At 51.1% G+C, this 115,054-nt stretch overlaps 1 protein-coding gene across 2 annotated transcripts; it reads right to left on the bottom strand.

Moving 5' to 3' along the window:
* Positions 1–27,671: 27,671 nt before the first annotated feature.
* Positions 27,672–108,543, bottom strand: SEMA7A (semaphorin 7A (JohnMiltonHagen blood group)). Of its 2 annotated transcripts, XM_065412602.1 has the most exons (15): positions 108,457–108,543; positions 81,823–81,969; positions 50,511–50,644; positions 49,540–49,581; positions 48,720–48,815; positions 47,902–47,983; positions 43,377–43,487; positions 41,481–41,620; positions 40,720–40,901; positions 38,386–38,494; positions 36,779–36,977; positions 32,261–32,376; positions 31,039–31,190; positions 29,567–29,640; positions 27,672–28,036 (listed from the first exon to the last, which is right to left on the bottom strand). In XM_065412602.1, the coding sequence occupies exons 2-15, from the start codon at positions 81,932–81,934 to the stop codon at positions 27,672–27,674; spliced, it is 1,914 nt and encodes a 637-aa protein (XP_065268674.1). In that variant the 5' UTR covers positions 81,935–81,969; positions 108,457–108,543. The 2 variants fall into 2 exon arrangements, with proteins under 2 accessions (XP_065268674.1, XP_065268673.1); XM_065412601.1 differs by lacking the exon at positions 108,457–108,543 and having other exon boundaries at positions 81,823–81,993.
* Positions 108,544–115,054: the final 6,511 nt, after the last annotated feature.

The raw sequence follows: 115,054 nt of genomic DNA on the forward strand, positions 1-115,054 counted from the left end.
TGTCTCCTCTGCTGTGTCAAGCAGAGCTCTGGTACTTCTGACAAGCTATTCCATGCCATCATACCCAGCCCCCATGCAGGGGCAGAGGGGGTAGAGGACAACTCCTTGTGCCTGCTTCTCCACCTTGCATCCACTGCAAGGCAAAGTGCAGCCTGGCCCCAAATGTGTAAGGCACTGAAAGGGTTAATGAACCACACTCAGCTACTACGGGACAACTAGCACAAGGGTTTTATCGGAAAGATTATCCGGTGGAGCCGGCCCTGCCAGGAGCCGGCTGTGAAACAGGGGGGCGTTGCTCCAAAACAGTCATGGTTCTGGGGCTGCCGTTCGGCCCCTCTTTCCCACTTTGACTCATGTGTATTCCAGCAGTGCAGAAATGCCCCCCAACTTCTCCATTCAAGCTGAACAGGTCCAGCCCCCAGTTCTAGCCAAGCAGGCACCTCAGAAGGGGGCCGGGGGTATTTCCTGAGCTATTCTGGTCTCTGAGGGTGGATATGGTGGTTTCACTTCCTCCCCAAATGCACTCAGGTATCAACTCTGCTCCCCTCCTCAGCCAGCCTGGGGATTCACACCTTCACGCATCACCTCCCAAGCAAAACACCACACTTTCTGTTCCGACTGACTCAGTGCCCATGTCATTCTGACTCAATAAGATAACCAGAACAGAAGCCACATGCCCATACCATTCTGTCTGTCTGTCCCCACCCAGATCAGTCACAGCCTGATCCTTGGGAGCAGCTTCTCCACCTGTACAGATCAGGTCATTCCTGGAGGCACGTCTTCCCCTGCTGAGCGATAGCTATCCTGCCTCCAGGGCAGAGGGATGTGAAACTCAATCAGTGCTGAGCTGATGACGGAAGTACAAGCGGAACTTCACTTCTAGGTTAGAGACCTATTCGTGAAGCTTAAGGAGCATCTCAGCTGTGTTGACCCCAGGCCTGAAAGTGGGGAAGCCTCCATTCTGATAGCAATCTATAGCTGGGGAGGAAGGTGCATGAGTATATGAACAGGCAGCTACCTAGGAGATCATGGGGGGGAGGGGATGGGGGAGTAGATCTCTATATACTAGAGACAGGCCAAACCCTGGGCCACGTTACACCACTGACATACTGTCCCTTGCTCTTTAACTTTGGTGATTTGGATGGAACGGGAGATCACAGTCACGCTTGTTTGGTTCCCCTGCTGCACGGCACCACATGCTCCATCAGAAACACCTGGTCCAAGATGGCTGCACTTGGTCAATGAGAAGGACCAATGGAACCCAGGAAATGCTTTGAGATTAGAATCAGACACCATGACTGAGAACAAAATACAGAAAGGAAAGCGCTGTGGACGTAGCTGGCACATTCCCTTGAAACCAGGTTCTCTATAGTGACCCCATCCACCCATGGCTTCTATCTAACACCTCTCCCCCTGATGACATGTCTTCCTCCTGATACAGCCAGTGGCGCTGGAACAGTTTTTGGAGTGGGGGTGCTGAGATGCACCCCTCTTACCCCTGTCCGTGCCCCTCACCGCCCCCTAGAGCTGGGGCCAGGAGCAGGGCCATGTCTCCGGGAGGGGGGAACGCGGACAGGGGTTAAGGCAGCGGAGGCTGGGGCCGCGGCTAAGGGCGGGTGCAGAGCCTGGGCGTGGGGCTGGCGGCTGGGACCCTGCATGCGGTGCCGGCATCCGGGACCCAGGGGCCATCAGCAGAGCCCCCAAGCGCAGGGCCGGCAGCCGGGTGGGCCCCGGGCCAGCAGCAGAGCCCCCGGGCAGCAGGAACCCCTGGCTGGCAGGGGTGCAGGGCCGGCAGCTGGGATCCCAGGTGCAAACCTGGGGGTGCTGCAGCACCCCCTGCATCCATACTTCCTGTGCCTATGGATACAGCAGCTCCTTCCTCCCAGTGCTCTCCCCATCCCATCGCACCCCCGGCTCCAGAAACAGGAATGGGCCTGGATTCACCAGTGCCTAAAGGAATGTAGGAGTCACTTTGGATCGTAGGGGTGAAAAGAACCATTCACACACCATGTCGAATAACAGAGCCTGCAGCCAGTGAGGTCAGACAATGATTCTGCTGTTTCAATAGCTAATAACCCCTAGGGAGGAGAGATCAGGGCAGCAGCTGTTCATTACAAAGCCATTCAGGAAATGACTCTTTCAGGAGAAATCCTGTTCTAGTGGGAGCAGGAATAAAAAGAAAATTATCCTGAAAGAGCACCTGGTAATAATAAATATAAAGCACGTTTCCCCAGCCAGCCACCTCTTGCCTTATGTTTTCCCTCCCTATAAAGTTACTAGTTGGATTGTTACAGTGCTACAGTCCTTTATTATTTATTAGTGAGCCAACCAAGAGGGCCCAATTATGCTAGGTGCCGTATAAACACCAAGTAGCACATAGTCCGTGCCCCAAAGAGCTTACAATGTAAACTAACAAACTGGACAAAGGGCTGGGGAAAGGGAGAGAGAACTGGCTGATTAGCTGGCAGGTTAGCCTCCATTACACATCAGCTCGGGAAAGCCGAGCGTAACGGTCGCTGAGAGAACGAAGTGAAATTTGCTCTGATGTCATGAGCAGATGTGAAATAGGGCTCACACGCTGGCCAGCTGTGCACACCTGCCAAAGCTCACACACTCCTGAGGACACTCCCTCCCATAACTGAAGGATAATTAAGACTCTCCCCACTGCAGGGAAGGATTTTTGCAACCTAGGCTTCGGTGAGACATTTAGGGTACGTCTACACTGTGACAAAAGACCCACGGCACGGCTGTGGCTGGCCCGGCTCAGGCTGCAAGACGTTCAGCCTGGTCTCTGGAACCCCATGAGGGGGGTAGGTCTCAGAGCCCCTGCTCCAGTCTGAGCATCTACAATGCAATTTGTAGCCCCTCAGCCCAAACACTGTGAGCCCAAGTCAGCTGAGCCGGGCTCTGAGCGTGGCTGCCGTGGGTTTAGCATCGCAGTGTAGACGTACCTTTAAAATCTCCACCAGGATTTTAGGAAACCTCCTTCATCCTGACAGTCACCATTTTACCACCTTGGATCACGTACGCAGGAAACCCTTGCGTGGCGAGCCAACAAGAGGCCTTGACACCCCATTAAATCCCACTTAAACCAGAGTTTAAATGATGTATGGGCCACGTCCAAGCCCCCTGCACAGGAGTGAATTTCACCCCCTGTGCTTGATTATGGGGGACATGGTCATAATCAATGTGCAATATGCTAAGAGTCTAGGAACATCCATGGGCCCCAGGCAACGTCCTGTACGGAGATAATTATTCCTATGAGAATGAAAAAATATCAGGTACAGTGTCTGACTGATGGGCAGAGTGGTTCACTTAGTACATACAGGGCGTGAATGCCTTCTGCATTAGCCAATCCCTTTCCTCGTCTCTCCCAAAACCCCACACCTCCTCAGCTGTATTGTAAACCGAGATAGGCCACGCCCATCTCACCGGTTCAGAGCTAGTGTTGCAGCCTGAGCCATTCTCATACTGTGAATAACGAAGGATGATTCACAGGGTGAAACATGAGCTCCTACGCTCAGTGGGAAGTTGCTCTGTAGAGGAAGGTTTTAACCATGGAATTAGTGAAACACCCAGGAGAACATGGGATCCTAGGGACAGCTCCAAACCACATCTGCCCTAGAAGAATCACTTCCCATCACATCAGTGTCCCCCCTCCCCCATCAGTTTCGCTATGATTTCTATCAAATGTGCAATTGTGTCTCTAATTTGTCCATGTAATTATCCAGGCTGCACATGCAACCTGGGTCCCTGCACGCACAATTGCATGGACATGGCACGGGCCAGCTGGGCGAGTGACAGCAGTCGTGGTGATAGGAGACTTGCCATGCAGACTGTTAATTGCACTGGTGCAGCGTCAGGCTCTACACATCAGTGTGTGGTTAGACTTGTAAACATTTTCACACATCCAACTGCACGCATGTTCTTCTGAAATTCCACTGTCAGTTACTGGACTACCTGCTCCTCTGGTCTCAGAGCACCCAGCCAGGTGCTCAGCCTCTGGCCCTTACCTGTCCGGCAATTCTTCCCCTCTTAGACCAGCGTGGGCCCAGGTACACTCCCCCCCCATACCAGCCTTTTTTCACTCTGCAGACTTGACTGGGTTTCAGGCAGGAGCGTTTCCTTCCTGTGACCAGTGATCTTCTAGCCCATGATCCTCAAAGATATTCAGGCTCCCACCTTATGTTGATTTCAGGGGACATTAGGAACCTAAATACCTCTGAGAAGCTGAGCCATAGTGAATGGCCTTCTTGCTTAGGCGGCAAGTTACATGGGCCCATGGTGCCCATGCTCCACCAATATTCAAGAATGTGGGCCTGGCTCCACCAATGTTTGGGCTTATATTTTCAGAGCAGTCCATAGAGACGAGACAGCTCTGCTTGGACCCATTCTGGGCACCACCAAAAATTATACAAACCTGGTGCCCGTGCCTTCTTGAGGGCAAAAGAAAGTCTCTTATTTAGCAGTTGGAACAAAGCGGCAGAGGGAAGGGATTTTAAAAACAAACAGCCTGCTTGCACATATAGCCTCATCTAATCTTATGCTTCACAACGAGTGAGACAGGCTTTGCCCTTACATTACAGGACCAGAACCAGCTCACAAATCTCGTGTCCTAGCAAGCCTGAGCCTCCCAGGACCCCTGCCCCAGCCACCCCTCCCAGTGTGCCCTGCTACTCTTCCCCCATTGCTCATCTGGGGGTCTCAGTCTGGTTCTCCTAGACCCACCCTATTCAAACTCCTCCCCACCCACATCCCACCCCCATTCAGCAGGAGCAGCCATGAGGGCTTACCCAGGAGAATGTCCCTCTGAGACACCCATTCAGTCTCACTGGGTTATAATCACCGGCCGGATAGCTGTCTTTCCCCACAGCCTGTTGATAGTGTCTGATCAGGGCCGGTGCAAGGAAGTTTCGCGCCCTAGGCGAAAGTTCCACCTTGCGCCCCCCCCCCCCAGCCCTGCGGCAGCTCCCCACCCCCCCTGCCCTGAGGCGCCCCCCCCACGGCAGCTCTCCCCCCCCCCGGGGAGCCGTGCGGCAGCTCCCCACCCCAGCTCACCTCTGCTCCGCCTCCTCCCCAAGCACGCCGCCCCCGCTCTAATTCTCCTCCCCTCCCAGGCTTGCGGTGCCAAACAGCTGATTGGCGCTGCAAACCTGGGAGGCGGGAGAAGTGGAGCGGTGACCGCGCGCTCGGGGAGGGGATGTAGGAATGCTGTAAAAAAAAATTGGGGGCACCGCTTTTTGGCGCCCCCAAATCTTGGCGCCCTAGGCAACCGCCTAGTTTGCCTTAATGGTAGCACCGGCCCTGTGTCTGATCCTATTAGGAGCCAAGCACACACATCATATTTTGGGATGCAGATCAACATATGCAATTAATAAAAAGAGCTAGGACCATATTTCATCACACCTGTCTTCAAGGCTTATATGGTTAAAACGTGAATGGAGTAAAGGGGGAAAGCAGGTTATGCCATTCCGAACAGCCCGACTAACCTTGATAGTAAAAAGGGAGAACTAGAAGAGAAAAGAGAGGACACACAAACAGGGACAAAAGAACAATAACAAGGGAAAGAAGGAAGTTGATTTCTTAAAAGAAAATATTTGTGTGTGCTATGTAGGAAGAGACTTCCCAGCCAACTCAGAGCTAATCTCATTTATAGCAAGTGACTCCCATTCCCAGGAACAAGCGTCTGTCTGCTCTCCGACCCAGCAGGCCTCTGACTCCTAGATTCCGAAGGGGACATGGGAACAAGCACTTTGCACTGGGTGGGACTTTCTGGCCACCATGAGCCAAGGGCAGAGGTGTATCAAAGGGAATCTAAGCTATTGTCATTTACACCTCCTTCGTTCCCCTCTGCAAGCCATTAGGTGGTAGCTTTTGGGGGGCTGGCACCATCTTTCGGGTGGTGTTTGTACACCAACAAGCACAATAATAATAATTATTAGTAGCCCACAAACCTCTTCTTGAAAATCACCACTATACTGATTATGTCACTCCCCAAAGCAGCATATGTGATAGCACCGCAAGGTAGCAGGCCCAGTCTCCAGCCACAACCCCAGCACAGCACAGAGAAAGAAACATGGAACAACCAAAAAAACACTAGTTCTGTTCCCAGAGTGGGCTGCTACCCTTACTTAGCCTTTCAGGCTGCTGCTGCTGCTTCAACTCCAGTCTCATCCCTCTCCTAGTCTACTGCCAGGGCCCTCATTTATATTCCCTAGCTGGGACTCATCATCACATCAGCCCCACTCACTTGATGCATAGAATATCAGGTTTAAAAGGGACCTCAGGAGGTCATCTAGTCCAACATCCTGCTCAAAGCAAGACCAATCCCCAGACAGATTTTTACTCCAGTTCCCTAAATGACCCTCTCAAGGATTGAACTCACAACCCTAGGTTTAGCAAGCCAATGCTCAAACCACTGAGCTATCCCTCCCCCCCACATAGGGGGAATCCAGCAGGCCAGCTGGGTCACACAATTCCCAATACCTGTCTGCCAGGCTCTTCACCAGAACAGGGCAGGCTGCTCCCCAGCCCCATTGGCTCCTCAAGGGGCAGACAGCCCTTTTACAACTGCCAATAGCACTTCCGTGCTGGCATAACTAACTGCATCTGCCCTAGGAGGGCTTGGCTTGTATAGCGATCCCAGCAAAACTTCCCTACTGTCTGAGACTATCTCCAAAGCAACTTACTCAGATCCCCTCCCAGCAGAAGACAATGATCCTAACACTGAGGACTTGTCTACATGGGGAAATTGATCAGGATAGCTGCTGCAGAATAAGTGTGTACACCCAAGGAGCTATTCCACAATAGCTATTGTGCTTTAAATCCTCACCCCACCTCATTCCAGAATAACTTCCCTACATGCACAAGTCTGATGACGCACATCTCATGTTCAAAGCCCTTTACGGGCAATACCTAATTGAAGTTTACAATGGCTCTTTGGCATAAGGAAGCATGGTTTTTCCCACTTAGAAATGGGAAAATCGAGGCACAAAGTGGTGAATTGAATTGCCCAAAGGCCACAGAAGAAGGTCGTGCCAGAGCTGAAGTTAGACATCTAGACTCATCGACCACACCTGTCTCTATGAAACAGGAATCAAACCGGATGTGCAAAGTCTGCGTGCTGCTCCACACCCTCAAGCCCTCGTTCACCCTGTGACATCCAGGAAGCAGTGGAACCTTCGCTCTCCCGCCTTGCCTTGATTCCCAGAGAGAGGCTTTGACTCGGATTGCGTCATCCAGCACTCCTGGCTGTGTCACAGGCAGTATCAGCCACAGAGACATACCAGAGTAGCCCGACACCCTCAGTCACCAGGAAAGTGTCCAGTCACAGATGCGGAACTCCAGTGAGCCTTCCTAAGAGCAGGATGGGGATGGAGTCATGCTGGCTCATAGCTCCGGTCAGCCCCATATTTAGCTGTATCCCTGGATCACCTCTGTTGTCAGCCTCCTTCCTGTTCATCACTGATGTCAGCAATGCTGAACCTGGAAAGGGAGGTCACAAGAAACACTGCGCAAGTTATAAGCGAGACGAGACCTTGTGCATTTCCCAGCTCCTACCTCCTATGCCATGTGCCGCTCTGTCCCCAGGGGCAGGAGCTTATCCCTTCTTACATGCTTTGTAATATCCATAGCGACAGCTGTGTTCAAAGCTGGGTTGTTTGTCAGGGCTCTGCGGAGGTTCTTATCTGGTCCCCATCACCTGAGCACATAGGCACCGACTCCCTGGGGGCTCTGGGTCTGGAGCACCCATGGGAAAAAAATAGTGGGTGCTCAGAAGCCACCAGCCACAGCAGTTTGGCAGCCCCCCCCCCAATTAGCAGATGGGAGGCACGGGGGAGGAGCTTGAGGGAGGATGGAGAGAGCAGCGAGCAGGCAGGAACCTCAGGGGGAAGGGAAGGAGCGGGGGGAGGGGGGAAAGCGGAGTGAGGGTGGGGCCTAGGAAGGAGGGCGGAGTGAGGGCGTGGCCTTGGGGAAGGGGGTGGAGCGAGGGTGGGATGAGGCTGAGCAAGGGTCTGACCTCAGGGGAGGGGTGGAATGGGGGAGAGGCCTCACAGCATAGCGGGTGTGGAGGACCCCCAGGGAAAAGAAAAACTCAGCGCCTATGCCTGACCACCTCATCTTCATTAATGAATTTATCTTTACAACAGCCTGGGAGGTAGGGAAGGCTGAGCCCCATCTACAGGGGGGGAAACTGAGGCACAATGAGGCAACATGACTTGTCCCTGGCCACACAGGGAGTTTTTAGGAGAACTGAACAAAGGTCTCTGGAATCCTAGGCTCAGAGCCTCAAGGGTAGTGAGGCTCCCAACTTCTACTGATTTCAGTGGACGTTAGGAGCTTCCCTCCCTATGAGGAACTGGGCACCACAAGAACTTGCAGCCCCTTGCACCAGCCCAGGAGCCGGTGTAACTTCCACTCTCATCTGGAGTGAGGCACGCAGGGCTGAGGAATTTCCCTGGGCGCTGTGAGGGCTGATCGCAACCTTGGCAGTAGGTGGAGAGAGTGACACGGGACCCTTGGACTGGCTGTGGCCCTGCAGGTCAGGGCCAGGGGCAGCAGGACTTTGCAGGCAGGCTAAGCCCAAGATCTCGGTCCTGTGCTCAACCCTACTGGTAGCCAGGTCATCAGCGCTCACAAAACCTCTGTGGCTGTAGTAACACCACACATTTCCTGTGCTCTCCAGGCAAGGAACGCCAAGCACTTGGCAAATATTGCCGAACAGCTCCTCACCACACCCAGGCTGAGCTAGAACAGCATGCTCACGCCCATTCGACCAGCGGGGACCTGGGGCACAGAGAAGGGAAGTGACATGACCGAGGTCAGAGCAGGTCAGTAGCAAAGCAGTGAATAGACCCTAAAACTCCTGATTCCAACCCTAGGCTAAACCACAAGCCCACCTGCCTTATGACGTGAGGGTTAATTAGTGGGTTCCTCTGCTCTCTCACAGTTTCCAACGTAACAAGGTGACAAAGAAAGCCCCTGGGGTGGGGGGGAGTTGGCCCTGCACAAACCTCCTCTTTCCTAACCTGACAAGACCCCACTGTCTCCCCACAAGGAAGAGGAAGCCAGAGACCACAAGGTGGGAGTGGTGACTGTCACACAGGAACTGCCGTATTTGGCCTTGAGCTGTGAACAAATTTGTCACTTAAAAATAGCCTCAAAATAGCTGCCGTGGAACAATCAAGTCATTGTCTGCGCAAAGGGGTGATGTATGGGTTTTCCTCTTCCATGATCTGCCTTTTTCTTTGTTTCCAAAGACAAAAACAACCCTGCCATGCCCCAGAGAAGGGGCTTTGTGCTTTTTTTAACAATCCCACTGCTCTTTGGAGTATTGTCTGCATAGGAAATACATGTGGTGCCATGGAAAACACTGCTAAGAACCCCTATTTCACACCATGAAGGGCAACGGGTTTCGAATAAATTCACAGTGCCTGCAGTTAAAATCACACACTAACACTTAAACTTATTTATTTGGAAGTAAATAAAATAAGCTTTTCAAGCCCAAGTATAATATGTACTATTAATAATACCACAAACATTACACAGTTATTACTAATTATATAATTTAAAAAAAAAAGATTTTTTGTAACAAAATTTCTCACATGAGGACCCTGGTGACCATACTTGCGAACCCCCGAGCTAGGGTTTCTTTCTCTTATTGAATGGAGAGGATGACACTGCTTCCTATTCTGGCAGCAGATGGGGCCTTAAATGCGTCACAAGGAGCCGGGGGGCAGCTCCACGCTGAGCCCCTAGCTGAGGGGATGGGCTTGGGCAGGTGGGAGCATTTGGGGGGCAAAAGGGGACTAGCTGTAAGGCTCACTAGTGCAGTGGATTCTGGGCTGCTGCACAGCCCTTAGGTAACCCTAGGGAAGCTTCCTAGAGTGGTTCCAGGGCTGCTCTAACTTCCATCAAGGGCTGTTTTGGCCCCCGCAGAAGCTGGCTCTCTATTTTCTGTCCATCTCCATTGCAAAGATAGCGCTCAACCTGTGAATCAATGGGTTGCTGTCCCATTAGCCCAGCCTGGCAGAAAATTGTCTCTAGCTAAAAGAGAAAGGGGAGCATAGGAGCCAGGCAGTCTGGCGCCTGGGACGATATGTGGGCCCCCCACACGTAATCCGCAGCAGAACCCCACCCCATACCATAGAAATGGGCTGGGCTTCTTACCCTGAACAGATGAACTGAGTGTAAACCGGTGCAACGTTATCTTCTGCAGGCAGCCTGAAAAAACAGCTGTGAGAGGTGTGCCTGTCAGCTCATAGCAATGCATTGTTAACTCTGAGACCTATCAACCTCCCTTTCCCCTAAACTATTCATCATTAAAATAATAATTATAGTGATTTCATGGCTGATGATTTTTAGCAGGATGTGCTCACATTTAGCTAATGTGCTCACCCCACAATCCTAAACTGCCTCCCACACCTCCCCAGGTGACCAAACCCCCAAATAGCTCCTAACCAGATGCCCAAACCTCTTGCTTCCCCTTGACAGCTTCTAAAATGCAGTGAGTCACTGGCATAGTGGAAAAAAAATATGTGGACACTGTAAAATACATTGACTTTAATAGCAAAGGGGATAACGCTGGGGTTGCTGCATTGATTGAATTATTTACATTCACTGTTACTTAATTAGAAACCCTCCCATTTGTAATGTAAATGACAATGATGATGCAGAATTTCCACGCTGCTGCACCAGAGTGTTGCCTGGGGTTAAGCTCACTGCATAGCACCCAGGTTTGATCCGGAGAGCTGCAGCACTTCACTGCATGTTGAGGGCTGTCAGCACCTCACCGGTTTGCACTGCATGGCCCCAGCCAACACCTGCTGCTACGAATGCAGAATCTAGTGTGCATAGAGACATGTGCAGAGCTGCACCCCCAGCCGAGGGGGCTTCCTCAGTGCTTCAGCAAAGGTGTGAGCTCCCCCTCCTCTAACAGCATTCAGCCCTCCGTGAGGTGCAATCTCCAGCCTCCACTGACCCTACTGGCAAGGTGTGAATCCTCTCCCACACCACGCACTGCGGCTCCGGGAGGTGTGAACCGCAGAGCTTAGTTAGAACTAGCTGTGACGATGCGGTTCTGGCGGAACCCAACTGAGAGTGCCAACTCAGGACAAACTACTCAAGTAGGGCAGTTACAGCCCACGGCTGGGGTTTTTTCCACCTCTAAGGCAAACCAAACCAGCCAGACTAGGAGGACTTCGGTCTCACCCCACTGGCTAACCGCAAGTCTCACAAGCAATCTCCTTAGACACTCCAGTTTCCCAGTATTACCACCAGTGCCACTCGTTATGGGGACAAATGGTTATGAAAACCAATACCCCAGTAAAAGAAAAAGGTTCTCCTGATCCCAAAGGACCAAGCCCCAGACCCAGGTCAATATACAAATCAGATCTTACCCACAAATCACGCTGTTGCCAATCCTTTAGAATCTAAAATCTAAAGGTTTATTCATAAAAGGAAAAAGATAGAGATGAGAGTTAGAATTGGTTAAATGGAATCAATTACATCCAGTAATGGCAAAGTTCTTGGTTCAGGCTTGCAGCAGCGATAGAATAAACTGCAGGTTCAAATCAAGTCTCTGGAATACATCCCCCGCTGGGATGGGTCCTCAGTCCTTTGTTCAAAGCTTCAGCTTGTAGCAAAGTTCCTCCAGAGGTATGAAGCAGGATTGAAGACAAAATGGAGATGAGGCATCAGCCTTATATAGTCTTTTCCAGGTGTAAGAACACCTCTTTGTTCTCACTGTGGAAAATTACAGCAAAATGGAGCCTGGAGTCACATGGGCCAGTCCCTGCATACTTTGCTGAGTCTGAAGGCATATTGGCCTTCTCTCAATGGGTCCATTGTATAGCTGATGGTCCTTAATGGGCCATCAAGCAGGCTAGGCAGAGCTAACACCAGCTTGTCTGGGATGTCACCCAGAAGCACAGCATAAATTTGCCGTACAGACAGTATAGAGCCAATATTCATAACTTCAACTACAAAACTGATACACACATATAGACAGCATAATCATAACCAGTAAACCATAACCTTGTCTTAGACACCCCATTTGACCCCCTTTATACAAGATTTGGGTGCCACTACAGGACCTTGGTTGCAACAATGATCTATATGGTCCCAGTTTATGTCAATAACGTCACACCCCCAACGCAAAATTGATGCAGGAAGGGATGACAAACATCACTGACGGCATCCCAAGAGCTCCCCATCCTTGGGTCTGTCTCGCTACAGCTAGTATTGGGTTAGAAGGCATACCAGTGTACAACAGAAATGGTTTATCAAAGTCATGTTCAACAACATGATTGAACCTCTTTACAAACTCAAGGTAAAACTTAGTTAGAACAATAGTGGATTGGATCTGCTCTTGCAGCATGGTTCCTGTATGTCTCATGTGATCTTGCCAAGAGCTAAAGCAAACAACTACTTTATCCATACAAGCTCGGGCAAATGTTTGGAACCCAATTAGCATCAAATAACTGCAGATATTAATGTTCTTCATAGTACAGGAATCTTGGCATTTAGCCATGAAAGCAATATGGTAGTGTGCCTCAGTCTTCCTTTTCACGCAGCACATTAGGTCTGGAATGTCTTTTTCCTTGTGAAAAGTTCCAATATTGTTTACAGGCATTAACTGTGAAACATCAGTATAACAAGGCCTTTTAACATAACGTGTGTTCTCATGTAGTCCTTTTAACATGTTCAAGGGATTCTCCAAAAGATTAGGCACATTGTACATTTTTACAGTTTGTGGCCATAGCAACACATTCATTACAAAATTTACCATCAGCACTAACAACAAGTTCATTGCAAGTGTCCATCTACAATCATGTTTGTCATGCCCCACCTTTGGCTCAATACCATTGGAGTTTGGGCACTTTAGGGTTAACCTGTGGCTTCCCTTTGCAAAATTCAGTTTTCTCTTTCCTCCTTGTCCTGCCGGATCAAACCCTGATTTCTCTTGCTTAACAGAATTCACTGGCTGATGGGGTGGGCTCTCTGTGCTAACAGCTATTAGCAAGTCCTCCCTCTCCCAGCCAGGCAAGTAATTCGCATTACCCCAGACCAGAGCCAGTCCACCAGTTTTCATATTCGTAACTGCTATCATTTCCAAGGCTGGACTCTGTCTTAAAGAGATACCACACAAATCTAAACAGTCTGAGGGTGAGAGTTTGCTTGCTCTCCCCTGCATCCTCAAGCATTTAGCCATAAAACTGTTCTGCTTTGAAACACCAGTAACCAAATCTGTCCTCAGACCCTGAAGCACAAACTGCTCATTTAAAGAATCAGAATGGAGACATTCCTGTTCCAACAACATTGTCTCCCCCACAAGTTGGCCCCACACAGCCACTTGGTTATAGGGCTGCCTCAATTCCTTAACAACTTTTACTTCCTCTGAGACCTTCTCAAAGCTACCCACACTGGATCTTTCAAAAGGAAAGTCAGTGGATCCATTCACAACAGACAATTTTTGGCTGTTAGGAACTGAAACTTCCTTGATTAAATCACTCTCACACCCTTCAGTTGCAGGGAACTGCTTGCACAGATTTCTATGAGGATTCCTTTCCCCAGGAGCTTTTCTAAGCAGCAATTCACCCCTCACAGAAATTCTGCCCTTACCCTCTTCACCTAGGGCTTGCTCTAAAGGAACACTTTCCTGAGCAACAACAGACTCTGTCTGGGTCTTACTTACATTCAGGATCACCTTTGGCCCATCAGGCAGATTTCTACACAATCCCCTTTCAGGCAAACCCATAGACTCACTAGATGAAAGGTCAGAAGCATTCTCCTTTCCTTTGCCACACACAAGCTTAGGAATTTTGTCCTTTTTGCTACAAGTTGTTAAACTGTCCGTAGGTACCACAACCAAATTACCTTTCTGCTCTCCTCGTGCCCTGGCTAGGGTATCACCCTGATTAGACAGAGCTGTTACACCCTTCTCCAACCACACATGAGCAACAGGCAAAATACAAGCACCAGAATTGTCTGGTCTCTGGGATTTTGCTAAAACACTAACTGGATGCAACCTAGTTACAGTGCCATTCTCCCCAGCAGACACAAACTTGGGACCATTTCCTTCCTGGGCTTTAGTTGAATCCAGAACCAAATCTGAGACAACTGCACTATTCTCAACCATCACAGGCTGAAAGGCACCCTCTGTCTGCTCCACAGACAAAAAAGAGTTGGAGACACATTTTCCTTTACTAGACATACAGTTTGGGATTTCATTTCCCTTGTCCCAGCACACAGGGCTGTTCACCGACAACTGCTTGGAGACTGGGGTAGCTTCCTCCATAGGCAAGTCAATACCCCTGACAGACACAGGCACATTTCCTTCACTGTCACTATTCTTCACACAGGAAACAGGTAAGGGATAGGGACACTCATCTTCCACTCTCCTTGCTTTCCCAAACTGCTGACTAGATATAGCCATCAGCTCACAAGACTGCCTAGGCTCATCCAAAATCTCCTCTCCCTTCGCTTGATCTAATTCCAGATTTATTTCTGAGACATTAGATAGACATTCAGAAACTTCATTCACAGCCAAACAGCTACTTTCAAAAGACAAACTTTTGGAGAAACCCTCCATAGGCACAACCCTAGGATCAATCCTCTCCTGTGCCTGGTTTGTGTTAACTTGACTGACCATAGCTTTAATATCATTTCCAATCATAATATCCTTAGGGATTGTGTCTTTTACTCCCACAACCATGGTGCCCTCAAATCCCTTCCATTTCAGGTGGATTTTAGCCAAAGGCACCGTGACAAAATACTCAGAAAAGGCTACAACAGTCACATCTTCACCTGGCCAATAATCTTCCTCCCTGACAAGACTTGCTTTAACCAAAGTGATATCTGCTGCAGTGTCCCTCCATGCCATACACCTTACTCCATTCACTTCTGCACTGCTAATAAACTCTGCATTATTTCCCCCATATTTAGCTTTAATGTGAGTTTTAAGGTCAAATTTTTCAGAGACCACAGAAACAGCATTTGCACACAGGGCACCAACGCTGGGCTCTGTGTAGCTTGCCTGTGAGTTTATAACAACAGGGTTAGCATTTGCCGTGGCATTTGGGGTTGCTGGTTTTGGGCTGCCCTTCAGTGTTGGGCAGTCTGGTCTCATGTGGCCCAGCATACCACAGTGATAGCATGTAACCTGTTCCGTTCTGGGATGTGAGTTCCTACCCTCCGGGCCCCCTTGAACTCCTTTAGAAGAGTCAGGTTTACTTTTAAATCCTTCCCTCCTCTTGAACTGGGGAGAATGGTGATTAGTTTTCCCTGGGGTTTTACACCCTTCTCGAGCCCTGTTTTGGGTGTGGGCATCCGCAATCTCTGCTGCCCGTAGGACTGACTCAGGGTCCCTATCACACACAGCTGCTCTCACATTGTCAGGCACAATGTCTAAGAACTGTTCCAAAGTTATTAAATCCAGCAGTTTTTCAAAACTCCCATGCGCCTTGGCTCCCATAACCCACTTTTTAACAAAACCCATCAGCTTATGAGCACATTCTACAAAAGTACAATCATTAGACATCTTAAACGTTCTCAACTTAACTCTGTAAGATTCAGGAGTAACCTTGAACCGCCTTAACACAGAATCTTTAAACCGCCCATAATCCAAGGCTTCTTGTTCCCCCAATTCATTAAATACCTCCCTGGCTTTTCCAGTCAGTCTGGTCAGCAGGACAGGCATTCACTGACCCTCGGGGATCTGGTACAGATTGCAGAGGCGTTCAAAGGTAGACAAAAACTCCTCTATATCCTCAGTATCTTTGTAAATGGGACACATCCTTTCCCAGTTTTTCTCATGGCGGGGTGGAAGTGGAGTACCAGGTGGGGATGACTTTCTCCGCTCTTCCATTACTTGGAGCTGAAGTCTGGCCGTCTCCTGTTCCATCCTGCGAGTCTCCTGCTCAGCAGCGAGCAGCTCTAGACGCCCCTTACGAGCTCTCTCTTCTCGCTCATCAGCCTCCTTCTTTCTTTGATCGGCTTCTTTCTCTCTCTCAGCAGCCTCTTTCTCTCTCTCAGCAGCCTCTTTCTCTCTCTCTCTTTCTAATTCTGCTATTTTTTGCTTCTCCAGCAATCGAAGATCTGCTAGCTTCTGTTCATGCTCAAATTGCAGTTTACTTGTCACCTTTTGCATCCTAATTTTTTCTGCATCTTCTGTAGCCTCAGGTAAGGGCTGTGCTCTTGCCCCCTGATCACTGGCCATTAACAGATTTCTCAGTTCTTCCTTTGTAGCTTTCTTTCTAAAGCTTATCCTCTTTTCTGAACACAAATTTTCCAGGGCTTTTTTGCCAAGTCCCTCATATGCTCTTTGCTCAGCCATTGCAGCAGCTCTTTAACCAACAAAACTCTCAATCCCAAAATTCAAATTTGGATAGCGTGGGGTTCTGACCCAAAGCTTAATTGACCTGGTTCTGTGGATCCAAGCACGACTACGCCACTGTGACAATGCGGTTCTGGCGGAACCCAACTGAGAGTGCCAACTCAGGACAAACTGCTCAAGTAGGGCAGTTACAGCCCACGGCTGGGGTTTTTTCCACCTCTAAGGCAAACCAAACCAGCCAGACTAGGAGGACTTCGGTCTCACCCCACTGGCTAACCGCAAGTCTCACAAGCAATCTCCTTAGACACTCCAGTTTCCTAGTATTACCACCAGTGCCACTCGTTATGGGGACAAATGGTTATGAAAACCAATACCCCAGTAAAAGAAAAAGGTTCTCCTGATCCCAAAGGACCAAGCCCCAGACCCAGGTCAATATACAAATCAGATCTTACCCACAAATCACGCTGTTGCCAATCCTTTAGAATCTAAAATCTAAAGGTTTATTCATAAAAGGAAAAAGATAGAGATGAGAGTTAGAATTGGTTAAATGGAATCAATTACATCCAGTAATGGCAAAGTTCTTGGTTCAGGCTTGCAGCAGCGATAGAATAAACTGCAGGTTCAAATCAAGTCTCTGGAATACATCCCCCGCTGGGATGGGTCCTCAGTCCTTTGTTCAAAGCTTCAGCTTGTAGCAAAGTTCCTCCAGAGGTATGAAGCAGGATTGAAGACCTAATGGAGATGAGGCATCAGCCTTATATAGTCTTTTCCAGGTGTAAGAACACCTCTTTGTTCTCACTGTGGAAAATTACAGCAAAATGAAGCCTGGAGTCACATGGGCCAGTCCCTGCATACTTTGCTGAGTCTGAAGGCATATTGGCCTTCTCTCAATGGGTCCATTGTATAGCTGATGGTCCTTAATGGGCCATCAAGCAGGCTAGGCAGAGCTAATCCCAGCTTGTCTGGGATGTCACCCAGAAGCACAGCATAAATTTGCCGTACAGACAGTATAGAGCCAATATTCATAACTTCAACTACAAAACTGATACACACATATAGACAGCATAATCATAACCAGTAAACCATAACCTTGTCTTAGACACCCCATTTGACCCCCTTTATACAAGATTTGGTGCCACTACAGGACCTTGGTTGCAACAATGATCTATATGGTCCCAGATTATATCAATAACGTCACACTAGCCACATGCAAACGTTTCTAAGAATGGCCAGTCTGAAGGCCCCCTTGGCTCTAGACACACAGTGTAAAGCCAGGGTGTAGATGGGACTGAACTGTGTTCTTGTGACTGTTAAAACACTGGCTAGTACAAAGATTTAACCCGTTACAGGAGCCTGTTTAGATCCCGTCCAGCTGAAAGGCCCCATGGAACTAAGTGAAGCTCATTGTTATGAACATTTCAGACCAGACCCTCAGCTGCTCTCAGCTCCCTGCAGAGCTGTGCCATTTTACCCCAGTGAGGAGCCAGCCCAATGCCTTCCAACAGTTCTTAGGAACAGGCGTATTAAGCCATGTCTACACTCCAGCTGCCACAGCATCACGGCCATTGCTGTAGTGCAGATGCTTCCTACATTGCAGGAATCAGGGTCTTTTCCGGCACCATGGTTAATCCATCTCTCCGCGAGGCGGTAGCTAGGTTGACAGAAGAATTCGCCCATCGACCTAGCCGTGTCTACACTGGGGTTTAGACTGACCTACCTAAGGTGCCATGGCATGACATTTTTCACCACCCTGAATGACGTAGCTAGGTGGGTCTAATTTTTAAGTGTAGACCAGGCCTTAGAGCCAATTATTTGGTGTTCACCACCTCCAGTCAGTAAGACGTGGACACCTAGCATACTCCCGGGCCTGACTACACAGGGGTTCCTGGATCTCGGCACACAGCCCAAGTACGCGGGGATCTCTGGGGGGGGGGGGGGCGGGCAGTGAGGCTGGAATCCCCTGGCCTCACCCCAGTGCCCCAGCACAAAACGTTTTGCTGGAGCGCTGAAAGCAGCGACCCCCTCTGGCTAAGCTTGGCTGAGGCTTTTGCTGGTGTCACCCATTCTTGTGCAAGGACAAGAACTATGTGCGCATTGGAAATCACAATAGAGCAGGAAGAACTAGTATGTGCCAGAGCCCTGTGCCTTTCTCTCCAAAGAAGGAAGCAGCCTGTTGCTCAAGTCTCAAGCTGTCCAAACTGCAGCCCACTGTAATATCACATGGGGGGAGCTGTTTGTGTTAGTTCGTCGGGGGCTTTCTGAGTGAGGCCAGCAGGGAAACGTGATTCCTGCCTCACACCATACATGGGGCTAGAGGGGAGCAGCCCGGAGGTGACTCACACTGGTATGCCAGCAGGAGGCCCACAGGAAGGACATGCCAGCTGGGCATGCCTGGTACAGTATGTTGTGAGTGACTCTGCAGCATCACCCTCAGCACAGGTTCCTGCGGGGTGACATTTACCTGCACACGCAGTATCCATCCAACTCCAAAGTCAGCCCAGGGGTTTCAGTGTGAGTAGCCCTCTGAGATGCCAGGTGCATCCGTGGGTAGCTAGCCCCGCCCACTGCAGGCATCGCCACAGCAATGCTGCTATTCATAGCGCACTCAGCACTCCCTCAAACAACGCGCGCGCAGGCATGGCTCCTTGAACAGGGATTCACGCCTCCAGCTGCAAGGGCCACAGCCACACAGGGCAGGGTCCGTCCCCTCCACCAGCTCTGGCCCCCACCCCCTGCACCCAGAGTTGCTATGGATGCCGTGCTTTATTGCTGCGCTGGGACCCAGCCTGGCACACGGGGGGGCCGTGTGGTAACAATGATGTGGCCCCCCACGCCCCCGCCGTCTCCTAGTCCCACCTCAGAACCCTGGACCATGGCTGTTTCAGGCTCTTGCCAGAGGGAAAAAGGCTCAAGGCTAAATCCTGGCATCGAGCTCCTGCATAAGTCACAAATCACTCACGCAGGCTTTTCCCAGCACGTGCCCTCACACCCATTCGCAGGGGGAAAGGATGCTGGCACTTAGCACGGAGTGAGCACTTCTCTGCCGTCGCACTCCCAGTGCTTTGGAAAGATGGGCCCTTTTCATTGTCAGGGAAACCAAGGCACTTAGAGGTGAAGTGAATTGCCCAGGACTGGAGCCTATGGCGCAGCACCATGGGAGAGATCACACAACCTGCCTAAAAGAGGAAGAACCATATCCCAGGCTGTGGGAGGTCTCTAGGGAGAGGCAGAGCGCTTTAGCGGATAGTGCACTGGACTGGCTCTTGGGTGAGTCATGGCGCCACTCTGTGCCTCGGTTTCCCCTCTAACCCTTTGTCTGTCTTGTCTCTCCAGATTGTAAGCTTTTGGGGGCTTACACGATATCTCTCACTGTCTGTTTGTTCAGCACCTAGCGCAATGGAGCCCTGATTTCAGTTGGGGGCCTCTCCGTGTTACCATAATGCACATAACAACGAAGACTTGTGTTGCGTTTGGATTCAGAAGCCCCTCCCGCACATCAAAGAACTCGGTGAATATGTCTCTGACAATGATAGATGGCAAACCACCTGTAAATGCACTGAGGGGCCAGATTCTACTCGCAGCTGCGTGCACCCATTGACAGCGGCGGAGGGCTCAGTGCGAGTTGATCGCTGAGGTCATGCCCAAGAGCAGAATGTTGACCACCAACAAACTCGTTTTGCCAGCTGTGCCCCCTCCAATTCCTGCCTTTATTTAAAGAGACAGAACCAAGATTTCAGGCTGTGATTTGGCTGGTTTTGGTTTTTGGTCCATTGTCTGACACCCGCGGAAGCTTAACTCACATTCCACCCCCATCCCGTCCCCTCACCCTGCTGGTTTTCATTTCCATTTGACTAACAACAACTTCTTTTTCCCATTTCTCATTTTGCACACGTTTTTTGTTTCATTTAAAGAGACATTGTCCCAATTACTGCAGGTCAGCCGGGGTATAGGAGTTTAGTTTTGCTTAAAAACTACAGTTCTTTATTGAAATGAATACACATGGAGTATCAGAGTGATTACTGCTACAGCCAACACACAGAAACCCCAAGCCTGCAATCGAATCCATGCAAGGCCCCATGGGTGGCCAGTGAACCCCGCCTTCGAGGAGGTTAGCCCCCAGCCCCACCCCTTCCATCCAAGGTCCTGCCCCTTGCCACCAGAGGAGCCCCAGCTGGCTCGCCCCAGCCAAGCCAGCCCGAGCACTGGCACTAGCCACCCCTGGCCCCCCCAAGCCTCTGACCGCCAACCTGAGCCCCAAGCTCCAGGCCCCCGGCCCCCGCTGGCTTCAGGGGAGAGGGTGAGTGAAGGCAGAGCCTTGGGGCGGAGCATGGGCAGGACCTTGACCTCAGCTAGGGGTGACTTATCCTCCCCTGCCTTTCGATACCCGCCACCCATGCAAGGCCCCACACCCCATACTCCCACTCTGCACTCCTAGCACTTCACATAGGTTTTCATAGATTCTAAGGCACGAAGAACCATTGTGATAATCTAGTCCAGTGGTTCTCAAACTTTTGTACCGGTGACCCCTTTCACATAGCAAGCCTCTGAGTGCGACCCCCCATTATACATTAAAAACACTTTTTTATATATTTAACACAATTATAAATGCTGGAGGCAAAGCGGGGTTTGGGGTGGAGGTTGACAGCTCACAACCCCCCATGTAATAACCGTGCGACCCCCTGAGGAGTCCCGACCCCCAGTTTGAGAACCCCTGATCTAGTCTGACCTCCTGCACAGCACAGGCCAGAGACCTTCCCTACAATAATCCCTGCCTAGAGTGTATCTTTTAGGAAAACATCCAATCTTGATTTAAAAAATTGCAGTGTTGGAGAATCCACCGTGACTTTTAGTAAGCTGTTCCAATGGTTATTGACTCACTGTTAAAAATGTACACCTTATTTCAAGCCTGAATTTGTCTAGCTTCAACTTCCAGGCATTAGCTCATGTTAGACCTTTCTCTGCTAGACAGGGTGACCAGATGTCTCATTTTTAAAGGCACAGCCCCATATTTAAACCCTCCTGCAGGTGTCCCAACTTTTTCTTAAAAATGGGCAAATTGTCCCCTATTTTCTATCTCCCCTCCCCCGCATCAGTACTGGCAGGTCCGGATCCCTGCTCGCCAGCCACCCGCCCACCAGTGGTGAGTGGGGGATCCAGTGGCCAACGATGAGGGTAGGTGTGCAAGGCTAGTGGCAGGGTGAAGCTGCAGCACATGGGGCTGGCCGCTTCCCCTGCTGGTCTGTCAGCACAGCCCCTGCTGCGTGCCAGCTCTCGGCCAGCAGGGCTCTGCCCCCCGTCCCGTTTCCAGCCGGCACTGGCTGTGCACTATGAGATGCGGTGGCTGGTGAGCGCGGGCAGGCGCCAGGTGGCATCTGGTTACGTGTCGCCTCTGCTGGCCACCCATTGGCCTTTATGTGCTTCCCAACTCACTGTGCCTCTTCACCCCCTGCATATCTCCATATCTCCTCCGCACCCCGGCGGAGCACATCCCACTCCCAGCGCTGTGCAGAGAACCAGCCCCCACTCGAAGCACTCAGCTCACTAACAGCCTGGCCTGCAAGCTCCTTCCTTCCCCCACTGCCTCTGGCTGGGCAGGTACCCCAGGAAAGCCCAAGATCCTCCAGCCCGGGGTGCTGGATAGGAGGAGCCAAGCTCCACACCTGCCAAAGTCCTGCACAGCGCTGGCACGGGGAAGCGTCTCCGCCCCTCAGCTAAGCTCTGAAGTGATGGGGGGAAGCGATTTCCAGCCTGTTTGTCCCCCAACCCCACAGGCTCCACACCAGGCCCCGGGTAGGGGCTTAGCACCCTCTTCACCTGCCCCCTAGGGCACAGGGCTGCTCTGTCCTCTAGGCACCCTCCCCTGCTGAGCCACCTCTCTGGCCGGGTTCACTAAGCCCCTGGTGCACAATGCATTCTTAGGGCTTAACCCCTTCCTATCCGCGCTGGAGCTGGGGAACAGGAGGCAGCTGGGTTATGTCGGTGGCCAGCAGCAGCCTGGAGGTGTTAGCTGCCTTTCGACACTGTGCGGGCAGGAAGGGACAAGCTGCTTCCAGTCATGGGGGGAGGGGCAGAAAAGAGAGATGAGCTCTGCAAACCCACGGGCCAGGTCATCCCTCTTTCCCCCCCCCCCCCCCCCCCCCCCAAGAAGCTGGAAGTAGCTCCCATCCCTTCCTTCCCCTCCCACAGAGTGCAAAAAGGCTGCTGCTGGCCACAGTCTGGTATGAATCCTGGCAGAAAGCAGGGGGTGGGGGGTATGTGACCCTGTGAAGATGTGACACCAGGAGTGGTGGGACCATCCCAGGGGCCCAGTCAGGCATGGAGGACAGAGAGTGCCAGGCAAGGAGGGTTAGGACAGTCAGTTACCCCACACCCCATCTGAGAGATGTGTACAGGAGTGCGTGTGTGTCACCTCTCCCCCTGTGGAGGGGGTGGAGTAGAGGAGTGTGTGTAACCTCTCTCCCCTGTGAATCCTAAAGCATTAAAAATAAGAAGGTAAATAAAAAGAATCCAACTACAAGTATTTCTTTTTAACAAGGGCTCAGTCAACTTGATGTTAATTTGAACATTTGTACTGCATGGTTTGGATTGATTACCATTGATCTTGCTTGAATATGAGTCATTTTACCAGGTGTCCTGTATTCAGCACAGGGAAATATGGCCGTCCTGTCTGCTAGATGGAAGAGCCAATTATAAAATATTTGTTCCTCAAATAGGTACTTATAGACTGCATTAAGTCATCCCTTAACCTTCGCTTTGTTAAGATAATAGACCAAGCTGCTTGAGTATCACTATAAGGCAGGTTTCCTAATCCTTTAATCATTGGCATGGCTCTTCTCTGACCCCTCTCCAATTTATTAACATCCTTCCTGAATTGTGGGCACCAGACCTGGACACAGGATTGCAGGAGCCGTCGCACCAGTGCCAACTACAGAGGTGAAACTAATCTCTCTGCTCTAACTCCTCTTCAGGTATCCCAGGATCACATTAGTTGTTGATTATCCACCACGGCTCCCAAGCCTTTTTCAGAGTCCCTGCTTCCCAGGAGAGAGCCCCTCCCCCCACAGCCTGTATGTACGGCCGCCATTCTTTGTTCCTAGATGCATCTATTTACATTGATCTGTATTAAAAACACACATGGTTTGCCTGCATCCAGCTTACCAAGCATGCCAGCTTGCTCTGTAGCAGTGACCTGGCCTCTTCATTATTTACAAGGCTAGATTTTTGTGGATCTGAAGACACTTCCTAGGAGCATGGATAACCTAGTGTTCATTTCCACCAGTTACCACGTGTTCACGTACAACTCACCCTGTCTACATGTGGGAGTTAAAACAGGTTAGTTAACAGGTTTTCAAATGCGACTTTTATCCTAGTGTGGACAGGTCCCCCACACAGGCTCTGTTGAACACATTTATAATCATGTTTCTGGTGGACTTGTAAGCTAGGGCAGGGAGTGAGCAGCTATAATTAGATGTGCCAGCGGTGTATGGATAGATGGCATGGCATGCTCCAGCTGCTGCCTAGGGGCTCATTCCTGCAAAGCACTGAGCCCTCTGCCCCATCTCCAGCACAACAGGTACCATGGATGTAGCTTTCAGCACAGGCAGTGATTTGGGATTGCCCGTGTGCGTAAAGTTGTGCCTAGGAGCCTTGCTGGCTTGGGGTCTAAATGAGCAACATCAAATTAGACAGTGAGGTTCTGGCTGGCTCAGGATAGGCTCTGGGGTACAGAGCCTTTCACCTCTGCATCACCTCTTCAGATCCTGGTCTGTGGCCCAAAGGCTATTCCTTGCTGAGGGCTGTTTGGTGGCGCACATGACAAAGTGCTGTTCTCAGCACCGCCCCTAGTGGACATGTCTCCATCTTGCAACCTGAATTAACGCTGTCCTAACTTGCCCCTTGTTGGCAGTCCCAGCAATGGGGGTGAGATCAGAGGAGCTCCCAACCGCTCCAAGGGCACAGGTGGAGCGAGCTGGTGGGGAAAACGTGCTCTGTGGATAAGCGGCACACTCCTCTCTGCGGGCCCGGCACCTTGCCCCAGCTCGAAATTCACTTTTGAACGAACGCTTCCCCTTTTCCATCACTGCCCCTGAATTCCAGTAGCGGATCTGCAACGAGATTAACATCTCCCCCAGCTCCCAGCCCCACTTTGTCCCTGGCTGCCCCCCTTGCAACGTGGTGCAATGTGGTGACTTCCTTAGTGTTCCTGTGACTTCGTGGCTGTGCTTTGACTCAGGCAGGGCAGCTCTGAATGGCAAAAGAGGCTGGCGTTTCATTTCCTTGGCTTCATGGCTTCCCAGTAAAGTCATCTTAACCACACTAACCAACAGACAGGAAGAAATGTCGTATTGCTGAGAATTAGAACTTACCCACAATACCCGTCATCTCCACCCCATTCCCCAATGCCCCTCCCAGTCTGTTTCTGCTCAGTCCGATGATGGTTGATTAAGACTTCCCACAAGTGGAATGTCCCAAGGACACCTGAATACACATAGCCACATGCCTAGATGATTTGCTGACTAACTGCTTTGCTGAATCAGGGCCTCAGTTTCCCGCCCAACAGCTCTCTTTCCACATGGCAGGACCCCTCCAGCTAAGAGATGGGGCTGTAATCATGACCACACTCACGCTTTAGTTAATTAAAAGTCACAGCTTTATTGAGACTTTTTTGGGTGGGGAGGAGAGGTTAACAAAAAAAATCACCCTCTACAACATGATGCAAAATTAACATGGAAACATAATAAATAGGTCTTTTAATAGTCATATCATTATGATACTAAAGTGCTTTGAGAAAGGATGTAACAGAGCCAGTGTATATGATGCAAGAAAGGGTTTGCGAATATCAGAAAATGTAGTGCAGCAAAATATGCTCCATAGCTGGGTGGCCAACACCCAGGAAACTGACCAAGGAGAATTCTGCTTATTTCACAGTTTATCCTTATCTCACTAGTTGAGCGGAAATGATCAGACACAATCAACTTGGGGGGGGAGGAGAGGGAAGAACTCCAGTCTTCTCCCTCCATTAGGAGACTGGTCCCCATCCATCCATCCATCCATCCAGCATACATCATGGAGAGAGGAAGCCATAGAGCAGATCCTCTGCTGGGGTAAATCACAAGTCAAGTGTATAAACTCAATACAAAAGGTTAAGCAAGTAGAAGTCAATGTAAGGTTTAAAAAAATTTTTGGAACCAAACCTCTGAATAGAGATGGATGCAAAACAACCCCCAGATCTGAGGCTATTTTCTACTCTGGGGCGGTTCAGACACAGCTTTCAACTTCGTGGCTAGCTCCTCTCACTGTGCAGGGCTCAACAAGACGCCAGAGCTATTTGCCCCCTGACCTCGAGAGAAGTGCAGATCCAGAACTTAATAGGGCTCAGGTCTAGCTCTAGTTCTATTGCAGGTGCACCTGTTCACACTCAGATCAATCACAAATGATTGTAACATCCAGGTGACCAGCCACTTATACACCCAGATGATCAACTAACATTCACAGAGGTGCTCAGCTACTGGATTTACACACACAAATGATCTGCTCTCACTCTCAGATATTTACACACACACACACACACACACACACACCCCTGAAATGCATTTCTCCCACACTCTTGGGAGGGGTCAGAGAAACATCTCCTTTTCTGGTGAGTAATCTCCAGCGCCCTGGAGTTGCACAGTGCTTTAGGGTAATTGTGGTGTAGATATTTGGGCTCCGGATGGAGCCTTGGCTCTAGGATCCTGTGAAGGGGGACGGTCAAAGATCTCAAGGTCTACACCACAATTAAACAGCCCCTTAGCCCGAGCCCCGCAAGCGGGAGTCAGCTGGCATGGGCCAGCGGCAGGTGTCTGATGGGAGTGTAGCCATACCCTTAGAGAGGAGAGGAATCTGTTGGAGACAAGCCGGGAGACTTGCCTGGGCAGGTTGGGAGTGGAATAGATAATGGTTTCCAAAAACGTAGCAACAAGAACATTAGACGAGACCAACAAGCCGTCAAGATGTGCGGTTCGGGTGGATCCCCCCCAGCCTTGATCCTCACCACTTGCCCAGAGTCTGCAGGCACCCAGGACAACTGCATGAATAAATAAAGCTCATCCTCTGTATGTGTGCACCTCACCTGACATCCCCCCTGGTGCAGCCCGACTGAATCTTGTCCCTGCTTAGCTGCACTCTCCCTGCCTCACAGGCTGCTGCTGTCCATAGGCACTGACTTCTGGCGCCGGTGGGTGCTCGACTCCCCTCTGCACCCGGCCCCGCCCCAACTCCACCCCTACCCCACCCTCTCCTGCCCCCATTCCAACCCCTTCCCCAAAGTCCCCGCCTCAACTCCGCCCCCTCCCTGCCCCTATTTGACTCCTTCCCCAGATCCCTGCCCCGGCCTCGCCTCCTCCCGAGTGCACCACATTCCCGCTCCTCCCCCCTCCCTCCCAGAGCTTGCTACAGATGTTCGACGGCAGCAAGCGCTGGGAGGTAGGCGGAGGAGCAGGGACGCAGCGCGCTCAGGGGAGGAGGTGGCAGCGGCAGGGTGGGGAGCTTGACTGCCGGTGGGTGCAGAGCACCCATTAATTTTTCCCCGTGGGTGCTCCAGCCCCAGAGCACCCACGGAGTCAGCGCCTATGTTGCTGTCTACATCAATTGCTCTGCCTTTCCCTTTTAGCAGAGAAACACCAAGGCAGGATCCTTCCCCATCCCCTGAACCCCTGGTGACCGATCTGCAGACCCTTCCTCTTCTAGTGCAGAACACTTATTAAAATGATCTTTCCATCTCTTCCACCCCTCCTCCCTGACAGCCCCCTCCATTCCCTGCCCCCCCGGCTATGTCACCTCCTGCGCATCTTCCTGTCCCAAACCATGACTCCGCTCTCCTTTATTTTGTCCCCTTCATCTCCCCTGAGCCTAGCTTCCCTTGTGTGCACATCCCTCCCTCGCTAGACAGTCAGATCAGCCCCGTGTTACTCTTTGGTGGCATTAGCTTCAGTCCCGTCTTGCCCCCTCTCTTTGGTGGCCTCAGCTCCTGTGCTGCATGGAATCAGGAGAGGGATCTGGGCTGGTTTCATCCCCTCCATTCAGTGTCCCTAAAACACCTTCCGGCATAAAGCTGCCATGATGGATTCGATGGGCACAGACATGTGGGGGGATGGAATCCATCTGCTTCGAGTGGAAGGGATGCCACTTACGAAGCTGAGAGGGGGGCCAAGGTGCACAAAGATGAATGTCCAGAGAGCAGCCACTGGGATGGGGCTATCCCTTCCTTGCTCAGGTGCTGGTAAGAAATTGAAGAGGATCAACAGTAGTCCAAATGGTGAGTCCTGGCCCATGGGTGTGGACACCACCCACCCTTTCACTGGAACAGCAGGGCAAGAGCCATCATCTGCAGGAAGCCCAGCCAGAAGGAGGGGGAGGCGGCCACAGCCTGGCTGCTCTGCCTCAAAGTCTGGGAGGGCACAGGCTGCGTCAGCAGCCATTCCTTCACGAGGGTTTGGGAGAAGCCATTCTCCTCCGAGATGCAGGTGTAGCGCCCGTAGTGGTCGTGGGTCATGTTCTCGATGAAGTGGATGCAGGGCCCGTGGGTGGAGCTGCAGTTCTGGATGCGGCTGCTATTGTGGTGCCACATGTAGGTGGCGGCGTGGGATTCGGTGGGGCAGTGCAGGAAGTAGCGGGAGAAGAGCGCCACAGTGACGTTCCGGTAGCTCTCCGGGCTGTCCACTGGCAAGAGAGGGGAAGCGAGACAGTTGTCCCCAAAACATGGTCCGGCATGAAACCAACATGTTTCCCCTTACTCATGGGGGGTGGGGTGGGGAGAAGGTCTCAACCCACCCACCTATTCTGCATGTCCACCCAACCTGAATACACAAGCCTGATCTGAGGGGAACATTTCCATGGACTTCAATGGGCTTTGCAAGGCCAGGATTTGGAGGCTCCCTCCTGCCTCTTTAAAAGGCCCCAGACCACACCCAGGCAGATTTTAAAGGAGAAAAAGGCCCCTCTCTGTCCGACCCCAGCAGCCCCCTGAAATAAGTCAGGGCCAGCTGGGTGCCTGCAGAGTTCCCATTGCTATCAGTGGAGCAGGAGACATGCATGCAGGAAGGGAATGTGGAACCTGGCTTTACAGCAGCTGTGAGGAACCATTGCTGAGAACAGCGGGATGAAGGGTTACTATGGATCGTGGGGGCTGTACACAGGGTGGTCTGATTCCAGCTTCCTTTGACTTCAGGTATTTTATAATGGTTAGTTTGGCTGTGCCCCATTTTCCTGGGCAGGAGTGGATCAGACCTGCGTGTCAGACTCTATACTGCTCATAGCGATTCTCTAGTTCAAGTGGCAGGGGCCTGTGCTTTCAGAATAGGAGGAGCTGAGCTCTAGTCCTGAGGAAGTTGAGTGGCCTCACTTGGCACTGTGCTTCGTGCCATGAAATGCTAGGGGCTGTGAATCCATCACCTTATTTAACTACAGACAGGTATTAACACAACCCTGCACATAACAGGAGTGAGAGATTCAGTCCTTCTCACCTGATTGCAGGTACTAGCTGCTTAATAGCTTCAGTCCCCCTTCCCACAGAGGGGATAGCAGTTTACGCATAACAGCGCTTACTCTTGGCCACTAAGGGTCTGTCCTCACTCCAGTATTAGCGGGGGGGAGAAGAGAGATCAGTACTCCTGGGTTAACCTCCAGGTGTGAGCAGCCACTGCAAAGCCTTGACCATGTTAATACATCCTCACTGGTGCTGTGCTCCACCATGGGTTGCTAGGACTTCTGGGGCCCATTCCAGGATTCCTAGCACTGCAGTGAGCTAAGCCTCTCTCTGATTCTTCCCAGTGAGTTGTGGGAGTCTGTCCTGCTGGGCACAAGGTGGATTTGGGGAAGGCAGTGAAGGACTACCAACTCGCAGGTGCATCCTCGCTGCAAAGTGGGCAGGTTACCAGCGCCAGCGAAAGCAGCCCCCAAGCACTAGCCTGCACCCCCTGCCGAGCCACCTAGCCTGGGTGCAAAGCACCACTAAATCCGGAGAGTTTAGTGGGACGGGGGTTGGGGCAACACCCAGGAAAGAGCCTGAGTCAACTCTGCAGCGAAGGCAGATCCTACAAGGTACAATCCTCCCAAGGAAGGTAAAAGGGTGTATTAGAAACCTCTTCCTAAGATATTAATTACCTACCCTACCCGCGTCCCAACCGCCCGACTTTTCCCAAGAGCAAGTGGCTCTAGAAATCAAAGAGCAGCGCTGATCGTTAAAAGTACCTTCCTGCTGTCTGAAGACCGAACGGGTACATATTTCCGGTGAGGACTCCAGGGTCACATTCTGTAGCATTGTCCTGAATAGAAGGGAAGTGGGAACAACCATTAACAGAGAAATAAAAGTCACTGAGTTGTTTATATTGGATTTCTTTCCTGGCCTTTGAAGATTTCTCTCCTGTGGATCAGAGTTGGCCCTCCTCCTTCCTGGCCCACCAAGTGACTGGGTGAAGGGAGAGAGAGACGTTGTACCATGTCCAATAATCTCCTCCACACACATTCACTCTGCACCAGTCTTTTAGGGCCTGTCTACATTAACAAAACAACACTAATCCCTGGCTCTTATCTAGTGCATTTTATCAGTAGATCTCAAAATGCTTTATCAAAGGAGAGCAGGATCATTATCCCCATTTTGCAGATGGGGAAACTGAGGTAGAGAGGGGAAGTGACTTGCCCCAGGTCACCCCGCAGGCCAGAGGCAGAGCCAGGAATAGAACCCTTGTTTCCAAAGTCCCAATCCAGTGCTGTGGCTGCTAGGCCATGCTGACCGCCTGGTGTACACAGGACTGTGACCAAATCACCTTCTTGTCTGGGAGGACAGGTAAAGCAGGTTATAACCACACTGGAGAGCCAAGTGCCAGCCTGGGTAAAGCCATTAGTAATACTTAGTGCTGTTTGCATTGGTAGATCTCAACAGCTCAGGCTGTGATACTTCTCCCCTCCCCTTGCACTCTTCCATGGGAGAAACTACACCCAGTAACACCTGGGCAGGTAAGTGTTCTCCATGTACACAAGGATCTCAACTGCTTGTGGAGCAATGGGCCAGAGCATGAGCTGGGGTCAATTGGTGCAGCTCCATTAACTTTGATATCACTATATTGTCTGGCCCCATGTGAATAAGGGTCTCTCAGGCTGACGCAGAGGTAGGTAGGTATCATCCCCTTCTCATTGCTGGGCACTGCCGTGTTCCACCCCAGAAGTGGGTGCATTTAAAGCAGGGAGTGAAAGCTCCATCTAGGCTCAGGATTAGCCAGGGTCGTGGCCAATGGATACAGTGCTTTCTGGAGGAAAAACTAGCATGGCTAGGTCAGCTTCCATGCTGCAGTCAAGGGGTGTGATTGCAGCTCAAGCAGACACACCCAAGCTAGCGTTAATCCTGGAGCAGTGAAGCTGCAGCAGGGCGAGCTCTCTCATAGGCTGTCCAAACCCACCCAGTACCCTGGGGAGCTCCTCGTGGGGCAAGCCAGCGCTCAAGCTTCCACTGTTGCAGCTTCACTGTTCCAGGACCCACGCTAACTAGATTGTAACTCGAGGTCGGCAGCTTGAGCTGCAATCTCCCCAGGTGATTGCAGTCTGGATAGGCTTTACGCCTGTGATGGGGAAAGCAAGGGGGTGTTAAGGGTCAGGGTGTGTTTATTGTCACCAGCACTGACACCAGAAACAAGCAATAAAACAGTGAGCATCAAAGGGAGACGTACAGGTTAGTTTTAATGGAGACGCATTTCCCATCTGCCCATCCGCAGTAAGGATCCTTTGCCATGACGCAGCTCTCGCAGCTCCTGTTATATACCTCGCACATGTCCATGGGCAACTGGACCACCTCGGTCGGCGAGCTCACATACAGCTTTGCCTGCATGGGGAAAACAAGGCAGAGCTATTACTCCAGCAGCAGTTCCTCACACCAGGCGCCTTCCTGAACCCCTTCTAGTCACAGAATACTCTTCATTCCAAAGGCTCCCAAAGCTCTCAGTGGGCTAATACCTGCACAACCAAGGATCACTACCATTGCAATGCAGCCATCTCTGGGGTGGAACGCCGCAGCTGTGTAACAGCAGACAGCACGGCGATGCTACACAACAAGCAGGGAAGTGAAGAAGAACGTAGCATCCCACCAGAACTGCAAGAGGAAGCTGAAATTGCAGCTACCCAGGTTGGGATTTGGAAACTGGGCCCTGGGATTAACATCCCTGTTCTTCCAGAAAGTGGCTTGGAATCCCCAGTGCTCAGGGGCTTGATTTGATGTCTGGGAGGCAGTCTTTGCCCAGCAAGGAGCAATTCCAGGGAACGTTACATCTGGAGATCAGGTATTTTAAGGTGTCTCTCTCCCTTCCTTTACGGCTAGCACCTGACCCTTGGTAGCGTGAGTGATTCGCCCACAATTAGCAGGTGGCATCAGGACTCTAGGTAGGACTTAGGGCAGCGTTTCTCAAATGGGGGGTCTCAACCCAAAAGGGGGTCACAAGCCTATAATATATGTGTGTGGGGGGAATCACGGTAGTGCCACTTACTTCTGCGCTGGGTGGCCAGAGAGCAGTGGCTGCTGGCTGGGCACCCAGCTCTGAAGGCAGCACCGCCACCAGCAGCAGCGCAGAAGGAATGGTGGCATGGTATGGGAGTGCGTCGTCAATTTTTTGTGGGGGGGGGGGGAAATGGGTGGGGGGAGTCGTCAGAGGGGCACCCAGCAAAAAAAGTTTGAGAACCCCGACTTCGAGAAATGTCCTTCAATCCTATGGGAAGCTGGAGGCAGCTCCAAGATATAGACAACCCAAGCCCTGATAGGAAAGCCAGGCTGTTTCCAAGTCTGGTGCCCAGATTCTGTGGCTTGTATCACTGCAGGTGGGCTGCAGCCTTCCAGACATCTCCTCTCCGCTGCGGGGGGCTGGGATGAGGCCATGCAGAGCGACGGAGGAAGGAACTCACCCTGCTATGATCCAGGGTCATGGCCAGGATGGGAGCTTGCTGTTGAAAGGGCTGGATCTCCAGGACGTTCAGGACGCCGTGCGGCATTGCCACCATTTTGTGGATATACCCTTTGTCTGCAAGAGACAGGAGAGCACAGGTCAGCCCACAAAGCAGGGAGACTTGGAAGCATAGGAGGATGGTGCCAGGGCTACGCAGGGAGTGGGGGAGAGAAAAAGCAGGGTCAAGATCAATGGCCCTGGATCTAAAAGCAGAACCTGCCTTTTCTGCAGCGTCTCAGGCTGCATGGGAAGACAATGCCCTCTTTGTGAAGCTTGGTATGAATTAGTCACAGGAACCAGCAGCCCATTGGAGCTTCCCGCAAGAGGCTGATTCCAGGGCCCTGACTGCTGCTGCTACGGATGGCAAAACAATGGCAGCCTTTTCGGAAAGGGCTCAGCAGGGCAAAAGCACCATGGGGAACACGGACAACAAAGGCTGGTCCTGTCACTGAGTGCGCTCAGCTCCATACTCTGCAGCCCCCGGGAGCTGGTTCCCCGTTGCCACTTCTCACAGACTGGGAGAGGAGGCCCTGCTGCTAAGAGCAGGAAGGTGTGACTGTCCCTTTAACACCACGGAAAGGAAAATAAACCCAACCCAGATCTTTCCTCATCTAGGGGAATTTGACTAGACCACAAGTCTGGGCTCTCTTCCTCCTGCTCATGAATCACATCAGGTTGGGGGAAAAGGAGGAGTACACACCCTCCTGTCCTTTTCTATTTGGATGCACACCTCCCTGTCCTATGTCACAGGTGGCCGGAGGGTTGCACGCCCTCTGATCCTGCCCCTACAGCACCTGCATGACCCTGGGGAGTACAGCCCACTGAAACTGACAATGCTGCACTGGGCCATCCCAGGGCACAGTGGGGCCGGGCAGTGCTCCCAAACGCTGCCAGCAACCAGCCCACCTGGGAGGGCACTGTTGCCAGAGGGAGGAATCCCAGGCTCAGTCTATGAGGTCGCTGTACCATTGGGGAGGGGTGCTGGGAAGGGAGCGCCACCTCCAAAGCTAATGAGCTTCCGGCCCTGGTTCTGTCTCTTGTCCTCATGCCCAAGCCCATTGATGCTCCTAGGCAGGGACAGAGGGGTTGGGGTGGGGAGGAGAGCACAAGGGCATTGCCACCACCACCATTTAAAAAAAAAAATAATAATCTGCTGCTGGGTCCCACTTTTGAGCTCTTCTCTGCAACCAGGAGGGCTAGAAAGCTGAAATTCACATGTAAAGTTTTCTTTTTAAAACAATGATCACCTGACTCCAGGAGCTGGGGCTTTAAAGAAAACCCCGAGCATTGAGACTAGCAAGAGCAGGCGATGCTGCAGAGAGGGCTCAGGAGAGGCTGTGATACTGGAAGCACGGGGAGGGGACAGCTCAGTCCTGAGCACATGATGATGCGGAATCACAAACATTCTATCCATTCACCTAGCTTAGGTACTGGAATATTGGGGGCCGCACAAGTATCTGAGCGCCTCACAATCCTTTATGTATTTATCCTCACAGCATCCCATGAGGCAGGGCTCTGCTATTATCCCCATTGTACAGATGGGGAACCGAGGCACAAAGAGACTAAGGCCCAGATTTCAAAAGTAGCTAGGCACCATCCTTCCTACCCTGCTGGGCACTGATCTATCGAGTACGACAGTTTGCAGCAAACCTCTCTAATAGGGAATTGGGAGGACTCTGGAGTCAGACATAGTTCTCTGCATTCGGCTCAGGGCGTCGGCTAGATCAGAAAGTCGGGTCTGTGGTGGGCAAAGATCCAGCCACGTCTGCCAACGTGGAGCTGATCAGGGCACTTACACAGTGAAACAAAATCACCAACCAATAAAACTTTCCAGCCACACACACACACACACACCCACACCCACACCCACACCCACACCCACCCCACCCCACCCCCTTTGGAAAGTTCCCATGCTGCTCAAATGATAGAACAGCAGGTGGAAACTGGGGAGAGGGAGCAAGTGCTGGCTGGAGGTTTCTATGGAAATCCTGGGGGAATGGAAAGCACGAGAGGGAAATATGGGGATATGAGTGTTCATAGAAATAGCCACATGTTTCAGGGTTAGGGAGCCAAAGCTCATGTTCTGTGTCCTGAGACTTTTCTCGACCCTTGGGATTTGGATGAATCTGGAGGTGTTTTACATCCTACCGACTGGAAAGTGGTTGGAAGCCACTAGTTAATTGAGCTGCGTGGGAAACTGTTTTCTCATCCCTCCAGTATTTTCAAGGCTTTGAACATTTTTCCCATCTCAGAGAGAGACAAAAAGTTGAAATCTCAAAAACATTCGCAAACCAAAACCAAAATTCAGCCCATGTCAAACGAAAGATTTCGTTTCAGTTTCAACCTTGGCCTTAAACCTTTTTTTGCTCCACTAAGCTTAAACTTCTAAATCAAACAGGACAACCAGAGATGGGGGATTGGCAGGGCCGGCTCCAGGCACCAGGCAACCAAGCACATGCTTGGGGCGGCACGTGGTAAGGGGCGGCCAATCTTGGGGTGGCGGGGGGCAGCGCGGCGCAGCATTCCGTGGGGGGGGCGCTCCGGCGGCGCGGCGCTCGGCGGTGCGGCGCTCGGGGGGGGTTTCCCGGCGGCATGGCGCTCGGCGGGGGGGGCAGGCTCTGGCGGCACGGCGCTTGGCGGGGGGGGCGGGCTCCGGCGGCGCGGCGCTCGGTGGGGGGGCGGCGCGGGGCGCGGTGCTCAGGGGGGCGGGCTCCAGCGGCGCGGCGCTCGGCGGGGGGCGCGGCGCTGGGGGCGGGCTCCGGCGGCGCGGCGCTCGGCGGGGGGGGGGGGGCTCCGGCGGCGCGGCGCTCGGCGGGGGGGGCGGGGCGCGGCACTGGGGGGGGGTTCCGGCGGCGCGGCGCTCGGCGGGGGGGACTCGGGGGGCGGCGCTTTTTTTTGCTGCTTGGGGCAGCAAAAAAGTTAGAGCCGGCCCTGGGGATTGGGGTTTTTTTTGGTATCACAAACGTCAAAATGAAACATCTCAACACTTGTGAAAGTTTTTTCTTCCCCCAAAGATTAGTCAAGTTGGGAGATTCATCAAATCTGACCCTGTTTCGCAAACAGTTTCCGTTTGGAAGCATTGGCGGTTTTTGACCAAAAAGGTTCCCAATCAGCCCTACGGGTGGATGCTCTGCTGGTGGGCAGGGCAGGGCAGGACTGGGAGACAGCCTAGCCTACCCCACCTTCCCTGCTGGGAACCTCCGCTCCTCCCCCACTGGCCTCTGGGAAGTGCCCACCTCTCCCCTCTGCCATGCCTTGTCCCCAGGGAGGAAGCAGACCAGATTGTGACAGCAAGAGGGCAGGAGCTCAGAAGTGGCTCAATGGGGGGAAGGCAGGCCAGCACTTGGAGGACACACACACACACACACACACACACACACACGAGATGGGTATTCTGAGCTGCTGCACCTTGGCATAGTCACCTTTGCACAGCCCCAGTGTTCAAAGGGGGGGATGGGAGAGGGTTTGGATCTAGGCCTTTGCATGGGGAAAAGATTCTTATGTCACCCTAAGCCAGGCTGCCCAACCCTAGCTCTGTACTGAAAGCCCCAAACAATAAGCAGCAGGAAGGGTATATGCCTGCCAGCCACTGCCAGCTTCCCCAGAACCAGAACATGGGCGTTTGCAGCGCTTCAATTGTAATGAAAGAGGTGCTGGGGCTCAAGCAATTTTTTTACTTTCATAACTGATGTGGCAAGCCCAGAGGTACCGGGGCTCTGAACTGCCAAGTCTAGAGTACCGGGGCTCAGCCCTGGCTGCCCTTTGACAAGTCAGCACCTACCACAAAGCAATGTCACAGCTACCACAGAGCCCCAGAGCAGTGGGTATTAAATATATGGCACAGCTCTGAAATGTCACTCTCACACACACACACACACACACCACTTTTCCAGCCTGTACTAAGCACGGGAGAGAGCCTCCACAGGGGCCTGATCCTCAGCTGGTATAAAGTGAGTCTAGTTCCACTGAAGCCAATGATGGAAGGAGTCAAACGGAGCTACATCCATTTACACCAGCTGAGCATGGGGCATGTGATTGCTATTTAGTAAAGGGCCCCGTTTCAACAAGTAAAACCCAGGGCACTGCACTTAGTCATGACAAACTATAAAATACAGATGTTCCAGCACAGGGCCTTCTATATCAGGGTGTGCTGTAAAGAACTGGCTAGAGGTAGGGATGTGTATGTGTGTACACCCATACCGATTCCAGCTACAGGATGGAATTGGAACTGTTTACCTGTGTGGCATATGCCCTATATTGCTAACAGCTCATGGAGATTCTCCTTTAATGCTTTAGGAGCAGACTGCTATGCGTTCTATTCCTGCAGTCACTGGAAATTTCCCAGTGGCCATAGGATGTAGTACAGGGACAAATGCAGAGTCCCTAGATGGCCATGGATTAGTTCCAGTCCAGTGCTCTGGAAGGGGCTGCCCTGCCTGAGTCCTGAGGGTAAAAGGCGGAGAAAAATGGTCAGTACCTGTCACCAAATAGAGGACGTTGTAGGTGTGTCCGTCTCTCGCCTGGATGCAGTGCACACCGATTTTCTGGTAGTGATTCTTGCTGTGGAATAGGGGGCTATTCCTTGGGGCAACAGGCTGCACTCTTTCCTCCACCTCCGGGTGGAGGTCAGCTATTTTGAAAGTCTCAGGAGGGGTACGATTTCTGCCCCAAGGGCACTGAGTCAAGAGAAAAAACCATCACCACATTATCAGGGCTATCCAGATCCACAGGGAGACCAAGACATGGGTGAGCCATCTCCCCTGCTAATTCCCCAAGGGAGCCCCGGGACGAGGAAGCTGGTTACCAGGGATGTGCTCAGGCACCTGTGCTCTCTATGTCAGCAGAAAAGCCTCTGGGGAGAATTCCCGCAGCACAGCTGTGGCATAAAGCAGCCACAGGCCACCCTCAATGCCTGGTGCCAGGGGCATGCCTGGGGGGCAGGCTCTGGAGGAAGCGGGGCCATAGCACAAAGCTCTAAGGCAATTCTAGGCAGCATTGCAGCCCGCTCAGGGTGGGCTGCCTAAACTTCGGCCCCTGGCACAGCCCAGACCCAGGAGGGTGCAGAAGGGGCTTAAACCACCATGCCACCCCCTGGGCTGGAAGGTTTGTCTCCAAGAGGCACAAGCAGCCCAAATTTCAGAGGCCGTCCCTGGTTCCCACCAGGGAGGCAATTAGCTAATTGGGGAGAGGGAACGTGGTTTCTGCAGCAGCTGCAATCCCGAATGCTCCAGAGATGTCAGTCACACACACCCAGTGTCCCCCCTGGCCCCATGGGGACACGCTAACAGCCTGAGGCACAGGAGAGCCAATCACCCCTGTCTTCTCATGCAGTGGTCATAGTCTTATCCAGCCCTGTTATATCATAGAATATCAGGGTTGGAAGGGACCTCAGGATGTCATCTAGTCCAACCCCCTGCTCAAAGCAGGACCAATCCCCAGACAGATTTTTACCCCAGTTCCCTAAATGGCCCCCTCAAGGATTGAACTCACAACCCTGGGTTTAGCAGGCCAATGCTCAAACCACTGAGCTACCCCCCTTTATATACATTAAGGACTGAAATGTGCCACTGTCAGCTGGCCAGGAATTAGATTGTAAGCTCATTGGGGCAGGTACCATCTTGGCGGAAGTGCCCTAAAAGTGTGGGGGGGGGGCCCACAGGTACCCAAGCACCCCCCTGAGGCCCTGCCCCTTCACTGCCCATTTCCCCTCTCCCCCCCCCCCCCCCCGAGGTCCCGCTTCCCGCTCACTCCTCTCTGCCCCCTCTCCTCCTGTTGCTCGCCCTTACGTCAGAAGTGGGAGGGCATAGTCCTCCTACTTTTAAAAGTGGGGGCGGGGGCATGGCCCCCTGGCCCTCCCTGTTCTGGCACCCCAGTACAGCACCTAGCATCATGGGCTCCTGGGCCTGCACTGGCCCCCCAGGCACCATGCGACTAGAACTAATCAGTTTCCCCCATTTTACAGGGGGAGAAGCAGAAGCAGCACAGAGAGATGAGGGGACTTGCCCAAGGAAGAGTTGGGAATACAAGTCAGATCTTCCGCCTCCCGGTGCTTTAAGCATCAGACCACCCACCCAGAATACTCACCTGTCCAGGACGGATGTGGGGCATGTCCTTAGTGTAGCCTTTGAGTTTCGATGTCCGGAACACCGTGTCAATGTCACCGATGGTGTAGACGCAAACGGCAGAGTACCCCCTACAAGCAACGGAACAAACTAGGATGAGGGCCTGGCTGCCACTCTGCTACTGCTCAAATTCTTAGCCATTGTTTCTCCCAAGCTGGGGGTGGGGGGGGAAGGTTTATTACATAACCATGGATAGGGACACTTCTAACTATATCCCAGATACATCTCAGCCAATGAGAATGGAGGGATGAAGCAGCAAGTCAAAGCCATGTGACAGTGGACTAGTAACCATATGGGCCAGGATATATTGGCCAGGACATCGTAAACCTAAAACCGTGACTCAGGCAAAACTCCCACTGAAATTAACAGCAGGGGCACCAGGGCTGTGCTTAGTACAGAGATGCCGAAGTCTCTCTCTTCCCCAAGGGAAGATTGTCTATCTTAGGTACTTCTATGGCCCTGTTCCTGGAACCTCACAGTCTTTAATGGATTCCTCACAACCCCCCTGGGAGGAAGGGCAGTGTTGTTATCCCCATTGTACAGATGGGAAACTGAGGCACAGAGAAACTAAGTAACTTGCCCAAGATCACATGGGAAGTCGGCAGCAAAGCAAGTGAGTCTGCGTTGAGGAGGAAGAGGAAGGTCAGGGCTCCTGCAGGGGGAGAACTGCAGAGTGAAGCTGCAGGGAAAGGTGGTCTCCTGCAATGGTCCCCCAGGACAGGACATGTCCTCAGGAAGGAGGGGCTGAGCCCAGCTTAAGCCTGGGTGGATGATTGTGTTTGAAAACTCTTAATAAAAACCCAGACCCTCGGAAGGGCTGTGACTGAAAGAGACTGAGGAGTTTGTTGAAGGAGCCCTGGTGAAGAGGAAAACAGGAGCAGGGCACAGCAGAGGTGCCCCTAGCCCTGAAGGGGCACTTGGGTGGCAGCCGGCCCCATTACACAATAGGATCACATTGTAATGTGGCAGCAAATGCCATACCACTGGCATCTTCTCAGCATGCCGCTACCTCAGCGTCCAGTGACACTGCTGTCAATACAACAGCCTCTCCTGACGGACCAGCAGGCGGGGAAAATAAAGGCTTTAATTGCCTTGCGTGCTCGTAAAAATTGGGAGAGTGCTGCCAATTTCAGGACATGCAAACACAAGCATCGCCAGGGTCTCTCTCCTGGATCTCACAGAGAAACCAGCTTTTCAAGAAGTGTTTGCTCAGCACCTAGCCCAATGGGACCCTGATCTCTGAGAAGAGCCTTTAGCCACTCCCATAATACTTTTCTCTTTCTCTCCCCCCCCCAATGTCCTGCGCATCTCAGTGGTGTCTCAAATCAGCAGCATTAAGCACCATAATGAGAAACAGAAAGGGGAGAGTGCAAAGCAAGATTCCTTGAGCAGGGATTGCTGGAGGAAGCGCCGTACAGGAGCATGTTGACCCTGGAGTTAATAGTTTGTCACAGAGCTGACACTTGGCCTCTCCATCTGTGCATCCCTGGGAAGATGTGCCCCTGAAAGTCTTGACTCACACTGGGAGAAAGCAAGAGAAACAGACAGGATGGAAAGGAGCAGCAGACACCCAAGGGCTAGGCATCCCACTGAGAGGGCTCACCCCAGGATTACAGAAAAACAAAATAGCCCATAACATAAATACTACAGGGAGCGAAGGGAAAGACTATCAAGGTTAGGACCCAGAGTGGGCCAAGTTACTTGGGTTAGGTTAAGACATGGAGACCGTCCTGGCTTCACCCAGAACTGGCCCTAGTAGGGGCAGCCAGCCCTTTTTATCTGGCTTGCTGGGCCCTGATTGGCCTTTGTCTGCTCCCATCCCTTCTAGGCACCAGTGGATCAACTCTCACTGGTTCTGCCTGCAGCTGATCATGGGAGGCCTCTCTAGGCAGCCCCTAGCTGTCCGAACTCGCTGCTCTTCCCTCCCAGCAGGACACCTTCTGAAGGCAGAGTGCACCAAGGTGTTGGCGACCCCAACAGGGGGCAGTGAATGCCTGGTACACCCCATCACAGGGCCCCAATCCTGCAAGGGATTGGGGCCTTGATGGGGATGAAGGTGCTCAGCACCTCCCAGGGTTGGGCCCACAAGCTGCCTTCTCTGATGGTGTGAGGAATAAAGCCACGGGTGGCAAATAGGAGCAGAGGAGCACGTGCTTTCTGTCTCATGCCTTTCCCTCTCAGCTATGAGGGAGCTGGGGTGAGTGGACCAGCTATCTAGCAGCCAGCTCCTGAGGTGCCTTTGAACACCCCTCCCCTCAGCTCTGAGGCGGTGACCTGTGTGGGCCGAGATACTCACCAGCAGTTAGAGAAGAGTCCATACACTCTGGTTTCCCTCCAGTTCTTGTCTGACGGGACAATGAAGACATCCTGCAGCAAGTCGAAGTTGCTCTTGGTGGCCGGGTCGACGCAGACCAGCGTGGCCTTCAGGAAGGTGGTCCACTTGGAAGCAGAGAGGGAGCTGGTGCCCCCTTTGTCTCCCTGGGGGACACAGCAGAGCCTCAGAGCCCATCCCAGAGGAGGGGGATGCAGAAGGGAATCTCTGGTACACCCCCAGCCCCTTGAATGGCTCTCCATTATCTATCTATCGTACTTACATGCCCCCCCCAATCACCACAGCATGTGAGCACTTCACTATCTTTAACGTGTTTATCCTCACAATACCCCCGTGGGGTAGGGCAGAGCTGGTATCCCCTTTGTGCAGAGGGAGAAAACGAAGGCACTGAGAGACTGAGGGACTTCCCCAAGGTCACGCAGGACGTCTGTGGCAGAGCCATGTCCTGAGCCCTGGTTTGCACCTTGGACCACCAGACCATCCTTTCAGCTTGCTCCCTTCCAGCACTTCACTTCTAGGCAGGTCAGAAATCAGGGGGTGGTTACAAGCAAAATATGACCTATGGCAGCCAGGTTCTCTCTTCACCTCCAGCACTGCTTTGTAATGCCCACAGCAGCCTCCTCACCACGTGGCCGCACCAGCTCCCAGGAGCAGGGGAACTCATGGAGGCAATGCCATTGGCTCCCACACTCTCTCTAACCCGCCCTGCCTGTGCCACCCTGTACCTTGCACAGCTGGGCCACTCTGGAGACTTTTAACGGGGCCTCGGGACTCTTGTCCGGATTGTCTTCTCTAAAGAAATAGTAGATCTTGTCATCATGGCGCTCATCTTGCTTGATGACAGTGGCTTTCACAAATGTTGGATCTGGAATGGAGGAGGAAGAGCTGTGAGAATGGGACAGACAAGCAGACGTGCCCTAAGGGGGGGAGGGATAGCTTAGTGGTTTGAGCATGGGCCTGCTAAACCCAGGGTTGTGAGTTCAATCCTTGAGGGGGCCACTTAGGGATCTGGGGAAAAATCAGTACTTGGTCCTGCTAGTGAAGGCAGGGGGCTGGACTCGATGACCTTTCAGGGTCCCTTCCAGTTCTAGGAGATAGGTATATCTCCATATATATATATATATAAAAACCCTCTCCTAATACAAGGGCATCTGTGACAACCATCACCAGGGATTGAACCAGGGACCTCTAGGACTTAAACAAGTGAACTTCTACTGCTGGAGCTGAAGAGCCATGCTACAAAGCCAGGAACTGAAACCAACTCAGATCCTCTATAGATCATTCACAGAGAGACCACCCCTGACACACTCATCAGTGGCTTACCCTGGTTTAAGGCTCTGGATCTTGCCTTTTGCAGCTTCCTTGAAATGTCAAGGCTTTGGAGTCCAGCTCAGTCGAGTCCCTAGGCTGGTTAGCATGGAAGGAAACCCGTTCCATGGAGACAACGGAGTGCTTGGGGGAAATGCCACGGCATGGAAAGGAGGCCCAGCGGGCTTTGCAGTTGTTTGTGTTTAACTGGGGAAGTCCGGAAGGCTGGTAATGATGCGAGAGCCCTATTAATATACCTCCCTGGCTCCATGAAGTCAGCTGGAGGGGAGCGCTGAGGCTCATTACTTCGTGTCCCCCAGCACGGAAGAACCTGATTACGTGATGCCCTGGGAGCATCTGCTTTGTTTGCTTCTGCTGGCTCTGTGTTTGCACTTGACTTGCTGCCATTTTTGGCCCTCATCTGTAAGGGGGATAAAATCCCCTCGCCAGGTGGAAACCCCTGACTCTTCCCTTTGCCAATCCACCAGCGGGGTGGGGGGGAGGGAAGAGGATGCTTTCCAGATTTGGGTTCATTACCAGGCCCCTGGCTGGAGCTATAGGAGCAGCAGCCTTTGGGCTTCACCAGGTGCCCATTTATGGCCAGATGGGCGACTGAAGCTCTCTGCTCTGTTGCCATGGGACAGGCAGTGATTGCAGCTGCCAGGCCAATTAAACAGCTGCATTTCCTTCCGGCTTCAGACACGGGATGCTGCGTCCGTTTTTTCAGTTCTTTTTACACAGCTACTTCTGTTTTCCCCAAACCCCCCCCCCCCCTCACGCTGGAGGAACGGTTCCTCTGCAGCCACTGCCCAAAGCATTTTGCACAGCACTGGCATTTAATCCCCATCATTACAGGAATAACTTCCCCAGTGCAGCTAGAGCAGGGGTCCTGGGAGTTGCTGTTTCCCTGTTTGCTAGCAATGGCTGGGGCCAAATAACAGGTGGAAGTTGTTTATCACTCTAAGGATGCCTTATTGTTCAGTGCTGAAAAGAGCAGGCCAGGAAATGCTTTGATTTCCTCTGCTCCAGCGTACGGCAGCCTCCCCACGGCCCCTAAGGAGACTGCCTTGCCTGCCACAGTCCCACCCCCTGGCATGCTGCTGCTGCGCTTGAGGACTTGTCCCAAGCCACTTCCTGACCCTGTGCAAGTGCAACCCCAGAGCAGCAGGTAGGACTACAGTAGGGGGCAGAGAATGCAGGACGGCTTGCGGAAAGAGAACAAGGTGGAGACACCCTTACATCCCAAGATCATCCTCCTGCTGGGCTTAGCCTGGCAGGCACCCCCAGGCCCAGGGGCTCTCTGCCATACTCACTCTGCATCACTGTGTCGCTGGTGTAGAGCTCCCCAGTCCCTCGGACCTGGCGGAAGCGGGGTATCTTCCCATTGTGCTGGTGCAAGCTGATGGTGGAATAGATGGCTTCATCTGCAAGATGGGAAAGATTGTTTGCAACCGACTGGTTTTTAGTTCTGCCAGTACTCGCCGGGGGAGTATTTTTCCCTCAAGGGATCTAGCACTGGTGAAAGGAGCCAGGTTGATAACCCTGGAGGACGGATTCCCCTCAGATCCAATGAGCAGGCCTGCCCTGGGTCATGGTAGTGCCAGCTCAGCCTGCATCAGCCCTGGACTAGCAAAGAGCTCATTCTCCAAGGCCCACTCACGCCGTGGCTTCTGCGCTGGGCCAAGCCCTGTCAGTTGGGGTGGGGAGGGGGGCTGGCTTTGGATACAGACACTTGTCCCCTGGGGGCCAGAATCAGCAGCATTGCCCCTTAGCGAAGGAAAGAAACAATTCAACAAAGCCATGGAAGCAGCTCTGGTTTCCCAGGGGCAAAAGAGGAGGGGAAGGTTTCAGGGGAGAACGGCATTCACAGCAGCCTTGGACGGGGCATGGGGATGACCTCCCCACTCCACTGCCTTCTCCCCTGGGCATAGGGCTCAGTGCCAGGGGCGGCAGGTTATATGGGCTCCTGGTGCCCGAGCACCAGGAATATTCAAGGCTGGGGGCTGTGCTCCACCAATATCTGGAGCTGGGTTTCTCCCCTGGACATGCCTGGAGCGGGCACCGGCCCCTGCTGCCGCCACCGCCCCCCCCCCCCCAGGAGCGTAGCTGGGGGGAGCGGCCGCTCCCCTCTGTGCACATTTTCTAAAAGCGGCGCCTTTCCAGTTTCCAGGCAGCCAGCACTGGGCTCCGGACTCGGAGACTGGAGCCAGGTTTTGTGTGTGGCCGCCGGCTGGCTCTGGGCGCCGCACCCCCCCCCCTGCATCCCCAGCCCAGCTCGCTGGCTCTGGGGCTGCAGGCAGCGTGGGCTGGTTGCTGGGCTCCCTGGGGATGAGGAGGAGGAGGCTCCCTAAGACAGGGTGGGCTCTGCCGGGAGGGGAAGAGGTGGTAGCGCAGCCCCCCTGCGCAGCGGGGGGCTGAGGAGCAGCAGCCCCATGCAGAGCGAGGCAGCTGTGCGGCAGGGAAGGGGGCTCTGAAGCCCAGCTGGTGCCGGTGGAGAAGGAAGGAAAAGGGGGGCGGGATGTTTTTTTCTCGTGGTCTCTCTTCAGCGGAGGGGGCTGAGGGAGCGGCAGGACCAGGAGGCAAAGGAGCGACTTTGGGTTATTGCCCCCCCCCCATACTTACCCCCCCCCCCCAGTGCTGCGCCCTGGGCTGTGGAACTGTGCTTAGTGCAGCTTGTGAAGGAAAGAGGGGTAAATGTGCTTTAAGGTGCCAGTTATGTCTCCTCAGTCTCACTGCTGACTAGCTGCAGACCCAGGGCTCAGAATTAAGCAGTGTTCTCAGGGACTGTACAGACGCTATACTAGTTTTCAGTTGCCTGCTAAATGCTTCAGCCATGCCACCTTTTCACTTAGCTATCTCCTGAATAGTGGTGACTGGGAATGGGGGGTGGGGGGAGTGTAGCAGATGCCAATTTGAGGTGAATAGTCTCTTGGACAGATTCTACTGGGTTTATGGTGCTTTGTGCTATGGACTGGAGCAAAGTGGCTGGTGAATAACCAGGAATCTGGTTAATAATTATTCTCTAAATTCAGTTTTCTTCTTTCTCTCTCTGTGAATTATCACTAATTCAAAATAGTAGTGTGCAAGTTGACTGGATAATGGTAATAGCATAATCTCTTGTTATAACACTGTAAACCCTACTACCTGATTAGTAATTTGATATGTCGGGTGGCGCCTTTTTTTATGTGTTCACTCCCCCTGATGTTAGAACCTGGCTACGCCACTGGGGAGGGGGGCTTCCTAGACCTGAGCAGCTGGGGCTTAGGTGAATTTTGTGACACCCTGCCCCCCCACACACAGCCACCACCCTGTAGTCCCCACTCCTGCCCCACGCTGGGCAAGGGGCAGCCCCATCCCCAGTGAGGCTATGGTGAGGGGCAGTAGCAGGGGAGGCCACACGTGATGGCAAACCCCCCCGCCCCGGTACCCACCATAGGGGAGGCGAGTGGGCTTTCTGGACCTGAGAGAGGCCCTAGGAGCATGTGCAGTGACCGTGGTGCAGAGTGAGTGTGCTGCGGGGGAAGAGGAGGGGTCCCTCCCCTGGAGCTTGCTGCTGCCAGTGGGGGGTGAGTCCTCTCTGGCCCTAGCCCTGGGGCAGCCTGTCTGCACCCCAAGTTCCTCATCCCCAGCCCTGCCCCACCCCAGAGCCTGCACCCCCAGCACCCCAACCCTGAGCACCCTCCTACACTGTGAACCCCTCATCCCCAGGCCCACCCCAGAGCCCTCACCTGGGGGGGAAAACACACAACTTAAAGTTGGTGGTCAGTTTGGAGTATCATTGTGTTTAGCACAATACTTGATTATTTTACACCCTTTAAAGTATATAACTAGTCGTATACAGGTGTTACAAAGTGGGAATGTTCTTAATGTTTTCTCTGAATACTGTGTGGGTGCCTCAGTTTCCCCTATGCATTTCTTAAGGATCTAGACAGTGGGATAAGGGGGTGTGATTGTTGTAGAGCCCTAGAGGGCCAGTGTGATGGTGTCTGCACAGAGAATGGCCGAAACCCTGTCTCTGGCCTGGGCTGCTCTCCTGCAAGGTGCCAACTGAAGGTGTTGGAGAACAAAGATCAGATGGCCTCCTAATGCCTGGAAAAGAGACAAAGGCCAGAGGAGGGAGTGTTAGTGCCTGTGCGGTGTGGAAGGGGATTCTGGGATGCTCTGGAACCACTCCTTCAAAGCCAGTCAGGACTCTGGGGGAGCCTCCTCTCCCTGAGCATACTGTCTCCAGGGCAAGAAGCTTACACCTTCCTGGGTCTGACCTCGGAGCATTCAGCATGAGCTTCCACACCGTGCTCTTCCCGCAGCGAGTCTGCCCAGGCAGGTCCTGGGGCAACCAGAGGTCCCTGCACCCCAACTCTGCAGTCAGACATGACTCTCAGCCAGCCGGGAAAACAGAAGGTTTATTAGACGACAGGAACACAGTCTAAAACAGAGCTTGTAGGTACAGAAAACATGACCCCTCAGTCAGGTCCATCTTGGGGGGTGGGGAGCCCAGACCCAAGTTCTGGGCCTCTCCCCATTTCCCGAGCCAGCTCCAAACTCACACTCCCTCCTCTGGCCTTTGTGTCTCTTCCGGACAAGAAGGCCATCTGATCTCTTTGTTCCCAACACCTTCAGTTGGTACCTTGCAGGGGAAACTGAGGCACCCACACAGTATTCAGAGAAAACATTAAGAACATTCCCACTTCGTCACAACAGGTGCAACAAAATATAATACTGTATATTGAAGCAGGCAAGTGCTGCTTCTGACTTTCCACTTTTAATTGACCCTTGTAATCTTGTGGTGCCGACGTGTTGTAGCTTCATTTTATCCCAGCAACAAATTCTTGATTTGTAGGACCACTAATAATCAACAATGGATTTTTTTCATAGTGATATTGTGCAATAAAGAGAAACACTGCACTTAAATGCTTACGGCTTTCAGTCCATGTTTACACTATTTAATAAAATATATATATCGGCTTACAGGGTGGGAGCGGGGGGCGGGGGGGCAGCACCACCATTTTGGGCACCACCAAAAATTATACAAACCTGCCGCCTATGCTCAGTGCTGAGAGGTACATGTGGGGATGGGAGAAAACCAAGGGCCCCAAGATGAGGCGGAATGAAAACTGGCGCCTGGAAGCCGATCACAAGGGCTGAGCCTTTGTATGCCTGCCTGGGTGAGGAGGATGGGGCCAGGTCCCCTGCGAGACGGCAAGAGAACCCACCGGCCTCCCTTCTTTGGGCAAGTGGATGAGGCGTTGGCAATGCCAGACTGCCCAGCAGCTTGGGCACGAGTGACAGGGGAGGGTTTGCAGGGTTACTGCCCGTCACCATGGACTCTGGCCAACCCTGGCAGGACAGTCCCAGGCTCCCTCCTCACACTGCTCCAGAGATAGGCTCTAGCCCAGCCCTGAGGTGGCTCACCCTCTCCTGAGGGGATCCCATCTCCCTCGCTGCTGGGCTTCTTCAGCTGCTCTGACGCTAGACTTAATGGGACTGACCCTGCACTGGGGGCCCACAACATCACCCTGTTCTTGGTCGGAGGGCAATGCCCACTTCATGCTCATTCCACCTTGAGCTTCTCCCCAGCACGGAGATCTAAGGCCTGTCCTCTGACCAGCACCAGGCCAATTTACAGACCAGCGATGGCACGGCATGGAGATGGTACCATTCCCCCAAAGCCCCTCCCCCAGGAACATGATCACATAAACAGGCAAAGCCAAAGACCCTGGGCCAGCCACCCAACTGGTGGAAATCAGCGTGGCTCTACTGACTTCAGTGTTACACCAGCTGGGGCCCTGGCCCTGCGGTTCTACGGGCCGAAGAACAGACACAAGCATTTGGACTTACCATCAACAAGGACCAGGGAGTTCTGGTTAGGCACAAAAGGGGCCAAGCCCTGCGCAGCCACTTCAGATTTATTCCGATCGGCCTGGGGAGGGCAGAGGGAACAATTAAGAGTCATTGTTGGTAGGAGGGGTTCTGGCACCTTGTTGTATTCTCCCAGCAGAGTAAAGCAATCAACATCTGCTCCAAGTCCCCTCTGGGGCAAGAGATTACCTACCCCCCACCCCAGCATCTGGACCTGGCATGTGCTCTGGCTGCAGGCTGTCTCATGCAGAGCTAGACTGGGTTGGTGCACCAGGAAGCTCAGGAAAGGTGTTTCCTGTGAGTTAAGGCTGGGGGGCGAGGGGGGTCAGGTCACGTGCTCCAAGAACAACTCTGGCATCAAAAGCTAACTTGGAGGAACATTTACAGACAAGTGCATTGACTTGGCTGGTGTTTTCCTACATTCCCCTTTGCTGTTACTCACTAGAGATGCACGATCCTGCCTGTCCTCTGCCACAGACCGGATTTCCCAGGCAGGAGCAGAGAGTGGGTTCTGTCATGGACTATTAAACTCAGCTTCCACATAGGCTTTCCCCACATAGGCTTCAAAGCACTTTGCAAAGGAAGGGGAGCGTGATCATCATCTGCATTTGACAGATGGGGAAACTGAGGTACAGACAGGCAGAGCAATTTACTCTGGTCATAGGGCAGGTGAGTGGGGACAGAACCCCAGGTCCAATGGAGAAGACACTGGACTAAGCATCAGGTGACCCAGGTTCTAGACCTGCTCACCTGCAGGCTGAGCAACAAACACCCTGGCATCAAACTCCCTGGCTTACCAAGTTCCAGCAGGTGGGCTTGCAGGCATTTGTCCCACATATCAACAGCATGTCGTGGTACTTGCCAATGAAAGTCAGGTAGTTCTTCTTCTCCTCCTGGAAAAGAAAAAGGGGTGCATGAGCCACGGTAGATGGTTTAGTGAATCCCAGCTGCTCCAGGCCCAACCTTAGGAGCCCTGATAACACCACTAAGCTGGAGGAGATACCAGGATTTTTCTGGGTATTAAAGCCAGGAGGAACCATTCCCCATTGTGATCATCGGCTGTCCTCCTGATACAACACAGGCCAGAGAATTTTACTCAGGAAGGGGACAGCAGGATTGGAACACCCTCCAGAGCTCCAGTGTGGGACTCTCAGCCACCCCCACCCCGTAGCACAGAACTGACTCAATCTCCTAATTATACAATCCCCATATTAATGGAATTTGGTAACTTCATGTCTCCTGTTCACCCCCGTCCCGCCAGAATTTCCCACCCTGACCCTCAGTTCTTCTGACCCGTGTTCCCCCTGACTTAAGCCTACATCCTCCACCCCTCTAAGTTAGGGTGACCAGATGTCCCAATATTTGGGGCTTTTTCTTATATAGTCACCTATTACCCCACTCCCCATCCTGATTTTTCACACTTGCTATCTGGTCCCCCTACTCTAAGTGTCCATCAAAGTTCCTTCTACGCTGGGTGGCTTAGGAGTCCTACCGCTGAATGGAAAAGGTGCGCTAACAGAGCAGAGGTGAGAGTTATAAGGGCTCCTCTGGGCTATCTGGAAAACTCCTGATATTTCTCAGAGAGCTAAATCCACCTGGTGAGATCTCCAGACTTACTGGTTTTTGGCAGGCTCCTGAATCCTGTTCCGGGAAGTCCTCCTAGAGAAAAGGAATAAGCGTGGGTTAGTTCCTCCCCTTGCTAAACAACTGTCTGGAAGTGAATGACAAATGCTGGCAAAGTTCGGTGAACCCGTGTGCCACCCACAGACTCAGCTGGCCAGGAAGTTGGGGTGGCTGCCTGGCTGGGTCAACACTGATAGTCGGCACTTTCCCAATGGTTCCCATGTGGAAGCTGCGGTGTTGGGAGCACTTGGGAGGCTGGGCCGGTTCAGGGCCGGGTCTGGGAGTTTGGGATAAATGGAGGTAGAAGCGGGGCCGTAGGTGGGCAGAGGGCACAGCTGGGGGAACTAGTAGTGAGCTCAGGTCAGGATGCTGTCAGAGGGATGTCAGGAAGGGCTCAGGTCTCTTGCTGGGGGAAGTGAGTAGGCATCAGTGGCTGGGTAGAGGAGGGAGTGGTAAGAGGAACTGGGGTTTTCAGAGAGTTAACCAGACTGTCCATTTGTATGACAGCAAGAGGAGTGGTGTCTGTGCCTGACCCCTCAGGGGTTAACTTGCCTGTGGGGAGTGGAAGTGCATGGAGACAACTGGAGAAGATATCACCCATGCTCCCACTGCCCAGTCCATGGTATAATTCGGAGCCCAAACCCCATTGGTCTCCATCATCAGTGATGTCACTGGCTAGTGTATGTGACATCAGAATCACTAATGCGGAGGTCAAGCACTGGCTGGTCAGATCCCTAGATAGATTGTGCAGGGTGGTTAACCAGAGGGATTAAAGCACGGGGCTGGGTGTTGAGACACTGGCCTTCTCTTCCCAGCTTTGCCCTGACTTGCTGGAGGAGGCTGGGCAAGTCACTAACCTGCCCTGTGCCTCTGTTTCCCTAGCTATGCAATGGGGAGAATGTGGCTGAATGACTTCACAGTGAGCTTGGGAGGCTAAGCCATGCACATCTGTAAAGCCTCCTTACCGTGTGGTTACTGGAGCTCTCAAAGTCGAAGTAGTAGAGCTTTCCCTCCGCTCCCACCAAGAGAGAGGAATTCCCCTCCTCATGGTAGAGTGTTAGGAGATTCTCGTGCTTCTCCAGCGGAAAGCATCTCTCCCCTAGGAAACACAACAAAGAAGAGACTCAGCAGGAGTGTCCATGAATCCAGCAGGATCGTTGTCAGATGACCAGCCACCCTGCCCCACTGAGGAACAGGGAGTACACACACTGATCTATGCCTCTCAGCTAGTTACTCTCTTGCCACATGGTAAACCCAGCTGCAGAGACACACCCAGATCAAAGAGACAGTCACCAGGTGCAGTCATCAGTAACGCCACACCTGGCAGATGGGCTATCTAGTCTGGTACTCGGTGCCTTTCAGGAGGTGGCCCTAATGCCCATTGCACACTCACATGTGCCACACTGCACTGTGGGGTGGAATCACTTCTTGCCCTCACTTGTCCACCAGCACAAGGCTGGCACTGATCACACTGGCATGGTTCAGCCTCCAGCACAGAGGCACCTGAGCCAAACCCCTGCAAGCGGCCGCCCCGATCTTTGAGGGCACTCGGAATCCAGCCCCCCCCCCCCTCAGATCCACAACGTTTTGCAACTGGCCTGTAGCACAGGCCAAACCCCCAGATCCAGCCACCCCCAGATTGGGGGGGAGGTGGGAACAATCCAGATCCAAATGCAGGGGCTCAAGTCTCTCTACCTACCACACCAACAGCCACCCTCACTCCCACCCGCACACTGGTGTCTGCCAGCTGATGTCTCTCACTTCTGGCTCAGCATAAACAAGAAGAGAGCTAGAGAAGCAAGGCGGAGACAGACACAGAAAGGGCAGGGAGGAGCCGGATGCCCTTGCAGGGCCTGATGGAAGGGAAGGGTCGAGAATATTTGATGCAGGAGGGCAACAGATCAGAGTGGCTTGTCACTGACTCCAAAGCAGCTAGGTTATTGCTCTTCTTCACAGGCACCGCTAATTGCGCTGTGCATCTGACCCTTCTGTGTGCAGAGCAGGAAAGAGGATTACACAACTGCTAAGAAACCGGGGGAAGAACAGATGAGATTACAAGGCTGCAGCCCTCCCAGGCAGATGGGAACAACATGGCCAGACAGCCAGCATCCAGCCTTGAATCTGCCTGCCAGTGCCAGCGTTGCAGATTAGCCTCCTCCCCGTCTGTCCTCCCACAGGGCCAGAGTTGGTTCTTGGCTCTTAATCATACACTGCTCCCCCTACAGCAGCTCCCCACTACCTCAGAGTGCCAGGTAAACAAATTAACCAAACCTCACAAACCTAGAAACTAGGTCACCCCACTTTGCACATAGAGAAACTCAGGCAGGCCAAGCAGCGACGGGATCTTCCCCGCAGCAAGCCAGTGGCAGAGGTAGGAACAGCCCCCGCTCTGCGACTTACAGGCTCTGTGCTCTAACCACTAGCCCACACTGTTCCATTTTGCTGCACTCGCATGGCTCTTTCCCACCCAAGATCTAATAGACCAGAGGCAGCACGGGCTAGGTCAGGCCCCTGACACTGCTGAGTTCTATTGCTGACGCCATCAGTGGTCAGGCACATGCCGTCCAGCACTGCTGAGCCAACACCACCTCTGAAAAATCAGACTGTTGTTCCATGGCCAGGGGAGCCCCTCCTGCTCCCTGTGCCTCATGAGGGTAATAAAACTCACTACTGGGGAGGTGGCCTGGGGTTTACAAAGTGCAGTGAACTTAGCAAGCCCAGTCCCAGTGGGGAGGAGGATTGCTATTTATTCTTCGCTGACGCAGCAGTGCGCCGAGGGGCATTAGTGCAACAGCTGAGCTGCTGCGAAGATCCCTTCCCTGGAGAGGCTGTGGTGCGACTGCGTTGGTTACAGGACGGGGAATCCTCATTGCCAAGTCGACCTGTGATGATCACCCTTCCTGGGATTTGTTAGGTTCTGCTCCAGCTGGGCTGGGCTTAGAGGGAAGCTCTGGGCTTCTTCCTCTCCCCGGGGCAAGGGCCTCTCCTGTTGAGTCTCATGTCACAGCTGGCTTTGTGCGGTCTCAGGTCACAGCTGGGTTCTCTAGCAGAGTTCCCCTCCCACATCTCCCTTTGATGCCTGACCCTCCAGGCCTGGAGCCACAACCGGAGCAGAGAGGCCTGCAAATTCAGCCTCCAAGTGGGGGTGATGTCCCTGGGCAGCGTAGCTGCATCTGTGCCCCCGAGGGGGTGTCTATAATATAGTCTAAAACAGGGGCATGCGCTAGTCAGATCCCTCCACCGTCGCCACATCGCTGCACGCTCACTCGGATTGCAAACTGCAGGCTGGCCGCAAGACTTAGTGGGGAGCTAAACGGCAGCCTTGATGAAGAACATAAAGCCACTGGCCACCATCAGAAGCGGTATTTCCTGCCAGTACACAAAGGGTTAACAACGAGTGCATTGCATGACTTGTGCCCCCCCCAAGTTGCAGCAGGTTGCTACAGGCCAGAGCCTTCCTTGGCTGGCCTGGTACACTGTCCTGCTTGCTAGTGAGAAATCTCCCTGCTCTCCACTCTTCTTCCTCTATTGCAGTGTAGTCGCTCCTTTCTGCTGTGAGCTTCCTCCCAGCGGTGCCCTGCCACTAGCAGCGGACAGGAGGATCTTAGTTTTTCCTAGACTGGGGGCTGGGGCCGTATCACCATCTTCTCTATTAAGAGCCAGCCAGGAACACTTAAGTTGCTGTGTCCAAACTATTCAGAGATCTGTCATTGTACTGACTCTCTCTTACCCTGGCCATCTCGCTGTCCTGGTCTACACTTGGGCCTGCATCTTTTTAGCTAGGTTGGGGGCTAGAATCCCAGCCTAGACAAAGCCCGATGCGTGCGGCCGTATGGGAAGTCTGCAGTGATGCTGCCTGTGCTTTGCCCAACAGAGGGTCTGCCCTCACCACAAGAGCTGTGCATGGGCTAGCCTGCCTTGTTCAGTGAAGACAGCTGAGAGAGAGTGCGGCCTGGCGGAGACCCTGGGTACGTACTCGGCTCGGTTGCCCACGCTGCGCTGTCTTCACTGCTAGCATTACCCACGTTAGCTGGACTCCAGCTGGCTCGGGAGGCTAGCCCGGGCCCAGACGTCATTGTGGAGACAGACTGGCTTGTTGGGTCTTACACCAGCGGGATGTTCGCTTTCAGCCCAAGCGAGCCCGTTCTTTCCTGCTGAGAAGAATCAATCATCGCTGCGCATTGAGCCTCGAGTACAGGAGAAGGGGGCAGGGGAGAGTCTGCATCCCACATGAGCCAAGGGGAAAAAGGCCCCCGAGCAAGGAAATAAATCACCGGCACGTGCCTCTTGATTGACAGAGTCAATGCGCAGTGCGAGCAAAGGGCAGGCTGCACACGACCGAGCTTCCTGCCAGGCGCCTTCAGCCACTGCACAGGCTGCCTGCCTGTCCAGCACAGCTCCAGTACTCAGCAAAACAGAGGGCGCCTTGATTGTTCTGGTGGCTGCATTGTCTTCTCTGTGCTTCCGCCTCAAAAGCGGCAGCACCTGGGATTCCAGCATTGTGAGCTTCCTCCCAGCAGTGCCCAGCTGGGACTCAGCATTGTGAGCTTCCTCCCAGCAGTGCCCGGTCAATGCCACTCAGGAATCGAGCAGAGTGAGCACTTCCCTGGTAGTGTTGGCCAAGACTCCAGCAGTGGCTTGTCAGTGCCAGACCCCAGCAGTGTGAGCTTCCCCATATCACTGCCCATTTGAGTGTGGGCCCTGCCCCATTGTAAACCCTGTACTGGACCCTACACATCACCTACTGAGGCAGTGTTGTACCTTCAGGTCACTACACGCTGTGCCATGATGCTGCGACACGAGATGGCCAGGTTACCCCTCCTCCCTGCAAACAGAGGGCTCACCTCACCCTTGCAGGAGGCAGGACAGAACCACGAGAATGGGTGCACGATCCTTGTATATCCACAGCGGTCTGTATCGCCGTGCCCCAGCCCCGATTCTGCATCTTCACCAGAGGGGTTAAATTCCTCCCGCTCAGCCATTTGTACCGCCCCGTCAGCCTCTAGCGCAACTCTCTGTGGCTGCGCTGATCACCGCTTACTGTCAGCCAGTTTGGTCAACTGCAAGTCACTTCTAGGAAGCTCAATGCCCACCACATCCAGATGGAAAATGCAGCAAACCTCAAGCATGCGGTGTTGTGCAAGTCAATTGCAATCACAAAAGGGTTTGTGGGAAGAGGTCAGGGCAGCTCTGGTATAGTGCTAGAAAGTACCATCCCTTCAAAGCTTGGGAGAGAACGGTACATGGGGTTGCCTGCACACAATGCTCGTACAAATGCAGCCTGCTTGCTGACATGACCCGGTTGGGGTCTCCTACAGGATTTGCCCTCTGCAATCCCACAATGCTCCTTGCCTGAGCACCGTCTGTCTCGTGGCCTGGGTGGCTTTGCAGGCCAAGTTGCTCCTTGGTTGATCCCTTTTTTGCAGATCCAACAACTTGGGCATGTTCAAAGTGTTGGGTCCATGTTCACTGCTGAATCTTCACCAGATTGAAGACAGATGCAGACACTGAAGCACGGGGAGGTGAAGTGACTTGCCCAAGGTCACTCAGTGACTCAGTGGCAGAGCCTGGATTAGCACCCAGAAGTCCTGACTCCTGGCCAGTGCTGGGCAAATACTGCGCAAAGGTGTGTCCATGTCTTTCTTAAAGTGTGGTGCCCATAATAGCGACCTCAACTGACTATATCAAGGTAATAACAACGAGTGCCTTGGCTCCTCTAGGGTTTTACATCACCATAGCTACGTCCATGTAAAATCCACACCCCTTTTTGCAGGGAAGACATAGCCTACTTGCCTGGATAAATAAAAAGAGGAACCCGCTCATCTTATGCTACCAGCATACTCTAGCTCTTACTTGGGGGTCCAGTGACCTTTTTCCTCTTGTGTAACATTCGTCTTCGTCCTACGTTCAACAGCTGACCTAGGGGGATATATGCTGCCTTCAGACTTCCATTTCCCTTATGCAGCACAAGGCTGCTCACTTCATTTCTGCTGACCTCAATTTGGCTTTTTTGCAGTGTGGGTGTTTTGGGAACTGTATTTAGTTGAGCTCAGCCATACTCCAGAGCTCTGCTCAGACCCAAGCTTACACAGAAGCTAATGACTTGTTTCCCTTTGAGCAGCTACAATGAAAACAATAATTTTGCTAGCGCCAGAGCAGTAGTTGTTTTTCTTTCTGCCAGATACTTCAAAAGGGAGAGTTGGATAGCGGAACCCAAAATACACGGGCTTGCCAAGAGCCATGAGTGCTTGACTTGCAGCTTTGTTTGGACTCATCTACTAAACAGGGTTGAACCTGTCTGGTGCTTGGATAGGAGAACTCCAAGAAGATCCCAGGTGCTGGTACTCTTCTCTCTGAATTGGCACTACCCCCAGTGCACCCAGGAGTGCGGTGCTGGAAGTGCTGCCATTTGAGGGATTCCCCGTGTGACCTTGGGCATTGATTTCAATGGAAGTCAGGAGCCTCAATACATTTAAGGATTTGGGTGTGCCTCAGTTTCCCCCTCTGCACAATGGGCCTAGTAGTTCTGCCCTGCCTCACAGGGGTGTTGTGAGGAGATCACATGCCACAGTAATGGGGGCCGTATAAATAGACTAGATTTAAAGCCCAAAGCTTGCCCATGGATGGCCCTTTAAAGATCTCGTGGCACTTTGGGGCAAAAAGGGGTGCTACCCCCAATATCCTGGCCAAATTCCAACTTGATAAGCCGCATTCTGTATTCCTATTGGGGTTCCATTTTAACTCTAGCGGTGAGAATTTACTGACATGCCACGGCTACCATGATCCATTCCCAGAGGTGGCTGCATGTCAGAGGTAGGCGAGTTGATCCCCACTCATGGAGTCTCTAAACACCCTGGGATCCTTCTGGGTGAAAGGTGCTAGGTTGTTCTTTGATTAAGAGACCCAAACCCTCTCCAAGTCATGCTCCGCTTTCCCATGCAGAGCCCCAGACTGGCATTTTCAGTATCTGGTAGCACCCCATGTGCATTCTTGATCTCATTTCAGTGGAGGGGGGAAAATAAATAAATCGCAGTTCCCAGGAGAAGACTGACCCCTCAAAGGAGACAATGCCATGAAGAAGGCGGCTCCCCACCCACCCTCCAAATTCCCCATCAACTCTCTCTGAGATTTTCCATGACATTTTATCTGGTTCACACAAAAGCCCCAGCCAGCTGAAGAATCAATGGAGCAATTGTCATTTCAGATGCTAACCCGAGTGGTAGAATGCATACAAGAAAGGAGAGCTTTGTGCTTTGCAGGGAAAACAGCTAAATCAATTGCTGGCAGATACCATGACCTGAGCACAACAGAAGAATACGGGGCAAAGAGAGAGAGATAACAATAATGGGGGTAATGGAGAAGCACATAAGGAAAAAAGAAGGTGCTGTCATAGGAAAGTGCCTCCCATAATTAACTAACAAGAAGCGACCCATCCAAAGAGCAAATGCCACTTCTCGCAACTGCTAAGGGAACTTGCAAACATGGTCAATTGCACAGCAAGGGAACCAAGAAACAGGCTAGTTTCCATCCACCTGGGGCAGTTCATGTTATTTAGCTAAGCAGAAGGGCACCACAGCTGATCTTCAATCTCAGTCAGCTGTCCTTGCACATGACTTAGTAGGAATAAGCACATGCTTGATCTTTTACTTATGGGGAAGTGCGGAGGTGACTGGCCTCCTGGTACAAATGGCTCAAGCTTAGTGGGGAGTTGCCTTGATCTGCTCCTTCCAGGCACTGCAGTGTCTGGCACACAGGAACGTAGGATTGGCCCAACTAGACCAGATCACTGGTCCATCCAGTCTGGTATCCTGCCTCCAGCATTGATCAGAACCTGCTCCTTCGCAGGAAGATGAGCCCCTTTCACACCATGCCCTCATACTGCACATGGCCAATTGTACAATGCTCCAGCCAGATTTGGGGGTGGGGAGGGAGATTTCTTTCCTGACTCCCCACCCCCCGCCTCCCCAAACGTAACCAGTTTATGCTCCAAAGCCAGAGCCAGTGTGGTCTAGTGGATTAGGTCTGCTGGTCTCATGAGCATAGGCGTTCAGAGTAACCAAGTTCTACTGATGGCTCACCGGTGGTTTGAGCAAATCACTCCTCACTTCTGTAAATCAGAGTCTGTAAAAGAGGGATATTAGCTACCTGCCCCCCCAGATTTCAGGAGGAGGAAGTGGCTAATGTGTGTAGAGGGTGTCAATGCTCCTAAATGCGAAGGCTTTAGTATTAGTGCCTGACTACAAATATCACCAGACATTAGTACAAGTATTAGTGAGTCGTTAATTCATTAGTGCTTTAAGAGCCTCGGTTGGAAATTCTTATGGCGGCTCGGATATGGTCAGTTAGCAGGACTCCCCAGTCCTCTATTTCTGTTCTCTTTTTAAAAATAAAAAGAACCATCAACATCCTGGAAACCCCTTCAAAGGAGAGGAGCGCAGAGGGGCTCATTCAGAGAAATAGATCTCAGTAGGGGGAATCCCTTCTCGTTTCCATGTAAAACCACACAGAGGTCAGCTGCTCTATTTATGGTACTTACCTGGCTCCCATTGCAGTAGTATTGGCTACGTCACAACACATGCTGTGCTATTATCCCCATTGCATTGATGGAGAATTGAGGAAGAGTGAGACGCAGGGATGGGCCCAAGGTCACACAGCAAGGGTGCTGCACTAACCACTGATCCATCCTTCCTCCCCAGCATGCACATGGGTCTATGGACAATGATAGCAGGGTATTTGCTCTGGCACAAGGCCGCGTTCTGCTTGTGTTACACTGCAGACAGGTGACCCAGGGAGATGTCAACTCACTGCTGTCATCAGTGGTGTAGCTACGGACAGGTAGGGTGAGCTAGGGCGGCAAGCGAGGAGCAGCAGCCAGTGATCAAAGGAGAAGGGGGACACGTGAGATTTTCGTGTGCTCAGTCACAGGTTTCCCGATGAGTGGGAGACTGGCTAAAGGACTGATCGGACATGGCTCTCTGCTCAAAGCAGCTCCCTCAGTCACTGGCCAGGGGGCCCAGAGATCTGTGTTCAGCTGGACCTGGTCCTGCTGCTGTATCCACCCAATTGTGCGCTAAGTTCCAATCAGCCCCAATTGACAGCACAAGCCACACTCAGGCCGTGATCCAAAGGCAATGGGCCGGCACAGGTGGCACAGGTGGCAGCTATGATCTGGCCTGCGGACCCCATATTGCCCAGCTTGGTTCTCATATTCCAGGAGTCTGTAGAGCTGGCAGGTAAAAAAAAAAAAAAAAAAAAGTCTCCTCTTTACTCGTGACCTGATCTGGTGTGATCAGGGGTCACTGAGAGGCAACAGGGACAAGCCCCCCCCCCCCCCCCCATTGCTGTTCTTACAGAGTTACTGGTTGGCGTAAACCTGACCTTTCTGTGGAGCCGGCCTGGTGACAACCGAATGGATTCACCCCTTCCCAGGGACCAGAACAGGCCATGATCTGGTTGTTGGGGGGTGGAGGAGGTGTGTGTGTGGGGGGCACAGGAAGTCTCCCAACACAGGCACTGGGTTGCAAGGCCCATACAGAGGGGATGGGGGGGGAGGGAGACTGGGAATGAGAGGGGGCAGGCTGGTGTCACAGCCCAATGGCAGCTGGGGATGGGCTGCTGTAATTTTGGCCCTTGGAACAGACCAGGAGAGGGAGGGGGCAGGATGGCTTAAAGCCACCGTGGTCCCACCCCGCTGGGCTGGGTCTGTGTGCGCAGTGATGCAGCGCACCATCGCCCCTTCCACATTTCCTTTTAGCCCAGGACAGCGGGAAGGGTTGTCAGTCTCTCTCATAGACTTTAAGGGACCCTCATGATCATCTAGTCTGAGCTCCTGAATATCGCAGCCACAGATTTTCACACACCCCCTCCTGTAATAGACCCCTAACCTCTGGCTGAGTGACTGAAGGCCTCAAATCGTGGTTTAAAGACTTCAAGTTTGAGAATTCACCATTGACATGAGTTTAAACCTGCAAGTGGCCCATGCCCCATGCTGCAGAGGAAGGCAAAAAAAACCCATGGTCTCTGCCAATCTGATCTGGGGGGAAATTCCTTCCTGACCCCAAATGTTGCGATCAGTTAGACTCTCATGAGACTAGACTCTCACAATGACTTAGCACTCAGGCCAGGTTGAGCAAACCAGTTTGTGTGGTCGCCAGCTTCTTCACTTCAGAAAACACCCAGGGCTTGTCTGTGTCTTGTGGCTCCTCGCCAGTCCCGTCACTTCTCTGTGGTAGGCCACTGGGACCGGTCTTCCTCTTGCTTCTCCTCAGCCTCTCGGGCTTTCCCACGCTCCCCAAACCCCTGGTAGAAACGGGCCATGGAGCTAGTTTGGGGTCCAAATGGTCCCAGAGGGATTTTGGTTGGGTTCCATCTCTCTGGTCAGGGACTGATCTGGGGTCCTCTTGAGCTAAAGAGCCAAACCCTCAGTGGGCTTGACTTGGGAGACCTGTCATGCTCCAGTCTGTGGCTGCACCTCCCTGCCAGCACCAGTTCATACCCTGGTGAGAGAGCCAGTAACCAGGGCCGGTGCAACCCATTAGGCGACCTAGGCAGTTGCCGAGGGCTCTAACATTTGGGGGGTGGCGAGCCGGATCTTCGGCCGCCCCGGTTGGGGGCGGCATTTCAGGGGCAGGACCTTCCGCCACCTCTGTCGGGGGCGGGACCTTCCGCCGCCTAGGGTGGCAAAAAAGCTGGCGGCGCTCCTGCCAGTAACCCTTCACCCTGGGGTGCTGCACAGCCACATGGCCAAGCAGAGGCAGGGAGAAGGCATAGGGACCACTGCAGCTATGGGATTGTTTGCCCTGGGGTCTGGGAGTTCCTTGCCTTCAACTTTGTGATAAAGTGCTGTGAATAGGGTAAGGCTGAGGGGAATTTGTGGAGTTCTTGGTCCTCTGGTCCCCAAGTGGACCAGGATACGTTGCAGGGGGAACCTAAGCAAGGAAGGGACCTCTGGGTAGGAGCACCTTCTAGTTCTCTGCTAAAGGACATCATAATTATCCCCATTTTACATACAGGGAAGCTGAGGAACAGAGGAGAGAAGCGACTTGCCCAAGGAATAGAGGGCTCTATTTCTTGGGCAGGTCATAAGAACGACCGTACTGGGTCAGATCAAAGGTCCATCTAGCCCAGTATCCTGTCTACTGACAGTGGCCAATGCCAGGTGCCCCAGAGGGAGCGAACCTAACAGTAATGATCAAGAGATCTCTCTCCTGCCATCTATCTCCACCCTCTGACAAACAGAGTCTAGGGACACCATTCCTTACCCATCGTGGCTAATAGCCATTAATGGACTTAACCTCCATGAATTTATCCAGTTCTCTTTTAAATGCTGTTATAGTCCTAGCCTTCACTCCTCAAGTAAGGAGTTCCACAAGTTGACTGTGCACTGTGTGAAGAAGAACTTCCTTTTATTTGTTTTAAACCTGCTGCCTATTAATTTCATTTGGTGACCCCTAGTTCTTGTATTATGGGAATAAGTAGATAACTTTTCCTTATCTACTTTCTCCACATCACTCAATTTTATATACCTCTATCATATCCCCCACTAGTCTCCTCTTTTCCAAGCTGAAAAGTCCTAGCCTCTTTAATCTCTCCTCATATGGGACCCCCTCCAAACCCCTAATCATTTTAGTTGCCCTTCTCTGAACCTTTTCTAGTGCCAGTATATCTTTTTTGAGATGAGGAGACCACATCTGTACGCAGTATTCAAGATGTGGGCGTACCATGGATTTATGTAAGGGCAATAATATACTCTCCGTCTTATTCTCTATCCCCTTTTTAATGATTCCTAACATCCTGTTTGCTTTTTTGACCGCCTCTGCACACTGCGTGGACGTCTTCAGCGAACTATCCACGATGACTCCAAGATCTTTTTCCTGATTAGTTGTAGCTAAATTAGCCCCCAACATATTGTATGTATAGTTGGGGTTATTTTTCCCAATGTGCATTACTTTACATTTATCCACATTAAATTTCATTTGCCATTTTGTTGCCCAATCACTTAGTTTTGTGAGATCTTTTTGAAGTTCTTCACAGTCTGCTTTGGTCTTAATTATGTTGAACAGTTTAGTATCATCTGCAAACTTTGCCACCTCACTTTTTACCCCTTTCTCCAGATCATTTATGAATAAGTTGAATAGGATTGGTCCTAGGACTGACCCTTGGGGAACACCACTAGTTACCCCTCTCCATTCTGAGAACTTACCATTAATTCCTACCCTTTGTTCCCTACCTTTTAACCAGTTCTCAATCCATGAAAGGACCTTCCCTTTTATCCCATGACAACTTAATTTACGTAAGAACCTTTGGTGAGGGACCTTGTCAAAGGCTTTCTGGAAATCTAAGTACACTATGTCCACTGGATCCCCCTTGTCCACATGTTTGTTGACCCCTTCAAAGAACTCTAATAGATTAGCAAGACACGATTTCCCTTTAGAGAAACTATGTTGACTTTTGCCCAACAATTTATGTTCTTCTAGGTGTCTGACAATTTTATTCTTTACTATTGTTTCGACTAATTTGCCTGGTATCGACGTTAGACTTACTGGTCTGTAATTGCCGGGATCACCTCTAGAGCCCTTTCAATATTTAATATTTAATATTTAAATATTAGCATCACATTAGCTATCTTCCAGTCATTGGGTACAGAAGCCGATTTAAAGGACAGGTTACAAACCCTAGTTAATAGTTCCGCAATTTCACATTTGAGTTTTTTCAGAACTCTTGGATGAATGCCATCTGGTCCTGGTGACTTGTTAATGTTAAGTTCATCAATTAATTCCAAAACCTCCTCTAGTGACACTTCAATCTGTGACAGTTCCTCAGATTTGTCACCTAAAAAGCCGACTCAGGTTTGGGAATCTCCCTAACATCCTCAGCCGCGAAGACTGAAGCAAAGAATTTGTTTAGTTTCTCCACAATGACTTTATCGTCTTTAAGCGCTCCTTTTCTATCTCTATCATCGAGGGGCCCCCACTGGTTGTTTAGCAGGCTTCCTGCTTCTAAAAAACATTGTTATTACCTTTTGAGTTTTTGGCTAGCCGTTCTTCAAACTCCTCTTTGGCATTTCTTATTACATTTTTACACTTAATTTGACAGTGTTTATGCTCCTTTCTATTTACCTCGCTAGGATTTGACTTCCACTTTTTAAAGGAAGTCTTTATCTCTCACTGCTTCTTTTACATGGTTGTTAAGCCATGGTGGCTCTTTAGTTTTTACTGTGTTTCTTAATTTGGGGTATACATTTAAGTTGGGCCTCTATTATGGTGTCTTTAAAAAGCGCCCATGCAGCTTGCAGGGATTTCACTTTAGTCACTGTACCTTTTAATTTCTGTTTAACTAAACCCCTCATTTTTGCATAGTTCCCTTTTTGAAATTAAATGCCACAGTGTTGGGCTGTTGAGATGTTCTTCCCACCACAGGGATGTTAAATGTTATTATATTATGGTCACTATTTCCAAGCGGTCCTGTTATTACCACCTCTTGGACCAGCTCCTGCGCTCCACTCAGGACTAAATCTAGAGTTGCCTCTCCCCTTGTGGGTTCCCGTACCAGCTGCTCCAAGAAGCAGTCATTTAAAGTATTGAGAAATTTTGTCTCTGCATTTTGTCCTGAGGTGACATGTTCCCAGTCAATATGGGTAATTGAAATCCCCCACTATTATTAAGTTCTTAATTTTGATAGCCTCTCTAATTTCCCTTAGCATTTCATCACCACAGTCACGGTCCTGGTCAGGTGGTCGATAATAGATCCCTAATGTTATATTCTTATTAGAGCATGAAATTACTATCTGTTGCTTCTCTCCTCTGTTCCTCAGCTTCCCCATCCATCACATCCCAGTGCTCCATCCACTAGACTGCACTGTCTTTGCCTTTCCATACAGGGAATCTGGTGTCTCTTTGCTCACACTGTCCTGTCTCTGCCCAGGCTACAAAAGAGGTGGGATTTGTCAACACCCCATGCACAGAGGCTGTGGGTACTGAACTAAGGGGTTCATTTGCTCTCCCTTCCCCCTGAACAAGGAGGGATTGTGATCTCCCACATCACCAGCTGCTGCCCAGGTGGTGAGGCTGGCACATCAAGGCCATTGTTTATCAGGTCCCCTTTGTCCTGCACCGTGTGTCATTACTCCAGCTAAGGGCAGCACCGTGATGGCACTTGTATCATTTCAAGGCTATGCTCACCGCTGAATGATAAACTGTAACACCCAGAAAGACAGTGTGTGCTGGGCAGGATATGCAGAGAAGATATAAGCCTCTAATGGCCAACAGACATTTCACACAGCAAGATCCTGCTCTGCCTGAGACTGGAAAGAGGGGCGAAAAAGCTCAGCTGGAGAGGATAAATAGCTGCTCTCGGACAGATCCACAGGGAGCTGTGCAAAAATCCCAATTATTATTATTCAGCAGTGCCCAGAGGTGCTAGGTGCTGCAGGCCTTGATCCTGCTATTCAGGGCAGAGCCCAGGGTCTGTGGGAAACCCCACCGAACTCAACAAGTTCTGCATGGATGGGCCTACGTGGCTGCGATTGCAGGATCAGGGCCCTAGAGGGAGACACGGTACCTGCCCTCCAAAGCTTATCTAAGACAAACAGGATACGTAGGGAGAGGGCTGCATCCCTGTCCATCCTGGCTAATAGCCATTGATGGACCTATTCTCCATGAACTTCTTTTTGGAACCCTGTTATAGTTTTGGCCTTCACAACATACCCTAGCAATGAGTTCCACAGGTTGACTGTGCGTTGTGTGAAGAAATACTTCCTTTTGTTTGTTTTAAACCTGCTGCCTATTAAATTCATTTGGTGACCCCTAGTTCTTGAGTTATGCAAAGGAATAAATGAATAAGGAAATGTTACATTCTCTACACCAGTCAACATTTTATAGACCTCTATCATATCCCCACTTAAGTCTCTTTTCCAAGCTGAAAAGTCCCAGTCTTTTTAATCTCTCCCCATATGGAAGCTGTTCCATACCCCTGATCATTCATGTATAAAAAGCAAATCAGCCTTCATGCTTCTGCTTCAGGATGCTAGCTAAGGAGCGACTGCCTGGGGCTGGGAGGACGCTTCCATCAAAGGCATGTTGTTGCAAAATTCTCCCTAGCGGGGATTGATATACCATCCTTTGAAACTGGCTAGTGGGCTAGATGGACCATCAGTCATGGCAAATTTCATGCTCCTCCTGTGTAACCATAGAGTTGAGCAGAGAGGCAATTCCATTTTGGGGAAGATTTCAGTATTTTGAAATCTGGTTTATTCCGACTCTATATTACAACAAAACATTTCGAAACCCTCCGCAAAAGGGAAGGAGCTGTGCAACCTGCAAGTCCTCGACCCTAAAGCAATCTGCTGGATGGGCTGCCCCCAAGCAATGGGCCCTGGAAGCCTGGGAACTGATGGAAACCTGCCTGGCAGGCGGTGTGTGTGCTGGGGTTCCGTCAGAGCTGCATCAGACCGTCTCTGTGGAATAGGTCGAATTTGCCAAATCGGAACAAAAAGGTTTCCGTGGGATTTTTGCGACCAGCTCTTAGAATTGTTCTGATTGGAGAAAGTTAGGTTTAGAATTAAGCCATGTACAGAGCAGCATCATTTATAAGAACACAGGAAATGACTCACCAGGACAAGCCAATGGGCCCTGAACTCTGGTACCCTGTCGGATGGGGCTAATACTGGATATTTGAGAATATGCAACAATGACCGAGTGCCCTAATGATGCCCCTAATTGTGCCATACTATACTATCCTTCCTGACTCCAGCTGGGAAATCAGCTTAGAAGCATGAGCATCAATAACCCTGGTAATACTCAATCTTCCATGCTCAAGGGATGCACAGCAACACGTCTCCATGGGGTGCAGCGAGTGTATTGCAAAGGCATCAGCCATTACTGGCCTGATTTTCAAAGCTACCGAGCAAACCTAAGTGGGGGTTGCAAGCACTCGTCCCCTTTGATAATCAGGCCACCTGCACTCTGCTTGTTTTTAATTAGTCCATATTTCTATTCCAGTAGTTCCCAGAGGCCCCCTGTTATGCTAGAGACTGGAAAGTAGAATTCACGTACAGCCCTGGATCTTAGCGAATCAGTTTCAACGGAAGAGCAGAACGGTGGCCTGGGATGCCAGTTTAAGTAATATAGCCCCAGCTCTTACAGAAAAGGCACCAGGACCTTTAGCTTCCATCTAGACAGCCATCACCAGAGACAGGGAGATGAAACCTCACCACAATGCATGGCAGCTTTACCATGGTGTGACCCACCTAGCGTCATGAGGTGGGTGCACTGGGTGCCACTTTAAGTCCTACTGTGGGATGTCAGACCCTGCATGGAGAGTGCTCCCACCTGAGCCTCAATCCCTTTCTGTTCTGCTCCCTCACAAGCACATTTACTGCGTCCTGTAGTTCCTGGCTTTATTCTTTACTGCACTCAATGAAAGATGAGGGCAGGAAGGAAGGAAACACTTCAGGACAAATCGGAGGCACTTCACACCTTGGCTTCAAGTTTCTGGATAAGAATCCTGGGGAAAGTGCTGTCCTGGGGGTCTAAAGCCCTCATAAACCTGAGGGGATGGAGGGCGAACCTACGGCGGGCTTCTGAGCTCTCACAACTCATCGAGTGCTGGGGATTTAAAAAAAAAAAAAAAAAAAACCCTCAAAACTATTTTAAAAATAATCCCAAGGAAAAGAGACAGCTAGCGACAGAGCAGGGATTTGGGAATTCTGTGGGAGTCCCCACTGTGGCAGGAACCCTCATAAATTTCCAACAAGACAGACGGATCAGAGCCTTACATCCCTTCCGTGGTGCCAAGTCACACACGGCTAAGCCCCTGCACCGGGAATGAGGCCAGAGGTACCAAGTACATCCTGCATTCCATGCTTTGAGACAGCATTTTAGTAAGAATATTGCTGATCTATAAACAGAGTGGAGCTGCGGACAGGGCTGTCCCATCCGGACTCAACCCACTTCAATTGGAAGGGCTCAGTATAGCCAAGGTACGGGCAGGGGAAGCAGCAGCCTTGGGATTCTGGCCAGCACTAACTCAGGCCTGGTCTACACTACCCGCCTGAATCGGCGGGTAGAAATCGACCTCTCGGGGATCGATTTATCGCGTCCCGTCAGGACGCGACAATCGATCCCCGAATCGACGCTCTTACTCCACCAGCGAAGGTGGGAGTAAGAGCCGTCGGCGGGAAGCCGCGGAGGTCGATTTTGCCGCCGTCCTCACAGCGGGGTAAGTCGGCTGCGATACGTCGAATTCAGCTACGCTATTCGCGTAGCTGAATTTGCGTATCTTAAATCGACCCCCCCCTGTAGTGTAGATGTAGCCTCAGTGCTTTGCCAGCACAGCCCATCTGCTGACCTGTCCCTTGAACTTTAACAGGAACTCGAAGTACAAGCCCGTTTTAGACATCCTCAAAACAAGGAAACGCAGCAGTTCAGCTGGTGCCTGTCAATGACGTGCAGAGCAGGTTCTTTCCTGCTGCTGTTTCCCTATTTTCCCCTACAAAGTAAATCTGAGAGAGAGTTACAATTTACAGATGCACACCCCGCTCATTGGAAATTTACAAGGGTTCCTGCCACAGTGGGGACCCCCCCAGAATTCCCAAATCCCTGCTCGGTAGTGATCGGTCTCATTTTTAAAATAATTTTAAAAAAAATTTGAAGAAATAATTCCTAGGGTTATTTTTAAAAATTCCCCAACTCTAGATGAGTTGTCAGAGCTCAGAAGCCCACCATAGGTTTGTCCTCCATCCCCTCCAGTTTATGAGGGCTTTAGAGCCACAGAACACTACTTTCCCTGGGATTCTTATCCAGAAGCATGAAGCCAGGGTGTGAAGTCCTGGGACACCCCAATCTTGCCAGTGAAGGTGGGTGGGAGGGAGGGGGGTGGGGTCTTCCCCTCCACAGCCATCTCATTTGGAAATTCAGTTCATCGTTGCTTTTGCTCTTGACTTCCATAGTTACCAGAGTACTTCCTAATCTGTAATGTATTGTCACAAACACCCCCGGGACTGAGAGGCCAGGCACAACTATTATCCCCACTGTACAGATGGGGAAACAGTCACGGAGTGGCTCAGTGACTTGCTGAAGGTCACACAGGGTGGCTGTGGCAGAGCAGGGAGTTGAACCCAAGCAAGTGCTCTAACTACTGAACAATCCTCCCTCTCCTTAGCACCTCTCTGCTGTTCTTATTTCTCTCTAACTGAATTGGAGCAAATTAAGGCTGGGGTTTGCAAAGGAGCAGGGAAGAGCCCAGCCCCCCAGCAAATGTCCATGAGACTGGAACGCTGAAATCCCAGAGCTTACATCAGTATAGCCTAAATACCCCCAGAGGACACCTGCCACCAGAAGATCTCAAAGCACCTTCCAGCAACGAGTAAGAATTCTTAACCCTTCTTTTCCAGAGGGGGAAACGGAGGCACAGGGTGGTGAAGGGAGGGAGGGATAGCTCAGTGGTTTGAACATTGGCCTGCTAAACCCAGGGTTGTGAGTTCAATCCTTGAGGGGGGCCATTGAGGGAACTGGGGTAAAAATCTGTCTGGGGATTGGTCTTGCTTTGAGCAGGGGGTTGGACTAGATGACCTCCTGAGGTCTCTTCTAACCCTGATATTCTATGAAGGCGACTTGTCCAAGGTCCATCACTGATTCAGTGCCAGAGCTGAGACCAGACCCCAGCTGGCCTGAACCCCAGCTATGTGCTCAGAGCACCAGGTCATACTGACTCTCTGCTGTGGCTAAGCATGTGGGGACTATAGATCAGTAAAGCCCCAAACACAAAATGAACATGTATCGAGTGCTGGGCATGGCTGCCATCTTGTTTCTCATCTATTGCTGAAGGGGGTTAGTAGATAGTGGAGCAGGAGTTCTGCACCTCTGAGACTCAGCATATGTCCAGTAGTTGCTCGTTGAGTACGAAAAAAGGCTGGGGTCAATAAGGTACGAGGGAGGGGACATCTATATCTCACACACCTCTCCCTGTCCCAGAGCTACAGCTCAAGCTGTTTCCTGCTCCCTGCCATGGCATGGTCCCAACAGGGCCTGAGACATTCTAGGGGGCTCAGATTTATCCTTCTTGCTCTCCACTGCTCAGATTCTTTGCCACTGTCCATAGATTATCATGAGGCCCTTCCCGGAAATCATAACAGTGGCATCTGCATTTATCGTCCCTGTCTGGGAGTCTAAATATAAGAGGAGCTGGTGACTGGCTGTGGGGACGTTTATTTCTGCCAACTTCTGTCTGCAGTTTTTAAAAGCTGTCAGCACCCCATCCTCCCAGACAGGCGCGGAGCAGGAGGGGAGAGGATCAGACCAGATGGCTGCTCCTTTATCCGAGGGAGTCAGTGAAGCTTGTGGCATATGAACAGCATTGGCTGATCAGTGTCTGAGACATAACAATGTGCTGCCAATATTTTAACTGAAGGCTCCCATAGGAGCATTTCTCAGAAGCGTCCCGGGGTGGGTGTGCGGCCAGGATGAAGCTACATCTCTGAGCCCCAAGGAGGAGCCCTCCGTAGCGGGGTTGGTTAGTGATACCTAGAGAGGTGAGACCCCAGTAGAGGTGTGTGGGGGGGGGATCCAGCCCAACCCCTCCTTCAGCCTGGTGATGGCATTTTAACTCAGGGCCTCTCTGTGGAATCAGTGACCTTGCCATGGTAAATCAGTCATTTGAATTTAGGAAAGATGTGGACACATTTGAGAGAGCACAGAGGAGAGCCACAGAAAGGATCAAGGGTTTAGAAAACCTGATCTAGGAGGGAAAAGTTTAAAAAGCAGAGCATGTTTAGTTCTGGGAAAAGAGATTGAGGGGAGACCTGATAATCTTCAGATATGTTACAGGCTGCTATAAAGAGGACAGTGCTCGATTGTTCTCCATGTCCATTGAAGGAGGCACAAGGAGTAATGGGTTGAATCTGCAACAAGATTTAGGTTAGATATTAGAGTTAGGAAAAACTTTCTAAGGTGGTTAAGCTCTGGAACAGGCTCCCAAGGGAGGTTATGAAATCCGTCATTGGAGGTTTTTAAGAACAGGTCGGACAATCACCTGTCAGGGCTGGTCTAGGTTTACGTGGCCCTGCCTCAGTGCAGGGAGCTAGACTTGGTAATCTTTCCAGCCCTACCTTTCAATCATGCTAGGATTTACATAGCGCTTTTCATCCCCAAAGCACTTCATGGACTACAGCTGAAAGGTTCAAATCTGCCCAAATCCCATGGGGTTTCAGCGAGATTTGGGGAACTAACTCTGAGAATCCTTTGGCAAGCCCAGGCTGCATACACAACCGCTCTGAAACACGGTCACTTCTGGGACAGAGGGCAGCAGCCAGAGACAGACAGTGAGAAAACCACTGGTCTAAACAGACACGCCAGGCACAAGGGAGATGAAAGGGGTAAAAGGGGCTTCTCATGAGCATGCAGCATTTTACTGTCTGATCTACCCAATGATCCTTGTGTGACGGGTTGGATCACAGAAACCCACTTGGGAGCTGCCACCCAATGTACCAAGACTACTTCTATTCCTGTTTTCCCTGCCAGCTCAGGACTCCAGCACCCGGTCTTGCTGAGCCAGACACTCCCGTCTGCTCCAACACAGACCCAGGGTCTGAATAACTTGCCCCAAAGCTGCAAGTTTACCTGAAAACAGCTCACAGAAGTGTGCTTGTCTCTAGCACTCAGATGCCCAACTCCCAATGGGGTCTAAACCCAAATAAATCCGTTTTACCCTGTATAAAGCTTATACAGGGTAAACTCAAATTGTTCACCCTCTATAACACTGATCGAGAGATATGCACAGTTGTTTGCTCCCCCAGGTATTAATACATACTCTGAGTTAATTACTAAGTAGAAAGTGATTTTATTAAATCCTACAGAAAGTAGGATTTAAGTGGTTCCAAGTAGTAACAGACAGAACAAAGTAAGTCACCAAGCAAAATAAAATAAAATGCGCAAATCTATGTCTAATCAAACTGAATACAGATACTGAAGCATCTCGGAGGGTGAGATTAAGTTTTTTCTCAGACTGGACACCTTCCAGGTCTGGGCACAATTCTTTCCCCTGGTTCAGCTCTTGTTCCAGCTCAGGTGATAGCTAGGGGATTCTTCATGATGGCTCCTCTCCTCCTCTGTTCTCTTCCACCCCTTTATATATCTTTTGCATAAGGCGGGAACCCTTTGTCCCTCTGGGTTTCCACCCCCCCCTCACTGGAAAAGCACCAGGTTAAAGATGGATTCCAGTTCAGATGACATGATCACGTCACTGCAAGACTTCATTACCCATTTGCCAGCACACACACATATACAGGAAGAACTAACACAGCTGCTACTCTGAAACCTGTCACATATACAGGAAGACTCACAGGTAAACACAGCCATCTGCAGACAATGGGAGCCATCAAGATTCCAAACCATTAATGGCCCACACTTTGCATAATTACAATAGGCCCTCAGAGTTATATTTCATATTTCTAGTTTCAGATACAAGAGTGGTACATTTATACAAATAGGATGATCACACTCAGTAGATTATAAAGCTTTGTAATGATACCTTACAAGAGACTTTTTGCATGAAGCAAATTCCAGTTACATTATATTCACTTATGTTTTTATAAAACCATATAGACCGCACAACATCACACCTTGCTCCTCCAAAAAGGGCTGGGGTGGGAGAATTGTACCCACGCAGACCAGACAGGACCTTAGCTTTGAAGGTCTCATGCCAGACTCCAGTAAACTGCCTGGAATGGAAGTGCCAAGAGGACCTTGGCCTCACCCAGATTGGAAGAGTTAGTGCTAAGGAGAGACTTATTTTTATCCTAGACCACTGATTTCTGAAACTCTCTGCAGTGTGAGCAGGGGAGCCAAAGTTCAACCAGAGGTTGTGAGGAGAAGATGGCAGCCTGCCAGGCGCATTGCAGAGTAATAGCTCCCTGCTCTGAGGCAGGGCCAAGTAAACCTAGACCAACCTTGACAGGAGATTGTCCGACCTATTCTTAAAAACCTCCACTGACGGGGATTTCACAACCTCCCTTAGAAGCCTGTTCCAGAGCTTAACCACCTTAGAGTTAGAAAGAAGGAATGTGGGGGTCACATATCCCCCCCCCAGATTGCTTGGTCACATGATGAGGCCGAGCCCCCTCCCTGCCAAGCAAGCTGTGCGGGGCATGGAGAGGCAGGAGGGGAGGAACAGCTGGGAGCTGCTCGGAGGTGCCGCTGCTTTTCCGGAATGGGGGGCAAGGCATGACTCGAGCTGTTCTGGGGTAGTGGCCCCCCACTGTCAGCAGGCACTGGTCATCTATGGTTTAATCACTAGGACACTGTGTTACAATCTAAACAGACAAGCCAGACGCCAGGGAGGTGACAGAGGTAAAAGGTGTTCCTTGTTAGCGCACAGCATTTTAGTCTCATCTACCCTCCCGCACACTGCCAGCGTCCCCTGAAAACTCCCAAGTGAGCCTCTCTTTGCCAAACAGCTGCTCTCTCTTACACTTGGAACAAATGCCAGAGGGGATGCAGCTGGTCCCATTCAAGGTCACTGCCTCTTTGCTGGAGGTAGAGGGCGAGCAGACAAGAGCAGCACATTGTTATTCCCACCTCTATCCCCACGGTGCTGGCAGCACCTGCCATGGGCTGGGTGCTCTGTGCTATTGGAGACTGTAGCATCACCCCAGCTCGAATTCTAGAGTCAGCCCCAGAGACCTAGTGGCAGCAGGGTAAGCCTCGATCCCTCTCGTGTGCATTTTTAAATGGAATCGTACAGTGGGGAGGGTGGAATCTGGCTTGACAACCAGAGAACAAATGAGCTTTAAACATCCCAGGCTCCTAGGGTGCAATTCTGCAATGCGCCTCCAGCAGGTGTAGCAGAGATAGCCTAACCCAGCAGATGGAGCAGGGGAAAGATTGCTTAAAGCAGGCTGCATTAATTCAGTGCCTGCCCCCGGCTGCTGCATGCGTCCAGGTGTGGTCACAGGAGGGAGAACACTTCCCCTGGGTCGATTTCCAGCTCTGACATTGACTTACAGCATGACCTTGGGCAAGTCACTTTGCCTCAGTTTCCCCATCCGCATCAAGGTGAATATGAAAGGCTTAGAGCCCTCCGTAGGGCTGAGCATAAATAAATGCCTATCAAGCACTTGGAGAGCCTCGGACAAAGACAGACCATCGAGGGTACCGGCTGCATGAAGAATTACACTAAGGCAGAATACGTACATTTCAAGAGCTCAGCCCTTCTTTTCTGAAGGACTCAAAGGCCATGGAACCTTCCATCTCCAAGGTGGAGGCTCCTCTCCCACCCAGGTCTGTAGAATGTTGCCAACTGACTGCACCTATCTCAGGTGAGCAGCTGAATCTCAGTCTCTGCCCCTGGTGGGACAGGGGTCCACATCACAGAACCATCCCTCCCCAACCACTTGTCCCCTTTGTGGACCTGGGTCTGAAGGGACCCTAGATCCTGTGCTCCCCTCTCACTCCTGGTCAGCACCCAGGCACATGGGGGGAGCAGAGAGAGATAAATGTGAGCTACTTTCTCCCCGCACCTGATCTGGGGATAAAGAGAGCCCTTTACGTCCCCCCACCCCCACTGCTTTCCACCCAGCCTCTTGCACTTTACAAAGAAAAAGCAATTTTGGGGAAATTTGGCATGAGGAAGAAGCTCAGTTAGGAGAAGAGACTTTCTGTTCTCCAAAAAGCCTGTGGGTGACAAAGAACAGTTTGGAGAAGTTCTACCTCCTGCAGAGGGACCTTCTGCTTGATTAGCAGCGGGCACCACGCACATCTTTAGGGGCTCCCTGCACACCATTCTAGGTACTTCCCCTGGCTCCCCATCACTGCAACAATAAGTTATTTCAGTACCTAACTCGCATTGATTTCAATGGGAGTTAGACACAACTACCCTTGGGGATCTGGACCTGACTGCTTGGTGGGCCCCATCCCTTCACTAGGAATAGGGAAGGCAATTCAGACTCCAGGGAATTCAGTCTTTTGTCCAGATTGCGCCACCAATGACCCATCCTCACCGCTGAGGCACAGTAGTCACTGATTATCTATTTACATTCTTTCCTTCCCCGCCTGTGCCAAGTCATAGTGGTAACACTGCTGGATATAGTATTAGCTGAAACTTAAACCAGGGGTGTGTCACCGAAATTAAATTATCGTACAAGCTGGCAAACCGTCATGACTTCCTATTCTCACACTGAGTCATTCAGTATTCCCTTAGGTTAAGGAAATGCTTACTGGGGATAATGATACAGACCTCCTCTGTAAAGCGCTTTGAGATCCACAGATCTCAAATGCTAGATGAGAGCTAGGGACTATCATTTTTATTCCCACCATGCATAATTAGACTGTGGAACTCACTGCCACAGGAAGTTGTTGAGGCCAAGAACTTAACAACATTCCAAAAGGGACTGGAGTGATTTATATGGATAGCAAGAAAACCCAGAGCCATTGTAATTATGGACAATAATAATTTTGGAAGGAGTATTAAACTTCAGGGCTTCAGTCATTCCCGACGCATTAGAGATCAAAATGAGCCCTAACGTGGGGGCAGATTATCCACATCTGCTACTGTGCGACTCTTGCACCTTCCTCTGAAGCATCTGGTGCTGCCACTATCAGCAGTGAGATACTGGGCTCATGGACCATGGGTCTGATCCAGTCAGGAAATCTCTATGTTCCTACTGCTATTGGAGATTCTTCTGTCACCCAGGTGAGCTGGTGCTTTTGGAGCAGGAGGATCTGTGTTCTAGTCCTGCTGAGCCATGAAGTGAACTGGGGCCAGTCACATAGGTCAAGCTACTAACAGGACTGACCTTGCGCTAGGCAGCATATGGAGCCAGGGCTAGTTGAATGTACAGGATGCATTTTGAAATGGACACTGATTTCTAAATCCTGTATGCCAAGTAAAGCAGCCTGAACTTTACATTGTTTATTCCAAACCTATTTGTTTTCTTCACATTCCTATAGCAGGAGGGGAGAGAAACCACTTGCTCTGTTTGGTTTTAAAATGTTTTGCACTGAGACTTAATTACGCCAACGTCACCCCCAGAGACAACGACCACAGAGCAAATCTGCACCACTGGGAAAGGGGCTTTCTACTGGAAACGCTGATGCTGGTAGTTCCATCCCAGGTGCCTTTTCTCCTGGGGGAAACAGGGCTTCGGTCATGGGAAAACAAAGCTGCCTTCAGCAGTGGAAACACCATGTAGCTTCCTTGCTTTGATTCTTCCTCTGCTGTTTCACTTTCTTTTCTGTGAATCAGCCCCAGTGAGAATGGAAAGGTTCCCCACAAACCTATGGCACCCACGGTCTGGGGGGCCAGGCTAAGAGATTTCTGGGCAAGAAGAGAAGATCAGGATGAAGTGGCACTGACCACACATTACACCCACACAGGGATCACGTGCCAAGTGGCGGCGGCTGGATTGGCACAGCCCATCAGCTGCAGGGGAAGCGTTTGGTACCAGGCTCCCTGCTCCTCATCCTCTCCCATGTGGCTGATCCAGCTCCCTTCAGACGAGGAAGGGTGGATACAACAGCCATGGGCCAAGAAGGTAACTCCCAACAGAAGCAGATGCTGGCACAGTACAGACACTGCTGTGGGCACCTACTCCTGACACACCAGTGCTGACCCACTCCTCTAGGGGTGCAGCACCCCCCCCCCACACACACACACACTCACTCCAGCCCTCCCCACCTCCCGGAGTGCTTATGTCTGGTCAGTCATACACAGCTTTTGGGTCTCAGGGACACCCCTCCTGTCAGGCCCTGCTGCAGCCCTTGCAAAGGATCTGAGGACTGGGGTTGGAAGGCACCAGCAGTGGATGAGCAGGCTGGTTAATGAGAGGAAGGGCTGTCAGATTCCATCTTCAGCGAGGACGCCAATGGACGGAGTCTCAACCTGGGGGTCACCCCCCATGCATATGCCACCATTATAAACTTCACAAACGCCTTATTCTCATCTGCCTCACATCGAGCAGCATCCCATAGCATAACAAGCTGGATTGAGACGGAGAAAGTCTTGTACTGACTACATAGCACTCAGCGTATAGAAGATGGATTGGACGGAGGGATGGTAACAGGCGCTGTGTTCGTAGACCTACCAGTGGTATACGATACAGTCAGCCAACAAAACCTGCTTGCCAGAGTCTATGACGCGACGCCTGACCACCACACAGGGTGGCTCATCCGATCTCTCCTGGAAAAAAAGACTGTTTTCACGTAGAACTGTGTAAGAAACAGAGCCACTGGAGACAAGGGAATGGCCTCCCACAGGGCAGTGTGCTAGCACCACTCCTCTTCAACCTATATGCCAATGAGCAGCCCATGCAGATCAATACGAGGAGCTTCACATATGCCGATGATCTATGCAGCACGTCCTAGGAGAAGGACTTCGCCACCGTCGAGAACCGACTCACACGTGCCCAGAGCAACCTTTCAGCTTATTACATTTAGAACCAACTTTTTGCCAGCCTGACCAAGACACACGACGGCCTTTCACCTACGCCATCGAGAAGCCAAGCGGAAATTAAACATTACCTGGGATGGAATCCAACAGTGCCAGACCGGTGGGCCAGGGGGCTATGCCCCCCCACTTTTTAACATGGGCAGAGTTTGGAGGAAGGGGGAAACACTGCCCCTCCCCCCAAACCGCAAGCCTCGGGCGGGCACGGAGCAGTGCTGGAAGGGGCTGCGCTTCGCAGCAGGGGAGCTGATCTCAGCATTGCTCCACGCCTGCCCAAGGCTTGCAGTTTGGGGGGAGGGGGGGGACAAGGCCCCCAAACTATGCCCATATTAAAAAGGGGGGGGAGCTATAGGGGTCATAAACAGGTGTCAGCGGCCACACCCACCCTGCCCTGATTGCTAACTTGAAGTGGGGGTCTTGGCTAGATGTGGGTAGGGTTCCAGTGCAGTGCCAGCTGTGGACTGCTCACGGAGCTTCCTTCTGAGCGAGATACACACCAGATGGGCTCATCCCATCCTTCATTGCCCTGCCAGGTAGGGCTGAGGTTAGCTTTAGTAAGGGGTATTTTACACACAGCGCCACCTAGTGGCAGAACAGTATCACACAGTTTGGCCTTCCATTACAGAAAAGCCTAACTACTGCTACTATAACGTAGCATATTGGGCCAGCTCTGTTTTTCCTCTTGGTCTCTTACTTTGCAGCCCTACCACGCTGTAAAGCCGTGTCTGATCTGACAAGCCAGGCTCAGCATGGGATGATCCAAATGTACCTTTTCCAAAGCACAGCCCAGCGGGCCAGCATTTAGTTCTAACTGTGCAAGCAAAGAAAGAGAACACAAGTTACCAGCCTGAACACACTCCCTTCTGCATTGGCAAAGGGAGGAGTGCCCGAGTTCTCTGCAACTCTGAGCATTGAGGGGCTATTTTGCAAAGCTACAGAACTCCACAGCTTCCTTTCTTCCTTCATCTGCACTAGAGGAAGTGCAATGCACCACAATAGACCCACAGGCCACCCTGTCTAGCTTCTGCTCGGACAATGGCTAATGCCAGATGCTTTGGAGGAAGGTGTAAAATCCTTGCAATTAGAAATGAGTCCAAGCTTTGGCATTTGGAACAGGTTCTGGACTCAGTCCCCCTCGAGACCACAACTGAGAATGAGGAAACACCCAATTGGGTCCCAATACCCATGTTTACAAACAGACATGACCTAGCTACATATATACCGATCCTATGTCAGGATCTGGTGGCTAATCTGCAGTAGAGACAGCCAAGCCCACTAGATATCCCTTTAAATAGCATAGGAGCCATCACACAATTCCTACACTATAAGTCCCATCTCTCTTTACAACATGTCTTACTGAATAAGACTATCCCATGGTAGAGGGAATTGCTCCCCACCTCAGCTGGTGAGCAGCTCATGCCCTGAAACTGTGTATTGAGGAATGTGTTAGAATTGCAAGCTATTGCTTTAAGAGTGGCGGAGGAAGGGGGGCGACTGGCCAGCCTTGCAGGCTAAGGGGCTGTCTGAAAGTACATGATCAGAGTCAGTATTGGAAAAGGCCATCTTAAAGCAAGCTGAGCTGAGAGTTATGCCTCTCTGCCTTGGGGAGCAGCCTATTTTCATGCTCTCTGGTTTTGGATTCTTGCTCGTTATTCTGAATTCTAAGAAATGCTACGTTGCCAACTTCCAGCCAGAGTATTTATGTTGTTTTACAAATAATTTCTGTGTGCGCGCTATGAGCACTACAGCAACAGGATTGTGCCAAAACTGGTGATAAATTTGCAGCCCGATTTTGCACTGTTATTCTGGCTGTCTATTTCAGGCAGTTTCACAGCCCACCATTTTCCATGATATTGGACAAAACAGCTTTTTTCACACCAAAATCATGCCGCGTTTGGAATCTCAAAAGCCACTTTTGGCGAGAAAGGGGCCCATTTCCACCCTGAAACGGGATGATCACTCTGGAAGAGGGACAGGAAGCCAGTGAGTGGCTAACCCAGTCAGGGAAGGTAAAATAAACCCTGGATTACAGTTTAGCTCAAGGCACTTTCCTCCAAGCTGGCTTTATTAAACACAAATACACTACCCGCAGAAATCGACCTCTCGGGGATCGATTTATCGCGTCCCGTCAGGACGCGACAATCGATCAACGCTCTTACTCCACCAGCGAAGGTGGGAGTAAGAGCCGTCGACGGGAAGCCGCGGAGATCGATTTTGCCGCCGTCCTCACAGCGGGGTAAGTCGGCTGCGATACGTCGAATTCAGCTACGCTATTCGCGTAGCTGAATTTGCGTATCTTAAATCGACCCCCCCCTGTAGTGTAGATGTAGCCGATTCCAAACAAGAGCAGATCAGCTCAGAACACTGGGTCCCTATTCCCCCCACTCCTCCATCAAGAGTCAGGTCCCTGAAAAAAAATCATGAGATTAGCATAAAAATCTCAAGAGTTGAAACAATAGGAAGTGTCAGGACCGGTTTCCCCTTGCCTTCTGAGCCTGGTCTGGGGCCATATTCTGAGGCTTTGCGCCAAAACCAGGAGGGCTAGAAACTTTAAACGAAAGCTGAGACCCTCAGTTAGTCAGTGGCCTGCAGGAGTGGAGATTTTAAGGAAAAGTGCCAAATAGCGCCAGACTCATGATGAGAGTCCACAGAGTGACTGATTTGCAGCAGCCAAAGCGTTTCTCTCATCCAAGAGCTGTCCCCATTGCTATGCCAGCCCCAGCTGGAGGAGGTTAGAGCCATCAATGATGTGATATACATAGAGAATCACAGGACCCCAGAGCACTTCACAGTCCTTTCGCCATAAAGCAAGGGCAGCTGCAATGGAAGTGCTGGCCTCCTGGCAATGTGCCTCCGTCCCAACCCGGAGGGGCCAAGCTCTTGGAGTGAATGCAGTCAGGATCCCAGTTCTCTGCTGGTGTTAACGGGCTCAGCTCCATTGGAATCAGTGCAGCTCCAGCCAGTCACAGCAGCAGTGAATGTGTTCGTTGCTCTCCAGCCCCTCCAGGTGTCAGGAGCAAATCTAGCTGTGTGGACACTGCGGCTCCTGCAGAGACATGCATTAGCCACCCGAGCGCAAGCCTTGGGGGTCTGGTGGGCTTGAGTGGCTAGCACAAGTCTACTCAGGCTGGGAAGCTCACTCACACCTGCAGTGTAGACACACCCATAAAATCCTTGGTCATTTTTGTTGAGTCCCAGTTGTGGCTGTGGGTTTGGGGATACTGATCCGAGTTAGGTCTGAAGCGGGCCAGGCACTTCCCAGACACAAGGTAAGCTGTTTGGAGCAGGAACTGTCTTATCATTGAAGTGTCTGGAATGCAGGTGGGGTCAGGGTAGGGATCAACAAAAATTATTTCCCATCCTCCTTTCCCCCAGGCCAGACAGCCAAGAGGAGTAACAGCTTTGGGTCACTACCCACCTGGGCTGGATTTTAACTCATGACTAAAGGCATCAGACTCCCTAGTCAATCCTCTCCGCTATCCAATCTGCACCCCCAGCACTACTGGGTAAGAAAGATGTGGGTGACAGGGAGCCAGACTTACACAGCAAACTGCAGATTTCTTAAATTAGATATTGTCACTGGATTCCCAGCTGTTCAGAGAAATCCTGGTCAGGAACCAATAAAGCAGGGGTGGGCAAACTTTTTGGCCCGAGGGCCACATCGGGGAATAGAAGTTGTAATGGTGGGCCATGAATGCTCACAAATTTGGGGTTGGGGTGCAGGAGGGGGTGCAGACTCTGGAGTGGGGCTGGGGATGAGGAGTTTGGGGTGTAGGAGGGTGCTCCGGGCTGGGATTGAGGGGTTTGGAGAGCAGGAGGAAAATCAGGGCTGGGGCAGGGGGTTGGGGCGTGGGGAGAGGCTCCAGGGTGCAGGCGCCGAGTGGCGCTTACCTCAAGCGGCTCCGGGAAGCAGTGGCATGTCCCTTCTCCAGCTCCTATGCGTGGAGCGGGCCCCGACCCTGCTAGCGCCAGAACAGGGCCATGCGGCTGCTTCTGGGAGCCAAGTGGTGCGGCCCGGACCCTACGCCCTGGCCAGGGTGCCAGAGCGAGGCCGAGCCGCATGGTCCAGACCCAGACCCAGCACCCCAGCCGGAGTGGAGCCGAGCCGAGCCCCGTGGTGCAGCCCCGACTCTAGTGCCGGAGCGGGGCTGAGCCACGTGGTCCAGACCCAGCGCCCCGGCCGGAGCACCGGAGCGGGGCCGAACCGCGTGGTGTGGCCCCAACCGGAGCAGGGCCGAGCCATATGCCGCAGCCTCCAACCCTGCGCCCCGGCTCGCGGTTCAGCTTAAAGCGGGCCGTCCCTGCAATAAAGCAATAGGGACGCGCTCTGTCTAAGCCCTTCGGCAGGAGCCATCTCAAAGCATATATTTGCCATCAAGTTTCCCCAGCACTAATTATCAAATGCGCGCCTTGGCAACAGTGTCTCCCTGCATCGCGTGCCGGGAAGCCTAGCTTGCGGCACACGTACATTGCAAAGGCTCCGAGAGGGTAAATAACTGCGTAACAAGCAGCAGGGGAACATGGCCAAAGAGAAACAGGTACCATAGAAACCTGATCGCTTCCGCCTGCTCTTTCCACTGGGATACGCTCCCTTGGAAAGAGGTGTTTGCCCCTCATGTTTCGCCAAGAGGCTGGTGATCTGACTTTTTTTCCTAATGGGAAAATTCAATGGAAATTATCCTCCTCCCTAAAGCTCACTCATTTCCCAGCCACGGATTCTATGTCCCCATCTCCTCCTTGTACCATTTGTCTGCATTATTTGCCAGACAAAGAGATAATAGCGGCACCTTTCTCCTGGATCGCCTTTGTCTGACTCCCCCACATGCTGTGAATATCATTCAGAGGCCTTAATATTCCCCTTGCTCTCCAAATGCCCCTGAACAGCTGCTTCTGAGCCGCACTAATCACAAACTGCACACGGCTGAGGAATAACAGAGAGTTCATAATAAGCTAGGCCACAGCTGGGTGCAAACATGCCCTCAACAAAGAGGCTCCAGGAGACTATACAGGGAAGCTGTTGGGTCACAGACTGACAAGAAATTTTCAGCACAGCTGTCTGCTTGGTTCAGACAAATAGCATATACATCAGGGACACTGCAGTGCCTTCTGTTAATGTCTTTGTACATGGCGTTAATCAAGGAGTTTGCGGAGGGGGAGAGAAACCATCAGTAAAGGCTATTCTGTTCTATACATTTACATGTGCTCCACAAATACACTGTATATGCTTCCTCATCTGTAACCTCACCTCCCTTCTAATAGCTGTGCCCCTCCGTCTCTGCTCAAGGAGAATGCAATACTAAATGTTTAGCGTAGAGCCAAATTGGCGCAGAGACAGCGGGTTAAGTAACTCTAATGAATAGGAAGCTAACTCTTTTACAAGACAAGCGTTTGGCATTTCAGCTTCTTCAGTATCTGTGCAATTCCAGGGAGAGCTGTTACAGTCTCTCTCCAGGAACTGGGCATATCAGCAGCCTTAATTATATTTGTGCAGTTTGGAAAGGGGATGAAATAAAAAAAAAAGTAAAGGTCTCCTCAAGAAAGAGAAATTAAAAATTAAGAAACTGATCAAGGAGGAGAAAGATCTTAATACATGAGAAAGTTGCCAGTTAATATCTTTTCATGTACGACAGCATCAATCTTCCTTGAAGAGGCAAAAATGAATCAAGACTAATCCCACCAAAGTGACTTTATACAGAGAGAAGATATAGATTGTTACACCAACAAGGCTATTCTCCGCATATCTCTTGTAAATGGCACACACTATTTATACATTTCAAGGTTGTCAGATCTGCCTATCAGGGAGTACAAGGATCTGTCAGGCAGTTGCTCTCTGGGACTTACCTTTTGGAGCTGTAATAATTCTAGGATTCACCCTCGAGTGCCCAGCTGTCAGGAGAAACAGGTGGCTGGTCCACAGAGTGAAGAGATAGGCAGCATGTGAGTTCAGACCCATTTCCACAGCTCTGCAAAGAGCTCAGCAGCTTACTTCTGTAAGAACAGTAGAGCATACACTTCAGTGCAAACCTTTGAAAGTGGGTGTGTCTAGAGTGGTTACTCACTCTAGCCAATCAGAGTGCAAGCAGGAAACAGGATGGGGGCAAGGGTGGGAAACAGTTACCCCAGCTAGGGATAAGGGTTTATCAAAGCTTGGAAATTTACTAAATCAGCTACTCTGGAATAAGAGTCCACATGAAGAGTTATGGCAGGATTTCTGGTCTAGAATTTTTGTGGAATAAGAATTCCAGACTAGCTATTTCACTCCATTTCCAAGGGAAGATAAGCCCTGACTCACCATCCAAACCCTTTATGAAGGGAGGCAGGGGGAGTATGATGTTATCATTGACTGAATCCAGAACACCTGTAGATGAAACAGGGAGTAGCGACTGCCCCACAGCAGATCCAATGGTCAATCCCCTCCAGCTCCATACAGCTGTTCTGAGGGAATGTGGTGCTCTGCAAGCTGGAGGTGCCATGGAGGGGTCACTTTGTGCCTGTGGAGACGGATGGGGCAAATCCTCAGGGTTAGAGAGATACTGCTGCCCCCTGCTTGCTTCTGCAGCATTGCAACCTCAAGCATTCAAGAACCATGCGTGCCTAAAAATCATGAGCTTCTAAATAGAATACATTGGGGGTAATTTTTTTCTTGGCTTTCTAGCCTTTGAGGGCCACCTTTACAAGCTTTCTTCTGCCACCATGAAGGATAGAAACTTACTTTAAAAAAAAAAGGAAAGCTGAGATTCTGGTGTATTCCCCTAACTCTGGTGTGTAGGGCTTTTAACTCCAACTAGCACCAGGCTCACGGTAAGAATCACAAAAGTTGGCAATGGTCTGCCAGATGAAAGACAGCATAGCCTAGGGGGTAGAGCACTAGTCTAGGACTCAGAACTGGATTGTATTCCTGGCTCTGCCACTGGCCTGCTGGGTGACCTTGGGCAAGTCACTTTGCCTCTCTGTGGCTCAGTTTCCCGGTCTCTAAAACAGGCCTAGACTTGAGCCAACTGGCAGTCTAGGTACTTACCCAAACCAAGAAACCAATGGCATATTGCCCTACTTAACCTTGACATTGGAAAAAGAGATGACATTAAAATCCCTCCTGTACTTCCAATTTGATACATCTTTCTTCCCCTCCAATCCTATAATGTTGTGCCATGTTGCTGTTCACTTATAAACAGCTATTATGTTCCACCCCAGAAGTGGTGGCATTTTTGTACTCTGTTCATTGATCCCTCTGCACATTGGGCCCAATTTTAATTTACCCCTCTGGCAGTGTGAGCCTTAAAGTGAGTGTAAATGTAATTCATGCCCACTTTAAGGCCCCTTTACATTATCAAGGCAGTGTGGAAGTACATGAAAGTCAGGTCCATCATTTATAAATCAGCAGCGTGGTATATATAAATGTCATTCCCTTTCTAGCCCCAGCAGCTGTTGATAATAGGAGACTAAAAAAATTTTTGTACCTAAAATTTGGGCTGTACACACAAAAGATAAACTATAAAGGAAATAATGTATGTCCTGAACTACCTTAGCTCTGGTTTTGTGCTGTGTGTTTATACAATTAGTGTATTATTTTTACAACATTGCAAAAGTCAGGACTATCTGAATGTGATTAGCATTGTATAAATTATATTAAAAAAATATGAAGATCTTGGTCAGCATTGTGATTTATTGGTCCAATGGGTAAATCATGGTAAATTCAATTAACAGAGCAAAGCATTTTCTAAGAAAAATGGCATTTCATTTAAACTAATATTCTAAAAGGGAAATTGAGTTAGCAGTCCAAAAGATACCATTATGGTCCCCTGAACTACCAGTTGGAAGGTATTTACATATGCTATCTAATTGGTTAACTTTGCACCAATCCTCAGCATTCTTGATACATTTAACTCTGGCCATGACAATTTTTAGTCAATGATGAGCTAGGATTCTCTCTCAGTTTATAATAAAAATAAACACAATCTATCCTTTGCATTAGCTACATCCATGCATTTGATATCCAAGTGTTTTTATCCTGGCATTAAATTTGGCTCTGGACCACAGAATTTAGCTCCAATCCCTCCCAAGGGATCTTGTTTCAGGGCCTATTCAAGTCAGTTGCACTTGGTATAACAGGAAAAAACACTCTTCATTAAATCTATTTTAATTTCTGAGTTTATTCTGGAGTATACGGAAGAGACAATCATTTTATAAATAGCTTGAACGTCAGCCCAGCCCTCCAGCCAGTCACTGTCAAAATGCTTCCTCCAGACGGTTCCTTTTATTTCTAGGTGGCTGTTTTCATACATTTCCCTGTGTGATGGTTCTTGGGTCATGAGTGCGGTAGTTGGGCGTTAGCTCCCTAACATTAGCAGCCTTTCAAGCACTCTCCACCAGCCCTGTCTTTGCCTTACAGTTAACAAGAGGTGCACCCCAGTCCCCGAGGCCCTCTGAATCATCCCCCTCTGATATCCAGCCCCTGACAGACTACTCACAGAAATCCCAGATCCTCTGTGCCCAGTTTTACCTTAAATCACTGCTCCCGTATAATGCACAGCACTTGTAATAAATGAAAGATGGCTGATTTAAGTAGGAAATAGAGATTTTACTAGAAACAAGAGAAAATGGTGGAAACAAATGGTTACTATACAAAACAAAACAAAAAAATCACAAACTAGGGCCTACACTTATTACTAGTTACCTTTCCCGTCTAATAAAGAAGATTTTCCCCTAGGGAGCCCAGATAGCAAGTGTGAATATCAGGACAGGTTTTTTCCCCGACCGTGGGGGGGTGAGGGGGGGAGAAGATTTGGGTAATAGTTGTGTATATAAGACAAAGCCCCTAATATTGAGTGGGTCCTGATAATATTGGGTCATCTGGTCACCCTATTTCCCCCCACCCCCAAAGGTCAGTCTGTTGCAGAGCTGGCAATCAAAGGACAGCAAAGAAAATGTAATTCATACAGGCAAAGAAAAATAACTTGTAAACACACAGAGCAGAAGGGAAACAGGCCAACCCTCGCGAGAAAAAATGATCTTCACATGTTTTATAATTACATTTTATATCTGGGGGTAAAATCCAAGCTTTATTGTTCAGATTTTAGGATTCATTTGAGCAGCGAGGCTGGGCTATTTGGTTGTGCTAGGGTTCCCTTGAACTTACAGCAATAAAACGTGCTGGGGGGGTGGGGAAAAGAGATTTTCATAGACACAAATGGACTCGTTCCTCTCTGTGCCTCTGAAAATCTGATTTGCACTATGATTTCTGAGAGGAGATGATGCCTATTCTGGGTAATAAATCCCTGATCAGTAATCTGGATCTCTGTACGCAGTAGAGGTGCCTTACCTTTGTTTTATATTCCTCACTCCTGTGAGAGTTTAAGCTCTGGCTGTAGGAGTGGAGGGCCCCGCTGAGTGATTCTGTTCTTGAACTGCATGCATATAGTCTAAGCAGAGAGTTAAGGTGTTATCCTATACTCCTCACTCAGGCTGTTTGAGAAGGGTCAATACCAGCTACATGAATAATACTAAGGCAAAATCCCCATTAGGTTAACAGGAGTTTTGGATGAATGGGTCTTTAATTATGCCCAAATACATTTGTTAGTCTCTAAGGTGCCACAAGTACTTGTTCTTTTTGCTGATACAGACTAACACGGCTACCACTCTGAAACCTTTAAAATGTTGTTAGCCTCAGAACTGGCAGGTTAGATCTGGGGACAAGGTAGAATTTTTCTACCAAAGTTGAAATGAGTTGGAGAAGGGGATCCTGAATTATGACACCCTGGGCTCCAGCAATCCCCGACTGGCAGAATGGCCACTGGATCCATAGGCAGCCGGGTATAGTATTGGGCATTTTTGGACACCATGGACCAGACCAGCTTACAGAGTTAGCCTGGACCAGGGAATTTAAAGTTGGTTTAAATTACCTTTACTCAGTCTCACTCCAATTCTGTGCCCAGCACAGCTCGGTCAGACCAGAGAACTTTGAATGGAACCTGATCTGAATGTCAGAGCTCTGCTGTTATGAAAACACAAAATTAATTAATTGAATGCAGGAAGCAGAGCAATGCAATCTTTCTGAAGTGTTTTCATTTCTCATCAGATGCCCAAACCATAACTAGCTGAGCCAGATGCCGGATTTCCCACTTTATCGAGCAAGGGCTGAGGTAAACTAGAAATTAGGAAGATTTCAAATTGTTATTCATGGGTCAGGTGCCAGCCCTTCCCTTAAAAATTCCTGCAGCTTTGAAAGTCAATTTCAGGCAAGTATCAGACACCTCAGTGGCAGATTCTATGCAGTTTTGCCTGAATTGCAATATTCAGATGCAAAAATCAGACCCAGATCAGAACCTCCCTGATGTACATTAAAGAATGACAAAGCATGGATTTTCCTTAATAAACATGTATTTTTATTTAATCACAGAAGGATGATTCCAAAGAACTAGCAATGATCAAAACCCAAACAGCTACCTCACCATTAGAAAACCAGCATTCTTCTCATTAACAGTCTCCATCTGGCCTTTTTCCAGACTGTAAACGAGCAGGACTCACCCCTGCAGCACCTCCTGCTGGTTGTCTCAGGAAATAGCTCTCCAGCCATCAGAATGCCCTCTGCAGGCCAGTGATCCACCTTACCACTGGCCCCAATCTCAGGGTCTCCCCTCCCAGGGGAACCCCCACACCCTATCCCCACCTCACCTCAGTCTTGGCTACTGCCAGTCATCACTTAGCCCCTATTCACTGCAGCAGACTGCAGTGTATCAGCCACTCATCACAGGCAAGGTGGGTCTGGACCTGCTGCCTCACCTACCCGTGGGCTGCCTCCTGCAACCCAAGTGCCCCGTTGGCCTTACCCTAGGCCTGCGGCCTGGGGCTTTCCTAGGCCAGAGCTCCCCAGCTCCCTTGGCCTTTCCCCAGCCCTGCTCCACTCTAGGCACTTCGTTAAGCTCCCTACAGCCTTTTTATACAGGCCAGCTGTGGCCTGATTGGGGTGTGGCCCAGCTGTGGCTGCTTCCCCAGTCAGCCATCCCCAGGCACAGCCCTCTCCAGCTTTTAACCCCTTCTATTTTAGGAGCAGGGAGGGTAGCCACCCCGCTACACAGACTAATCAAAGAAAAACTGGTGCAAGCTAGAACACTAGTTGCAACGGTGATTCATCATTTGTCCCCAGCAAGTCTATCCAACAGAAATAGAGCAGGCCATGCACCTGATGTTTTAATTGACCCTTGTGCAAGAGATAGAGCAAATTAATCCTTTAGTTGCTGAATTGACCGCAAAAAGCAGAGATCTAACAGACCACTTGCTGCATCTTGCTACTCCAGAATCTGTATCTGAAGTGATGAAGTCCTCTGAGCTGTCCTCCTTTTTCAGCCAATGCTGCTAAACTAAGGCTAGGGATGAAGCTTCAAGGGAAACTAACTAATTGTGTGTGATTGAAACACGGACAAATCTTCACCATCACGGACAGAAACAACATTGCAGATCCATGCAACGTACCCTTATTCATGAGTTCCCACAAAATGGGAGCATCACCCAGCCACCTTGTCCCTCCTGCAAGCCTGCCAAGTGAGGTGGGTCTCAAATGGTGCCCTAACTTTGGGCCATGGCTGCTTGAAAGGAATGCTAGGGAGGAATTTTCCCCATGGTACTTGGACGGGGGAGGGTAGATGTTGCCTTCTTCTGATACACTGAGCAGAGGACATCTTTGAGGAGGAGGCTGGCATGTCCCACAAGATCTATGTCCTTTGTTGGCAGGTGGCAGACACTGGCAGCTCTTGGGCCTTCTCATGTGCTAGTTGGATTGTACTGAAGCGGAGGGTGTGCACGCACGAGCATTTGTTTCACTGGTCTCTACTACATAGAGTCAGCACTGCTCAACTGTGTGTCAAAGCTCAGTACCGCTAACCACTAATGGAAATGCTCCTTTAGATAAACAGGTTTTAGGAGCCTGTGCTTTGGAAGCAGGAGGATCTGAATTCTATTCGTGCTGACACAGACGTCCGAAGAGGCCATGGCATGAGCATAAGTGACAACCATGAAGTCCTGGAGAACCATGGGTTTGCACAGTAAAATCCTATTACAAGAGACCAGGATATATACCAGGAAGTTCTAGGGTTTTGTCCTCTTGATATTTCTGCTTGTCTGTGTGATCCCTTTGGGAAGGAGCAGCACATGGTAGCAGAGGAGAAAGGACCTCTCCCAGCAGAAAGACTGCCACAGTTATCAGACAGCTTTCCTTCTGCATGGGCTTTGCTATGTACATGAAGAGGCAGCGATATGAAATAAAGTGAAAGGGGAATGGAAGAGAATTAAACCCTTATCACAGCTGAGAAGGGATATTGTTTGTTCCGGAACTGGCAGGAAGACATTTGAACTCCTAGGAGGCTAAAGCGATCAGAAGGAAATGGAGCTTCGTGGAATTTTCGCCTCGCCATGGCAAAGGGGAGACAAATTAATGGTCAGTAAAAATGAAAGGTGCTGTGACTCCATGAGAACAGGAGATCCTGCTCGGTGCCCCTTGAGAATGCATCCCTGGAATGAGTTCATCAACCACTGCTCTGGCCCCATCACTACAGTAGCTAAAACCCAGATCTTTAAAGGTACGTAGGCGCCTACCTTTGATTTCAAGGGGAGTTAGGTGCCTAAATACCGTTGAGATCAGGGCCTAAGGGTACATCCATACAGCAGCTGGAGGTGTAATTTCCAGATCAGGCAGATGTATAAGCATGAATCTTGATTAAGGTAGTGCACAAAAAATAGCAGCATAGCCGTGGCACAGGCTAGTCACTCAAATACACACCTAGGATTGTACATGGGAAAGTTGCATGTACGACCACCTGGGTTGGTCTTTTTAAGTGCACTAGCTTGATCAGAGCCAGTGTGGCTATACCTACCCAACCTGGAAATTGCACCTCCCAGCTCTAGAGTAGATACACCCTAAGTGACTTGCCCACAGTCAGTCTGGGGTACAGGAGGGATTTGACCCCATGTCTCCCAAATTGCAGGCACATACCCAAACCATCGGACAACCCCGGCTTTCCAACGCTCCCCTTTTCAATCAGATACGCTAGTCCTCAGCAGAGCCAGACCCCTGGCAAAAGTAACAGACGCCAACATCTCAGAAAGCCCTATGGGATGCTCAAGTATTATAGCTGTTTATTAGTTGCATTGCGCTAGCACCTAGGGCCCCAAGGAGGGATCAGGACCCCACCATGCTAAGTGCTGTACACACATATCATGAAAAGATGGCCCCAAAGTGCTTAGGCCCAGATCCTGAAAGGTATTTAGGTTCCTATCTTCCACTGAAGTGAAATACATCGAGCAGCTGGACCTTACAGTCTAACTAATGTTTCCTTTTTCCAGTGTTTCTGACCATGTGTGTGTGTGGGTGGAGGAGGGGGTATATCTGGGATATATAAATGATCACCCATGTTTCTGATGACGTGTGGTGCACGTGTGTGCATGTGTACCTGGGATATATAAGGGGTTTATCGCCAGTGTTTTTAATTACATGTGTGTGCGTGCATATCTGGGATATATAAATGGTTGATCATGCATGTTTCTAATTGTGTGTGTGTGTGTGTGTGTGTGTGTGTGTGTGTGTTCTTCTTCAACAGTTAGTCGAACAGTTGGCCATAACGATCGTTAGTCATTCTGTCCGTTCTTGTGCAGCTGCAAGGGCTTGATGGGCCAAGAGTCCAAGGTCGGAACAGACTTGATCCACCCACATAATAGGGGATCTGCTTCTGGGCCGCCTCCACCCCTCAATTGATGGAATTTTATCCCGGATGTTACAAGCCACTCAGAGAATGGCGTTTGCTGGAATGCCTTGTGGCATTCTAGCGACACGTTTGAAATTTAAGATGCCATCTGCGGACAATGGCCCCAATAGTCTGTAGACCAGAGCGACTGTAAATGTCTGTGTTACTAATGAAGTCATTCCACTTTATGCCCGATATACAACGTTGGCTTTTTGTGTGGAAAGCCTCCGGCTTTGCCCGGTCTCAGCGGCATAGTGTCCATGTTTCACAGCCATACAGCAGTACGGGGAGGATATAGCTCGAATAGATCCTGAACACGGCTGTTGTACTGAGATGATGTTAGTTCCATATTTGTTATAAACAACTCATGGCAGACACTGTGATGCCAATCCGGTGAAGAACCTCCGGGTGAGAGTTTGAGGAACTGGTGAGTATAGAACCCAAATAGCAAAAGCTGGAAAAGGCTTTGACAGTTTCATTATTCAAAGATTGAAGTCACTGGTGGACCAGATCCTAGGTTTTGCAGCTTTGTCTGTTACCGTGACCGACCTTGGCTGACTCCTCCTCCATTTGCTGGAGTGCCTCGTGAAACCTGTCTGGGCTCTGTACTAGGAGAACAATGTCATCAGCGTAGACTAGGTCTGAGAGCGAGAGATCACTGATCTGAATGTCTATTGACCTGACAGAATGCTGCATTACGAAATCCACTGCCTCACAAAAGAGCACAGGGCCAAGACACAGCCCTGCCTGACCCCAGATACTGATTTAAAAGGTGCCAACCTCCCATTCCCAAGATATCCATGGGCAGTGGTTCTGTGCAGCTTACTAATCAAGTCCAGAAGAGTGATTGGGACATGTACGCCCTTTAAGGCCGTCCATAAAGCGACTCAGTCAACTGAATCAAACACAGCCTTAAAATCAACTGACACCATGTGCAGGGGCTTCTTGAACTCGCAATGTATCTCCAACAACAAGCAGAGGGCCAAAATGCCGTCTAATATGGTCGTGTTCCTCATAAAATCTGACTGATGGGGGTGACGTTTCTGATGTAGCAGGGGCTCCAAATGCACCAGCAGAACATGCACAAACATCTTCCCTGCCATGGACAACTAGGTGATTGGCCTGTAGCTCTTACATTCACTGCGCGGTCCCTTGCCCTTATAAAGTGAGATCACAATACCATCCTTCCAGGCAGCTGGCAAGGTTCCAGTTCTCCCCATCAGGCGAAAGATGGCCAGATGTGTATCTGGAATATATAAATGGTTGGTCACCCATGCAGCATGTCTTCTTTATAACTGGAGCTGTGAAATATGAGGTGCGAAAGGCCTGTCCTCATGGAGGCTGGATCTAGCTCCAAAGTCTGAGACCTTATCTGTGAATTTCACCAAACCACTGGGAAATAAGCCAGGGTTTCAGTGAGTAATGAGATCCTGAGCCATGACCTAGCTCCCCCGTGGGAAATGATGTGCGGGCTCCTAATGGAACAAGTCACTTCCATGTCTTCCCCACAGAGGAAATAACAGCCTCTGTGGTCCCAGGAATTTATGTCACAGGTCAGGGTCACAGAGTTTATACCCGAGAGTTCAGAACAGTCCAGCCCAGCAATCCCTCCTCACAGCAATGCTCACTTTATGGGAGGTCAGCTAGTGTGTGTTGAGACAGGAATGTCTACTGGCCATTCCCGTAAGTGACACAGATACTGACACAAGGGGAATGTTCAGCACCAAGGGGCCTGGGATGGGGCTTAGTCCCCAACACCTGCAAGGTAAGGGATAAAACCCCAATTAGTCACATGCCACATAAGAACATAAGAACATAAGAAAGGCCGTACTGGGTCAGACCAAAGGTCCATCTAGCCCAGTATCTGTCTACCGACAGTGGCCAATGCCAGGTGCCCCAGAGGGAGTGAACCTAACAGGCAATGATCAAGTGATCTCTCTCCTGCCATCCATCTCCATCCTCTGACGAACAGAGGCTAGGGACACCATTCTTACCCATCCCGGTTAATAGCCATTTATGGACTTAGCCACCATGAATTTATCCAGTCCCCTTTTAAACATTGTTATAGTCCTAGCCTTCACAACCTCCTCAGGTAAGGAGTTCCACAAGTTGACTGTGCGCTGCGTGAAGAAGAACTTTCTTTTATTTGTTTTAAACCTGCTGCCTATTAATTTCATTTGGTGACCCCTAGTTCTTGTATTATGGGAATAAGTAAATAACTTTTCCTTATCCACTTTCTCAACATCACTCATGATTTTATATACCTCTATCATATCCCCCCTTAGTCTCCTCTTTTCCAAGCTGAAGAGTCCTAGCCTCTTTAATCTTTCCTCATATGGGACCCTCTCTAAACCCTTAATCATTTTAGTTGCTCTTTTCTGAACCTTTTCTAGTGCTAGAATATCTTTTTTGAGGTGAGGAGACCACATCTGTACACAGTATTCGAGATGTGGGCGTACCACGGATTTATATAAGGGCAATAATATATTCTCAGTCTTATTCTCTATCCCCTTTTTTATCTCACACCTGGGGGGTGGCTGATTAACTAATTGCCTCCTGGCCTTGTAAGTAGACTGAGGGAACTCAGGGATGGAGAGAAGACCCTAGAGAGAGGAGGTAGGGAGTTCCTGGCCTCACGTGGGCCTGGGGCAGGCAGACTAAGGAAGGCCACAGGGTCAGGTGGGCCCTGGAAAAGAGGGGGCAAGATCTAGGGAGAGACTGAAAAGAAAGTGGGAATCTCCCACAGAGGGAGACTCACAGTGAGCAGAGCAGGCTCCTGTGGGAGAGAGCCCAGAGATAGGGTTTGTAAGCAGAGAAGACTTCAGTAGCCCAAGGGGGCAGAAGAATTATGCAGTTTTGTTTGCACTTGTTCATGATACCCAGGAAGAGGTCTGAAATTAGGTGACTTGGCTGGAGGGCTGAGCCACAGAAGACTTGAGGCCAGAGGCAGGTGACCTGGAGGAGGCGCTAGAGCAGAATATAGCAGCAACACAGCCGGCACTGACAAAAGGAGGTGAACGAGCACTGTCAAAAGGCCACCTTAGTTATTCCAGCCTCCATCCAGCCTCCTTGTCTAGACAGCTAGGGGCAGATTCTGCTGTCATTTACACTAGCGTCAAGTACTCTACTGAAATAAATACGAGTTACTGTGGATTTACACCAGTGTAACTGAGATCAGAAGCTGGCCTGGACAAATAGGGCTGTATTTAAACTGGGACTTTAATCCAGATTTACAACAGTGGAGGGGAGACCAGAATCTGGTTGTTAATTCTCAATTTTTATATTACCAGATGGGCCCGGATACACCAAAGGTATTTAGGTGCCTAACGCCCATTGATTCACACAGGAGTTAGGTGCCTTAATACCTTTGAGGATCTGAGCCATGGAGCTTATATTAGGCTGTCTCGAGATGCAGATGATCTGTGCTTGGTGCAGGACCTGACTTCTGTGTGGGGGCAAGAAGCACAAGTGGTTGTTGGCCACCTTTCCACTATTGCCAGTAATTCTGGGACCAGTTCGGCCCCTAGCACAACTTAGAGCAGCCTCCTTATACATAACAGACAAGTGCTAATGTTGAGGAATCACTTTGCCCACCATTGAAATGCAGGCACCTTTGGAGTGAGATATGGCAGCTGACCAGTAGCACAGAAGTTTAGGCCAGGCCATGAACAGTACTGTAGCCAACTGAAATGGGAGGAATTTTAGGTAGGCAAAATCTAATCACACACACTGGTGTTTAGCCAAGATGGCAGAACTAACGTGTTCTGCAGGGTTATTAACATAAATTCCTCCCTAAAATAAATAAAACTCACAAGCAACCTAGGCGGGTGGGGGGTGGGGGGGGAGAATGTGTAAGCAATCTGGTTAAAGCAACCTGGGCTTTGTTTCTTTTGTTAGGCCAGGAGCGAGCTGGTTTTTCTAGTCAAACTGTTTTACATTTTGTCTAGGATCTTATTAGAAGCACTCCTTTTGTCTGTGGCTCAAGAAGTTAATAAAGGGCGTTCGTGGATAATTGCGGATGCTGCTTCTCTTTTCCCGTCTTCTGTTCCTCTCATGCACTGTCATGTCAATGATTGTTTATGGTCTCTTTGACTCCATGGGCGGAGGGTGATTTTTCGAATGTCTTAGTATTATTCATGTAGCTGGTATTGACCCTTCAAACACAGCCTGCCATCCGGATGAATGATCAAAAGTACTCTAGCTCAGACTGATTGATGGACGGATGACACCAGAAAACCAGACCAAGGACAGACAGATGGATGACAACAGAGAGATGATGGACGGCAGATGGATGGATTAATGACAGACAGATAAAGGTTTGATAGACAGGTGATGACAGATATGATAGACAACAGGAGACAGACGGATGAATGAGGAGTGGCAAACCAAGACACACACATGCTTAGGGTGACCAGATGTCCCGATTTTATAGGGACAGTCCCGATTTTTGGGTCTTTTTCTTATATAGGCTCCTATTACCCCCCCACCCTGTCCCGATTTTTCACATTTGCTGTCTGGTCACCCTACACATGCTAGACCAGCGTTTCTCAAATGCAGCCACCGTGGCCGCATGAGGCCACCAGGGGCTTTTCTTGCAGCCACAGCCTCCTGGGCTGTGATGGGGTGCAGGGCCGGCTCCAGCATTTCTGCCGCCCCAAGCAAAAAAAAAAAAAAAAGCCGCGATCGGCGGCGGCAGTTCAGCGGCAGGTCCTTCGCTCCTAGAGGGCGTGAGGGACCTGCCGCCCCCGAATTGCCGCAGGTGCCGCCCCTCTCCCTTGGCCGCCCCAAGCACCTGCTTGTTAAGCTGGTGCCTGGAGCTGGCCCTGATGCGGTGGAGGAGGGCAAAATAGTGCCCCGTCCCCCTCACTGTTGCTCCTGGATGCACTGCCTTGGTGTTGGTTGCTGGGGCCAGCAGCAGGGGTTGGGCCCTGCCCCGCTCTGGAGTCACCTGGGGCACAACGCTGTATGTAAGCGGGGGAATGGTCCCACTATTGTGGGGAACTTTCCTGGCTTATACACTACCCCGGTGAAATGGGCTAGCGAAAGGATCTGAGTCCTCGCTCCTACTTCCTTTACCCAGAGGCCTGCCTGACCTCGGGGGCTCCCCTTCCACTCTCCTGTGTGGCAGAGTCCTCGTAACCCCAACAAGGCTGGGCCCAGGAGTCCTGGGGGGCTTGTCGTGGTCACTTATGGCAGGGGCTAGGGTATCCCCACTCCGGGGTGCTCTCTCTGCACTGGATGCTTCCCTGACCCACTGATCATTACATACAGTTCAAAGCAAATACAATTTATAAAACAGCAATCAATTAAAAAAAAATAAGGAAAGAATGGGAAAGGTGAAAGGAAAACCCGTCACCCGGCTCTGTGGCACGGGGACATCACAACCAGCCCTGGCTGGAATGTCAGGGCAGTTCACAGCCTGTTCCTCACAAGTTCCAGGCCTCCTTCTCAGGCCCTGGCTGTGCTCCAGGGATGCTGCACTTGCTCTGGCGGTGGCCACAAGCTCTCAGGCTCTAGGTGGCAGGACCCTTCTTCCCAGCATCACCCCCATCCCATTGGGGTTACGATCCCCCTCCAAGTCTGGCCTGCAGGGCCTCTTGGCTGGGGGTGTCTCCCTGCGGTGGGCCCACTGCCCAAGGTGCCCCTCGTGCTTCCCTGCTGCTCACCGCACCCAGCTCCGGACTGCCCCAGCCCCAGCCCCAGCTCCAGCTCCAGCTCCAGCTCCACTCTGCCTCAGCACTGCTGCTTCTCTGCCTTCAGCCCCCTGGGCTGCTTCTCTGGCCCCTCTGGCTCTGGTTGCTGCAGCTCTGATCCCAGCACAGGTCTGCTCTGTGGCTGCTTCTGTGACTCTGCTCCCAGCACTGATCTGCTTCCTGGGTAGGGTGACCAGACGTCCCGATTTTATCGGGACTGTCCCAATATTTGCTTGTTTGTCCCACATCCCGACCGATATTCGGTCGGGACACGGGACAAACAAGCAATTTTGCCGTCCGCTCCCTCGCACAGGCAGAGCCCGGAGGGCCTCGCGTCCCCCCCGCCCCGACTCCACCCCCTCCTTCCCCCATTGGATCCCTCCCCAAATCCCCGCCCTGGCCCTGCCCCCAGCCCCGCCCCCTCACTGCCCCATTGGATCCCTCCCCAAATCCCCGCCTCTTCCCCAAGCACGCCATTCCTCCTCCCTCCCAGGCTTGCGCCGATCAGCTGTATGGCAGCGCAAGCGCTGGAAGGAGGCCCGGGGGACGCAGGGGAGCGCGGGGTGAGTGAGTCCGGCCTGGCCCCGAGGGCAGGCAGGAGGGCGGGGCAGTACCTGCAGGGGCAGCCCTGGGTCCGGCCTGGGGAACCGGCTCCCTGTACGCACCCATGGGTGGGGGTGGGGGGGCAGCAGCTGCCTGCGCAGGGACTCCAACGGGGCTTCACCTCCTGCCATGTGGAGGCAGCGGCAGCCCCGTTCGTTCCCCTGTGGGACCCGAGCGGGACGGGGGGGCTGGGGCCTGCTGCCCCAACTCCGGGGCCACCTGTGGTGCTCTGCGGGACAGCTGGGCGCGGGCCGAGCCCAGGCACACTCGGGGTGATGGGATTGCGCCGCACTGCAGGGCGGGCTGTAGGGAAACCCCGCCCCAGGGCGGAGGCAGCAGCAGCCCCGTTCGTTCCCCTGCGGGACCTGAGCGGGACTCGGGGGCTGGGGCCTGCTGCCCCCACTCCGGGGCCGCCCGAGGGATTGCACCAGTTGGGCACCTTCCCCTACGGGGGGAGGTGGAGACGAGGCGAGCTGGGGCGGGGCGGGGGCGCTCCGGCTGCTTTTTTATTTTTTTTTCTTCCTCCGGCCCGCCTGATATTTCAGTTTTGTCATCTGGTCACCCTATTCCTGGGTTGCTTTTCTGGCCCCTCTGGGTCTGGCACGGCTCTGCTCCCCAGCTCAGCTAAGGCCCCTGCTTTCTTCTTAGCTCGGCCCCACTCTCTCTGACCCAGGCAATTCCAGCTCACACGGAGGACAGGACCCCCCCGGTCTGCTGACTCCCTGATTAGCCTGCCCGCCCTGTCAGTCAGGCTGTCCTGGAGCATTGGCCTCTCCCCACTGTTCCTGGAGACTGTCAGTCTCAGGGTCCTGATTTCCCATTGACCCATCCCCTTTCTTTTGGTACTGGGAGCTAGCCAACCAAAAAACCCAACTGAGTTTTAGTAAGGGGACAACAGTCCCCTTACATGTAGGAGCAGGCAGCCAGTGAGTCCCCCCCCCCCTTCTCAGGGGTGGCAGGGTAGCAGGCTCTGGACATGGGCCTTTGGGCTCCACCCCTGGGCTCTGGCTGAACGATGACAGGCCCCAGGCTACAGCCACATGGCTTCAGGCTCCGTCCCTGGGCCCCATCCTCCAGCCACGAGGCTTCAGGCTCTGGCAGCAGGGCTTCAGGCTCCAGCCTCCCGCTACCTCCTCCAGCCCCTAAACCCCATCTCCCCTGGCCCTCACTGTCTCCCCTGACCCTCCATCCAGGGCTTAATTTAGCCCCAGGCTTGCTAGTGCTGAGTAAGTCTGCTGTGAAAAGGGATACTTGTATATTTGTTAATATCACTTTTCACAACAGACTTACTAGCTAGCAATAAATAAATTTCAGTGATGTGGATGTGTATATGTATATGTGCATATTTATTTGGTTTTCCTAAAGCTAATTAAGTATTTTAGGAAAAAGTGTGAGAGCAGCCACCAGCAAGAGTTGGTGGCTGCATTCTGAGGCCACCAAAAATTTTGTCCTGAGAACCCCTGTGCTAGACTCCAAGGCGTTAATACACCTATTAGATATTGAGGCTCCTATATCATTAAAAAACACGTAGCCAGAACAGCACACAAAAAGACAATATCCGGAGTAAATCTCAAGGAAGCCACAATCAAACACATACCTCCCTCCTTGATTCAGACCCTAATTAGACACAACACAATTAAAATGGGAGCAAACAAACAAACAGCTTGGGCGTAGTCTGGCATCGTGTTCGGCAATCTTCCTCTGACTAATGCCAAGGGCATGCCAGAGATGGAAACGGCCTTGTCTTCTGACGGAGGAATTGCAGCCTAGCAACTAGAGCACAGGACTGTGAAGATGTCAGCTCTGTCTCCTACTCTGACCCCTGCCATGGGCCCAAGGGACCGTAACCTCCCTCTGCCTCAGTTTCCCAAACTAGACATAAGAATGGCCATCCTGGGTCAGACCAACGGTTCATCTAGTCCAGGATCCTGTCTTCCAACAGTGGCCAATGCCAGATGCTTCAAAGGGATAAGCAGCAGATAACAGAACTTGCTTCTCTCTCTAGGCTCTTATATGGCCCTAACTATTGTAACATCTGAGCACCTTGTAGTTGTTAATGGATTTTATCCTCCCAACACCCCCATAAAATAAAGAAGCATAATCCATATTTTATAGATGGGGAGGCCCACAGAGATTAAAGGGTCTCAATTAGGAACTGAACCCAGGACTCCTGAGTCCTAATCTCAGTATACTAGCCACTAGACCAGGGGTTGGCAACGTTCGGCATGCGGCTCGCCAGGGTAAGCTCGCTCGCCCGCGCCGCTTCTCGCCGCCCCCATTGGCCTGGGACGGCGAACCGCGGCCAGTGGGGGCCGCGATCAGCCGAACCTGCCACGTCAGCAGGTAAATAAAACTGGCCCGGCCCACCAGGGTGCTTACCCTGGCGAGCCGTGTGCCGAACGTTGCCGACCCCTGCACTAGACCATCCGTCTAGCTACCTAACAGGGACTGGGTGAAGCTTAATATTTATAAAGTGCTCAGCGCTGCTCAGCTGGGCAAGTAAAGTATCATTCGTTATGCTGTGGGACAATGAGCCCACAGTGGTAGGCACAGCATAAGACCCTAGAATTTCAGCGGCAGTGATGGGAGACAGAGCAGGTGACCCGTTGATGGAACCTTGCAGCGCCCTTGCTGAGATGATTGTTAGCCAGGTTTAATAGAATCATCACTGTTTAAGGCCAGAAGGGGCCATTAGATTGTTTCGTCTGCGCGCCTGCATAACACAGGCCAGAGAACTCCCTCCAAGCTACGCCTGCAGTGAGCCCCATCATTTGTGTTTGACTAAAGTGTCTCTTCCAGAAAGGCTTCCAGTCTTGATCCGAAGACCTGAAGAGATGGAGAATCCATCGTTCTTTGGTAGTTTGTTCCAATGGTCTATGACTAGGTCTCCTAGGTGCTCCAGGAATACAACCAATAATAATCACCACCACTATTAAATATGTATGTCTTACTAGTAATTTGAATGTGGAATGTGTCTGGCTTTAACGTCAAGTCCTGGGTTCTGTTTTGCCTTTCTCCATAAATTAAAGAGCCCTTTAGGACCTGGTATTTTCTCCTGCTGAAAAGGTCCTTGTACATCATGATCAAGTCACCTCTTGATCTTCATTTTGAAAAGCTAAATAGATTGAGCTCCATAAGTCTCTCCTTGCAAGACATTTTCTCCAGTCCTCATATCATGTCTGTTGCTCTCTGCTGCACCCTGGCCTATAATTTAACATCCTTTTAAAAATGTGGACACCAGAACAGCATTCAGTGTTGGTCTCACCAATGCCATAGACAGAGGTAAAATCACCTTTCTTCTCTCAGGTATACATCCCAGGATCACCTTAGCCTTTTGTGTCACAGCATCGCACTGGAGACTCATGTTGAGCTATTTGTTCACGCTGACCCCTCAATCCTTCTCAGAGAGACTGCTTTCCAGGATACAGTCCTCTCTACTGTACATATGACTTATGTTATTTGTTCCTAGACATACAATCTTGCCTTTGGCTGTATTAAAATGCATCTTATTTGAATGTGCCCAGTTTACCAAGCGATCCAGTGACTGCCCTGTCCTCATCACTATTTACCATTCCGTCCACCTTTGGGCAGGGCCGGCTCTAGGCACCAGCAAAACAAGCTGGTGCTTGGGGCGGCACATTTTTAGGGGCGGCATGGCCGGCGCCAGAATGCCGCCCCTAAAAATGTGCCCCGGCCGCCCTAGCTCACCTCCGGTGCCGCTCGCGTGCCGCTGCTCCCCCTCCCTCCCAGGCTCTCAAGCCTGGGAGGGAGGGGGAGCAGCGGCGCGCGAATCAGCTGTTTCGCGCGCCGCAGCCGCTCGGGGTCTCCCCCTCCCTCCCAGGCTCTCAAACCTGGGAGGGAGAGATCCCGAGCGGCCGCGGCGCGTGAAACAGCTGTTTCGCGCGCCGCTGCTCCCCCTCCCTCAGAGCCTGGGAGGGAGGGGGAGAAGCGGCGCCCGCGCCGCGGCCACTCGGAGTCTCCCCCTCCCTCCCAGGCTCTCAAACCTGGGAGGGAGGGGGAGACTCCGAGTGGCCGCGGCGCGGGAGCCGCTTCTCCCCCTCCCTCCCTCCCTCCCTCCTAGGCTTGAGAGCCTGGGGGGAGGAGGCAGGGAAGGGGCGGAGTTGAGGCGAGGCCAGGGGGGGGTAATTAAAAAACGGGGGGGGGGTGGGCGGCCAAAATTGTTTTTGCTTTGGGCGGCAAAAATCCTAGAGTCGGCCCTGCCTTTGGGTCATTCGCACATTTTACCAGCAGTGATTTTATATTTACTTCCAGATCACTGATAAAAATATTGACTAGTGTCAAACCTAAAACCAATCCCTGCACAACCCTACTAGAAACACCCCTATTTGAGGATGATTTCCCATTGAGATCCATCAGTTAGCCTGTTTTTAGTCCATTTAATGTGTACTTTATTGATGTTCAGAGATTTCAAGGCCAGAAGGGACCACTGTGATCATCTAGTCTGACCTCCTGTATAGCACAGGCCAGAGACCTGCCCCATCATAGCTCCTAGAGCAGAGTGGGTATTTTAATAAACAATCTTGATATTAAAAAAAGTCAGTGATGGAGAATCCACCACAACCTTGACCAAATTCTTCCAATGGTTAATGACTCTCACTGTTAAAAAATTACACCCTATTTCTAGTCTGAATTTGTCTAGCTTCAACTTCCGGCTACTGGATTGTATTAGACCTTTCTGTGCTAGACTGAAAAGCCCATTAATAAATGTTTGTTTCCCATGTAGGTACTTCTAGACTGTATTCAAGTCATCCCTTCTGGAATCCTGGGTCCAGTTCTGGTGTCCGCAATTCAAGAAGGATGTTGATAAAATGGGGAAGGTTCAGAGAAGAGCCACGAGAATGATTAAAGGATTGGAAAACCTGTGTGATAATGATAGACTCTAAGAGGTCAATCTATTTAGCGTAACAAAGAGAAGGTTAAGGGGTGACTTGATCACAGTCTATAAGTACCTACATGGGGAACAAATGTTTAATAATAGGCTCTTCAATCTAGTAGAGAAAGGTATAACACCATCCAGTAGCTGGAAGATGTACAGAGCTAGTTTTTTAATCACTGTCATGCAGTGCTAAATCAAAGCCTTACAAAAGTATATTACATCTATGCAGGTCCTGTATGTCACAGTTGTAGGAATAGCTGCATTTCTGTCCCCCTTCCTGGTCTCTCTGAGAGCAGCCTCGTGTCTGTCACAGGCCATGCCTTTAGCTCTTCTGGGGTGGAATTACACAGTTCTCCTACAGTTAGGCCAGGTCCTGGGATACAGAACCCTGCGTATCCACTGTGCTTATCCTACAGGTCTGTCTAGGTTCAACACCTGTAGTTCTTCCCTTCAGGAGCCTATGACCAGTGGTGCATGTAGTGACCAGACTGCCTTCTTAAACCAAAATATTATTTATTGTAACAACAGGAACAAAGTATTTCCAGACTGACTGTAAAACAACAGTCTGTCTGGAATCAGGGTCTACAGCTGAACCTGGAACCAGCTAGTGAACTACAGCTGGACACCCTGATTGGCATCACCAGCCTACTCTTACGCCCAGCAGCAGCAACACACAAGCAGCTTCTCAAAGTTTACAGCCACAAGTGTGATAACTCCTGTGCCTCCCTTGTTCCCAGTCCTGCCCTAGACCTGCTCCGTTCCTGACTCTGGCCACTAGGCATAGCCACCCACACTGACACAGACTGCTCATGTCTATTTTACCTAGAGTCTTGCCATCCCCTGATGGTAACCTAGGCAGGCCTAACTTCTTCAGACCCCCAGCAGGGGCCAGTATGCAGTCTGATTCCCCTGAACAACTGCCTGAACAGCCCTCTGCCCCACCCCAAGAGAGTCTCTTTTCAAACTACTACAGTCCTTCTGATCTTCTAGTTCCCTACCTTTGGCCCTGCTTGTCCAAAGCCAGTTGGCTGGAGCCAGGAGGTAGAATCTTCAAACTTACTATGTTTGGGCATTGTTTCTTAACAACCCCTTAGTATTTACCCAGGGGTGGCTCAGCTTGATCAGTTCTTCTCTTTGTGCTTGTTTTTCCTTACAACCCCCTTGTTAAGCTAAACTAACATAGCCACATACTAACCATTCCCCAAACCAGGTCAGCACACAGTATTCATCGATTATTACAGGGTGGTTTCATTATCTGTCACATCTTTATCATCCGAACTTGAAATCTCAAAGAATGAAATCAGGTTGGTTTGACAAGGCCTATTTTCCATAAACCCACATTGTTTTTATTATTGAGTTTCCTCCATACCTTGAAATCCACACCTCTCATTTCACACACCCAGAACAGGCAAGGCCTGTGCTGTCAACCTAAAATAGCTTCTGTTTGTGCGTGACTTGGTCACAGAAGTGCAATAATTCCCTCCAACCCCAATGGAAGAGGTTTCCCCACCTCAGGGGAAGGGGCGGAGTCCTACACCTAGGTGGTCCTATTTATAGGGCCTAGAGCATTTGGGCAGGAATGCCATATTACTGACCTTGCTGTAGGATCACACTCCGATCTTTAGACTATCCCAGGAAAAACTCCTGAGTGACCCTCCTTGGCCTCGTTCAGCCAAACCCTCTTCTAAAGAAATCTCTGTGGCCCAGAATTGCTTCACTCCCGGGACAAAGCTGAGCCCACAATTCAGCATCAGGATCAACCATGAGGTCACTGAGTGCTTTCATAGGAAAGTGAGTCAGATACCAACCTGGTAGTCAGGGCTCCTGATTCTACAGCCTCTTTGCCCAGGCCCTGCAGCTCTCACTACCTTATTCACACACCCGGGCAAGGGGGCTTGCACTAATACACTGTGTTTCAGGCTTTCCCAGCTGTAAATCACCAAGCAGCATATAAAATTGGCCACTATTAGCCCAGTGCTACTGGCCACTTCTCAGAACCCTCTGGACAGACTCAGACCTTGCCTACACTTGCAGCAGCATGTAAGGTACACGTAGCTATACGCCCCAGTGAAAGGCAGGCTGTGTCCACACTCACAGTGGCATGTAGCTACATGTGGCAGTGAAAGGCTCCGGCAGGGGGGAAGCAGAAGGGAAAGGCTCTGGCAATTCCCCACTACCAGAGCCTTTCCCTGCTGGAGTCTTTCACTGTGTCGGGGAAAGGCTCTGCCAGGGGGGGAAGGCAGGGGGACACTACACTTCTAAAAATAGCAGTGTAGACATCAGAGACACGGCTTGGGCATTGCTGTGACAATTGGGTGTACAAATTTACCCTAATTGTGAGTTTAACTGTAAAAAGTGAGTGTAGATTCATAAAAGGTCGCAATAATCTACACTAACAAATGTGGATGGAAACAGGTGCAAGAAAACCAGACAGAAACTGGATTAGTCTAAACCAAAGAGGCCATGTTGATATAATCCAAGGACTGTTCAAGTTATGCTTGTTAAAAACAGATGATGTGGAGCTAGAATTAACTAAAATTGGTGTGTCAGATATTAGGCCTAATTGCTGGACAAAACAATGAGGAGATGGGCTCTTCCACCCATTGCTCCCTTTTTGGGCTCTTCCACCCATTGCTCCCTTTTAAAAGAAAGATTGTGTGGGGTGCCTACGAAAGAACAAGACAAAGAGCGGGGAAGAACAGACAGAGGCTACTGGAGTGAGCTCCACCATCATGGCTGCCATCCTCACCATCTCCGGGGACCCCAGGCAGGGGTGCTGGAATGGGGGGGCCAGAGGGCCACAGGCCCCCCCTTTTTACCAGCCATAAGGGCAAGCAACAGGGGGCGAAGAGGACAGAGAGGAGTGACGGGGGGCAAGGCCTCATGGGGAAGCAGCAGTGTGCCCCCCCCAACACTTTTAGGGACTTTCTGCTGCTCCTGAACCCAGGCCTTCATCATCCTGACCCTGAGAGATGTCCTGACCAGAACGGGCCAGAGAGAAGCAGCCAGATGACATCACCACCCCTACCCAGGGCCGGTGCAAGGAAGTTTCGCGCCCTAGGCAAAACTTCCACCTTGCGCCCCCTTCCCCCCCCCCAGCCCTGCGGCAGCTCCCCGCCCCCCCCCCCCCGCCCTGAGGGGCCCCCCCCGCAGCAGCTCCCCCCCTCTGCCCTGAGGCGCCCCCCCGTGGCAGCTCCCCACCCCAGCTCACCTCTGCTCCGCCTCCTCCCCAAGCACGCCGCCCCCGCTCTAATTCTCCTCCCCTCCCAGGCTTGTTGCGCCAAACAGCTGATTGGCGCCGCAAGCCTGGGAGGCAGGAGAAGTGGAGCAGTGACGGCGTGCTCGGGGAGGAGGCGTAGCAGAGGTGAGCTGGGGTGGGGAGCCCTGCGGCAGCTCCCCCCCCCGCCCTGAGGCACCCCCGCGGCAGCTCCCCACCCCCCCGGCCCGGGGAGCCGTGCGGCACCTCCCCACCCCAGCTCACCTCTGCTCCACCTCCTCCCCGAGCACGCCGCCCCCGCTCTAATTCTCCTCCCAGGCTTGCGGCGCCAAACAGCTGATTGGCACTGCAAGCCTGGGAGCTGGGAGAAGTGGAGCGGCGACCGCGCGCTCGGGGAGGAACGCTGTAAAAAAAATTGAGGGCACCGCTTTTTGGCGCCCCCAAATCTTGGCGCCCTAGGCAACTGCCTAGTTCGCCTTAATGGTAGCACCGGCCCTGCCCCTACCATTTCCACCTGAATCCCCAGCACCACCTGGGATGAAACAGGATCGGACCTTAACAACAGCGCCAGCTCAGCTCACCTAACTTCTTGTCTTTTCTCCAAAAAGGACAGTTATTACCATCTTTGATACCATCTAAGAAACTGTCACACAAGGGGTTTTTCCTTTTAAACCCCGCTCCAGCTAACGGGAAAGGGAACAAGGGATGATGTTGAAATGAAAGCCTTATTTAATACTTTACATTGCAAAGGCTGTAACCGTTTCCCCACCTTTACTGTATCTTTAGTAAGAGGTTAAAAGATGTTGAATGGTGTGCTTGCCATGGCACTAAGCAGGCATGGTCTCTGAATACCAAACCACAGACCTTGTTTAATGTTGCTCAGTGACCGGGTTGTGTGAACGCCTTTAGCCCCTATATTCCATCTAAATTAATACAACAGAGTGTGGAGAGCCATGTAGGGTATATACCCTAGGGTTCAGGCTTGTAGGGCACTCTACTCATGTAAGCCATGCCTCACCATCTACATTACTATTTATACCACTGCTAGCTGGACATCCAGTGTCTGTACTGTACACACCCCCATAAGCGTAGACCTACTCTCAGGCTCAGCCTCCCCAGCTTTCCCAGGTGTAAGACAGACATGGCCAACTCCCTGCTGCCTCTTCTTCACTGCATCAGGCACTGTCATATTATGTGTTTGAGCAGCACCCAGCACATCACTGGGACACGATCCTGACTAGTGTCTGGGGGTTCTGCTACTGAGATCTGACTAACACTCCATAGGGCTCATCTACATGGGGAAATTGACCGGAATAGCTTTTGTGGAATAAGCTATTTCACAATAACTAATCCAGAATAGCCCCCATGTGGCCACTATATTCCAGAATAAAAGTGACTTTATTCTGGAATAATTCATACCGTTCCAAAATGGAGTAATTATTCTGGAATCAAAGTGCTTGAGCGTTCACATGGGAAGCTATTCCATACTAGCTATGCTGATCAGGTACCCTGTGTTGATAACCCCATTGTGGCAGGGCGAGTGCCCCACCCCCATGTGAGAGGGGGCTAGGGTAGGCCAGAGTGGCTGCGCAGGCTGGCAGCCAATCAGGAAAGGGCTTACTGAGAGCCAATCAGGGCTAGGCTAGGCCCTATATAAAGGCTGCCCAGAAGAGCAGCAAGCAGTCTGTCTCCAGAGCAGGAGACCAGCACCTCGGACAGAGCAGTGCTGGGCAGGCTCAGGGGGAACATAGTAGGGCTCCGGCCCAAAACCTGCCAGACTGCAGGCCCTGAGAGAAAGGGCCTAGAGGGTGCGAGGGGCCAGAGGGGAAGTGGCCCAGGGACAGTTGGACAAGGGGAGAGAAGGAGGGCAGGGAGGCTGCCACTAGAGGGTCCCTGGGTCGGGACCCAGAGTAGTGGGCGGGCCTGGGTCCCCCCCTTCCCCCTTGTACTGCTGCTGGCCGTGCAGTAGGGTGGCTGAGACAAACTGCAACCAGCCCTTGAGACAAGGGGCTAGACTTTGGAGGTTGAGGCCAGTGCAAGGACTGCTGAACACACTCCCCCCCCCCCCCCCCGGAAGGGGGTGAGGATGGACTAGGGGGCACTGCCGGAGTGGCCTCAAGAGGACGCTGCTGAGTGGGGAGTGATGCGGGCTCGGACGCCAACCGAGCGCGAGACGACGGATGGGACACCACCAGGAGGGGCGCTCCACTGGACAGAGCTAATTCCCAGAGACAACCAGCAGGAGGCGCCAGGTGGTGAGTCCCAACCTTATCACACCCATATTTACCAAGTTCCACACAGCTTGATGAGTGATGTTTTATGCAAATTACTTAGTGATCTATTTTGCATATAGTCATGAACTTCAGCTTTTATAAACTTGGGTAGATTCAATACATTCAGGAACACCGGAACTAAGATTACCCATGTGTCCTAAATTCAGCCCCTTTGTCCATATGCATAAAGTCCCAGATCCTCTCAGATAATGAGAGGTCTAACTCCCATTGAAATCAAGGGGAGTTGGGAGCCTAAATACCTTTGAGAATCTGGGCCTAAGAGACCAGGATGACACCTGTGTGGGGGGTAGATTATGCACACCAGCCAGCTGGAGGATTCTTACCCATTCAGAGACAGAATGCTGGATTAGAATGGAGCAGGGGTGTCATCCAGTGTGGCCTGGTGATTCCTACTTCCTAGGATACAGTCTTTAATGTACTTTCTTCCTCCCCCCCACCATCAACAGGATATAAACCCATGATCTTCAGATACACTGGAAGAGCTCAAATTACAGTGGTTTGAAGAGGAACTAGTATTAGAGCTGTTTCTTAGCGTGGCCCAGTCTGTAACTTGGCCCACAACACACCCTTTGCCAGTGGGTCACACAACTCTTGGTGAGACAGCAGTGGCATATTGAGAATCAGGATATGTGGGTTCTATTGCTGATTCTGTGAGCAAAGTATGGTCTAGGGGTTAGTGACAGCATAGCAAGTACATAATTTGGCATATTCAGCAAGGCAGAGTGGCAAAGCAGCTGAGGCAAGGGTCTGGTCTGCCAGTTTAGAGATCTGAGTTCTTCTGCCAGAAGTGACCGTGAGCAGCCTCTCTGTTAGATCAGCTGTCAGATGGGCGAATGATAGCTCTCTGCTCCCAAAGTTGCAGGATTGTTTTGTGGTTAATAAAAAAGGTGGTGGCGAGCCCAGAAGTATTCACACCAGTGAGTGGAAAAGCTGGGATTAGAAGTCATGTGCTCTTGGCTGGTAGCTCTGCCCACAAGACCCACACATTGCTACTGGAAGCATTCTCATGCTCTCAGCTATGGACAGGCACAGCAGAGTTGTCAAAGCCATGATGCTTGGCACGGCTGTTAACACACCCATTTCCTCGGAAGGACCATTAAAGTGCTGATGTGATGATAATAATGAAAGGCTCTGCATGCACACACCCAAACCCACAGTGAATTAGCACATACTGGAGGCCCATGTGTGAGCAGCAATCCCACACCACGGGTCACTGTGTCATTGCTGGACACTCGCTGTGCAGCCAGCCCAGCACACTTGCTCCCCTCTCATACTCCCAGAGACGCAGAGAGACATGTACTCCTTAGCATCGGCCCCTCCGGGGGGCTGTTCTTCCATGCTGGTCGAGACACCCAGGGACTCTGCAGTGAGGCCAGGCAGCAAACAGAGCATTCAAACCATCACCACCCCATTCCTGCCCTGTTAGATCATTAATAAATAGTAAGTGCTAATAATAGACTTAATAGCTAATTGTAACAAATAAATAGCTAATAATAGTCAATAGAAACCAGCCAAATATAATAAACAGTTAATAACTGGCCATAACAATAACAAGTTAATAATAATAAGTAGTCTTCCCTGCCAGTTTGGGACTCCAGAGCCCTGCCTTGTTGAGCCAGACACACTAACCTGCTGCAACACAGACCCAGGTCTGGTCCATGCCCCCAAAGCTGCAGACTTTAACCAAAAACAGCTCAGCAGGTTACCTCTCCAGCACCCAGACATCCAGTTCCCAATGGGATCCAAAAGCAGAATAAATCAGTTTTACTCTGTATAAAGCTTATACAGGGTAAACTCCTAAATTGTTCGCTCTCCATGACACTGATAGAGAGATGTGCACAACTATTTGCTCCTCCAGGTATTAATCACTTACTCTGGGTTTATTAATAAACAGAAGTGATTTTATTAAGTATAAAAAGTAGGATTTAAGTGGTTCAAGTAATAACACAGAACAAAGTAAGTCACCAAGCAAAATAAAGCAAAAACACGCAAGTCTAAACCTAATACATTAAGAAACTGAATACAGGTAATATCTCACCCTCAGAGATGTTCCAGTAAGCTTCTTTCACAGACTAGACTCCTTCCTAGTCTGGGCCCAATCCTTTCCCCCGGTACAGTCCTTGTTAGTTCGAGCAGACATCTCAGATGGTAAGCAGGGGCTTTCTCATGACTGGCCACCTCCTTTGTCCTGCTCCACCCCCTTTTATAGCTTTGGCACAAGGCGGTAATCTTTTGTCTCTCTGGGTCCCCACCCCTCCTTCTAAATGGAAAAGTACTGGATTTAAGATGGATTCCAGTATCATGTGACATGGTCACATGTCCTGTGAGACCCCAGCCTCCATTTTTCCTGGGCTGGCCCACAGGTACACAGGAAGGTTTGCAAGTAAACAGAGCCATTTACAGTTCACTGATTCTGAAGCACACTTAATGGCTTCCACTTAATATGTTTACATCAGTAATACAAGTTTATATCTTAATCTTCTAACTCCAGATATAGAAATAATACATGCAAACAAATAGGATGAACACACTCAGTAGATTATAAGCTTTGTAATGATACCTTACAAGAGACCTTTTGCATAAAGCATATTCCAGTTACATCATATTCACATTCATAAGCATATTTTCATAAAGCATATGGAGTGCAATGTCACACCCTCCTCCTGAACTTACAGCCAGAGACTTGTACACTGTCCATGGTGGAGGCAGTACATGTAAAATCCCTGTTCATCTTTGGTCACACCCCCTCCCACAGGGACCTGCCTTCAGGCCCGGGGCTACCAGAACTGGCCTCGACCATCCCTGCCCCCGACGGCCCATTTTCCACTGCTACAGAGGAATTAGAGACACTCTCCTATTTCCCTAGCAGCACATGTAACTTCACCCTCCCCTCTGGGGCTTTCATCACAAGATTCCTTCTTGCTGCTAACAAACCCTGGGACAGATTCTGCCACATCAAAAAAATCATTCCCAAGTAGAAACGGTGCAAAATGGTGTGCCACAGCTGCAACAGTTAGTTCATGCTTCTGGGCCTCAATTTCTTTGTCTTTTAAGTCCAGGGTTTGCTGGTGGGCAGCCTTTTCTTTTTCCAGGGCAGCTTTTTGGGCTTCAATTTGAGCCTGTTTCTGGGCCTCAGGTTCTTTGTCTTTTAACTCCATGGCTCTTTCGTGAGCAGCTTTCTCCCTGGCAATTTGCGCATCAGTTTCCATTTGTCTTAATTGCATCTGCCTTTTGCGTTCATTTTCCTTCTCTGCAACCTGTGCAGTTCTAGCTTCTTCTGAGCTTTACTCTCACTCATTTTGCTAATTTTCTGCCTATATTTCCCTTACCCGAACTAAGCGAACAGAAAATAACAAACCCCTAACTCCTTCGTTTGTTCTCCAGCCACCACACTTAAAACTCACTTCAAATCACTACCAGTGTCTCAAAACAATCAGCTGTGCATATATCCTGTTCAACTATGCCACTGGGATGGGTTCGATCACAGAGACCCCCTTGGGACTGTCACCTGATGTGCTGAAATTACCTCTGAGCCCGTCTTCCCTGCCAGCTTGGGAGTCCAGAACCCTGCCTTGCTGAGCCAGACACACTAACCTGCTGCAACACAGACTCGGGGTCTGGGCCATGCCCTCAAAGCTGCAGACTTTAACCAAAAACAGCTCAGCAGCTCTCCAGCACCAAGACATCCAGTTCCCAATGGGATCCAAACCCCAAATAACTCCGTTTTACTCTGTATAAAGCTTATACAGGGTAAACTCATAAATTGTCCGCCCTCCATAACACTGATAGAGAGAGATGCAGAGCTGTTTGCTCCCCCCAGGTATTAATCACTTAATCTGGGTTAATTAATAAACAGAAGTGATTTTATTAAGTATAAAAAGTAGGATTTAAGTGGTTTCAAGTAATAACAGACAGAACAAAGTAAGTCACCAAGCAAAATAAAGCAAAAATACACAAGTCTAAGCCTAATTCATTAAGAAACTGATTACAGGTAATATCTCACACTCAGAGATGTTCCAATAAAAAAAGTACATCATATTCACATTCATAAGCATATTTTCATAAAACATATGGAGTGCAACATCACACAGTCAACAATAGTTAACAACCAACAACGTATAGTGCTAAAGCCAGGCAGCCACTCAACCCCCTGTACCAATCCTGCAGGGAGCTGACTCTGGGCCCGGTGCTGGCTGCAGGGGGTTCCTACCTCCAGCTCAGTCTCTGGCAGGGCTAGGGAGGGAAAAAGGCAGATCCTGACTCAGCCACTCTGGGGCTGCCGTCTCCCCCATTGCTGCGGCTTCAGGGGGTCAGACACTGACACACTAGGTTTAAAGGGGCAGGGGAACCTCTCCCCGCAGTAACAGGCCCCTCTGTACTTGCACTGTGGCCAAGGGGATCAGGCATCAGTCGACTCCCATAGGGATCTCCAGCTGCATCATGAGCTCCCCTCACCCTGGCATAGGGGGCTCGGCTGGGGGCAGGATCCCAGCCCAAGGGGCCCTTGATCCAGCCAGCGATGGCTGATTCTGTGCTCCTGCCCCAGGCTGGAAACCCATTGCTCAGAGCAGCACTCGCCTCCGCCCGCTGTCTCCACCCCCAGTGGTTTCCAGCCAAGCCCATTGCTCTCCTCGTGGTCCCCTTATACGCAGCCCCACTCAGCTCAGAGAAGCTGGGAGATGCAGACATGGGCTGGTCCCCCTTCCCCGCTCCCCTCCCGATGGCTCTGCAGTGAGGAAGGGAGGTCCCTTGCTTTATTCCTCCTCTCCTGACATTTTAAGGGAGGAGACACCTTAAATGGCCCTTTCCCATTCTGGCTCTTTGGCTTGCTACTGGACTGCCTGCCCTACCCCTGATCTGGGCATCACAGGGTCACAGCTGGCTCTTTGGAGGCAGCCAATCCCCCCCATGATCCCCAGGGACTGGACCCATCCCCCATCCTACTTTTCCAGTGGGGTTCAGTGTGGCAGGCCAGCCACCCCAAGCCCTCAGCACCCCGGGCATGGATCCCCTGTCCCCATCCCATTGTGCAGCAGTGGGACCAGGACCAGCCCCCTCTCAACCTGCCTTTGGGGCTAGGGCACCCCAGAAGCCCCGTGCTAATGGCCTGTGCTGGGCTCTTAGAAAGTGTTATGCTTATAGAAACTCACGGAATCTTTTTCAGGGGACAAGGCAATACGCCGCGTTTATTCAAAATGTCAATAGATATTAAAATCAGCATATGCTCACATTCTTACACACACACGGTTCTGCAGCTGGTGTTATAGTTACAATCCTTATCATTGCTCGAGTCAGTCTAGTGGCCAGCTAGACGGAGCACGAGTGGGAGCTGGGCCTCTGTCGGCCGCGTGTACAGATGCTCCATTGTTTTTGCAGAATGAACCCAACGCCTCCTGGCTCTCACCCCTCTTTTATAGGAGTTGATTCTTATGTTAGTCTATGGATCCTGCTGTGTCATGCTATAATCATTTATCATCAAAACTGGTTGTTTTCAGTTCATTCTCCATCTCCTTATCTTGTGCTTTGTTCTTGATTTAGGGCGGATGCCTTTGTACTTTAGGGTTGTTAATCTGCACTTCTTCAGCCATCAGGACAAGGTGATACTGGCGACTTCTTCTCTTTCCTCCCTTTTTTGCAATTAGCCCCATCTGGCAATTAAGCTGGCGTCTTTTCTCTTATTTGCTTACATACCACACAGATCTCATTCACACAAGGAACAGCACATTCACACAGAATAGCAAAACAATATTAAAAGCAGGCCTCTACTATAGAAAAATAAGGCTAAATAAAATAATCCTACTATTACTAATCTAGCATCCACAACATTCTAACAAAACAAATCCAAAGAACAATTTAGTATTACAGACTTATAGTAAAACAATTCCATCAACCGAACTTTAGTTCACAAAAGCACCAGCCCAGCCCTGGGGGACAGACCCCGTCCTGCCTCAGGGAACTGCAAACAGGCCCCAGGTCCCACTGCCAGGGGGTCTCAGACTGAGCCAGAAGGGACAAGGGCACCAGGCAGAGCCCAGCTGGGGAGGCTGCATTAGCTCACTGTGGATTGGGAGACCCCGGGATGATTTGGCAACTGACAAGCTTGCCCTGCCCACAGCCTGGATCCACAGGGGCTGCTGTCCCCCACCACCTGGGTACCTCCTAGGGGGTGATTACCCCACCCATACCCAGGTTGGGTTTGTGAGGGATGCCCCCACCACAGCCCTTCCTGGTGGGTGCTACCCACCCCCATCCAGGGTCTCTCCTTGGGGATCGCCCCAACCCTTGCCCATATTCTTATTATATTTGGGGACAAGGGCCACCCCAAAGAGGAAAATCTCCCACCCCGGGTCCCAAAAGCATTTCTCCCCATTCCCCTCCCCTCCCCATCTCTGCTGGTTGGTGCTGACCTTCAGAAATGGTCCCTGCTGCAGATCTGGAGAGGAGGTCCTGGAGGGACTCCATCCCACTGCTGCTCCTGCTGCCGACCAGAGCAGCTAGCCTAAATGATGCAATTCCAGCCCATGGCAGTGGAGAAGATTCTGGGATGGGACAGTCAGGTAACATCAGAGATGACAAGGGGACAGGAGACATCATGACCTGGGGCCCGGCGGGAGGGACCGGGAAGTCCCTGGGCCCTGTTGCATGTGACATTTATGAGGTATCTGATGCCGGAAACCAGCATTGATTAAAGCGCTCATTTCCCCAGACAGAAGGGGATCCAGCAACAATCCCCCTGCCGTGGCCTCCTGGGGCTGCTCAGGGCAGCTTTGTAGACCCTCAAGGCCAGCTCTGTTGGAGTGCTGTGACCGCTGGAGAAGGGCCCCACGCCCAGCCCCTCACTGCCCTAATGGCCTTGGTGACTGGTCTGTGCCCGGATTCCTTCCCCTGCAGGAGTAGCTCCCCCCTGCCAGCCTTGCCTCTCCTGTGAGCAGAGCCACCTTGAGGGGGCAGCTTTGCAGGGGCTCTGTTCCTAGCTAGCCGCCAGAGAACACAACAAAGCGCCTTTGCAGGTACACATGCACCAGTGGGGACATTACTTAACCTCCATGTAAGCAGCTCTCAGCAGCACTGCAGCCTGTCCGGCTCAGGTAGAGCCTCAATCACTGTACGACAGGGGTAGTCAATAGGCAGACTGTGGGCCAAATCCAGACCACCAGACACTTGAATGGACCCCAAAATCTTTATTTGCTTATTATCATTATTGTTGTTGTTTTATTATGTTCTCTGAAGTATGGACCTTGACCAAGAAATTTGGACCTTGGGGGAAAAAAATTGACTATCCCTGCTGTAGGACCTGGCCAAGATCAAGAAACTAGGGCTGGGAACCACCATCGCAGTCTACGTGGCATAGACAGAGGCTCAGCTAAATCCCCTTGCTTCCCCTGACTCCTGGCAGAACACCTGCATGGAGAACTCTCTGGGAGAGACCACTGCTGCCGGCCCACATCTGCCTTTGCCAGCTGACCCATCCAATTCCCCTGCAGGCGGAAGGGAGCAGGAGTCCTGACTAGTGCTCAAGGCATGTCATGATAAAGTGATCCACGTGTTTGCACTCAAGTCCTGATGCCAGTAGGGAAATGCAGAGCGGGGGGGGGGGGGGGGGGGAGGGGAACGGGGACAACGACTCCAAATGGCTCCAGTGTCTCAGCAGTGAAGCCAAACCCCTTCTATGGCAGGCTGCAGTAGAAGGGGAGGAACCAGGGCTCTCTCAGGAGACCATGGGGGGAAAACATCTCAGCCTCTTGCTAATAGGGGACCTTCCTGTTTTACATCAGAAATCCGGTCTATGGGGACTGAAACGTTGGATTTCAGATTCACTCCAATAAGCCACAAAAAGCAGAAGCATCATGGTTTCTGCATGCTGCCGGAAACACGACTTTTTCTTGTGACTGATCAGGAGAACACAGGAGTGGCCACTCTACATCAGACTGATGGTCCATCTAGCCCAGTATCTGGTCTTCTGACAATGGCCGGTGCCAAGTGCTTCAGAGGGATTGAACAGACCAGGCAATTTATCGAGTGATCCATCCCATTATCCAGTCCCTGTTTCTAGCAGTAAAAGGTTTAGGGACACCCAGAGCATGGGGTGTGATGGGTGGGGGGTGCTCTACTCAGCACTGGGATGGCATCTCCACTTGGCTGCTTTGGGAAATAGCTCGCAAGATCGATGCCTCTTCCTGCAGTTGCATCCTGTCCTTTTGCCTCTCTCTCTGTTTGCAGCCCCGTCTCACTCCAGTAGCCGCTGCAGCCCCTCTGTGACGTAGCCCTCCGGCCAGATCACTAAATGGTTCCCCTTCCAGGGTAGGCTTTCAAAGCCTCTTCTGTCCACGTGGCATCAGGCAGTCCTCATGGACCCTGACCCTGGCACTCCAACAGGGCCGGCTCCAGGCACCAGCGAAGGAAGCAGGTGCCTGGGGTGGTCAATAGAAAGGGGCGGCAGTCCGTCCCTTGTTGGGGCGGCACGTCTGGGTCTGCGGTGGCAATTCGGCGGTGGGTCCTTCAGTGTCTCGCTTCCTCTTCAGCAGCAGCTCAATCGCTCCGCTCAATTGGGCTTTTTTTTTTTTTTTTTTCTTTGCCGCTTGAGGCGGCAAAAAAGCTGGAGCCGGCCCTGCACTCCAACAGGGCCCAGGCAGTCT

The sequence above is a fragment of the Emys orbicularis genome, chromosome 10 (assembly GCF_028017835.1).
Source record: "Emys orbicularis isolate rEmyOrb1 chromosome 10, rEmyOrb1.hap1, whole genome shotgun sequence".
NCBI classification, from domain to species: Eukaryota; Metazoa; Chordata; order Testudines; family Emydidae; genus Emys; species Emys orbicularis.

Excerpts from the sequence above, each read along its gene's own strand:
- SEMA7A (XM_065412602.1), bottom strand. The coding sequence starts at position 81,934 with ATGGGTCTGAACTCACATGCTGCCTATCTCTTCACTCTGTGGACCAGC. Across the intron at positions 49,582-50,510 it reads AGAGCTCCAGTAACCACACG|GAGGACTTCCCGGAACAGGA; the intron begins GTAAGGAGGCTT and ends CCTTTTCTCTAG. Across the intron at positions 47,984-48,719 it reads AGCCCACCTGCTGGAACTTG|GCCGATCGGAATAAATCTGA; the intron begins GTAAGCCAGGGA and ends TGCCCTCCCCAG.